General features: G+C 39.7%; 7 protein-coding genes, 1 long non-coding RNA gene and 1 pseudogene across 18 annotated transcripts; 4 read left to right on the top strand and 5 right to left on the bottom strand.

Annotated features, from left to right (window-relative positions):
- LOC120731870 overlaps nt 1-1,428 on the bottom strand; it is a 10,271-nt pseudogene extending 8,843 nt beyond the window's left edge.
- Nucleotides 1,429-5,529: 4,101 nt separating this feature from the next.
- Nucleotides 5,530-8,749, bottom strand: LOC120731960. Of its 3 annotated transcripts, none has more exons than XR_005695453.1 (4): nt 8,474-8,749; nt 7,942-8,005; nt 5,818-6,665; nt 5,530-5,726 (listed from the first exon to the last, which is right to left on the bottom strand). It is a non-coding gene; the product is annotated as an uncharacterized LOC120731960 (long non-coding RNA). The 3 variants fall into 3 exon arrangements; XR_005695454.1 differs by lacking the exon at nt 8,474-8,749 and having other exon boundaries at nt 5,818-6,494; nt 6,564-6,665; nt 7,942-8,371; XR_005695452.1 differs by lacking the exon at nt 8,474-8,749 and having other exon boundaries at nt 7,942-8,371.
- Nucleotides 8,750-21,707: 12,958 nt separating this feature from the next.
- LOC120731864 (zinc finger protein 182-like) lies at nt 21,708-24,397 on the bottom strand. Of its 2 annotated transcripts, none has more exons than XM_040029192.1 (3): nt 24,025-24,397; nt 23,611-23,946; nt 21,708-23,204 (listed from the first exon to the last, which is right to left on the bottom strand). In XM_040029192.1, the coding sequence occupies exons 1-3, from the start codon at nt 24,206-24,208 to the stop codon at nt 22,369-22,371; spliced, it is 1,356 nt and encodes a 451-aa protein (XP_039885126.1). In that variant the 5' UTR covers nt 24,209-24,397; the 3' UTR covers nt 21,708-22,368. The 2 variants fall into 2 exon arrangements, with proteins under 2 accessions (XP_039885126.1, XP_039885127.1); XM_040029193.1 differs by having other exon boundaries at nt 21,709-23,204; nt 23,611-23,943; nt 24,025-24,396.
- Nucleotides 24,398-24,959: 562 nt separating this feature from the next.
- LOC120731865 (synaptoporin) lies at nt 24,960-47,276 on the bottom strand. Its single transcript, XM_040029194.1, has 6 exons — nt 47,129-47,276; nt 46,949-47,014; nt 27,833-27,957; nt 27,491-27,689; nt 27,086-27,277; nt 24,960-26,824 (listed from the first exon to the last, which is right to left on the bottom strand). Exons 1-6 carry the CDS (start codon nt 47,144-47,146, stop codon nt 26,573-26,575), a joined length of 852 nt encoding a protein of 283 aa, XP_039885128.1. The 5' UTR covers nt 47,147-47,276; the 3' UTR covers nt 24,960-26,572.
- A 10,501-nt stretch (nt 47,277-57,777) lies between these two features.
- zbtb49 (zinc finger and BTB domain containing 49) lies at nt 57,778-63,163 on the bottom strand. Of its 3 annotated transcripts, XM_040029190.1 has the most exons (8): nt 62,988-63,163; nt 62,450-62,650; nt 61,252-62,360; nt 61,104-61,150; nt 60,944-61,035; nt 60,482-60,564; nt 60,150-60,311; nt 57,778-59,012 (listed from the first exon to the last, which is right to left on the bottom strand). In XM_040029190.1, exons 2-8 carry the CDS (start codon nt 62,599-62,601, stop codon nt 58,294-58,296), a joined length of 2,364 nt encoding a protein of 787 aa, XP_039885124.1. In that variant the 5' UTR covers nt 62,602-62,650; nt 62,988-63,163; the 3' UTR covers nt 57,778-58,293. The 3 variants fall into 3 exon arrangements, with proteins under 3 accessions (XP_039885124.1, XP_039885123.1, XP_039885125.1); XM_040029189.1 differs by having other exon boundaries at nt 62,450-63,163; XM_040029191.1 differs by having other exon boundaries at nt 60,944-61,017; nt 62,450-63,162.
- Nucleotides 63,164-71,005: 7,842 nt separating this feature from the next.
- lyar (Ly1 antibody reactive homolog (mouse)) lies at nt 71,006-73,613 on the top strand. Its single transcript, XM_040029186.1, has 8 exons — nt 71,006-71,519; nt 71,607-71,721; nt 71,814-71,921; nt 72,004-72,084; nt 72,274-72,595; nt 72,805-72,867; nt 73,016-73,101; nt 73,349-73,613. The coding sequence occupies exons 1-8, from the start codon at nt 71,398-71,400 to the stop codon at nt 73,484-73,486; spliced, it is 1,035 nt and encodes a 344-aa protein (XP_039885120.1). The 5' UTR covers nt 71,006-71,397; the 3' UTR covers nt 73,487-73,613.
- A 2,631-nt stretch (nt 73,614-76,244) lies between these two features.
- tmem128 (transmembrane protein 128) lies at nt 76,245-90,409 on the top strand. 2 transcript variants are annotated; one of them, XM_040029187.1, is made up of 5 exons: nt 76,248-76,435; nt 77,661-77,793; nt 78,742-78,903; nt 85,119-85,227; nt 89,118-89,421. In XM_040029187.1, the coding sequence occupies exons 1-4, from the start codon at nt 76,336-76,338 to the stop codon at nt 85,216-85,218; spliced, it is 495 nt and encodes a 164-aa protein (XP_039885121.1). In that variant the 5' UTR covers nt 76,248-76,335; the 3' UTR covers nt 85,219-85,227; nt 89,118-89,421. The 2 variants fall into 2 exon arrangements, with proteins under 2 accessions (XP_039885122.1, XP_039885121.1); XM_040029188.1 differs by lacking the exons at nt 85,119-85,227; nt 89,118-89,421 and adding an exon at nt 89,966-90,409 and having other exon boundaries at nt 76,245-76,435.
- Nucleotides 90,410-112,437: 22,028 nt separating this feature from the next.
- otop1 (otopetrin 1) lies at nt 112,438-124,367 on the top strand. Of its 5 annotated transcripts, none has more exons than XM_040029185.1 (7): nt 112,438-113,213; nt 113,650-114,051; nt 114,654-114,790; nt 115,149-115,207; nt 115,420-115,550; nt 120,226-121,133; nt 121,808-124,367. In XM_040029185.1, exons 2-7 carry the CDS (start codon nt 113,667-113,669, stop codon nt 121,976-121,978), a joined length of 1,791 nt encoding a protein of 596 aa, XP_039885119.1. In that variant the 5' UTR covers nt 112,438-113,213; nt 113,650-113,666; the 3' UTR covers nt 121,979-124,367. The 5 variants fall into 5 exon arrangements, with proteins under 5 accessions (XP_039885119.1, XP_039885116.1, XP_039885118.1 ...); XM_040029182.1 differs by having other exon boundaries at nt 112,442-113,213; nt 113,408-114,051; XM_040029184.1 differs by having other exon boundaries at nt 112,442-113,213; nt 113,355-114,051.
- Nucleotides 124,368-124,578: 211 nt separating this feature from the next.
- On the top strand, nt 124,579-129,133 carry drd5a (dopamine receptor D5a). The gene has a single exon (XM_040029180.1). The coding sequence runs from the start codon at nt 125,040-125,042 to the stop codon at nt 126,420-126,422; it is 1,383 nt and encodes a 460-aa protein (XP_039885114.1). The 5' UTR covers nt 124,579-125,039; the 3' UTR covers nt 126,423-129,133.
- The last annotated feature ends 15,046 nt before the right edge of the window (nt 129,134-144,179 follow it).

Genomic DNA, 144,179 nt, shown 5'->3' with positions numbered 1-144,179 from the left:
TATTAGATTCTTGATGAATGTGTGTTGTTGTTATTCAGCCTGGTTCAATGTGCCCCTTTTTAACTTTGAGCGCCCGCCCCTTTAAACCTCTCTGCACGGCCCTGACATTTAGCCTCCCGTGATTTTGGTGATACAAATATGTAAAAGGTTGTTTTTTTTCTAGTTGGAGTCTAATGCTCTGATAGACGGTTTGATTTGTACAAGATCAGGGGAGAATCCATCTTGCCGAAATGCTTTCAGCCAGAGTGATTTGGACTAATCAGCTTCCTGTGAGCATTCTGTTTTCCAGCCATGCTTCACCCTTTAAAATAAACCGTTTTTAACAACAGAGGGGAGGTCATGGACAGAAGGGAGGAGCTGCTTTAACAGCAAGCAGCTCCTAACCTAACCAGGTAGTTTAGATTCCTAAAACTAAAATCATAAATGTAACTGAAAAGAAAGCTTAAAGTTTCTGGCAGAAAACTCCTAGGCTAAACCTTTTCCATTAGTCTGAAGCAGAGGAGTTTCTCTACCAAAGGTGAAACTGAGCAAGGTTAGCTTGAAACAGAGCTGCACTTTGTTCAGCATTAACGAGTTTGCAGGTTCAGACTAGTTTTTTCTGTGCTCTCCATTTCCTTCCCTCCTTTGACTTGTTTGAAACTTCAATTTATAAGAAATAGGCCCCAAACCCAGACCAACCTCCTTCCTCTACAACTCATACACACACACGCACACACACATATGTTTTCATATCTTAGTAATGATGGTTTATTTGATCCAATTGATATTTGTTCTTATGGATCACCAGCAACACTTCAGCTGAAAATCTGTCACATTTGTAATTTTAGTTTAAATGTACCATTATGTACATTAAAAAAATTCAAAATAACAAAACAAAGTCATGAAATTGTCAACTCAAAGTTCAAACCCTGTTCTAGTTATTTTAATTAAATAAAGTAAAATAGCGTGTCATTAAATTAATCAAGTCATTAAATATAGATTTTAAGGAACAGGCTAGTTGCCAAAGAATGTGTTTTGCTGCCTGATACATGCCCTGCAGCACCCCCACCTCTCTGCCAGTCTTGATACAGTTCCGTTATATGCTTCACTTTGACACTTCTAATGTACGGAAAGTTTCTGAGCTCACCGCTGCCTCTCGGCAGTGCCACCCCGGACAGCGCCTCCAACACAGAGCTCTTCCCCGAGCTTTGGTCTCCAATCACGGCGATAGCAGGCAGCGCCAGGTCCTTCTCTACACCGAGAGAGCGGAGAGAGTCAATGAGGTCGATGAGGGGACGGATCTTCTCATCATACTGCTGGTTCAGAGTACTCATGCTGGTCTCAGCTTGTCTTACGACAAAAATAAAAATTAAAAATGGACAAAGTGATAACATGCTTCGTGAAAAGCAGACCGTGGGTTCGAAGAGAAAGAAAAAGTGATGTGTTTTGTTTCACTTTCTGTACCCCGTGGTGTCTGTTTCATTCAAAAATACAGGAAGCAGCAACAGATGGCATGTCCCTTATTAAGCTGTCACACTTCTTCCTTTAATTCCAGGACTTTCACAAAGTACATTAACCGTTCAGAAACGACAGCCATTTTCATGCACTGTCCCCCAATTTCAGAGGCTCAAAAGTACCTTTGACACCCTGATATGACTTTAAATGAAATCATTGTGTTTAAAACTTTGATGAAAATCTTTGGCAGTCAGTGACTGACTGAAGTCTAAATGCTCTGCTGGACTTTTTGGCTTGTGTGTGTGTGTGTGTGTCTGCCTTCAGTTTTGTTTTTAGTAACTGAAGAGCGAGCTCTGTTGGCCTCAGATCATGTGATTGGTTTGAACATTTAAGAATATCCCATTTCTTTGCCTTGGGATATTTTGGGTTGTTTCTGCAGTACACTTTGGGTCCTTATGTAGTAACACTGTTTAAATGCTTTCCAATCAACCAACATCAGCCAAATCTCTGAGTTTGAGCAGAGATTACAGTACTCGCTGCACATTTCTGAATTCATCCCGCTGCTCCTATCAGCAGTCACATCATGTGAGGGGAACCAGTGCCCTGATTCCACTGCAGGCAGTATGGTATAACATTGCTTCCATCATGTTTGACAGATAATGTGGAATATGCTTTAGATTATGAGCTGTTTGTATCCTTCTCCATACTTGAAATTTGCACTGTCCACTTTCTGCTGTGGCACAACAAATTTCCCACGTGTGGGACTAGTAAAGGTTAATCTAATCTTAAGCGTTAGCAGTTCGTCTTGTAATCGAAAGGTTGCCGGTTCGAACCCCGGCTCCGACAGTCTCGGTCGTTGTGTCCTTGAGCAAGACACCGGTTGCATACTGGTGGTGGTCAGAGGACCCGGCATCACCAGCGTGTGAATGTGTGTTAATGGGTGGATGACTGAATGTAGTGTAAAGCGCTTTGGGGTCTATAGTATGGAGGACCATAAGAGCCACGCGCATCGAAATAAAGAATTCTGTGCTTAAATAATGAATTGTAGAATAAATTCTGCATTTGTAAATTCATTTTTGAATTCCAATTTAATAAACTGCATTTCAAAAACCTTTTTCCCATTTGCACTTTTATATGTACTAAACGCTGGCTACGTAAACGCTGGCCCTCCTCTCAGAGCCTACGCTCTATCTGCTATTCCCGAACAGAGATACGCAAGTTTCTCCGTGACCGCAGCTGCCAGTCAAAGCTGCTACGATGACGTTTCACCCCAATTTAACATCACTGCGAAATAAGAGCTGCTTCATCCAAAGTCGGATTGTCTCCCAACAAGACCAAGTTTCCTCCAGAAAGTTTCCCAATTATCTATAAAGCCCACATCGTTTCTTGGACACCAGTCACACAGCCAGCAATTTAAGGAGAACATGCTTAGCCGCATGACACTCCTGGTCTGATTGGAGAGGGGACTACAGAGTCTGACATTGTTTTGGCAAAGTTACACACTGATTCAATATTGATTTTAGTGACATCTGATTGATGTAACCGGGTGTCATTATTGCTGATGTGAATTATACTTTTACTGAATTCAGGTTTACCCTCAGCCAGCATGTTCTATTTCCCTCAGTGTTGCCTGCTCTGGCCCCTGGAAGACAATTGACTATGGTTGCTGCTGTCTTCATGTGTCTCAGAACAGAATCAGCAATTACCAGAGTTTGATCCCTGGCGGGTGTGTCGCCGAGTGGAGGAAACAGTTAGACACATGAACACGGTGGTGGTGTACCAGGGCTTCTGTTTAAGACTATGCTCCCTCCTCACCGTCTCCCAGCCATCATGTTTTCCCGTCTGCTGAGGATAACCTGCTGGGAGACAGTTAGCAGGGCCTACGCCACCTTCCGCTGCTCCGGCTACAGGGGCCTGACCAGCTACGGGGTTTTCAAGGGTGGGATTTCAAGTGTCCAATTCAGCAATCCAGGCCTCCAGAGCTGCATAAAGGCTACATTTATTACAAGTATCATTACTGCTCATTTAAAAAAACAGAAAGCATAATGCCTTCTCCAGAGTCAGAGCAGTCTTCCACAATAATTGGGTTTGATATATCAGGTTAAAGAAAGACTGCTGAGGAGCAAGCATGGCTTGGGCCCATCTCAGAGCTCACCTTTGCAGCAGAATAACCATGAAAGAAATTTTACACAGTCTAAGGAATAAATTCTCCTTTGTTGATTAAACACTAGGAAACACTGTGAGGAAACCTAAGTTCTTTTCACTGGTAAAAACTTCAGGCGTAGGATAGGGCCTCTCCAGAGGTACAACCTCCCTGAGCTGTGCTGCTGACCATGCCCATTGTTTTATGACCACAGTATACTCATCTTATAACAGATGTCAATCCAGCAGATTATCTTTGGCATGTGGTGGATCAGTAGATTTGCAACATGGATGCACAGCCGACAAATCTGAAGCAACTGTGTGATGCTATCATGTCAATATGGAACTAAATCTGTGAGGAATGTTTCCAGGTCTTTGTTGAATCTGCGCCACAAATAATTAAGGCAGTTCTGAAGGTGAAAGAAGGTGCAAAACAGTACTGGCAAGGTGTAACTAATGAAGTGGCCAGTGACTGTATTTAGTGTCTAGATGTTTTTTCAGTATTTTATTCACTTAATAGCAGGACCCTCTCTGCTGCAGTGATGCTGCAGACAAACACAAACATCATAATCAGATATTTAAGAAGAGCCTCTTGAAGATGAAGGTCTGTGCCTCTTGACCTAAACACATAATCCAGTTAAATCTAATTTATGTTCATCAATGTCCCTCACACTGTAACTTGAAGTAATAAATTGGTTACTGATTAATTACAGAAGTATATTTGTGAGCTTAAAGATGTAAGCCTTGGACCATCGAGATGAAATGTGGTTGGGAAGCATTAATAAAACTTCATCAGTAGCTCGAGCAAGACCTCAAAACCTTCGCTCACCACGGGTGGTTAGCAGACTGTGGTTGTACCATGCAGCCTAACAACGTGCAGTAAATTGCAGGTTAAAGCAGTCTGCTTACACGTTGTTAGACGAGGGAAGGGAACTAATGTGTCTGTCACATTACCCTTTTGTCCCATTACATCCTGGGACTCGATTAAATTGCTGCTCACTTTCTACAGTACTTAAAACTGATCAGTAGGACCTGAAACTGCAAACATTCAGGCCAAGTAAGAATCAGCGGGTGAACGTATTAATCTTCTAAAAGTTTTTGACCAGGAGGTTAAACTCATACAAATTAGCTTCACCCAGGCTCATGAAAACATTTTCCTGCTTACAGATAGCAGATCATTTGTGTCAGTAAGGTTTATATTTGAGCTTCTTGTTCACACAGAACAATTTTTCTTCATTTTCTAACGATTACCAAAGTCTGTGAATCCCAAAATTGTTCAGTTGTTCTTTTTGCTCCCCCTGAGGTCCCTTTCACCATGTGACAAAAACAACACCCCACTGTACACACTCGGGCCACCAGCAGCTTTCTAAATCCTCAATAAAAAGCTGACAGGTTGCAATGATGTTCCAAATAACTTATTAAGAAAACAACTAAAGAGACAGAAACTATTATGAAAACTGGTTTATTTTATATCTCCTAGTTTGAAATGAAACAATAAAAACATGTATAAAACATCACAAACTGTAATATTATACAAATGCTTACGTCCTGTCCTGCTGATGCAATGGAGACATCTTCCAGTGACAGTCTTCATCCGTGTGTGTGTGTGAGGAGGCTCCTAAACCCACCGATACAGAAGTGCATGTTCACAACTCCCTCTGTGCAGGCGGGGTCAGGACCCTCCTCACCCTGGGTGAAGAGGGGTGGTGCTGTGGCCAGTCAGGTATGAAGTGCTGAGAGTGGATCTTTGGTCCTCTGTGCAGCTCTGTTCACTCTCAGCTGCCCTGCAAAGCAATAACACAAGAAAGACGTAATTTTAACACAAAACAGCATTTCCAATGTTGGCAGCTGCAGCATGTTGTTAAAATGTTATTTTAAACTCAACATATACACATAAACTATAAATAAACTTAGACCTACAGTACTGTAGGACGATGATTTATACCAGCTTTTGGAAGGATTTAGTCTTCAAGACAGTTTGTAGCCAATGTGAGGTGATAACTTATATAGCTGGAACACAGCACCACTCTCCAGTTTGTAATTTGGTCATCCATCCTTCTCATCGGGTTGGGGTAAGGCTGTCTTCTGGGTAGAGCATCTCTCTGTGTTAGCGCCGTCTGGAATGCTGGGAGAGGACAAGTGTAAAGCACCTGAAGACAAAAAGACAAAGACAAAAGGATGAATTCACAGATCACTGATTTGTTCAATTTACTTTTCTTCTGTTATGTGTTTTTACCTTACCTCTGATCCCTGAGCCACAGGCTATACCTTATGTAAAAACAAGAGACTACAGTCAGTTCACGACATCATTTTTAAACCTTTTCTACTTATTTGTGTTGACATTAAGTACAGACTTACCTTTGTCCTGCATGGTGAGCTAGCGCTTGAGAAAAAATATGTAAGTCATTTAAACAGTTACCTGTGATATTAACAAAAATAGAAGTAACAACACCTAAAACACTACCTTACAGTCACACAGGCAATGTCACATATTAAGAAAAAAACAATACATTTCACATGTGTTAGTTAATATTCTTTAAAAGTCAGATATTCTTAGTTAGCTGTGTTACAAACATCACAAGACACAAAGGCTTAACTTAAACATTACAAAGTTATTTAAAAAGTAAAGGATATTTACAAGAAGTTGTCCTCAAAGCAAGAAAGTGTCTTATAAACACTGCAAGACGCAAAGGCCAACTTAAACGTTTAAAGTTTAAAAACAAGTTCTAACATTACCTAGTCAGAGTCACTGTCATCAAGTGAAAGGTTAAAAGGCCTTTCCCAGAAGCGTCTGACACCAAAAGAACCTGATGATGTAGAAGGGCCACAGAACGTGCCATCACTTACCTTGCACCTCTTTGCACTTACCTCTTCAGTGCAGATGTCTTCTCTGCTTCTCTTTGCTGAGGAGGTGAGAACTGAGGTTGAAGGAGAAGCTTCGTGAGAAGAGGGGGAGGATGAGAGAAGGATATACTCACCATACTCACCTTTACTGACACGCTGGGTATCAGTGTCCTGTTCTTCATCAGAAGAGATGGTGCTCGGGAGACTGTCATCCAGAATCCTGATGACTTCAGGAAGGCCTTCTTCTGCGGGACGTTCAACCACGTAGTCAAGACGACATGTGAGGAAACAAGTTTAAAATAACATTAGGAATGTAATAAACACCAAGTGCTAAAGGAACAGAGCTACATCTGTTAGTTTCAGCAGATGATGAGAGAAAAGCATTTTAGGCTACATTTATGTCAGACTGAATGACACAAGTTTGACTTTATTTGACCTTGAAGGAGAGGTCAGATGTAATGTGATATTTTAAATCTTTACACAGTACTTTTATATATTGACCACAGACTTCACACTTTTAAGAATCATAGCTTCTAAATTATAAAGATTTTTGTTCATTTTTGACCAATCACAAAGTTAACCTTGAGGTGGATGTAAGCTAAATTTACATAACCCCGCTCTACACCCCTACAAAGTTTGATCAGGATTAATTCATTTTCTTTTCAGCTATGATGTTTACAAAAAAATAACAGTCATGCAAAAGTTACCAAAAACATAACCTTCTTGGCAGAAGTAAAAATTGCAAACACACAAAGCTGTGCAGGTATGTCTGAAAACCATGGTCAAGCAAAAAACAAACAAACAAACAAATAAAAAGTCTTAACTCAAAATCTGCATTATTAGGAATGTGCACAAGGACTGTATCTGCCATAAGGACAGATACATGAAATCTTTTTTACCACATGCTATCCCTGTGTAATGCAATATATCTGTCAGCTATATAATAAGATATATTATAAAGTATTACCATAACATAAGGTATGTCTTAATACCATTATTACTACTATACTATGATTACTGTTTTCATATTCTTTTTTATATTCTTTTATTTTTATTCTTTTTTATCATCATATTTTGTAGCAGGGAAAAAGTTATAGTTTATTTCAATAAAGCCTTTGATCCGGAGAAGAACAGGATGTTAGGAGAAGACCGGGATCTGGTGTGTTTACACCTGTGTGTTCTGACGTTATGACATCCTGAAGATGCTGTTACCACAGAGACTGATTTTGGGGCATTTTACAAATTTTAGACCATTAAGATATTTTTATCTATTTCATTAAAAAAGTGTCAAATTTGAAGCCTTCAAATCAAAGTAACACCTTTTTTTCAAATTCATACACCAGTCGTTAATAATTTCTACACCTCTCCCAGAAAATTTAAAGCAGACAAACAATTTATGGGGAAAAATATTGGAATACACATATTTTGATAACATTAAAGCGTGATATTCACACTGGAACTTATTAAATTATTACAGCCATTTAGTGACACTTGAAATAAGTGGAGAAATGTTAAAAGTACCTACAGCGAAGTCCAGGGGACTGTCGAGGAGTTGGGGTCCACGACGAGCCATCTTCAGGCTTTGCTGTTGAGATGGAAAAACAAGTACAAACGATCCAAAGATGAAGTACTTGTTGTTGCTTTTAAGTAATATCCGCTTTCTGAAAAATATTTTCCAAAACTTAACTTTCCACAGGCTGAGGTTGAAGCAAGTCAAAACAAGTCCAATAGCAAGTGTAAAGGGAGGAATGGAACATTGTGCAGCATTTATATACCCTCTGCAGGCCATGGTTCATATAAATGGAGCTCACCGCAATGTAATTTACACTTAATTCATGATCATTTATACTTACTGCCTTTGTCAGCCTTTATGTAACATGTATACTAACCACATAGGTATAGGTATACCAGGAAATAAACACAGACATTAGAAAGCAGCAAATCACTCAAGCAAACATCTGGTGACTAACATTAGCATATAGCTCATGCTAATATTACGTCTTCACATTTTTCTTTTCAAAGCTAATAATAACTTAGCGTTCTCGCTACTCACCATGCTTTTAAACAGTTATATGTTAGCAATGACAACATTTAACAAATGTTTTTAAAATGCTAGCCATGCTAATTAGCCTTAGCAATTGCTTGAGGTCTTGTTTCCAGCTCTAGTGGTCATTAGTGAGCCAGCCTTTGGCACGAAAATCAATCTTGTAAAGCTCACTGACAAAAAGCCTTAGAACCTAGAAACTATGATACTTACAACTGTGCTATGTTTGTGTCATAACATATAGCAAGACCCCATAACGATAACTGACCTTTGACCTCTTCTCAAGATGAATCTCAAGGTTAAAGAGATAATGCTATATAGAGCTATTTTAACACTATATTTTTTTTACTGCCATTGTTTGACAACATATAAGCATAAAGGAAATGGGGATTCTAAATATCAGGTTATTAAGACTTTATTATAAACTTTACAGTAACAGGTTAGAACTGTTAAGCAAGGATTAGTTTTGGAAAAATCACATTTGTGATCAAAATGTTCTACTTCATATTTATTACTAAATAATTCAATAAATTATACACAAGTACTGAATACTCACAAAAAAATAGTAATTATACTGAAAATTATGTCAAGTATTAAAATGGTTTTCAACTGAGCATATAAACCATTGACTGTAGAAAAGATCTTTTTGACACACGCACCGGAGCGTCAGCTTCAAGCGGACCATCACTACCTCTCACATCTAAAGTGTGCTGTGCGGAGTGGTGTGTGGCGAGCCTGTCCACTGATAAAACACCGTTGTTTCCATTCAGGAAATAAAGTGGCAACGATCGATAAGAGAATCCTTGTCTTCTTAAAAACACAACACAACGCAGAGTTGAGGAGTCTGTTTGGGCCGAACTGTTGCAGCGCGACGAAGCAGAAACCGGTTACACTGCACCATACCACATTTGTCATATAAAGTTCCATTTTTTACAGTACATTGTTGAAATTATAAACTATATATATATTCTAGTTATCCACTTGCCAGTAATTTTTGAGTAAATGGATGTCAGTGATAAATCAGTGGTGATTCACCTGCAAATGTTTTTAACAAACTTTGTTTTTTGTAGAATTCATCAGCACCTGTGGAGAAATGTATTTGAATATCTTCTGGTTCCACTTTATCTTACCAGAAAGCTGAGGATGGCTAATTCCTGACAAGGTCACACACCTCAGTGCTTATCATTGGTGTTACATCCTCCGTGCAGCAATTCCAGAGAAAACTAGAGAGCAACGGCTACTCATTAAGACCAGCCAGAAATCTGTCGCTTTCTGGCAGCTGTGGAAACTTCCAATAAGAAAGTTTGCATTCTTAGAACAATGCTGGGTCATGTGTGATGTGTCATCATATGAGGATATTACATTTTGACTTAATTTTTCTCAATTAAGTGTTTTGATCGTTGATCCAGTATGGCAGCTTTGTGTTGTGCTGCAAGTTAAAACTCATTGTCCTCAAGAGCACAGCATTTAATAGCTCTCCCTAAAAAAGTCGATTGACTGGACACAATGATTTCCAGTGGGAGATATATTCATCACTCATCCGTGACACTGGAGAAGTCACCTGGATGAGTGATAAAATAATTTTCCATGGAAAATCCAGAGGAACTAAACTTTGTTGTTGTTTCTCTGGGCTCAATTTCAGCCTCAGGAGCATCTCTTAGAAGAAAACCGTTTTGCAAATAATAAGATAGAAAGATTGTTGAACCAGGTGGTATTCTCTGGAGTTTAAGACCAAACTTAAACAGTGAATTGCCATTAGACTGGAATTCATAAGATGAATAGAAATGCTGCTGAAGCTAAATGATTCATTCATGTGTGTGTGTGTGTGTATATATATATATATATATATATATATATGTATATATATATATATATATATGATTTTTTTTCTCTCCAATTCACCAGGTCTGTAAAGTTCAGTATGACTGTGGTACATGATACAAAAGAATAAATACAGAAGAATAAAAACTTTATGTGAATAACTTTACTCTTCTTAAATATAACTCAGAAAACAAGTAAAAGTACAAATGTGTACAAATTAAGAGACTTCCTCAGTAAGTTTACACTCTTTTGGAGTGAGTTTAATTGTGTGTTAAAGGAGAAAGAGATTAGGAGATTAAGTAGAGGATGAGGTCGTCTGTCCTGCATGAAGTCCAGGTGCTGGTTTTCCAGTGTGTGCGTCTGATTAGAGCAGGGCGATATGACCAAAAATATTTATCACGATATACATTTGAAAATTTGCGATAACGATATAACTGACGATATAATTGACACTAGACAAAATACTTTACAACTCCACAACTTTATTAGTGCAAAAAACCCCATCAATGTATTTTCACTTAAACAAGCAGCTGTTTTTTATGTGCATTAAAGTTATATAAAAATTTAACAGTGCAAATGCAAATTCCTTGCTGACAGTTTAACCAAAAGGCATTTCCAGTGGAAATTGGCCGACATATCCTCAGCATAACCATGTATAATATCCACAAAACTTAAAAAGAGGTTATACACACACAATACGGTAATATTGTGTTGAAGCACAGTACGTATCACTCCGCGAGGCTCCTGCCTACGATAGCCGTAATGCTCCGACAATCCATCAAGCGGTGCGGCTTCGTAGCTTAGCAAAGTTGTACTAAAACATTCGACAGATTTTCGAGCGCCGTGTACATAAAATCGTTTCGAGGTCAGTAAACACAACCAGAATTCATACATAAGGCACACGGGATTACAAGGGGCACTGTCGATTTTCAGAAAAATCAAATGATTGATTTTAAGTGTGCCGTATTTTCCAAACAACACGGTAATAACGACGGCCCGCTAGCATGCTCTACCAAAAATAGTGCTTTGTTTGTGTATCTGACGGACGAAAGCTAAACCAGTGCCACACCACTGAAGTTGCAGCATTTTTACAAACCAATTCTGGTTTATCCATTTCATTTAACGATCCACTTTCGCTCTTCTCATTCTGCTTTTTCTGCCATGTGCGTATGCAAACATAGGCACTGCCCATGCGCGTTTTACCATATTCTATCGCGGTATTTCATTTTCCTATCGTTGCCCAAAATTACACCGGTATTATCGTGAACGGTATGATATAGCCCAGCCCTACGTCTGATGGCCCAAAGCTGCCTCAGAGCTGTAACACCATCAACGGCTGCAGTATGGAACAGATGTGGGTGTGTCCTCATCTCCCAGAGGAGTCCAAATCGTCATCAAACAGCCCTACAGACACAAAAACGTGAAAATATAAACAACCAGACTATCAGCAGAGATTTAACTACTTTAAGACCTCTCATTTCTCATGATGCATATTGTATTTAGGGGTGGGCGATATAAACGATATACGATAGAAACTATATAAATTTGGCCAACGATAAAGATTTTGACTAGGGGTGGGTTTTTATAATTGATTTATTGATTAAAATCGATTCTGGCTTGGATAACGTAAAATCGATTCATTAAAATCCTGAATCAATTTTTTAATATAAATTTATTTTGCCCGAAATGCCAGAATCTCAGGTTAAACCTCACAAAATTTCAACAACCACCAAACAGCTAAGACAGTAAATGAGAGCAGGAACACGGATTCTGCACAAAGACTTAAACACACAGCGCGACCCGCGGATCAGAATCAGTGAGATGTCACCTTTCTCACCCGACGGCACGGACACGGTCGGGGCTGAAAGCCGACAGCTCGCTGATTCTGATCTGTCGGCGGGTCCGCGCTTTGTGTTCACGCCCTTTATGCGCTGATTCTAAAGCTGTTAGTTTGATGTCTCTCCAAACAATATTGACCGAACCAGCAGCAAAAGAAGATCCAAACTACGCTTCACATAAACATCGTCATGTATTCACTCTTACTTTCACTGTTTTGCTTCGACCACGATGCACAGCTCTCTCTCTCTCTCTCTGTACTTCAAGAACAGTTTCCCGTCTAAAAATCTGTTTTCTGCATTATTCGCTTGCTTGTTACGCACAAGTCTACCGTTATTTACAGCGCTGTCGGCCGCTGTTTTTTCCTCCTTTTCCTTACTTCCGAAAAGAAAACCTAATTTCTGCTGTTCAATACTAAACAAATTGAAACTTTTTAAAATTATGCAAAATGCAAAACGCTTAGCCGTGTAACTTCAGAGGTAATGTTCATGTGTTGATTAATGGTTTTCTTTCATTTTTGATGTACTGCAGAATATTTTTATAAAATCCAGGCCAGGAAAAATCACCTTCATGTTTTTCTGTGTTTTATCTTCAGCTACTTTGACACAAAGGCCTCTGCTGTGATGCTCACACCTTTGATAAAGTCTTGCGTGTGTCAGCTTCATTTTTATAGATACAAAAATATGTAAATGTACTGATCTGAATTATAATATTTCTGACTGTCAAAATTTCCCAGATTCAAATCGAATCGAATTAAATCGAATCGTGGATCGAATCGATTCAGGACCTTGTGAATCGGAATTGAATCGATTCTAGAAATCAGTGACGATACCCAGCCCTAATTTTGACTATACCGCTCTATCATGATAGCGCATGTTGATGATGTCATCAAGCTGCGCCTGTTTTGGTCGAAAGCATCGCAGCGGGTACAACCATTATCATCTGCAAATTATGCCGGGATGACAGTCGTAGCAAAGAGATGAAGCACTTTTGAAATATGGGGAAAGCCAAAAACTGCGCTTCCTCCACTTCCGTAACATCCATCCATCCATCTTCATCCGCTTTATCCGAGGCCGGGTCGCGGGGGGCAGCAGCTTAAGCAAAGAGGCCCAGACCTCCCTCTCCCCAGCCACCTCCTCCAGCTTATCCGGGGGAACACCAAGGCGTTCCCAGGCCAGCCGAGAGATATAATCTCTCCAGCGTGTCCTGGGTCTGCCCCGGGGCCTCCTCCCGGTGGGACATGCCTGGAACACCTCAACCAGGAGGCGCCCAGGGGGCATCCTGGTCAGATGCCCGAACCACCTCAGCTGGCTCCTTTCGATGTGGAGCAGCAGCGGCTCTACTCTGAGCCCCTCCCGGATGGCCGAACTTCTCACCCTATCTCTAAGGGAGAGGCCAGCCACCCTTCGGAGGAAGCTCATTTCTGCCGCTTGTATCCGCGATCTCGTTCTTTCGGTCACTACCCACAGTTCGTGGCCATAGGTGAGGGTAGGGACGTAGATCGACCGGTAAATTGAGAGCTTCGCTTTTACACTCAGCTCCCTCTTCACCACGACGGACCGGTGCAGCGTCTGCATTACTGCAGCTGCAGCCCCAATCCGTCTGTCGATCTCCGGCTCCCTTCTCCCATCACTCATGAACAAGACCCCGAGATACTTGAACTCCTCCACTTAGGGCAGGAACTCATCCCCGACCCGGAGTGGGCACTCCACCCTTTTCTGGCTGAGAACCATGGCCTCAGATTTGGAGGTGCTGATCCTCATTCCCGCTGCTTCACACTCGGCTGCGAACCGTTCCAGTGTGAGCTGGAGGCCCTCACCCGATGAAGCCAACAGAACCACATCATCCGCAAAAATCAGAGATGAGATTCTGAGGCCACCAAGCCGAAAGCCCTCCGCCACTTGGCTGCGCCTAGAAATCCTGTCCATAAAAATTATGAACAGAACCGGAGACAAAGGGCAGCCCTGGCGGAGCCCATCACCCACCGGGAACGAGTCCGACTTATTGCCGGCAATGCGAACCAAGCTCTTGCAACGGTTGTATAGGGATCGAATGGCCCGTAGCAATGGGCCAGACACCCCATACTCCCGCAACACCTCCCACAGGACACCCCGAGGGACACGGTCGAATGCCTTCTCCAAGTCCACAAAACACATGTAGACTGGTTGGGAAAACTCCCATGCACCCTCAAGTATCCTCGAGAGGATAAAGAGCTGGTCCAGTGTTCCGCGACCAGGACGAAAACCGCATTGTTCCTCCTGTATCCAAGGTTCGACTAGTGGACGAACTCTCCTTTCCAGCACCCTGGCATAGACTTTCCCAGGGAGGCTGAGGAGTGTGATCCCCCTGTAGTTGGAACACACCCTCCGGTCCCCCTTCTTAAAGATGGGGACCACCACCCCGGTCTGCCAGTCCACGGGTACTGACCCTGATCTCCACGCAACATTGCAGAGGCGTGTCAACCAGGACAGCCCTACATCGTCCAGAGCCTTCAGGAACTCGGGGCGGACCTCATCAACACCAGGGGCTCTGCCACCAAGGAGTTGTTTAACTGCCTCAGTGACCTCACCCCCGGAAATTGGCGGGTCATTCCCCTCATCCCCAGACTCTGCTTCCTCCTCGGAAGACGTGTCAGTGGGATTAAGGAGGTCCTCGAAGTATTCCTTCCACCGCCTGACAATTTTCTCAGTCGACGTCAGCAGCGCTCCGCCAGCACTATACACAGTGCAGGTAGAGCACCGCTTTCCCCTCCTGAGACGCCTGACGGTTTGCCAGAATCTCTTCGAGGCAGTCCAAAAGTCTTTTTCCATGGCCTCTCCGAACTCCTCCCACACCCGAGTTTTTGCTTCAGCCACTGCCCGAACCGCATTCCGCTTGGCCTGTCGATACCTGTCGGCTGCATCCGGAGTCCCACAGGCTAACCAAGCCTGATAGGACTCCTTCTTCAGCCTGGTGGCTCCCTTCACCTCTGGTGTCCACCATTTGGTTCGGGGATTACCACCACGGCAGGCACCAACCACCTTGCATCCGCAGCTCAATGCAGCAGCTTCGGCAATGGAGACGCTGAACATGGTCCATTCGAACTCAATGTCCCCAGTCTCCCTCGGAATGCTGTTGAAGCTCTGCCGGAGGTGTGCGTTGAAGATCTCGCGGACTGGGGCCTCTGCTAGACGTTCCCAGCACACCCTCACTACGCGTTTAGGTGCACCAGGTCTGTCCAGCGTCCTCCCCCGCCACCTGATCCAACTCACCACCAGGTGGTGATCAGTTGACAGCTCAGCCCCTCTCTTTACCCGAGTGTCCAGAACATATGGTCGCAGATCTGGTGATACGATTACAAAATCGATCATCAACCTATGGCCTAGAGCGTCCTGGTGCCACGTGCACTTATGGACACTCTTATGTTCGAACAAGGTTTCGTTATTGCCAAACTGTGATTAGCACAGAAGTCCAATAACAAAGCACCGCTCGGGTTCAGATCAGGGAGGCCGTTCCTCCCAATCACGCCCCTCCAGGTCTCACTGTCGTTACCCACGTAGGCATTGAAGTCTCCCAGCAGGACAACAGAGTCTCCAGGTGGAGCACCTTCCAGCACCCCCCCCCAAGGGACTCTAAGAAGGCTGGGTACTCGGCGCATAAGCGCAGATGACAGTCAGGACCCATTCCCCGACCCTAAGGCGCAGGGAACAAACCCTCTCATCCACCGGGAAAAACCCCAACGTACCGGCAGCAAGACTGAGGGGATATTAGAATACCCACCCCAGCCCGCCGCCTCTCCCCAGGGGCAACTCCAGACTGAGACAGAGTCCAGCCCCTCTCCAGGAGACTGGTTCCAGAGCCCAAGCCATGCGTAGAGGTGAGCCCGACTATATCTAGCCGGTACCTCTCAACCTCACGCACTAACTCAGGCTCCTTCCCCACCAGAGAGGTGACATTCCATGTCCCTATTGCCAGTCTTGGCAGCCGGGGGTCAGTCCACCAGGGCCTCCGCTCCTGGCCGCCACCCGGCACACAATGCACCCGGGCCCCATGGAGTAAGCCCTGGCCACCAGACACTCGCCCTTGGGAACCCTCCCTGGGCCTGGCTCCAGGGCGGGGCCCCGGTAACCCTATCCCGGGCAGGGTAAACTGTTCCCTCGATGTTCTTTTCATAAGGGTCTTCTGAATCGCTCTTTGTCTGGTCCCTCACCCAGGACCAATTTGCCATGGGAGACCCTACCAGGGGGCAAAAGCCCCCAGACAACATAGCCCCTGGGATCCCTGGGACACACAAACCCCTCCACCACGATAAGGTAGCGATTCAAGGAGGAGAATCAATGTTACTTCCGTAACATTGATTCATTAATGTTGAATTCTCTCGCAGCTGTTCTATTCCCATGTTGTTGCAGTATATTAATAACTAACCTTGTATTGTGGATGAATAATCTCAGTTGTTCTCCTGACTGAAGTTTGGCCCGTGTATAGCATCCTGCTATGCGATTGCATTTGTCCCTAACCACCAGAATCCCTCACGTTAACTTTTATCGAGTGGAAAAAAAGTTGGCGTTCATCCTCCAGCTTCACTGTGCTAATGTTATGCTAACATAACTGTGTCGCTAGCAATCACGTAGCACAACATTATATACCAGGTAGTCCAACTTCAGTAACCCTGCAAACGCCACTGCTGTTTAGTTTCCTGTCTTCATTTATGTTGGAAGTGACAGCAGAGCCGTAAGTTTTACTTAGTTTCAAAAATCTCTCAGTCATAACATGGTATGTCTTGTTTAGGTGGAAACTAGCGAGCTAACTTCCTGTTAACTTCTAACTCCGTTAAATTTAATAACTTCTGTTTTCATGGATGCATGGATGTTAAACTTAATTGTTACACCTGCTAAAGCAGCAACACTGATGATTTTATTAAAGATTAAAGAATTTAGATCGTTTTTAACTCTCAGTGTTCGTTTGACTTTGGGACCTGAAAGGGATGGAGTTTTGGACCCAGATTACTCCGCGAAGCTTCTCACTACGGCAGCCGTAATGCTCTGACAATCAATCAAAAACATTTTTAGCAGATTTCTGCTCGCCAAAATCAGTTCGAGGTCAGTAAGCACAACCAGAATTCATACATAAGGCACACTCGATTTTTGAGAAAATTAAAGGATTTTAAGTGTGCCTTATAGTGTGGAAACTACGTTATACAGAAAAAAGAATATATCGCGATATATATCGTTACGCACATGCTTCAAATTATATCAAGATATGGATTTTAGGCCATATCGCCCAACCCTAATTGTATTAATAATTAAATTTCATTATCTGTGTCTTTGCCACACAGGTGTAGATACTGTAGGTTCAGTGAATGCTTAAATTGCATTGATTAGAATATACTGGACATTCAAAGCTAAGATTCAGCGCACTGTGTTAGAGGCTGGGATTTGATGAATTCATCATATATACAACCTTTGATCATTGTTTATGTCCAGTTGAGAATGAATCTGTGCACTCAAATATTAAATGAACTGAAATCAGTAGTGTGGTCTCCAGTCTTGATATAAGGAATGAGAGAACTGACAGCTGTTATTTTAATCAGCCTGTCTCAGTTGTTTTAACTCTAAGTACCATAGAGTAATGTGGTAACATCTGGACTGACGAGTTTACTGTCAGCATTTTAATCTCTAGTTTAAAGGCTGTAGGCTGCAGCCATTGCTCTAACACTGTATAAATGTAACCGGGCTGAGTGCTGGTTGTAATAGTCTGAGCTGCTTCCAGCTTTATTTGTGAAGAGCACAGCAATTTACAAAACACGTAGCTAGCTCGTACAGCTGCGACCTTAAAATAACGGGGCTACAAAAGGTGATGCTAGCGTTAGCCATGTTAGCACGTTGCCTTCAACAGGTGGTCAGACTGCGAAAACAGGCACTCAGTCAGAGGTTGGGCTCTCAGTTGCGCTGCAGGGTCCTTTCATTCTTCACATATCCGTGTCGAGCCGAGTGTACATCCTGAGGCTGAACGGCCTTTGTACAAGCACACATGCTTCTTAGCAGGGCGAAGCTATGAGCTAGAAAAATCCAGGCAGACAGCCTGTATCTGTCCAACCAATCAGAGAGCTCCTTACATCCCATGGTGTGGCTAATTTGAATAGCCGCAAGGAAATTGTTAATTGAAAAGGTAATCCAGCAGCTAATCCAGCAGCTAATCCAGCAGCTAATCCTGGAGCGAACAGGAAAGAGAAATGGATTTTGAAATGCAGTTTATTAAAGTGCAAATGGAAAAAGGATTTTGAAATGCAGTTTATTAAAGTGCAAATGGAAAAAGGATTTTGAAATGCAGTTTATTAAATTGGAATTCAAAAATGAATTTACAAATGCAGAATTTATTCTACAATTCATTATTTAAGCACAGAATTCTTTATTTCGATGCATGGCTCTTGTGGTCCTCCATACCTTAAGGATTAAGTACAGCGCTATAAAAATACAGGCAATTTAATCGAATCAGTTATTCCCTTTATTCTGGTACATTTAGGTGTTTTTGGTTAATGTCACATCTGTCTGATTTTATGATGCTATACTGGATAAAAGACGCTGTACAGTTACTTTAATTTGCCCGTTTTATTTGGCTTTCATTTTACTTTACAACGTTTGCTGAGAGAAATTTTCAATAAACGCAGCAGCTTATTTAGTTTAAATACTAACCTTTACAGGTTATTGTAAAATCGTAACCGGTAGCGGTTTTTACACGGTTGCCCAGGGCGGCATCATGGGCATCGCCAAAAAAGGTGCTCATACTTATGCTGCCCCGACATCCTGCCAGCGCAATTTAGGGATGGCAAACCAATAGAAACCAATTGGTTTTCTATCGCCCATTTAGTAAGGGCGCCCTCCGTTTGCGAGGTGTGCCTGCTCAACCTGCTGCTTGCGGCACAGGGAGGAGAGGGTGGGGCGGCGGGGGATTCACTGGCTGGCTGGAGCAGCATCTAATAACCAGCTCGCAAAATAAAACAAAATAAAAACAAAACAACAAACACGAAAACACCAAACATTATGATACAGACTCATAATTTGCACCGATGTTTTTTCGAAATTCTACGCGAAAAGTGAGCGCGAGAGCCCTCGTTGCGACTGCTTGCTGAAGTCAAAGTAAACTTTATTGTCATCTCCGCTACATACAGTCCAGTATATAGAGACACGAGACGACGAGGCTCCAGTTACAGCAGTGCAAGAAAACAAACAATAAATATAAGAAGAGTAAGAAAATAAATATAGACTTTAGGACTCGGGGTAAAGGGATCAATAACAATTTTAAATTTATAATGTACAGTTTGATGATTTAAAGTCTCGCACACAACCTGTCGACAGGGCAGGGGGGCCGGCTGCTGCCAAATAGAGCACATTTCATTCATAACGCTGTAAATCCAAGCCCATTATGTATTCATGATTTGAATCCTGGTTTGTTTGAAATCCCAGAAATAAACCCTAGACAAAGCATATCTGTGAACTAAGGTGTAGGTCTATTAGGTTATCTTGTGGTGATCCTCGGGTTGGGGGATGGGTGTTCATACTGGAGTGCAAAATTAAAACCAATGGAAGATGGACAAGAAAAGTTCAAAGCCATCAGGTGCTCAGTTTAGAAAAAGGAGAAAACAAGAGGAGGAGAAACAAGAAAAAGATACAGGTAAGCGGACGTGTCATTGGATAATGGCAGGTCATCCTGAAACAATCAGAATCAGAATACTGTATTAATCCCTAAGGAAATTATGTGGGTTACAGTTGCTCCAAGACGAAATTGTAAAAATAGTAACAGTAACAGACTAAACTCCAAACAATACATTATGTTACAGATTTTACACATTTAAGAAATAGCACTAATATATACAGATCACTCAGTTATAAATATCAAGGATTAACAGAGGCGATTGTAAATAAATATCAAGAAAATTGACAAGAATATTACAGAGTAGGGTGTAACTATTGCAATGTTTACAGTGCATTAGATGAAGGAGTTGTCCAGGGAGATGGCCACAAGCCACAGATTTCCTGTGTTGTTCAGTGGTGCTTTTTGGTAATCTCAGTCTCTCACTGAACGTGCTCCTGTGGCTAGCCAGTAGGTCATGGAGTGGGTGGGGGGTATTATCCATGATTGTCCTTATCTTGGACAACATCTGCCTCTCAGACACCACCCTAACCACCCTCCAGAGGGAGTGGCACCAAACAGGCTAGGACCGCGAAGTTTGAAATTCGCGTTTGTAAAATAGTTTAAGGTGTGGTCAGAGTCCTCAAAAGTTGCGCATAAATCACTATACACAAGCGTTTGTAACACATGCAGCTAAATTTCACTCTGAACTACAACGGGAAAAGGGCGAAACGTCTTTATCAAAGGCGCAGTTAAATGCTGCGACAATATTTTACAGTACGGCAACTTTATTGTATATATTCATTTTTTATTCGTTTTCTGCATGAAGGTGATATTTTCTTTAAATATTTTTTAAAAAGTGATCGACTAACGCAATTCGTTTTAACGAAAGAAATAATCAGACTTAATTAACGTGATGAGTTTTCGTTACGATTTTCAGTTATTGATACTTCTTGTTTATAAAGTGATGAATTAATGATTAAAAATACAAATATATATATAAAATATTACAACAATACGTTTTTTTAAAAAAAAAACAAAAACGTTTGAATCGAAACTGTGAAACTAAATGAGAAATAATTTTTACGGGAAACTTATTCTGAATAAATAAAGCCGACATGTTTATCACTCCACTTTGCTTGGGTGACACTGGGAGTCAAGGTGATGAGGATGGCGTGTTGAGCGGCAGGTATAAAAGCAGAAGCCAACAATCGAATGTGACTTTCACGTGTGAGCGCTTCCAGGAGCTTTTTCTACAAGTACTTTGAAAACTCTACACCAACGACTTCCAAAGTTCAGCCGCCTCTTAGCCGCCGCATAACATTTCTTGCGCTTCTACACTAGCCTGTACGGCAGCGCCTTTTCTCCTTTACCGATCGCAGACCCGAGCACACTTACACGCGCGCACACATTGCATTGGGACAGCCTTATTGCATCATATTCAAAAATTCATTAAAAATCATACCTAATAGTTGACATCAAACTTTTCAACACATTCCTCCTCTGGGCCACCTACTGTCCCTCTGAGCCAAGTTTCATCTATATCTGCTGTAATATTCCACAAAAAATAAAGGAAAAGTCTGTTCACATTTAACAACTTTCAAGGAGTGTAATAGCGTCTTATTAAAAATATAATAAAAAACATCTGTGATAGTTGACATGAATTTCTCAACAGATTCCTCTTCTTTGACACCTACACAATGCTACACATGCTAAAGTGGCAACCGCTAACAGTACTCAAGCAAATTTAAGTAAATGTAAGTTTTTGGAAAAATGTACTTCCAACAGTACTTTATTGCACCATGTTCATTCACTCATGAGCTGCTGTAATATGAATCAAATGGCTGAATTGCCACCTCAGCATGCAGTCAAGTTCTATACTCTTGCTAATGACCTACTAATTATATTCAGGTGTGTTGCAACAGGCACACATGGTTTCAGAGACTGGAGTTCGAGACCCCTGTTGTCATGTAATGCTTATGTTTTCATTTAAAAAACAGACACAATGAAAATATTAAAAAAAAACGACAATTTATTTACTTTGGAGACACAAAAATTGTCTAGTAGAAAATGTTTGTCAGCTGAATGAATTCATTTTTTTATTGTCTTGCCCTGTACATGCTAGTTTTGTTTTGACAACTACCTATTAAAACTGAGACATTGTGTTCATCTCCTTTAACTCTACAGTTTGCGTTACAGCAGCTTTCTTTATTAAATTTGTCTTCACTAAAGAATTTCTGGTTTGCATTTGCACTGATACTCAGAGACATCTGCTCACACGAGCTCTTTCAGTTTGTGGCGTAAAAGTTGCACATATTACTTATAGAGATTGTTATATGACTCACATCTAATGTTACAATGATAATGATAAGACACAGTTTAATAATATTGTTAGTCTCTAATGAAATGAAGATATATGGTTCTAGGCTCGGCAAGAACCTGGTTTTACACAGAGAAATAACGTGTTGTTAGGAGAGGGATTTGCATTGGTGAAAGTGTTGAAGTCACTGATGATGAGAACTGTGGATTGCAAATGGAATGATTTTACCTTGCATGCTTCCTTGAGTCCTACAGTTGTAACATCAGTTGCAATTAAAATAAAGGGTTTTAGACATGTCACTTCTGTCTCCTGTGAACAGTCACAGTGGGTGAGTGTAATCGGTTCTGTCCTCTTCATGGATCTTCAGATGTGTGTTTAATTGGCTCTTCCTTTGAAAAGTTTTCCCACAAAACAAGCACGAATGAGGCCTCTCCCCTGTGTGCGTCACCCTGTGAGTCTCCATGTCACCTTTACGATTGAAGCGCCTGCCGCACTCTGTGCACTGGTACGGTCGCTCTCCTGTGTGGATTCTCATGTGTAAAGTCAGGGCTCCGCTCTGCCTGAAGTTCACGCCGCATTCCTTACAGCGGTAAGGCTTCTCTCCTGTGTGGATCCTCACGTGATCTTTCAAATGACTCGACTCTTTAAAACGCTTAGCACAAATGGGGCATGTGTGCCTTCTCTCCCTTATGAAATGATTTCCATCTTCTTCCATACTGTCTCCGTCCTTGGAGTTCAACTCAGAGATTTGTCTTTTCTGTTGTCTTGTTCCCGATGGTTTGAGCAGCTTAATCCCCACACCCTCTATGTTTTTAGTATGCTCACTCTGACCAACAAGCTGCTCTGGCTCTACAGAGTGGACAGACTGAGACTCTCCAGACAGTGTACAGCCTTCAACATCTGTCCTGTTTTCTGTAGTAAATGCATTGTTGCTCAGACTGCATTTGGGGCTCAGGGTTAGAGAAGGAGCCTCATTATAATCATCTACTGGCTGATGAGGTAGTGTACAGTCACAGTCCGCCTCTTCCTGAGGTTTAGATGATGTAAACGCCTGCACTTTTATGATCTGAGATGTATGACGGTTGTAGCGGTGCTGATACTGGCTCTGGTCTTGTTGAGTCCCATGATTCTTAGAATAAGTGATCTCCAGTGGATCTAAAAAAATATTATATTATTATTATAAAATATTATATTAAAATATTAATAATAAATTGCCATCATTTTTAATTATTTATATCTAATTAGTACCACAGTTATCAGTATATTTGAACATGAGAGACGGCTGCGTTTGACATTTCCTTTCACCTTTCTGTTTAACATTGAAACACAACATGAATGTAAAGGAAATCTGTCGTTTACTGCAGTGATACACTTGAGATTTGGTCACTCAGACAGGTATTAGCTCATGAATGTAAACAAACCTGCTCATTATGGGAAGCATCTCCAGCTCATGCAATGAAAAACACACTATTTTTCTCATTCCAGCACTCGGACTGATATAAGAACAAAATAACTGATGCCAGCTTTTGCTGGATGTGCTTTTACTCAGTCCTCTCCTCACCTTCTGGGTTAAGTTGTTGAACTTCTGACTCCGCGTTTATTCCGCAGGTAGATGTTAAACACTCATCTCCGTGTGGCTCAGCTTTGATAGCTGCTGCCTGCTCAACAGTTAATACAGTGTATAGGTGCAAGGGTGGATCCTCGTGATCTCCTCTTGTCACAACCTCAGGTGACACTGTGGCATCACTCTGCTGCCTACAGGAGGCTCCTTGCTGAGCATCCCTTTGATCATGCTCCTCTTTAATGTGCAGGATGCTCTGGGGCTTTGGGCTCACATGTGGGGTAGAGCCCTCAGGAGGAGCCTCTTCATCACTGCGGGCACTCAAAAGATGATCTGCTGAATGGTGCGAGAAAAGTCTAGAGGTGAAACAGCTGCAGCCTTTAACATAAAGTAATGAGTATTACATTTACACACCTGATCTGTGTAGCCTGACTTCAGGCCAGGAGAGCAGTGATCGCAGCTGATTTATCTCCTGCTTGGATCGGCTGATCTCTCCCTGGTAGTCTATTAAGGTTTTCTCCACAGCCCCGAAAATCTCCACCGCCGCCGCGGTGAGCCGCTCGGTGATGAGCGCGTTTAGGTGGTGCAGTGTGCCCATGTCTGGTCTGATCCGGTGGAGGTATCACTGATCAGCTCCAGACATTGGCTTCCTCGTCGGTGTCAGCGACAAGCGTTAAGCTGTTGGGATATCTCCCTCTGCTGGTCACACGCGATGTTTTCTGCACCACATGCTCGCAGTGGAAAAGCAAGTCACACCTGACTTGTAGCCATGTTAGCGCAGATAACTGCAAAAGCCCCGTTTTTTTTTTACATGTAATTAAAATTACTTAGTGGGAAGAAAAAGCAAAGTAAAGTGTGTTTTTAGATGACACAGATGACACAGACTATATTAGACACACAAATAAGAAAACAAATACTGCAAATCTTGAATTAGGAGTATAACTTATGAAGAAAAGCAAGAGTTCAAACAAACTACTGTGGTTTTAATTTTCATTTTAATATATTCCTGGTCTTAGTGGAAACTCCTGCATCATTTGGAGGGGAGTGAGTGACCTTTTAGAGAGAGAGACCTTTAAAAATGCACAGGCTTACATTTCAAAATACTGTTGAGACAATTCATTTTATTATTGATGCGCAAATTCCTGAGACATAGACTATGATGTTATAATTCTGTATTCATTTGGATTTTAAGATTTGGACTTTAGGCCACTGAGTGCTACAAAGGAAAACACACTAAATCATGAGGACACATTACTGTTATTACTATTACTGTACATAAAACTATTTAAATACACATTTTTTTAAGTAAACATTATGAAGACACCAAAACATTCAGAAATCAATTTCTAGGAATTTCAGAGTGGTATGATGAAATCCATGTATGTATTTATTGCTCTTTGCTTTATTTTCTATAGTGTAGTTCAGAAAGTGAATAAGGTACGGTAAAAGATGAACTGTTACACTCCAAAACCTACACGCAGAGACACCACATACATTTGTGTCTCAGTTTGCATTTCTTATATCAAACAGAAAGACAGCCGTGTGTCCTTGCTTTGTTCTTGGGAAATCAAGGAAAAGGGTCAGAGGTTACAGATCAAATCAAGATATCAGAACAGATGAAGAAGTCGTTTATGGACAAATTTATACATTTTTATTAGGATGAATTCCTGAATTCCTGACCTGTACACAGTCATCAAGGATGCCAGATTATTATACAGTGCATGGATGTTCAGTCTACTTTATTACACTGATGCAAGCCACATGCTTAGAAGTTCAAAGAACAGGGTTGCACAAGTCTCATTAATGTAAACAAACAGCAACCACGCATTATCCTTTGATTTTGACTTTACCATACATGAGGTCACACCTCTATGGTGCAGAAAGGAACTGTGATTTTTAAAGTAAACTAAAGCTCAGTAGCCGTTATATACAGATGAATCTAATATTCACTAGTCTTCTGTTGTCACTATAGCTTTTTTGCTGGGCTTTATTAGTGTGTGTGGATGCTCTGGTCATGCTTTAGAGAGGTGGAACTTGGATCTGGAATTACTCATCAGTCTGACGATGGCATAGGAAGCAGTCCCAGGCATTTGTAGCAGGAGCAGCCACTTGCAAACAATAAGGGGAGACAAACTCCCTCTTTACAAATAAAATGCCAATGTGATGCTGCCTGTGCAGAAGAAATGAAAATGAAAGGAACAGAAACTACATGCTGCAATGGTTGCATATACAATTTGGTTTTCTTGCACATTCCCTGTATGTTTTGCAGAATGAAGTTATTGCCTTAGTTTTTGAAGACTTTTTGACATCGTCAGTAGCCAGTGTTAGAATGAAGCTGGAATGCGTTTGTGTCACAGACAAATCACTGAATTTATTCTGAATTGATATGTGAATTCCCATTATCAAAATATATTTCTTATTAGATTAAAAATAAATTACACTTGTAGTAATACTTAACTGATGAACGTCTAGTAATCAGTCAGGGTGTAAACTTTCAGAGATAAAATGCATGTCTCCCCCACCCCCCTTTGTTTCACAGAAAGCGTATTAGAACACATAAAACATCATGCACTTGGAAACTTTGGAGTATACAAACACGGAGTACTTTTTCCTTCCACGACAGAATGCAAACCACTTTGGAAAAGACAGCCAATCAAAACATTGTATGTCAATTACTGAGCACAGAGAGAGAGAGAAACTGTTACTAATGTGTTTCAGACTACAAGAAATACAGCATTCAGCAAACAACACCTCTGAAAGAGAAGGAGTAAAAGACTATATCTAATAACTTTACCCAACAACACTTGTATCTACAATGAGTGTACTTGGACACACCGACACTGGTTTTATGACCACCGTTTTGCATTCTGCACAGACAAACTTCACTTCCGTCTTCTTCTATCACGCCTGATTGCCCTGCTTAAAGACGCTGAGGTGCTACTTGCAAAATGAAAAGAGACAATTACATTTGACTGGGGTAGGAAGTGGGCCCTCCCACCTGGCTATACTCAGATGGCTGACCCATATTGCCCTGGGTGTTGTAGCTCCCTGACTGGTCAAAACTTCCCTGGTTGTATGACTGCTGGCTAAATGTGCCGCCCTGCTTCTCAGACGCCCCGGCTGCAAATCTTGAAGCACCCTTGTGCCAGCCGGTCTCCTTGAAGACAAACCAGATGTTTCCAGCCCATAGAACAAAGTTGAGAAACCCAAAAACCTGAAGAGACAGTGAAAGAAACAAATTTACAATAAACATCAAAACATTCAAATAATCTTGGCATAACTGCCCCCACATATTCATTCAGCTTGAACCACAATTTCTGCCTTTTTCACTGGTTACATCTCCCATACACTACCATAACATCAGTCGTTCACACTGTTCAGCTATTTCAGGTTCCACACATCAGTTTAAACATGTTCAGAAAACTGAGCTTTTCTAGTTGATCTTTTCATGCATTTCCACATCTTTTGTACCTACCACTGAGGTGTTGAGTCCAGACCAGCGAGGTCCATGCAAAGATCCACATTTGTTGGTCTGGTCTTTGCAGGCAGAGATGAGGAGCTGCACCTCATCTGGATCGGTGGCCACTTTGACATCGGACAGGGCCTTGGCCCAAGCGGAGGAACTGACCAGCCACAAGAAGGAGAACACTACTGTCACTACAAAGTCCTGGAAGAAACGAGAGCGATCATGTCCATGAGAATTCAGCGCAATAAAACTATAGCATTACTTTAAATGCTTACTTTAAATGAGTGAATAGTTAGTTTGTGAGTCAATGGAAGACGTCAACCTGGAAGAATAGAGGGTCAGACTATGTGCATAACGTACTCTTGATAAACTACCTAATAAGGACTGAGAAAGTGTTTCATCGACTGTACTCACAATGAGTGGTGCTCGGCTGTTTTCGTGGTACTTGTTTAAAAAGAAGATGTAGATAATGGCAGCCGTGAGGGAATAAAGGAAGGCGAAGACTGCAATGGTGACAAAGAACTCAGCAGAGGATGAATAGTCTCCGGTCAGGAAAACACGCTCCCTCCTCATGGCTTCACACATGGGTGCTTCAAAGGACACCTGGTGCAACCTGGTGCACACACGCACGCATGCACGGGTCAAGTACAAAAGCAATGAACAATTAACTTTCACTGTCAGCAGTTCATACATTTCATATAAAGCTCTTAGATCCCAAAATGTCAGCAGGCTGTCAGACACATGAAGGCCAATCACCTGAAAGGATAACCAAAGTCAATGCCAATGCTGAGGTTGCTGCTGGCCTTCTCCATGCAGTCCACGCTAACCTGCAGCTGCCCAGTATAACCGCCACATGTTGCAAATGCGAAGATGGAAAAGAGCTGCAGAAACACAAAGAAAAAAAGCATCACATGCTCATCCAAAAAAGATACTACAAGTAATATAAAGGGGACACTCTGAGAAGAGAACAATCAGTTTTCTTCAAACACATTAACAAAGGCCTCAGTACAGGGTTGGGCAGATGAGCAGGCTCACCCGGGTGAGCTGGAGGAAGTGGCTGAGGAGAGGGAGTTCTGGGCTCCACTTAGGGTGCTGCCACCACGGCCCAACCCCCCAAGCAGTAGAAAATGGATGGACGGTTGGGTAACGTTTACTTTTTCCTTCTCAGCTCGATAACAATCATTTACCAAAAACTTAAAGTTACAGTTTTACATAGAAGAAAGTTCCAATGTGAAGGAGACTCAGTTTGACTCATCTGCTGCATTCCCTCACTCCACACTACTGTTGTTTTTACTTTGCAGGCTATTGTGTGACTCAAGTCCAGCTAAACTTTACACAGGTTAACACTGATTAGCAGTAATTGAAATCATGGCTGGGGAAAAGCCACATTGCAGATTTGTTAGGATTTTATTTTTAATTTGTTTGCCATTTGGGGGCAGCAGAACACCATTTAAGTACCAGAGACTGTATCATCACTTTATGGTCTGCTGTCTGTTTAGACATATTTTATAATCTCACCACCATCTCATAATGCCTGCAGATACCTATCTGGGGAATCAGGGTTAGAAGAAGCATTATCTAAATTGACTTTAATTCCACTGGTCACTGGGGGAAAAAAAACAACAACAAAAACTACATGCATACAAACAAGTGGACAAAGGAAAATCTACTCAAAGAAGGTTTGGGAAGCATTTGAGTATCCTTTATAGTGAAATGCTATTGTGTGTGAAATGTGTCCCTCAAAAACAGAAAAGTAGTTGATCAGTGCAAATGACTTTGTCTTATGGATATGTATATATGAGTCATATATAACATTTTCTTTTGTTCTTCAGGTGTCCTGTCTAGCAAACAGATTAGCAGCATAATTGTGCTGGCAGCCCTTTGATCTTTTAGTGGTAGTGACATAAGACGCAAGAAAAAATCTGTAGTTGGCTGGACACTTGTGTTAACAGCATGACAGGAACAGGTGTTGAATGGCATTAGGCCCTGAGAAACACAAGAAAATTGTGACAGAGTGATACATATATAGTTATACATATATAGTCACAAAACATGCATAGAGAGGAAAAAAAAATCAGACTTATAACAAGTTTTCTCTTTAAATCTAAACTCAGATGTTTCGCTAAACCTAATCTAAACCTAAAGTTATATTTCTGTGCAGAAAAAAGTATTTGTGAGTTATAAGTCATTATAGCGAAAATAAAGTATGTAAGTTTCCTCCACTTTTCTCTAGATGATGGTGGAAAACAATATTCCAAAATGTCGAACTTTTGTACAAGGAAGGGACAATTTCATAAGGAATGGCCCTCTCGAAAGGATACAGAATTAACAAGAAGCAAATGTGGTACTTGAAAAAAAAATTTACTACTAAAATGTTAAACCACAAGTCATACTGATATTTTTAGGAAGCCATAGAACTGGCAAACTCTCGCACTATGTCAGCTGGGACCAGCTCAAGTCCCTTGCTTACAATGAGATCAATAAAAGGCTAAAGAAATGAATAAATGGATGGATAATACTACAGTTTATCATCTTGAATATTTGAGGGGCTAGTCTTTCTTACAAGTTTCTTTCACTAAATACTCCTGAAGAGTTTCAGTCAGGTTTCAGAGCTCATCACAGCACAGGAACAGCTTTAGTGAAGGTTACAAATGATCTTCTTATGGCCTCTGACAGTGGACTCATCTCTGTGCTTGTCCTGCTAGACCTCAGTGCAGCATTCGATACTGTCGACCATAATATCCTATTAGAGCGATTAGAACATGCTGTAGGTATTACAGGTACTGCACTGCAGTGGTTTGTATCATATCTATCTAATAGACTCCAATTTGTTCATATAAATGGAGAGTCCTCTTCATACACTGAGGTTAATTATGGAGTTGCACAGGGTTCAGTGCTAGGACCAATTCTGTTTACATTATACATGCTTCCCTTAGGCAGTATCATCAGAAGACATTGTATACATTTTCACTGCTATGCAGATGACACCCAGCTCTATCTATCTATGAAGCCAGATAACACACACCAATTAGTTAAACTGCAGGAATGTCTTAAAGACATTCTAACTTTCTGCTCCTTAGCTCAGATAAAACTGAGGTTATTGCACTTGGCCCTGAAAATCTTAGAAATATGGTATCTAACCAGATTCTTACTCTGGATGGCATTACCTTGGCCTCCAGTAACGCTGTGAGGAACCTTGGAGTCATTTTTGACCAGGACATGTCCTTCAACGCACATATTAAACAAATATGTAAGACTGCTTTCTTCCATTTGCGCAACATCTCTAAAATTAGAAATATCCCGTCTCAGAGTGACGCTGAAAAACTAGTTCATGCATTTATTACTTCCAGGCTGGACTACTGTAATTCATTATTATCAGGAAGTCCTAAAAACTCCCTGAAAAGCCTTCAGTTAATCCAAAATGCTGCAGCAAGAGTCCTGACAGGGACTAGAAAGAGAGAGCATATTTCTCCTGTATTGGCTTCCCTTCATTGGCTTCCTGTTAAATCCAGAATTGAATTCAAAATCCTGCTCCTCACATACAAGGTCTTAAATAATCAGGCCCCAACTTATCTTAATGACCTTATAGTACCATATAAGGTATCATATCATTAGAGCACTTTGCTCTCGCACTGCAGGCTTACTTGTTGTTCCTAGAGTATTTAAAAGTAGAATTGGAGGGAGAACATTCAGTTTTCAGGCCCCTCTTCTATGTCCGGCGTCTCCTTTCCAGTCACCTTTTTCACTCACTATGTGTTAATAGACCTCTCTGCATTGAATCATACTTGTTATTAATCTCTGTCTGTCTTCCACAGCATGTCCTCTATCCTGTTTTCCTTCTCTCACCCCAACTGGTCGCAGCAGATGGCCCCGCCCCTCCCTGAGCCTGGTTCTGCTGGAGGTTTCTTCCTGTTAAAAGGGAGTTTTTCCTTCCCACTGTCACCAAAGTGCTTGCTCATAGGGGGTCATATGATTGTTGGGTTTTTCTCTTTATGTATTATTGTAGGGTCTACCTTACAATATAAAGCGCCTTGAGGCGACTGTAGTTGTGATTTGGCGCTTTATAAAAAAAATTGAATTGAATTTTATTGTGTCAAATTCCACTTACTATAGTACCTCAGTGGTTCTGCTCTATGTGCCTGGGGCTTTCATGGCTGGGGATTAAAAAAGGTTGCTGACACGACACCGCTTCCATTGTGAATAAGTCCAAATGCATAAAACACACATGAAGTGAAAACAAGCTGCTCATTACAGTCACCAAACATGAACGTGCAGCGAGCACATAATCATAGTCACACACTTCCCCTGCCCTTAACATCTTTCCTCCCCTAGCCCAGTTGTCCATATAAAGCTCCCATAGCCTCAAGAGTTCTCACAACCATAATCACCATAATCAGACCTGACGCCTGGTTAGCATTAGCCTCCCCTCTCCCATATTACAGGCAGCTGGACATGCAGCTTGCCAGCAGCTGTGGAGGTTATGCAGCATCTCTGCTTGTCTGAAAGAATGTCAGCCTCTGGAGGGCACTATCAGATCACTGAGCTGGACTATGCCACACTGAATGGATGCTTTCATGTTCGTGAAGGGAACAGGGGCTAAGCACACATATGTCATCTTGCAAAGAAAATATTTATGGGTCATGCAATGAGAAATCAGTGAGTGCTTCCCATATGAGCCGCTAAAATTCAGCAGATATTTGCAGATGAAACTGTAGACATTAAATGAAGGTGTCAAAATGTTTTAATTGATGTCATTTTTTTAGTATTTCTGAGTCCCCCTAACTTTATAAGTACTAGAAAAGTTGTATGAATTTTATTTTACATTTCATTTACACCCCCACCCTTCATTCACTGCTTCTGCTGTGTTATTGTTCAAATTTATAATGTAGCCATAAGCTTCATTTCTTTCATTTGGTTTGTAGTTTATAAGCAGCTATTTATCATTTTCTACCAGTAGAAACTGAAGTAACAAAACTGAGTAGCACTGAGACCGTTTGATAGGCTGAATTTTTGTGTCATAATGCTTTAAAAAAAACAACAACAAGATTTTTAGTATCATTTTCTTCTTTTTGCATTTTTTCAACATTAATTTTCTGTTTATACACCAGAATGCAGTTACAGGTGGAGTTATATTTACTTATAAGTCATGAATAAACACATTTACTGATCATAAACTGATACAGCGAGACTTGACCTTCTTTTTCTTAAGAAGAACTTTTTTCATAGTCCTTGGAGGAAGTCCTTCCTGTGGTTCTGCACAGCAAAACTGGGGACGGCTACAGTTCCTGGAAACCCGTTTTGGGGTCTATTTCAGCATCTACTTAAGTTTAGGTATTCTTCAACACAAGAACCTTTGAGTGACATAAGTGCACTGTAAGTCATTTAGACACAAGCTTATACTGTTGCGGCATGAGTAATCAAAAGTAAAATGAAATATGGATATGGGGAAGTTAAAGATCACACAGTGTGAGAGAAGAGCTACACCGACAATGCTCCGCTGTCCACACGTGGCACACAGCTAGCGTGATATTGGGTGAATAGCCCTACAAACCACTGATTGCATTGTTGTCTATTTAGCTGTTGTTATATCAAACACTGGGTTACGGTATCATTTTATTATTATATTTTGGTTGTTTGAAAATAAATAGGAATAAGCCCTTTAATGCACGTAGTATAGGAGGGAACTCATTAATGGGCAGTTTCTTACAAAAGGTCCCTAACACGCTCCAGTCCAGAAACATTACAGCTGACAGTGGCAGCAACGTAAGCTAGAACCAGAACCAGTCGTTATGATACCTTTTGATATCATAACTCTGAAATGCAACGGTCACAGTGTTGGTAGCACCGTATGTACTGTAGGGAGTGTATCTTACCAAGGCTGCAGTTCCTCCACAACTGCTGCCAAGTGGTTTGTCATTTCTGGTGTTTTTCTGTTTCTATTGTTATTCACAACCTGTGTTTTATTCTTTATGTATATGTTGTAATTGAGTTCTCGTTAGTTTTATCGTTTGGTACTTGAATTTAATTCTTGTCCCTTTTCCTTCCCATTACTGTTCATAATTCTAAAAAAGTGTTTCCCTCTGTCGAGCTAGTTCTCATTTTTGTAATCAGGTATCTTTAGCGTCTTGTATTTACCTTTACTTCTGCCCCCGGCTGATTGTCCTTATTGTTTACATCTGTGTCTGGTTATGCTCCTGTGTCCAACCCTCTGATGTGTATAAAAGTCTTCTCTTCACTGCAGCCTTTGGTGGATTGTCTGTTTTGTTGTTATCCCTGTGTCGGACATGCTTGTTTAAGGCAAAAGAGTCAAGTGATAGCTGACTTGCAGAAGGCAATATGCAAATTGTGCTTTTCAGAGCAAGCGAGGAAATACAAAAGAGCGGCATCCAGGTCTGTTCAATGACTGACTGAGTTTTCAGTTCAATATCCAAAGTGTTATCCCTGTTATGTTATCCTGAAAAACACATTATCATTTGTTTAAAAAAGCGGCCATTGCCACGGTGGTGTGAATGATATTCCATTTGCAATAGCTAACATTAAATAAACCACTGACTGTAGAAAACTTTCTACTATCATTTATATAAATGTATTGATATAAATGTACACCAACATAATGTATCTAATGTTATACCTTTATACATGTCAACAGACGTTAACATGTTTACGAATAAAAAGTATACTGGATCATCTTTTTCTGATAGCAAATTTGGTGTCGAGAATTCCGTTATTTTAATGGTATTGGTATTTGCTACATTTCTAGTATGCTGACATCCCTGATGAAAACCATCAATAGATTCAATGAAATTGCAGAAAAGTGAAGTTATTCTCCAAGTTTCCCTAGTTGTATAATCTGATCTTTAAGGCTAAGTGGCAACAGTGAGCTCACAGGGGCATAAATGCACAATACTAGATGCTGCTTTGCCAAGCTAATCAGGGTCACAAAGGACCCAGCTTGGTTTGGCAGGTTCAGGTGAACCGAGATTACAGCCAGATGATAAACAGGGGACTCCAATTTCCACTTGCAGCTTCAGGCCTCAGGTGATGGCTGACTGCTGCTTACCTAGCTGTCATGGTGCACAGCTGCAACCTCTCTTGGAAATCCCTCCACTGAAGTGTTTGTCAGTGCATCACTGTCTTTAGCTTTGTTCTGTTCTGAAATTTGCCGGCCTATAAACAAACATGCCCCCCCCCCCCCCAAAAAAAAACCAAACAAACAAACAAACACACGTTTAACTAATGTACATGTGCTGCTTAATCATATGCAGCTCAAAGTGTTGACAGATATTGTACTTGCTGAGTAGCGTATGTGCATTTCTGGGTAAACAAACAGTAGAAAAAACAAGTGACCAGGGGAGAGACAGAGTAAATGCTCCACCGTAATTATCAAAGACAGCCCCAGATAAACATCACTCTCTGCCTGTCTCTCTGCTTGTGTATATACGTACTCCTACAGCTGCCTCCCCTGCTTGTGATTTTCAGCTCGGGTTTAGCCCCTCTCATTTCTGGCTGGGGCCTTTGAACAGGAGAGCGTGGCATTGTGGAAGTAGGGTGGATGCTAAGCCTCGCGCTCCCATGTGTTTATCTGCCTCTCCCAGCTGGGCTCCTCAGGGAACAAGAGATAGAGAGAAGGGGAATGAGAGAGGAGGGGAGAGAGGGAAAGCAAAAAGGGAGAGACGGATACAAAGAGAAGAAGAGAGAAAAGCCAGGGCGCAGGAATGAAACCCGCCTGCAATGCAAACAAAGCCTTTAAACATCTCCGTGTTTGCCGCCATCTCCTCTACCCAAAAAGGTACTGAAAAGCACTAATGTGAATATTTTAATTTGCATTCAAACCAGTGTTAAGACATATTTGCACTTCAAATAAGAATTAAGAAAAAGCAACTGTGATATTATCTACAGTTTTAAACGAGCGGTAGTGGATAAGAGTGCAATGGTTTTGTCTGAGAGTGTAGCTCGAGCAGTGTTGGGGGCTTAAATGGAGATGTGAGCAAGCACTGTGAAGGAGCGTAGGCTGGCTGAGGATTATGAAACTGATACACTGGCTTCAGGCTTGACCACCAGCAATTCGACCCACTGTCCAGTAGACACACTCTCCGTTGTGAAAAACAGGAAAATAACTAGGGAGCAGCAAAAAGATGAACCAAACATGCAACGAAATCAGGGGTGGATAATATTTTAAAGAATGGTATCTGTGGATGCAAATGAAAAAAATGAGGAGAATCACGTGAGAAAATGGAGGAGCTGCTTCAACACAAGGACCTGATAAGAGCGGCAGAGGAAGTGACACTGAGTGGGGGAGGTGAGGATCGGAAAAATGAGCTGAAACATGAGTTCGCTGATGAACTGCACTTGACATTTTCACAAACCTCGGCACAGATGCAACACATACAGTCATACACAATCCACCTGCTCCATTCAAGTCAATAGGAGTCGGTGCAGTGTAAAGTGGCTGCCTCAGGAGGAGGAAAAACGAAATGATGAAATAAAATACAGTGGAGTTTGGGTTCAAAGTCGGGACAGTTTGGTACGTCCTCAGATAGTACAGTAAAAACGTCTTAAGCCACCACTCATTTCTTGAAATTTTGCTTTCAAGCAGCCAGACTTTATTTTTAAAGTAGTCTTGAACAGTAATTCTCTAAGACAGCAGTCCCCAACCTTTATTGCGCCAAGGACCGGTTTATGTCCGACAATATTTTCAGGCCTTTAAGATGTCGCAGATAAATACAACAAAATAAAACCAGTACCAAAAAAAGAAGATTTATTCATAACGGGAAAAGGCCCAGGGAAACTGAGTTAACGATAAAAATGATAAAAACCCTGAAAACCATAAATTTCACACATGAGCCTCAACTCTCGTGGCCCGGTACCAAATGATTTACAGACCAGTGGGTTGGTGGGTTGGGAGGTTGGGGAGCGCTGCTCCTCTAAGATATCATAAGAACTTTCAAAATCTTTCTTTGGGGGCTTTTTCCACTTATTTTTAGTCCAGTGCTGGAAGCCATGTCCTTAAGAAAAAAGAAATAGTCCACCAAAGACCTGACAGAACCTGAAAAATGCATCTGGCCCTCCATTTACAGAAGTAGTCTTAGTTGTAGGGTGGCTGTCGAAAAGAAAAGGAAACGGAATTTTTTTTGGTTCAGATCATTGTAACTATGTGCAGAGAATGCCAGGAGAAAGATACAACAGTGAGTGTCTACAGCCATCTGTGAAACACAGTGGAGGCTGCATTTCAGCCAGTGGTGTTGGAAATCTTATCAAAATTGATGGAATTATGAACACGGAAGTCCAATTTTAATCCAACACGATACACCTTATGGAAAGCATGTGATTTGAAATGAAATGGAACAGTTTCCATCATGGATAAGCGTCCCCAGAGCCCAGACCTCAACATTATTGAAGTGTTAGATCATGTTGACAGAGCACCAAACAAAGGCAGTCAACATCGAAAGAAGAGCTTTGAATGTCCTTCGAGAAGCCTGCAGAACTATCCCTGAAGACTACTTCAAGAAATAAGAAGAAAGTTTGCCTGAGAGATTTCAGGCTGTGAGCAAAGGTGGTCAAACCAAATATCAACTTTCCCACTGCTTAGAACGTTTGCTTATGTACAATTTCTGTGTAGGTCTATTCATATTTCATTAAATTACTACCTATTTCTCATTTTCCTAGAAAAAATGTAAAGAACAATAGGGGTGGCTCAAGATCTTTTTACAGTATTATATTTTATATTTCAATCATAGAAATGTATCTGGGACAAATATAACACTAAATGAAAGTTATACTTCTCACTAATAATATCATTTGCTTATCTTTGAGTCAAACCAAAGTTAGCCTCATCCATGTAAACAAAACAGCATGTGCAAATGAATAGCCATCTTTTGCTTATGTGACAAGTTTCCTTGAAAGTTATTCCCAGTGGCGTTAGCTAGTTCAGCTATCGTTCAGCTAGCTAGTACAAAAGCTAGTTCAGCTAATGTAGCTAATGGTTTTTCCTTTAAATATAGTTGGAAAAATGTACTGGATCAAAGACCATTTGAAGAGATGGCAGCAAAAATGTTTTGGATCTGAGAGCTGAAACACCAATTACATCGTGTAACCTGTTCCAGAATGTCCCAGACAATCAGGAAGTCTCCAAATCTATCCACAGGTCTGACTTTCTCATCTGTTTTCTATTTGCTTGTGTATTTATACAGTATTTCCAGTTATTTAGAACTCCATGTCTGCATGTGCATGGCTCCACATGCGACTCCAAATTAGCATAATCGCTCCATGCGCATGTGTGTCAGAGTGTTTGCCTAGATGGGTCTAGATGTGAGCATGCAATGTGTATGTATGTTAACACAGAGTAAAAATATCTCACTCTCTCCAGTCAGGCAGAAGCATTGGTTAGCATCTACGCACACACCAACACAAACACACATACTTTCACTTGCTCTCAGTACTGCAGCTTGCCAGTGTGCAAACATGAGCAATTTTAAGGCAGCTAGTTAAGTACAAAACAAAATTACAAACATGTAACAAAAATAGAAGCACATTTGAGGAAGCAGACAGACACATATGTGAACTTTTACGCAACACTTGATGATGGCTATCACTCAAAATGACATTCCAGTGCAAAAAGGTAACATAAATCTAATTTTTCTGATTTATTTGTTTTTAATTTGCAACAAAGACTCTCTCTCTCTCTAATAAGACTTTTCGGTTGATGGCACTGATGTGTGACTTGAGCACTATAAATGCTGCAGAGCAAAGCTGAATGTTTTCTATCACATTACATACATACATGCTTTTTTCTACCAACAGAAACACACGTGATTATACTTCATTTATTGTGATTTTCACAACTGCATTACAAAAAAGACCCACCTTCTTCACTTACTAAGGATCAGGTCACACTAAGAAGCAAAGACTGCAAGCCCTCAGTGAATCACTGTCTGATCTTCAATAGCAGCACCACAGAACAAAATCAGTAGCTCATTTAGCAGTGGCCGATCCCCCTCCTGCACAGGGAGTGCTTTGTGCCAACCACAGATCCAACCAGATTCATCTTTCTTTTTATCTCTCTCCTCTCCGGCTCTGTAAGCTTGACTGACCACAAGAAAATTTCAATTTTTTTTTTTTTAACAATGTCTCTTCGTGGTGTTCTTCGTGTCTCTCCATGGCTACTCAGTCAGGTGATCAACTGGAACCTGGTGCCGTATCCTAGGGCGACACTTACTGTCCCTTTGAAGACGGGGTTGCCCAATGAAAATGTATCATAAACCCACAGTTTGATTCTGTCTTCAAATATTATGGTAGCCCTATATGATTAAAATGAGTAGGACCAGGGATTACAACCTTATGAAACTGACTTCTTCAAAGTATCCAATTACACTACAAGGCAGAGATGTTTTCAATGGCCAGACTTCATGGCACAGAGAAAAGCCTGTTGGGGGAAATAAGGGTCAGACCATCAATCAGTGCAAACCTTGTGACCTATTAGGGCAAGAAGAACATATATTTATATGTGTATGTGGGCGTATAAAAATGTAGTTTAATTAATCATGATTTGGATTTGAAGTCATATTGTCCAGCCTTAACACATGTAGTTAGCTCCTAACAACTGTAATGGCAGCTTCTTTGTTAACGTTATTCCCTTCTGAGGGGTTAGGACAACACTATACCGAACAACAAACAGAGTAACATGCAGAGTTAGACCCATATAAGATTTTTTTTAAAGATATTGATGATTGGTGATTTTAAAAAATCCAATATTCTCAGATATCAGGCAGTCATCACTTATAACAGGGTGTTTCTCTTGTCCTTTTGGATTTTCAGTTATCAGTTTTTATAAATGCAAATAATAACATATTGGAAAACAGCTAATATAAGCCTGCTGATAAAATTGGTGAGTCTCTAGAAACGCAAGCTCAATTTCAGCCTAAATTTATGAAACAAACAGCACCTCAGTGCTGTCTAAGTGCCTGTGGCAGTGGTCTTCAGGTCGAACGTGGTCAAAGGATAGATTATGAAGGTGGCCATAAGATTCAGCTGGACATTATAACAACCTACAAATGTAGGTTACAGGTGAAGATCAGTGCTAAAAACAATGGTGGATCAGGTATCAGGAGAACAGAGGAAGAATTAGGCATAGTTCAGTAGTTTATGGTTTGGCATACTGCAGTGTTTAAAAGAACACTGGTACTCTACGTAAAATGTTAATTAAAGCAGTGGCTCGGAAGTCTTAAATTAATATGTCACATTAAAAGTTAGACAACAAATCAAAAACTGTGAAATGTCATACTATCTTTTTTCAATTATATGCTAATTTTGGCTTCTGGCAAAAGCATTAAAAAGACAAGTAATGCTGGAAAAAAAACTTGGTTGTACACAACTACTTTGTTTATTGTCATGAGGTCACTAATTACAAGGGAAGGAAAAACAGAGCATCCCAGAGAGGCTGAAGTTAGTCTTTATAATACAAAGTGGCTTTGTGACATTTGTATTCGTATACATACTGTCTCAGTACCTGTGATCTTACATGCACTGTGTGTGTGTGTGTGTGTGTGTGTGTGTGTGTGTGTGTGTGTGTGTGTGTGTGTAGTCATATTTGAACAGGCATGTCTGGCTACAGGAGACGACAGGTTAACCTTTTCCTGTCTGAGTCACAGATGGCAGACCACCTTCACAGGGTTAAAGAGTACAGCGGTCCAGCTCCGACCTGATGGGTTAGAAAAGGCCACATCACATCTAAAAGCTTCCCAAATCTTACAACCCAATGAGCTTTAATTAAGATCACTTCATAATTACAATGTCTTTCAGATATAATCATACGTTGTACCGTCAAAACAGTTTTTTTTTTCTTATTCTTGTTTTGTTCTATGTGGATGTATCGGCACATGAAATATTCAGGTTAAACCTTTTCCCTATGAAATCTGTTTAATATTGAATTTGACAGAAGATGTTTCAAAACTAAAGATGAGATTTATGGTTTTATTTCCCAAAGTAAAAGCAAAACAACACATTTTCTATAGATACCCTGATGGGGTCCTGCTTTAATCCCCATCACCACTGGGGGCCTGTACATAACTAAATCATGTTCAGTTCTTTCAAATGATCTCTCCTAATTGAAATCAGGTGCTCGGGTATAGCTTCACTGACCAACATAAAAAAAAGAGAAAAAAAACTTTAAAAAAACCCTATTTTTGCATAACTACTTAATGCTAATGGTGCCAATCTTATGTCAACATATCAACACACATAAAAAAAACAACGTAAGTTAAGAAATTTTCACTCATTTCACTTCTCCAGAGAGTACACAGACCCAACAAAATAGCAGTCCAGCTTGTTATCAGTCACTCTCTACTCCAATGAAAATGTCAGGCCCGTCTCACCTTTAAGTCCTCAGGCAAAATCTGGCCTACAAACTTTCACATTTAACCGCACTGTGGCTGTTATGGGCTAATGTTGGTCATCAGCTTATACAATTATCTGTGTGGAACCACTGAGTTTTCCATGCATACATTTCTTACTACTATATTATACATCTTAATCCAAGTGGACACATTTTTTTCTCGTAGCCTTGTGTCCCCTTGTCAAAAGCAACTGAGTTTTTTAGTGCTGAAAAACAGATCTTTGACCTGGCAAATCTCTAGTGATAACTGTCAGCAGCTGTCACAAATCTCACTCCATCTCACATTCATATATTTTCCTTTGAGGTATGTATGTGTGTGTGTGTGTGTGTGTGTGGGGGGGGGGGGGGGGGTGCTTTTACAATGTTACTTTGTGGAGACATACTCTCAAATCCTTACAATGTAAATTATTTGATTGTAATGTGAAAACGTTGAGTCTCCAGGACATTCTTTGAGTTGCTGTAATGCTCTCTGAAATTACAGACACAGTGTGTGAGAGTACTTATGACCCTGCAAAAATGTTTGTCCTAAGGATTGTACAACTTTCTGTCAAGGCCTTCCTTGTGACATATTACTGATGTGACAGGTCAACAAAGAATGAACGATTAGAGAAAAAGAGAGATACTGAAATGTGCGATGCATCTAATTTTGTCCCAACTCTGTTTAGTCACATGCGTTTTACTCATATGGGGATTTGCATTACAACATAAATCCTAGCTAATCTCAAGTGTTCAGTAGGCATCATCTGAAGATGAGAATTCTTACAATGGCCAGCACACTGTATATACATGACAGCTCAGACTCTGGGAACCAATTATATCGCTGGTAAATTTGGCCTGTAAATTAGCAGATTTCCATTTAAAAAGTAATTATACGTAATAACCTCTATTTCCACCTTGCTGGTTTTGGCTTTTCAGCTGCAGTGCTGAAACAAACCAAGCACTGGCATTAACAATTAAACAAACACCAAAACTTGCTTTTGCTTGGTTTTTGGTATTAAATGTTAGTATGAACAATCAAACCCCCAGACTGTGGTATGTTATCCTTTGCTACACTGCACTCAAGTCAGCATTGTCTCTTATAGCCAAATTCAGCTTTTTGACAGTTCAACAATTAAATTTATGTTGGCTGGTTTCAGATAAATATTGTACCGTTTATCTATAATCCATCTGCTGTAGAATACCTCCCTCCTTTAAGTACTACTGCTTTATTTACATGTTGTCATGGTTTCTGTTGTACAGGGTGTGTCCAAACAACACAATTTCATTGCAAAACATGTAACAGATATGCCGTGCCACCATTTCTGCATGTGTGTCTGTTGGGTCTGTGTTTCCACAGGCCTCGCTAGTTTAGAGACTTATTCCTCATGAAGAACGAAACCAAGACAGAACATCTTCAACCGGTCTTTTACTCGCTAACGAGGGAAGCTTTGGTCAGAACCAGGCGGTGGAACATAATGCTCATCACCTGTCTCTAGCCCAAATCCTTCAACGAGCAGCTCTCCTCGCAGCAATTTATTCCCATGACAGTTACAGTCTACACAATACAACAGAACACAAGCACCTCCCACCGTAAAAACCCCCAGTGGTTACAAAAGGCAAGGCACTGTGTGTGTGTGTGTGTGTGTGTGTGTGTGTGTGTGTGTGTGTGTGTGTGTGTGTGTGTGTGTGTGTGTGTGTGTGTGTGTGTGTGTGTTGTGTGTTATGGGGGTGCGTTTGTGTGACCTCCTGCTCAGTACAAGGATCATAAAAGCAGGACGCTTACAACACAAGAAACAGATCTTTCAGATAGAGTGTATCTACAATAAAACCCACGTCAGCCTCCCCCAGCACCAAATTGGCTGGAGAGGTGGTCAGGATCAAAGGAATGGCTTTGATCCTACTGCTTGAACTAAGACTTTACAAATTTAAGAAACACAATGACAACATTCAACAATTTGACTTAACAGTGTCCATTCCACGTTTTAATGAGGCAAAGTGTGAAATGGACATACATGCTGAAGTTGCTTTCCCAGCAGGGGGAGATAATATATTTAACGGTGAGAACTCGGTAGTGAGCAGAAAGGTAAGTAGTATATTCCAGGGTCTGCAAAAATGATTAAGCTGGGTGGCTAAAATTGAGTGAATGAAGTGTTAAATGGACAAAGTGGACCTGTCTATTATACACTTTACTGTGATACTGGGTTGGTCCAAAGGATAAATCAGGGTGGTACTGTTGACCCCCAAAATATGATTGCACTGCCTGGTGATCCCAACACTAATGCTACAGGGCTACAGTGGACCAGGTGGATGCAACGTGTTGTATTTACCCAAACACTTCAGTGAAGTGCAATGTAATGGATATATTTCTGTTACTGCTCTAAACTTCTATATACTTGCTGTAAAAATATGTACTAATTATCACTTGCAGTATGTTTACCTTAAGCAACCTGTTATTTGTCAGTCTTCCTCTATGCTGTATTATTATTATTATTTTACATAAAGATACTCGGAAATATGCAAGTAATTAAATTCATCTCCAGCTCTGACAAAGGAATCAACAGTTTTGACCCAATGTGAGGTATATGTGCCTTAATTATCAGTGGTTATTACTATTAAATTACATAAGTAGGATAATGACTTTTAATTATTTAATTATTTAATTAAGCTTGAAAATCATGCCCACTTTTTTCGAGAATTTTATGTGCTGTATTTTATTTTTTAACAAACACTGATTCCACATGCACTTATTTCTTATTTTTTCTCGTTTCCTTTTTTTTAAGTTCCTCTTTTTGTGTCATCCAGTTTTTTCAGTGTAGGTTTTAGCTTTTACTGTTTTATTTTGAAGGTACTCTGTTGTATACTTTTCACTTCCTCTCTTTGACATCGTGCTTGTTTTGGTCGTGAGAGAAGCTGGAATTCAAAAGCTCAAATTTAGCTGTAAATGAAATTGTCTCGTCAAAAATTGTGTTGTATATTAAAAATGATTTTTTTAAAGAAGAAAATGACCTTATTGTGAATAAAGTACTTGAAAGTGGTGGAGTGTTGAGCCAACTGTAACATAAAAATGAAATCCAAAGCGCCTTGAGGCGACTGTTGTTGTGATTTGGCGCTATATAAATAAAAGTGAATTGAATTGAATTGTTCTCTTCCTGCGCGCGCGCACACACACACACACACACACACACACACACACACACACACACACACACATGTGCACTGACCACTTAAGGCAAACTAAACTGCCTTACTGTAAGGTACTAATGATGGCATCATAGAACAGTGGGTCAGTCAATGTTTTTGGATGAGAGGACAATCCTTCTTAATAAATTAGAATCATGCTGCAGGCTACTCATCAGCATGAGTTTCGTTTTTTCTACAGTAAAGGAAACCAATGAGTTAACAGAATACTGGTAAAACTGCTCTGTGTTCAGTGGCACAACAACCCATCGACGCTTCAGTGCATTGCAAAACGCACATTTACCATTTACATCATGTGCTCAAGCAACTGTACAATTTTGCTCTCTCTTGGCATCCTCTCGTCTCTCCACCAAATGCATACACATAAGCATGAAGACGCACACAGTGAAGAGTTTGGGCACATCTCAAAGGACAGCTTCTGCATGAGTTGGTCCACGGTGGAGAGGAGGGGACCTTACAGCTGTTTGGAGCAGAATATGCCAGCCCCTGACAGTGTGCCAAACGGGCCAAGAGCCTGCATGCACAGACGCACACAGAGCGGTAAAACCATCCTCCGGAATCTCCTGAAGACATGACTGATTATAAATGCTTAATCTTGTGCAGATCCAGCACAGACTAATAATATGATAAACCTACGAGTGTCCTGCAACTAAGGTTAACTTATCCTTTATACAACCCTCTATTTGTCAAAGGTTTATCATTCACTTAGTAAATGTCAATTTCTGCCCAACAGAATGGCTTCAGTGCCTTGGGGTGTGTAAACAAATCAAAGTGACGCACATGTTTCTGCTGGTATCATAAATAGTGTGGGAAGAAATTTAAAAGAAGCTTTTAGATGATGACGCATGATTATCAAACACAGAAAAGTACTGCGGTTGCCAATATTCTTGTGGTTTTGCAGATGCTTCCATGCTTCAACCTGAGGGGAAAAACAGCTCAGCATCCAGGAATTTCATGCATACTGGACAATGCTGCATCTAACGGGGTGCATTATCATATGTGGAAAACCAGAATTTATTTCCCATCTCAGACCTGCACTTAAAGCGAGCCTCAGTGTTACTACGTCCCTAACCTTAGCAAATGCTTTCAGTCACTCAACCCCAAACACACCCACAGTACTGTGGCCATAGTCACTGCCTTTACATGACCTTAACATTGCAGTTGTTGAAAGTAAGACTTTAAGTACTTTGGTTACAGTTGTACACACACACAAAAATCTTGGTTAACTGCTCAAATTCTATGCCTGGTGAGCATTACAGTGATTTGCAAAGACATGGAAATATTGAACAAACACATTAAGGATGTGCATTTGTCTGCGCAAACATATAAATGGCTTCATTTCCACTGCACAGCTGCCTTAGCGGTTGCTGTTACAAATGCCAAGCATGACCAAGTAGTAACACCATAACAACAATGTGCTGGTCTGCTAAAATAATATAGTGTGATATCAGCACACTAAGAGGTTGAAAGGCATCGACAATGCACTATTTATTTATTTCCATGTGATAATACTCATCCCATTGTTTATACCTGTATAATCCAGTGATGCTGAGCAGCATCATGTCTCAGCTGGAAGTCACTTGGTGGGCGACAGTGGGAAACAGTCCCTGCAGGCTTCTCACTTCTTACATCCAACTGGGACCTCGGATAAATCGCTACTAGTTGCATATACTAGTTTACATATTTTGCAAATACATTCACTATTTTCTTTAAAAATATGAGAATAAATACACTTAATTAAACAATACTTATATTTTTTGGTTACCATGATGTGGTGGCTTTTTTTATATTAAGACTTTCTCTGAGTAGTTGGAAAAGGGTGGCAAGATCTTTACACATTTATAAGGACTCCCTGCAGTAGGATGAAAAACTTACTATGGGAATAAGACCTGGTGGTGAACTGTAGGTGCTGCAGAATAAATCAGAATACTCAGGTCATAATTTGAATTGTTTGCATGTTTATGAGCCCACTGGCCAACAGAAACACTGGAAAAACTGCCCTCAAAACAGCTCTCACGTGCTCAGCTAAAGAGAAAGAGAAAAACAAAGGTGCAGGAGAGAAAAGGTCACTTTTATAATGTTGTCATGGGGTGTATGTGTGTGTGTATGTGTGTGAAATGCAAAGATTTATTGTGGCTTGCGTAAGATGGTTAATACATCTAAGCAAACATAACCAGGTAGCCAGTGGATCAATATGTCAGCATGTATGGATGCAACAAAAATGTGTGCAGTCATGCTCACAAAACAACACGTGATTCCTTCCACACACAGACACCCACACACGCAAACAGTTACACAAAGACCCACACAGGGAACTATGACAGTGCGCTATCTTCATCATACAGATGGTGCTTTGGCTCTGGCCCCCAAATATCACAGTTAGGTCACTACAAACAGCCGAAAGGGATGCACTTGAAAACTCACCTCACTGACAGACATCTGTGTTATCTCAGCTTAAGTGTCTCTTGAAAGTGAGTTTACTTTATTTGCATGCAAAAGAAAAACAGCTTGTATTTTATTTTTTTCTAGAGTGAAGACTGCTGCTCGAGGACTCTCTGCACTTTTGATGGCATTTGCAAAATTGAGAAAGACAAGCTTCCGCACGCACATATCCTATCTGAGCAAAAGCTGAATACCCTTATGGCTACAGTAATTTCTCCAAACTCACATCAAAGAAATTCACTTAATCCTTTTTTTCTCCTTTCTTTCTTTGTGGCTCTGGGCTTCACTGCACTGTACAACAAATAAAAGAAGCTACAACCGGCGCCTAGACAGAAAAGGGTAAAGCTTTAATTCAGCCAGAGCTAGGACACCCCATTGGTATTGTGGATTTCTGTTATATCATCTCACTTTGGGTAAAATGGGGCATTTTTTGTTTGTTTGGTTTTTTGCAGGGACTAGCGCAAAATGCACAGGGCTGGCACCAAGTAGGCATAATTGAAAAGATAGTGGTTTCCCCTGGCATGTAGTTCTCACGGAGCTATAAATCCTCACATAAACTTAAGCCTTTTAGTCACAGTGGAAAGCATCATAGCAGAGTAGATTGCGGGTAAGGTGTGGGAGACATGAAAAACAGCAGCATTCACACAGGAACACTTAACAAATGCGGTGAAGTTTAAGTTCCGTCCTACAGATGCAGGAATTTCTTCACAACCAGATGTTTACTGAGTGTAGAAAATGTGGGCTTTAGATAAAGCTCACAAACCCTACATTATGTAACTAATCATGTTTTTTTTTCTAATTGAAATGGCCAAAATGGGGTTAATGTAAGTAGTGCAAAAAAAAAAAAAATGGATCCAACTCACCCATTCCAAAACACGGATAAATCCCAGAGGTAATTTAAGTACTTGAAACGTCCCTGCAGAAACGAGCTGCGCGAAGACAAGGCGGGAGAATAAAAAGATTCCAATTTCCATCATCAATTAAACACACACTGATCAGCTGAGCAGCAGTCAAACACATTCCTGTGGCTTTAATTTACTCACCTGGTTGGCGGTGTCCATTTCAAAATCAGGGTACTTTGGGCTCTTTTTGTTTTTGTTTTTCTACTAGCGTGAGTATATGAGCAACCGAGAACCGAGAACCAGGACCCGATTGATGCGTCTGTGGCGATAACAGTGAGGCGCTCTGAGCTCTGAGCTCTGATTCCGAGTCCGACCGGAAAAAACCGACCCACAGTCGAGGATTTTTCTTTTCCTTTTGCCATGGAGACAAGCAGGGATTGGCCCCCGGAAAGAAGAGCGTTTCCTTTGTTTTTGTCATTGGCTGGAAGTTTATTGATATTTTTGCAAATTCCTCTCGATGTATGAATTTCCATTAATCGCGCATTAATGGGAATAAATTACAGCAAGGGCAGTGAACAAGCTGAAAGACAATTTTTCCTAAATAAATGAGCTAGTAGCAAAAAAAAAAAAAAAGCTCTCTAGGTAAAGTCATTTTAAACTTTTATGGGACAAATCATCCACAGTTCATGAAATTAATTGACTTAAGAATACAGACAAACAACAAAACGCCAAAAAGTGCATTGTTAATGTATGCAGTAGTATTGTCAACTGACAAACCTGACATAATTAAAAGGTACACATTATTATTATTATTATTATTATTATTATTATTATTAGTAGTAGTAGTAGTAGTAGTAGTAATAATAATAATAATAATAATAATAATAATAATGACATAAATAATAATACTAGTAATAATATTAATTTCTACACCAGGTGCCACAGTTCTTAAAGTGATGTGAAGTTTTCAGTTACTCAAGCTACCATGTACCATGAGCATGGTTACCGCGCTGCATTTATAAACTGAAGCCCAGCACAGATACAAATATCTGCTAATTAGTGCTAAGTAACAGACAAAATACCAGCCATGCCTTTGATGAGCTAAACAACACAGCAGCGCATTTTTTTGTGCTGCACTTATTTTCCTGTTACTGCTTTTAAAGACACCAATGGCACAAACATTGTTAAAATGTTCCACTTTACTTAGCTGAAATAGTGGCAGTGAGCAGACAGCAATTGTCCATTGCTCCCTGCGTCAGTAGGGGAGACCGGGGATAGTTGTAACATTTTTGACATTTCTGTCTGTAAATTGGAGCTCTTTTAAGGTAGTGGATTCAAAATGTAATGCAAAGTATTTACAAGTCTCGGCTATTAAATAGTGCAGCTATTTTCTCTGCAGCACAATTACCCATTGTATGGTATGGCCTCAAACACAAAGAGTGAAATGTTACAATTAACCCCATAGTCTGGGTTAGTTGTAACATATCCTGGGGTGAAATGTAACACAATGAAATAAGGGTACTAACAAAACATTAACATGTAATCTTTGTTTATTCAACACATGAATGCACTTACATCCTTTTATGTAGCTGTGTGTGTGAGACAGAATGCAGAAATCTAGCTTTTGAACATATACCAACCCCCCAAAAAAGACAAATTATGGAATTTTCTGCAACTGAATATTTCATTAATTTTGGTTGGTCTTCCTTGAGTTTGGCCTCATTGGCTCAGTGGGCATTATAACCTACAACTCTTGCACCAATTTTGAACATAACAATGAAGCTGAAAAAATGTAGTTGTTCACCAGCATCGCAATTCCATTACTTTTTATCATGGCTTACCTTGGTGTGGTTTGCAAAGTGCTTCAGAAAGATGAGGAAATTTGTTTCTCGCACCCATCCTGATTTATTTCCACTACCAGTCCTTCCTACTGGTCCATCTCTGACACAGTGGTCTGCATAATGTAGGTGTGGGAACACAAACAGTGGAGGAATTGTGTTGCCAATGGCATTAACCGCATATACAAATGTGACCAGTGAACCTCTCTCTGCTGATGTCGTTGACCCAACTTGTTTAATATAAGTTAAAGTAATAGTGTGGTAAGTTGTAACATCTGCATTATTGTTACAACTAACCCAGACTGTTGCTGTTACAACTGACCCAGACTCCTATAGCCATGAAATAGCTAACATTACAGCCAACGGCTAAAACATTAGCACTAAAGACCTACACAGAATATATCCCCATAGACATACAAATAACATAATTTAAGTTTGATGAGTTTAACTGCAAAGCAGATAATGCTATTAGAATTTGAAATAAAGTAGAAAAACTTACTTTTTGGCATACAAATTACTTTTTTTCGTGTTAAATTGTCTGTGTTTGACAAAATGTGCTGATTTTTCACATGTGATAGCAGAACTGAATTGGGCATGCACAGGATGAGTCACATCATTTGAAACTTAGCCCTGATTGGAGAAATTGGAAGTGTTACAACTGACCCACGTTACAGCTATCCCCGGTCTCCCCTACATTTGTCAAGCAAAGCACTCACTCCCCTAACTTTAAGTCTCACCCGCATCACTCTGAAATTAAAAAAAAAAAAAAGTTATACAATGTAGCATTGTTATGAGGGGAAATCCATGGAGACCCGGAGAGCTATTTTTTTTTTTAACTAGACTGTAAACATACTTTTTAATACTTTTTTAATGCCAGCGTCAAGTGGCCAGTAGAGGAACTGCGGTTTTTGGCACTTCTGTATTGGCTTTATTTGTCACACATGGAGGTTGCTGCTTGGCTTTGAAATGCTGGTAGTTAACACCTGGATGTCTTATGCAATAGGCTAATTTTTTTCTAGGTCTAGCTTGATTTTAACTCCATGCCATCCATTTTCTTAAGTGCTGATACAGTTCAGGGTCATTGGGGTACTGGAGTCTGTCCCAGCTGTCTATAGGGGGAGACCAATATTAAAAGTGTGCCGGCACAGTAAAATTTCATGGTCTAACCTTTGAAGAGAAATGAAAAACTATAATGTCCTGAAACAAAACAAAATAAAAGCAAACAAACACAACTGTTTGCAGGTCCACTTGATATCTCCCAGACTTTGGAATAATTGTTCAGAAGCTGTAGTCCCATAAAATAAAGTCACATCACTTATCCACTGGAAACGTGACTCACTGTTTAGAGATTGTGGACATTATGTAATCTGAGATAACCAGGCACAAACCAGGGCATCATTCATGCGAGTTTTCTTTCATACGTGCGCATGCAGGTGACTTTGTGCGATTTCCTTCGGCTATCTGAATGCCATTTTGTTCAACTCCATGAGAAGCTGGAGCAGTTTGTCATTAATGAGTTTGCCACAGCAGAGAGAGGGAAAAGTGAGGGAGAAAGCCAGAGTCCCACTGCAGGCAAGATGATCGAGAGCAAGGGGGACTTCCCTGAGTCTGCTACACTGATGACATTTCCTTTAAAACCAAGTGCAAACTGCTCTGACAGCGTGGCTAATTTTACAACATCTCTTCTATCGTCCCTTCCCCTTTCATTTTCTCCCTCCACTGTCTCTTTCTCCCTCTTCTTCTCTCACCCACATCCACATAGCTAAACACACACTCGCACACACGCACACTCTGCCTCAAGGGTTCTGTCCTTGCGATTGGGGAATCGCTGGATCTGATTGGCTAATATTCTCACCATAAAAAATCAAAAAAATCTGAACAAGAGGAATGAAGTCTCCCATGTGTACTTTATCCTTGTAGTTAAGATCTGTTTGATATAGCAAGCTAATGCTATGGGCTTTCATGAAGGCTTGCTATTTCACTGCAGAGTGTGTGATCACAGAATTATTACTTGGAACCATGGACTCTAGTTAAACAAAGACAGCAAGAGAGTCTCACATCAACAATTTGAGGCAGTTTCGGCAGTGTGATTTAACCCACAATGTACCTAGACTAGCTAACTACACTTTTTTACATAAATTTTTATTTTGCTACCATGTTTCAACAAAGTAACTGATTACATGAGCAGCTAAATAATCTTTATTGTTCTTAATGTTAGTATTTAATGAAATATAATATAACAGATCTGCAGGAAAAAAGGATGCTCTGGTATTTAATCAACTCCTGTCTCCCAAAAATTATGTTCTCATCCAGTTATATTGCTTTCTAAATGTTTTGAGAGAACATATTATCTCTTCTATAAAACACCTTGCAACCAGTAAAGTCCCTAAAATGAGGCAGGCAGGTCAAAGGAGGCAAAATTACCGCAAATCCAGGAGATTACACTGACAAAAAGGGATTGGCCATCTCTTGGATTTATGTAAGCATCTTGCGTGTATTTAACACAAGTGCCTCATGCTTTAAAGTTAAGTGTAACTATATAGTGTAGAAACTACATGATATGCAGAGAGGGTAGATTAAATTGTTCATATCATGTTCGAGTGAAGTAAGTCAATAATATAGCCATGTTAAATCTCGCGACACCGCACGGGATTTCAGTCTTGCGCGCTTTGGATCGTGGTTTGAGGAAGGCATGGAGTTATAAGAGGCAGACAACTACACACACACCACGTGTATGCTATTGCTTTCTATTGTGATTTAATTTGTCTCACACCAAGAATGTCCTGGGTTCAAATCCACAATTTGGCTAGTTTGCACTGGTTTCTCTCTGGGTATTCTGATTTCCTCCCACAGTTAAAAGTCCTGCAGTTGTTAGAGTTAAGTTAGGTTAATTGGTGATTCTAAATTACCCATGAATCTAAGTGCAAGTGGTTGTTTGTCTCTATGTGATAGACTGGTGAGCTGTACAGGGTTTACTCTGCCTCGTAACCTATCACTTCTGGGTTATGCCCCAGCCCCCCTGCAACCCCTATAAAGATAGGAGGATGGTTGTCGTTCAACAGATCCATTCAATTCTCATGTTAACCGGACTATAAACTTTGTTGAACATTATGTAATATAAAGACAACATGTGGTAATTAAGTGACCAAGAAGTACTGGGCTAAAAGTTATTGAATAGTGTTGAAATTAAATGACAAAATTGCGAAGGATTAAAATATTCCAAGAGCTCACCTTACTTCATCTAAACATGTTTCAATATGAAAAAGTTGTGTTGATTTAACTCAGTTGTTTAAGTTTCTGCCAAAGCAAAACAGTTGTGTGCAACCAATGTCCATTATTGAATTAAGTAAATAAAATAAATTTTTTCAGTGTAGGATTCCAGTCTGGTACAACATAGGATAATTTGGAAAGATTTAGGAAAAGACCATGGCTAGGGTTAGGGATGGATATTGATAAGATTTACCAATTCCATTTCCATTATTGATATCACTTATCGAATCGATTATTTATCAAGTCTTTTTTAGATTCTCATCGGCTCTTTGAGATTAACCACTAGTGCTAAGCAGAAATAAAAAAAATTACATTCATGCAAATTAATTGTATGCTTTGGGTCAAATGTTTGTGCTTGTTTGCTGAGGTATTTCTCCTATTTGTTGTGATCAGTGTTTGAGTCATTACTCAAAAAATAGCTGAAACACATTCATAATCATCATTTAACAATATAAATCTGAGAAACTGCCAACACTTTCACCCTGGGTTCTTGACTAGTTTAGCATTAGCATGCTCTCTGTGGATGCTTGCAAAGAACCAAAGTTGTGTTAGCAGCACAATGCGGTTGTCTCTGCCCTGGATGCAGTTTTCCACTTTTTTTTTTTTGCACCTTTTGTGCAGTAAAAATAAATGTCCATATCCATTAGACTGCATTGCTATTTTCCTCCTTGGACATGCGAGCTGAAATCAGCTGATTGTAGAGTGAGTGCAAGAACCGATAAGTAGGATCGATAGGCAGGCAGACTAACAATTCCAAGGAATTGGACTACTGGGAACCAATTCTTTACAAGAACCGGTTCTTGATTCCCACCCCTAGTTAAGGTTGAAACAGACCTTTGTAAAACCATTACATTACGGCCTTCACATACAGAAAAGGAGTGACGCTATAGCAGCAATATCAATAAATATATATTTTAAGTTAGATGTATTTGGAAATTTCACCATCAAATGTATTATGGGATAACATACATGGCTTGTTTGGAACAACTGCCAAGAGAAAGTCTCTTCTCAAACCAACAAACAAAAAAACATGGCAGCACGTCTTGCAAAGTTGCATGTGCACAAACCACAAGACTTTTGAAAGAATGTCATTTGGACAGAAAAGACCAAAGTGGTGATGTTTGACTGCAAAAAGCAGCATATTTAGGGAAACCCAAGCAGTGGTAGAGGGGCAGGGGAGGAGCTACAGGGGGGCATGGGGCAGCAACTGCAATTGCCCCCCAGCTCTTATGCATATGTTAAATACATAAACAGATACAAAAACTTTTTTTGTGGAGGGTTCTCCCTCCACAGAGTTTTTCCTTCCCACTGTTGCCAAGTGCTTGAACATATGGGGGTCGTTGGTTTGTTGTTGTTTTCTCTGTATAGTTGCAGTTACTTTAAAATATTAAGTACCTTAAGGTGTGTGCTGTTGTGATTTGGTGCTATATAAATAGAGTGAATAATGAAACTGTGTAGTACCATGTGACACTGTTGGATTTACTTAATTGGAAGGCCTGGTAAGGACTAGATGATATTTAATTCAGTCCTTATAGTGTATTCTCTTTTTTCACAAAACTGTTTTGCTGTCTTGCTACAGTAATATGAAAGATATTGCCATATTAGGCCACCACTGCTGAGATTAGCTCCGCAAAGCACAAAGACAAACTGTCTAAGGTAAATAAATTCATAAACGGACGCCCCTGAAATTCACCACTAAACAACATATATCTCAAGTATATGTATTTATTGTAAGTGTTTGTGCTCAGCTTATATCTCAAGCTTTCTCACCCTGATTACTATACAGAATCTTCTGGTAAATGTGTTTGGTTGTTTTTTTTTAATGTGAAACAACTTCTCTATTCTCATCAACTGGAGCAGACATTTTGACCTGCCTGGAACGGTTCAGTCTTCTTGAAGCTCTAGTTACTGACAGCACACCCATGTTGAAGAACTGCTGCTGTCTTTAAACATGCAGGGACACAACAACCTACAAATAGACACACAGTACCCGAGGGGATCCCAGATGTAGCCAATCATCTCTCAATTTTCTCACAGCATGTCACTGTAATATTTGGAATAGAGTTACAAATTAGAACTGGTAGCATTAGCGTGGACAACCAGCCACATGGTTGGCTATAAAATCAGCTCTTCATTCCTTCCCATCGTGAGCTTTACTGTATGTGTGCTGAAACAACCTCATTTCATTGCCTGAGGGGGGAAAACAAAGAATAACCTGTCACACACACTGACAGGTGTCTAAACGCATCTTAGGAAACTGGAAGTATATTGTGCAGACCCAGAGAGAAAACACACCTGGGTACAGTAGCTAAAGGCCAGCGTGTGTGTATTTAGTGTGTGTGGGTGTGTGTGCAAGAGAAAGCAGGACATGGAGGAAGATAATGATTGTAGAGAAAGAATTGGGGGTATGACAGCATAAATGTGAAATGGCATATCCACAGTGTGCATTTAACTACAAACCTCCTTGAACAAGTGAGTGTGTTAAAACCACAGACTGCACATTTCTGTACACATTTGATGGTTACAGCACCACTTAACAGGTGACCCTGACAACTTCACATTAATCTGGTAGCACTGTGCGCATCGGTCTGTGCTATGATAACGCCTGTGTAGTTATGTATTGGCCGGATTGCAGTGAAACGGATGGAGCTAAGCAGGTAGCTGCTGTCTGAGGAGAAGAGAAAAGCAGTGAGAAACAGCAGAGAGAAGCAGCAAAGCAACAGTAGGAATAATCACCATTCTTCTCCTCTGCTTAAGCCTCTTTCATATTGTGACACACAGAGGAATTATAGCGCAGAGACTAGGTCAGCCACTTATCCATCTCATCCAACACAGCAACAAGCCGCAGCTCCACAGCAATTACTACTTGGCTGAAACCGCTGCCAGAACACGTTCACATCTCTGGTGCTGATGCAGACATAAGCGCGATAATAAAGCTGTGGTGCACAGCAGGTGAAAACATCCATGACTTTTGAAAGGTAATAGAGGATATTTGTTGATTTTCATCTGAAGAGTATGAAGAGATACATGGGTTGTTGTTTTTTTATCTAAACAAACAAAAATCCAATAAAAATGCTAAAAATTTGGGGATAACAGTCACTACAAATACAGACAAAAAACAGCAAAATAAAGAAAAGAAAAAAACCGAGTTGTTCGCCTGAGGTTAAAGCTGACTGCTCAGTTTCTGCGGTAAAATGTCCCAGTCAGCCAAATTTGGTTGGATTTATATATTTCACACTCACTTGTTAATTAAACCTATCCTCATATGCCTGTGACAACACAAAGCAGTGAAACGTGATTAGATGCTGGAACAAAAGACAGGCTTTGGAAGCGTTTCTGTGTAAAATGGCATTAGGCTGGGTCTCATTTTGCACCAGTTAGATGGCGTACATAATCAGGATTAACTTTAGCACGAGGGGAGAGGGAAGCAGCGACACAGAGTGAGAAATGGGGGTCATGAGCAGAGAGGATTCACCCTCAAAGTCACTCGTTTAGCTGGCAGAGAGTCAAACTGGTGTAGTTATTGCCATATAATGAATATATGAAGCGCAAGGTTTCTATGGGAACGGTGGTTTAGGTGCACATAAGTGTTTCCCTTGTGTAAACATCCAGGCAAAAAGAAACATCCAAAACGTAATCCGTGTTTTATATTTTTGTGCCATTTTTGTTGAATTTTCTGCTGAAGGCAGAGGACACATGAGCGACAATAAATTGCACTTGTGACAGAAAATGTTGGATATGAGCATTATATGAGCTCAGTCATCATCATTGTAAAGATTTTCTGATTGTTTACCGTTCAGCTTATAAACATAAAACATTTCTGTATAAATATAATTTCCATTTCCCCGCTAATAACAACTGGGAGGTTTGGGAGACTTTGATAGACTAGGAAAAAGGGTCAGCCTGCTGTTGCGAAGGACAGACGGGATTTCTTCACGCTCTCACACTTTGGTATCTGCTGTAAAGTGAGAATGCACTCAAGCTGACCAGGGTTTAAATAACTTCTCTGTGTAGTGAAATGTAACCGCTTTCAGCAAAGCAAAGTGAGTTATTTAAAAAACACCACTATCCTAAGCTTAATTATTAATATCACAGCTACATGAGAGATACAAGGATACTGTGAGGTGTTAATTTTTGTGGCATGACACCACACTCAGGGTGTAAGAGGTGCATCACGGTTAAGCACACCTCTCTACCCAGAGTGCCTGCCCCCTTTCCCATCGCAGTTGGAGTAAAGGCAACAAATGAACAACATGATAACAGATTGATCCTATGTGTTGCTAGGCAACCTATCTAGCAGGCATGGAGTAACGGCGGCTGTATACTGTGGCAATGACAGCCAATTATCAGCTGCCTATCTTGTAAAGAAAGCTCAGTGCACTTTTTACCCGACATGCTGCAGTGCGTTTGCACAATGTTTACTGATGCTTGGTGTTCACTGGGTGTGTGGTGAGTGGAAATATCACTTTTTGAATGCCTCGTCTTCAACATTCACCGACAGGATCCATAACACCAAATCAATCCCTTTAAGCATACCCCATACCTCAGTGCGTGAGAGCAGAGTGGGCCGGTGTTCTGGGAATCCATCCTACCTCAAAAAACATCCTACCCAATGTTTTCAACTGCCCCTCCGACAGCCAAACTCATCTGTTCTCTGATTGGATAATTAAATTTGTGATTGACATGACATTGGCCAATCAGATGAAAGGAAGAAAAACGGGGTCAAAATTCGTACTTGTAACTTGAAACTTGAGTGCAGAGTTTCACACGTATATTTTGGCTAAGTCCACACACAAATCTTTTTTACACACACACAAATTACTTTTACACATACAAATCCTGATTTACAAGTACAAAATATTTATGACCACAATTTGAGCCCATAGTTATGGTTATGGTTAGGGGTAGGGTTAGGTTTAGTCACAAGTCACCGTAAAATTATAAAACGGGTAGGACGATTTGTCAGAGTAGGATGGTTTCTCAGAACACCGGTGTTACATATCTTACAGCTCCCTCTGTTGTCCTCTTTAAGCATTGCACCTTGCAACTGCAGGCTTTTGCTGCATAGTAAAGCTGCTGCTGTGGATGAAGCACCTTTATACATTTCTACTTGGGCAGAGCTTAGTTATACACACATTTTACAGTTGACATTATAATCTAAAAAAAATTCTATACACATATATAATGGGTTACTTATAGGGACAGATGACTATGAAACAGACGGATGACCAGGATGACTTTTGTCATTGCCGTTACAAACATTTATCGTTTGAAGTCGAAGCTTGAGCAGCTGAAGTATTATTCTATCACAGTGAGGATCTGCTAATTGGTGTTTAGTTTACATCATAAAGCAAACATTCATGAGTGAATGATAACTGAATTGTGTGTTCCATTGGCACACTGAGTAACCTGATGCTGACAGCACTAGAAATTCAGTTTTCCAGTAATATTAGCACAGCTTAAAATTTGCTTATTCATGTGAATGTATCTTATTTTTCTTAGAATCGTGGGATGGAGGCTATTCCACGTGGTGTTTTTGATAAATTTAATATTTCATTTTATACAAACAAGAAGAAAAAAAAAAGCTTAAAAAAGTTTAGGTGCTTAGCTGACCCTAAACTTTAAATTTAATATATCTTCCCCATATAGCTACTCGCCTGCTACACAGTGAACACTGGAAAAACTAAAATGCTGTGTAAGTTAATGTCTTCCTTTTAAATAAAACTGAGACATTACAATACAGAAAGGGTAGGTCTTTAATTCTTACATAAATATATCACAGAGAGATCTTGCACAAATATTTAATCAGTAACAAGCTCATTTCTTTACATCTTAAAGTGCAGCGCAGTACAAACCAAATGAAAGAATGTAGCTGATGCATGATGCATCCTGGGATGTTTAGATTTGGAACAATAAAGTTTCAAACGATAAATCCCACTGAATCACAGAGCCCTGAAAATACCCGCTGCACTGTGACGTCAGTGCCTTGCAGACCTCAGTTTTGCATGATTTAGAGTTCAGGATAATATCTTATACTGGGTCTTGTAAAGCCCCTCAGCTTATCATTTGTCTCAAGCAAGCTGCTGTTCTAGCTGCTCTCCGGTCTACTCTACTTAGCAGACTAGCGAGAGAGAAGGCCCCGTCCTTTCTGATTTGATGTAACTCATGATCCAGGTGGTGGAAATATGATTCAGTTGAGTAAAAGTCACTTAAGTTCACTGGGTAGCTGATCCGGCAATGCTGTGTGACATGACATGCTTACTGCTCCATGTCGTTATCATTCTGGAGCGTTTTCATTGCTAGGCCCCACAGAGTTACACTAGAGATAAACTGGCCTTCACTGGACCTATAGGGCCTGCTTGTCCCTGTGAGGGAACTGCAGTAATTGTCTGTAGGAGGCAGGTAGGGCCTCCCCGCTGGGCCTCTATCCATTGGCATGTTCCCGTTCTCGACATACGGACCATATGGCGCTTCCTGCAATACGTGGGGTTTGGCCAGCTTCGTACGATCTGTGGCAGATAGGGTTGCAGTTCTTTCCTGGTGGCCGGATGAAAGGAGGTGATGGGGAACCAGGGAGCGCAGCTCTGGAAGCGGGGTAGATCCTGGGCTCAGTTGAATGCTGGGAGGTGAAGTCTCTATATGTGGTGTTGCTTGTGGTGGCGAAGGAGCCGGCGCTGAGGATTTCTCTAACTCTGTGTGGGGCATCATAGCAGAGAAATGCTGCTCACTGGCAGCAGCAGGTTTACTGTGGCTGACAGCTTTGGGTAATGACGTGCCACCATCTGCGCTATGTGTCTGCTCAGAGTTGACAGTGACCTGACTCTCAACTGGAGGCCCCTTGCAGTGCATGTTGCTATGTCTTCTCAACATGGCAGACCGGGTGAAGCTCTTTCCACAGGTATTGCAGATGTAAGGTTTCTCACCAGTGTGTGACCGTATGTGACGCTGTAGGTCTCCTGAGCCAATGAAACACTTCCCTGTATTAAGTCATAAGAAATCTCAAATGAATAACACCGTGTGCACATCATGTTTAAACAATGACAACATGGGGGAAAAAAAATGCTGTCATAGAAAAACAAGCTTTAAGAGCCTTAAAGAATATGCAGGTAAATGCCATTTACGCTTTTGGCTTTCCATTGCATTCCAAGACCAGCTGGACTTGTTAGCTAATGTAATAATATTGCAACAACTTTGGTTGTAGTGTCGATTCCGAGTGTGTCAGTACAAATTGTTGTAAAACGTGGCTCTATAAGACTGAAACAATGTCTGTGAAGGGAACAGAGACAGCTGCTGTTTTGGTGTTGGGTCTACCTTTGTGGCAAAACTGTACATTGTTAATGGTAATTACATCCATCAAGGAACCTATGTTATGTTATGCATTAAAATTATGCTTACTTCCACAAAGGTCTTTAAGGTCAACTGAATGATTTGTTGGTTGAAAATGTATAAAAAGCCTTATAACTAGTTTGGTGGGTATAGTCAGCATATAGATGAACAATAACAGTATTGAAAATATCATATCATAGCTGACCTCTGACCTCTCCTTTAAGGTCAAAAGATTAATCTACGTCAAAGGTCAAAGTGATAATAATAAGGCTATGTAGAGCTACTTAAAACTATGTTTCTTACAGCCATTGTTTGTATTGATGATATTTAGGAAATCATACGGGTAAAGGGGGATTCTAAATATCACATTAAAGTTTGCATCCAAATATGGTGTCAAATTAGACCTCTGATCTCACATTCACATATCACATCTGCATTTCTTTCACGTTGACCCTAAAATGTGTTGATTTAACTGCACTAAAAGTACTTAAAGTGACTTTACAAAGTATTCAAAATACAATACTAGCAGTTGAATATTCTTTTTCTTTTTTGTGCATTTTGGTGTTTTTTGTTTTCAAAATTGGGAACTATTTAACCAACCAGTGTCGAGCTCCACCTAACAGTTTGGCTGCTAGGAAGTTTCTAATCCAGATTTTTTATTATTCCAACCTGAGAATAGATTTGATTTTCCATTACTAAAATACTGCTGAAAGTTATGTTAAATAACTGGGCCTGTTGTAGACTCTTAAAAATATTTTTTTTAAATAGATTGTGACATTATAACTTACCACAGGTGGCGCAGCTATGAGGTTTTTCCCCAGCATGCCGGGCCTTGTGCTTCAGAAGCTTTCTGTGCGTGTTGAAGGACTTTCCACACTGGTCACAGGTGAACGTCTTGTCTGTCGCGTGAGTCCTTTTGTGCTCCTTTAGATTGCTCAAGTTGTTAAATCCTGAACAATAAACAAGGAACAAGAAATGCATTTCTCAATAAAAGCAGTTCAAGCTACTATTAAACATCAGCAGGAGCTCACTTTAGCAACAAGACATTACAAATTCTCAGATTGTTGTATTATCAAATGACTGACTGAGATTATTGCTCGTGCTGAGAGATGCCACAAACCTCGGCCACATATGTCACACAGATGTGGCTTCTCTCCTGTGTGCACCACTTTGTGACGTTGGACATCCCCTGATGCAGTAAAGCTGGAAAACACAGATGAATAATAAAGGACAGTAAAGAAATCATCAGTTTTGATATCTCTATATCTCTATATGGTAAGTGGAAAATATCATATCATATATTTATTGGATATTATAGTATATTATGTGCTACGCAAGAAAATTCTATTTTCTTTCACTTTGTTAATTACTCACAGCAGTTCCTCAGTGTGTTATTATGCAACTACAATTATTTATGTGTGAAGTTGAACAAGTGATAGAATAATATTAACAAGCCTGGGAAAACTTTGGAAGCACTTTTTGTCTTAGTAAAGGCAAACTCAGTTAAACCAAGAAAATGCTTAAAGTAGAGACAGGGAGATGGCAAAAGAAGACAAATGAAAATCAATCCAATTCACTTTACCTTTTCCCGCACAGCTCACAGATGTATGGTTTTTCCCCAGAATGACGCCGCAAATGTGTCTGTAAATTTCCAGCCTGTAAGACAGAATCCGTCTGACATCTGAGTTTAATATGAACATCTAAGAATAACTATTAAATTAGAAGAGCACAAAAGAAAATACCTGTGAGAAGTTTCTTCCGCAAACGTTGCACTGAAAGGGCTTCTCGCCTATAACAGAACAGATCAGTTTATGCCTAAGAACATTATAATTCATTCCTATAATTCAACCTTAAATGTGTGATTCTAGAGCTGTTAAAATCAGGAAATACCGGTATGCGAGCGCTTGTGCAGCTCCAGGTTGCTCGGGTGTTTGAAGATCTTCCCACACACCTCACAGCAGTACTGCTTGTGTCCCGATTGCTGAGCTGGCTCCGGCACAGGCTTTAGATTTTGCTCCTCTTCATTCACAGGTGGAGGACTGGGAAGCTGTGCATCTGCAGCTGTGTCTGCAACCTCATCTCTGGCTGCAGTGCTATCTTCTACAGGAGCTTCTGGTGCTTGAACCTGGACCACTGTCTCTCCTTGAAGGCTCTCCTTTGAACAGCTAAGGACAGGTTCAATAACTGATTCAGTGCACATCTCCTCCAAAGCCTTCTGAGACCGAAGATAGTTATATTTCTTCAGGTAGACGGCCTTCTTTGGGCGCATTGGCTTGTTCATTGAGGAGTCTGGGTTAGGAGTGTTTAGATTATCTGAGGGTGTGAGAGAAGAGTCAGGGTTCCTGTCCACACTCACTGATATGGAAGACTGATTAGGCTGAACTGTGTTTCCTGAGTTCACAGGGGTGCTGTTGCCTGCCTGGTTTATCGCAAGTTGACACTGCTGCTCTTCCACTACTGAAGGGCCCTGGCTTGAATTTGCACTATTGCTCTGTATTGCACTTTGTTTAAAGTACTGCTTACTGTAGAAGTTGCGGAGCTTGTACCCATGAACTAGCTGCTTTTCTACTGGTGCCTGAGAGCTGCTACCCATTTCACAGTGTGAGCTGCTGTTAGGCACAGAAATTGGCATCCTTCTGGTGTGGTCCATGTCACTGCTGAAGCCAGGCCTCTGGGATTCAGAGGGACAGGGCAGGTCAACATCGTTAGGAAGATTGCTTCCAAGCAGGCAGTCATGCTCTGAACCCAACATGCCTGAGAGCGAAAACGAAGGCATTTCCACTGGTGGAGGACAGGGCTTGAGGAAAGCATTGCACATGCTCTGCACATTCGGAACCTGCAAACACTGTGCGATATCTAGGAGTGCTTGCACATTATCTTGGTTAATATCAAGATGGGAGGTATACATGTAGTCCAATATCTGGCCAATGCCACTGACATCCTGGATAACTAGGTTGAACACGTCATTCTTCTGACTGGGGGAATTTTGGAACAAGGACCTGAAAAGATCAGAGTAATACTTAATGCATCTGGAAACCTTGAAGCAACTCGGTATGATTAACGTTTATTACAAACGAGATAATGGCACCTGAAATAGGAGCTGAAGGCGGCCAGGACGTTTTTGTGGGCTTTGAAGCAAACACCTTTGACCACCAGCATGCAGTCACAGAGCAGACCCTGAATCCTCTGCTCCTGAAGCTGCTGGAGGAGGTAGGAGCTGTGGCTGGACAAACTGTCCATGGTTACTCAGCGGCTCCACCACTCACTCAAGTCTTCATCAAAAAGCGAGCTAAGGTGACACAAGTTTAAAAACAACAACAACGAGTGATTAACCAGAGATGTCATTTCTCCTGCCAGCGAACCAGGAAGCGCTAAGAGCAGTTTCGAACATATGGGATTCAACAGCCGCGCAGAATCCAGTGTCTCTGCAGCAAGACCACCCATGCAAAAATTGGACACAAACTGCTAAGCTTAGCTACAAAGCTACGCTAGCCACCCATGTTATTAAGCGGCGTAAATCGATTGAGCACAAAATCCCGAATGCATTACATTTGTAACCGAGAACTGCTCCTCGGTACTGTGACTTATATATTATCTTAGCCCATAAAGAGGGGGGTCAAACTTACATTAAAGGATTCCAACTTTTATTTGGATGATAGGTCACTTTTCGACAGGCATGATAATACGTCACTTCCTGGTGTAGCTTGCATTTTGAGTTGCTAAACGCTAATAAATACCGTTAACCATTATACAGATATACCGTGTTAAATAATGGAACGGGTAAAGTCACTGTAAGGAGAGGACATGCTAAAAGTAACCACGTGGTTCATACTTATAAAAAAAAAAGGTTACATGAGGCTCGTTTCCAGCCTGCTCGGAACTTTTCTTTGGTTGCATTTGCACAGGGAAGACTAATAATGTAGCGACCAAACGGTCCGGTGTTTTTTTTATTTTTATTTTATTTTATTAGCAAAATCAACATACAAACAAAATGCTCCATATATTATACATTCAGAAAATACAATTTTCAACCTTTGTAAGAAGAAAAAGAAGACATAAAGACGGGGTCATAAAAGTTAACAGAATATTAACTCACTAAATCAAAATCTTCCAAAAAGGAAACAAAAAATGCAGCCTTTTTCTTTTTAACGAAAGTCAAAGATTTAAACAACAGGTTCAGGTCGTTTTTCCAGTGAAGTAAGGTTGGTTTGGTCTTAAAAATGACATTTATGTATATATTGCTTACACAAGATTAATAGAACATTAACACCATAATTGACTTTCTTTTCCTTCAGAAACATTCCAAACAATATCATATTTAAGGTAAATGGGGTAATTTGAATCCCACTCTATTGAAGCCAGGCATGAATCAGGCAAAATCCAACCAAAAGATTTGTATAAAATTGAAAAAAAAACAAACCCAAAAACAAATAGATGGTCCTTTTAGTCAGGGTAAATTAATTCACCTGCACGTAAAGATTTGTTAAGATCAAAAGACAAGGCGGAGCCTATATTCTCATATAGGCAAGGCAAAACGCCTTTGGGATAGCATATATGGCTATGAACAGAAGTTAAAAAAACCTTTATCTTTAACAAAGCGACTCTAAATTCTCAACACAGAAATGCAAATTCAAACATAATGGAAGATTACACAGCCACGAGTAATCCGAAAAATGCCACAGCAAACACTGTGAGGCAAGTCCTTGAACAGTACAAAAAAAACATTACAAAAGAACAGTGGGAGAAATTTCAGGCAGGTCACCCAGATCGCACCACTATAGAGTCTATATGCAACATGTTGGACCTGTGTTCGGATTTGGCAGGTGTAGCACTGAGGCCTGCCCAGGAAAGAAGCCCCCAAAAATCAGTGGCCTTCCCTGCTAAAACTTGCAGCTGCAAGGAACAAATGCCCCAAAAATACAAGGCCATTAGGAAATTGTCCTGCTTTAACAACTGGAGCCTGATTTCCATACGAAAACACCAAAAAACAAAAATAGGCAAAAAACAAAACCAAAAAGAGGAGGGGGAGCAATTTCAGGCAGATTGCTCAGACAGCGACTCCCTCCCTGCTAAAACTTGTTGCTGCAAGGAAAAAAAATGCTCCAAAAATATAAGGTCATTAAGAAATTGTCTTGCCTTAACAATTGGAGCCTGATTTCCATAGAAATCCACCAAGAAACCAAAAAAGACAATAACACAGCCTTGAGTAATCCAGACAGTATCAGCAGTGATGACACAGCAACCTTTACAGAAATCACAGCAGAAAACATGAAATATGGGGGATCGATCATTGTGAATAAAGAAATGGTTAATCAATTTAATATCGATCAACTAGAATCGCATCAACAGAAAGAAAAATACAGATTTTTGGTGGAAACCTGTGTGGAAGAACTTGTTATGTGGGTTGTAAAAGAATCAGGCCAGGTCATCAGTCAGGACAAGGGCGTAGATTTGGTTTTGGCATTGGTGGGGACTGAACCCTGCCCTGTTTCTTTTTTTTTTTTCCTTTTTGTCTTTGCTTCTTGGTAAAAACAAAAAGGAGAAATATACTTGCGTACATATTCTATTCTTTTAAACCATTTAAAATTACAATTCATAGTTTTATATGTGAATTATATAATGTTAAATTACTATTAAACAAATGACTGACTAAGTATTTTAGGCTTTAGTTTACTTCAGCCATATTCCATATAAATCAGGTATCATACAAAAATAAAAATAGCTTCAAATACAGTCATGACAATAAAAGAATATGACTTCAAGGACTTAACAACATTAGTTCAGTTATAGTACACCGACATCTGTTATACTTTAGCACTAAGGGAACACTGAATGACCTGGTGGTTTTTGTCCATAAAACTACTCATCTAAGATTACCACAAAGTAAAAGATCTCTCAGCAAAATTATGCAACATTTTAGACACTATTGCCCCGATCAAATCAGTGAGCTGGGATTTTTTATTCTAAACATGAACTACTGTTACAGCAACAGACATGGACTACTGGTGCCCCACACAACAACTTAATGTCCAGTCTTTGAAGGAGCCAAACACATGCCTGCTCCTCTCGTTAACTGAGATAAACTGCTGGCATATTGGTTTTACATCTATACTGTCCAGTCTCTCCTGGTGGACCTTAGCCATCTTTTTAGTCTTCTGGTGCGCGTACTTCAAGCGTGCAGAGCCTGAATTGGGACACAGCCTTATAGTGTGGGGTTGCCTTTGCTGGTTGTCGGTCTGTCTCCATTAGTTGGCGTTCTCTGCATCTCCCTGCTTCTCATCCCATGTTTCTCCCTGCATGTTATCATTTCAGGTTTGTCTATTAATTGCCCCAGGGTGAGATCCAAAACCTGCAGGACACTGGCACTCGAGGCCTGGAGTTGCCTACCCCTGCTTTAGGGGAAAGAGGAAGTGAGACATACTTTCTTCTTATCGCCTTAACCTCCATGGTCTCAAATTCTTTGAGAATATAATTTCTTTTAACCGAATTAGAACAAATTTCATTTATCAAAACATTCCTAATCACCTTGTTTGTAAACCTGCTGTCACCAAATTCAACTCAGTCCAGTAAAAATTTTAGAGTGCACAATATCTTCTTTGATCATTGATCTCATAGGGGCTGGGATGGCTTTTATTAGTGATTTATATCTCTTAGCAGTGCATCTTACATCAAACTTCTCACAGAACGTCTCGTGTTTTAATAAGACCCCATTCTCAACCATAAAATGAGCTACAGTCCAAATCCCTTTGGAGCTCCATTCATCCATGTACACAGATTTCCTACACAGACAGACCTGTTGTTCCATATAGGGGTATTGTGAGGAGTAAAGTTATGTTTATATATGAATTTCCAATAAAGAAGGACCTGCTGAAGGAAAGCTGAGAGTTTAACAGGTAACGAACTGCAAACAAAGTCATAACGTAACAAAAAGTCTGTTCCACCCAATGAAAGATCTTAACCATTTCAATTTTAGTACACCATTCATAACATCAAAGTCAATGGCATTAGCCCCACCCTCTTCATAGTTTTTAATCACATCATTTTTCTTTATATAATGACATTTGTTCCTCCATATGAACCTAAAATTAAGATTTATAGATTTAATTCGTTTTGGAGATGGGGACAGAGAAAAGGCTGGATAGATTAGGCTGGGTAGACTGTCCATTTTGGTTAGCAGAATCCTCCCAAACAAAGTTATGTCCCTCTGCAACCACCTGTTTAAAATTGACTTACATTTTTCTATATTGGTACAGATATTCTTATTTTCTGTTAATAGCGTATCCTTGGAAATTACAATGCTCAGATACTTCACCTCTTTTTTGATCTGTATATTACTTGTTGACTGCAGGGGACACTCATGCAGAGCCAGTATCTCACATTTATAAATATTCAGCTGTAGGCCAGAAGCTTTGGAGAAGCTGTAAGGCTAAAGGAATCTAGTCCTCATTTTTTAAAAACAGGGTGGTATCATCTGCCAGCTGACTGATTATTATCTGTTCACCCATCACAGTTAACCCGTCAATGTGACTGTTTTAATCAGAATAGACAACAGTTCAGCAACCATGATGAACAGAAGTGATTCCTCTAATGACCTCAAACATTGAACACGTACCATGTTCTAGCAAAACAGAGTTGTTGTTGTCATTATATAACATCTATATAACATTCATAAATTCCTCTCCAAAACCAAAAGACTGCTTTTTTAATATGAACGTATGTTCAACTGAGTCAAATGCTTTATAAAAATCCAAGAACAGGATATATCCCCTCTCTTGGATTTTTTTCACTTTACTCAAGGAGGTCCAAAACCAGGCTAATATTGTTATGAATTAGTCTTCCTTTCAAAAGACCTAATTGTGTTTCACTGATAATGTTTGAGATGCCTTTCTTTAGCCTCTCAGATACAGCTCCAGACAAGATCTTATAGTCAGTGTTTAGTAAGGTGATGGGTCTTAAATTGTCTAAAATTCTTTTGTCCTTACCTGATTTAGGGACCAGGGTAATCAACCCTTGTTTCATGCTTGGCATCAGTTCTTTCTTCTCTATATATTCTTTTAATGCATCAAATAATAAGGTTCTTAGGTCCTTCCAGAAGAATTGATAAAAATTGGCAGTGAGTCCATCTGTCCCTGGGGACTTTTTTAAATGCTATTTTCCTGACCACTAAATCCAGTTCCTCAATTTTAAGCTCTGAATCACACAGATCTTTAAAAGGTTTGTCAATACATGGGATAAGCTTATGAATTTTATTAAAGAAACTATCGGCATCAGCTGCTGAATATTCTGAGGAGTACAGCTCGGAATAGAAAGTGAAGACTTCCCTTTCAATCCCTCTGAAATCTTAACATTCAGTCCAATTTATCAACAAGCTTGTGATTAAATTTCTCTGCTGTCTACATTTTTCCAGCTTACTAAAATATGATGAGTTTTTTTTCACCTGCCTCAATCCATTTGGCTCTCGATCTTATAATGGCACCCTGGGCTTTCTCAAGGTAAAGATCACCTGATTTAGTTTGTAACTCCATCAATTTATTTTTCTCTCTTATGTTTAGTTTTTCTTTACTACAGCACTGAGTTATTTCATGAAGTAAATTACTTTCATATTCTCATTTTTCTCTGTTCAACCATTTCTTTCAGTGGTTCACTGATGAACCTTTAAAGGTGCCCCAAAGAACCATCAAGAAATGGTTCTTTGGGGCACCTTTAAAGGTTTTTCAAAGAACCTTTTTTTAAAACGGTTCTTTTAAAAACATTTTAAGGAACCGTTTTTGAGTAATTCTTTAATGAACCATTTTAAATCTTTCAAAATAAAATGTATGATAAATTAAATTTGAGTAGGGTAAAATAAATATGAGCACATAGACATATATTAATGGTTTATTGCCATTTCATAGTATACCAAAAAAGGCATTTTAAACCTCAGCACAACATCACTACTAATACATGTCACATATTAGTCATTTAAACAGTAATAATTAAATATATGTTTACTAGACTACAAATAAATACATATAAAAACTATACTAAGATAACACAACAATTAATACATGTAATTTTTAATTAATAAAACATCAGACAGTGATAAAAACACTTTAGAAATAGCAATAGCTTCATAACAGACCAATAAATCAACACATTTTCATCAGCAGATGTTTGCATGTTCAGTAAAAATATTTCAACAACAAGTTTTTGATTAAAATTATCAATGAACTTCAGCCTCACCTTATGTAAGGTAAGTTTCATGTTGGACTCATGGTCCTTTGTTAGTCCAGTTTAGGATATCTCTGACGTATGTATCATATCAAACATATGTCATATCAAAACAACCCCACACCTGCAGTTGTTTCAGTTTTTCACAGGTGTTTCCTGTCAGCTGGTCAACCTCACTCAGGTGGTCATGCATATCAGCCAACCAAAGGACAAGCTCCTCTCTTTGTGCTTCAAATCCCTCCCACTTTGAGACAAGGAGCTGAGAGAGAGAGAGAAAAGAGTCAATTAAAAGAAGAGAGAAAAGTGAAACACTCCTCAGAAGGTCTGACTCACATACCTGCAGTCGACCTGTGATGAACTCCAGTTTGGCGTTCACATCATCCCAGCAGCGGCTGCACTCCCTCGACAATGCCAGCAGCCGAGCCTGCAGGGTGCCCTGGAAGAGCCAGGGTAATGTTCGACTCCTCCTGGTCAGGCTCTCCAGCTGGATGAGCCAAGGTCTCGCCTCCCGCCGCAGCCTCTGAACACACAAACAAAAATTCCATCTGAAGCAGGAGGAACAGATTTTTTTTGCTGTTCTTTTCTAAATCCAGGCTTGATCACGTGGAGGTATTTGGAAAACTTTTTTGGCCAGCAGATGACTGTTGTCTTGCAGAAATAAGAACTGCAACCCAAATCAAATGTATGCGATACACAATCAATTCACAAGAACACATTATAAAAGAAAGTCCCGTTGTTGCCTGATTTTAACTGAATTCTTCATCAAAAGAGGGTGACAGAATTAAAACAAGTGTTTGCAGCAAATGTGAGCACAAAGCCTCACTTTGTACAAGCCTGCTATTAAAGTTATTAAAGACGACTTTCCTGTTTTCCAGGCACAACTTGGACCTGCTGTACGAATCTCATGGATACACACTAAATGAAACAATAGTGTGCACGACTCCAGATTCTGATCCCTCGTTCTCTCCTGGACTGAGACAGCTCTGAATAGCTGGAGTTTAATCTGGTGACAGCAGGTTTGTAAATAAGGTAATCAGGAATATTTTGATAAATGAAAATTGTCCTAATCCAGTTAAAAGAAATTATATTCTTATAGAATTTGAGACCATGGAAGCTAAAGTAAAAGAGGTTAACTTTAAAATCATAAATGAGATTTACCCAACCCAATGAATTTTTAAGACGGAAATTTAACTTAGATGTGTGTACATTTTGTGGAAATGACACTGAAAGTCTGGATCACTTGTTTTTCTACTGTGAATCAGGTTACTGCTTCTGAAATGACATGTGGAGCTGGCTACAGTCCAGGGGAATTCAGTTACCCCATTTGACGGTGACCGTAATAAAATTTGAAATGCTTGCTGAGAATGCAGATTTTGACTTGATGATTAGAACGGTTTTGTTACTGGGAATTTTTTTTATTCACAAATGCAGATACTTTAAAGCTAAACCATGTATAAACGGATGGCTGAGTGACATTAAACTTTGGGCTAAGTCGCTGAAACTTGTGAATAACAAGTAAGCCTGTAAAATTGTTGTATTATTTAAAAAGTTTAATGTATGTTAGAAGGATACCTCCCTATTTAATGATCATGATTGCCCCTTTTTTATTCATATTATTTGTGCCTTTGGTTTCAAATCCTACAATGACAGTTTTAAAAAAAAAAAAAATAAATAAAAATTTCCTTTTATCTTCATTGTTTTCTCTTATCTCGTTGTACCGCTCAACCGAGGATATTTGGATGTTTGAATTAACGATGGTGCCTCACATGTTATATTGCTGTTTATAAATAAAGTTCATTTAAAAAAAAAAAAAAAAGGCAGCTCTGCCTCTTTTCCGACTGCCCGGGACATTTAAACAATGGATACCTCCGTATATAAACAAATTCTTGCTTTTCTCCCTTTCTTGAATAACAGCGCGGTAAAATAAGAAGAATGGCGCCTAATTAATTACAGACTTAATAATACAGATTTAATAATATGTCACGTGAAGATTAATCAGACAGATTAACTGTTTACTGACAATTGACAGTGATGGCGGACATCATCATCACTATTCCAATCAATCCTCTCCACACAGACAATCATAAACACACTCGACTACCACTAAATCAAATTTAACCCATACACAAACACGATTTGTAATGACGCTGGTTCAGTTTACAATAGTGCTCATTCGCTCGGTCAGCAAGTGGCGGTATCCTCGTACACTGGGGAGTAAACTGCCATTAAACGAAACAGGAGAAGAAGAGAACATCTGCACATGCGCGGTACGGATCGGGGAGTCCTGATCCGTAACTATCTTTTTTTTTTAGTTTTTGTCTACATTATATCGAAATGTTTCGTCACTGAAAACATTTTAAAAGATACTTATTATTGTTAACATCTTAACAGATATTCAGTAGCTATCGTAAAATGCTTCGAGCGGAAGTAGTAGCCTTTCGCACATGCGTGGTACCGGTCAGGTTTCCGGTACGGGTAGTGGTACCCTAATGTGTGTTTGGAAAAGTTTGGAACATAACGAATCCGCTGAACGTTTGCGCTCAAATACGATTTTGAGGCAACTGATTTAATCCGTCGGCTCACACCGTTTTGACCTCCACTTTTCCCAGGAGAAGGTTTGATTTTGTAGTGTTTTACAGTTTTAGGGGACCCGGGTCTGCCGCCGTTCTTTGGCTAACGTTAGCTCGTATCAGCGCTGTCACATGCGTTCAGCTTTCGCATGAGAGTTTAACCGACTCCGGTTTATAGGTCGGTGCCGCAGAGTGTAGGTTGGTTCAGTTTTGACCGTTATCGCTGCACTCTAGCCAAACAGGAGAGTCTTTGAATATGGTATTTTTCACCTGCAACGCTTGTGGGGAGTCCCTGAAAAAAGCTCAGGTTGATAAACATGTAAATATCTGCCGGGGCTGCCAGGTCCTGTCCTGCATCGACTGTGGAAAAGACTTCTGGTAATTAATGACTGTTTACTGCTAGCCCAGGCTAACAGGCGCTAGATCAGCCTCGGTGCTAACGATTTGTGTGTGTTTGTCTACTAGGGGCGATGACTACAAAACCCACATTAAATGCATCAGTGAAGATCAGAAGTATGGAGGCAAAGGCTACGAGGCGAAAACAAACAAAGGAGATGTGAAACAGCAGCAGTGGATCCAGGTAAGATTCAGGGAAGAAAAAGAAAAACTCTGCAAAGCTTTTGGATCACTTAGGAAAGCCAACTGTTCTACCTTTATGTCCTTTTACTGAAGAAAGTCCACGAAGCCATGAACAAACCTGGAGTCAGTGCAAAGCTAAGAGATGTCCTCCAGCAAGTCAGTACTTACGATAACGTACCGAGAAAGAAGGCCAAGTTTCAGGTTAGTATTACTTAAAACTGTACAAAGTAATCCGTTTTCACGTTAATGTTGATTCACTGTCACATTTTTCTTTTCCCATCAGAACTGGATGAAAAATAGTCTGAAAATACCAAACCCCAGTCTGCAGGAGGAAGTGTGGAATATACTTGCTGCAGCTGATAACGTAAGTTAGGCTTGTTAGTTCTCATGTTTTTAGTTTCTTCTGTGAATGTGTGCTTATTAAATTTGAATGTTACCAGGAAATGAGTGGAAGCAAACTGCTCCTTTTAACATCAAGTATGCCATAAAAATAAAGAGTCTAGCATGTTTACAATAGTTGTAGTGATTGTCTTTAACTGCCACTGTCTGACAGGCTTCAGAGCCCCCACAGCCAGCTCAGCAGACAGAGGCTGAAGTCAAAGTACACACTAATGGAAAAGAAGAGCCGAATGGCCACCCAAGTGATGAGGGAGAGAAGAAGAAAAAACTGAACAAACGGGAACGCAAAGAGGCCCGACAGCAGAAGAATGGGAAAGCTACAAAAGGTGCTGAAAATACAGTCGCACAAGAGCTGGAGAAAGAAATGGTGGGCAAAAAGAAAAAGGACAGAAAGAGAAAACAGCTCTCTGAAGAACCCAGTGATGATGATAACAGCTATGGCACTGAAAATGAGACATCAAGCAAGAAAACAAAGGGTGAGTCAAGATTTCTGAAGTGCTAGACATCATCTGTTACTGTCATGGTTAAACTGAGTTTAGGTATTCTCTAACACTCAAGCATAGATTGGGGATGTTTACATCGGCGGCTTTGTGAAGTCTGGTCAGATTTATGTTTCTTTTCTTTTTTTTTAAGTGTGTGTGTATTTCAACATTTATTAGATAACTCTGTTATCATCCTTTTCCAGTTGATGAAGAAACGGAGGATGCTGATGATCAAGAGGAGACTGAGGATCGAGCTGCTACTAAAGGTACGGTGGAGCTAGCAATGACTAAGATTGCTCTCCTTTATTAAATGATTAGTCAGTAGAGGTCAGTGTTGCCTCTTTTGTTCAGAGTGAGAAAGTGACCCTTGGTGATTAGTGTCTGTACTGAAAGCTGATTTCTGTTTCTCATCAGGTAAATTTAACTGGAAGGGGAACATCAAGGCAGTACTGAGAGAGTCACCTGACCAGGAAATGTCAGTGAAAAAACTCAGAAAGAAGGTGAGCCATGAAGTGTTTTCATTGCTATATGAAATGAGGATGTAGTTGTTTATGGTAAATGGCCTGTATTTGTATAGCGCTTTACTAGTCCCTCAGGACCCCAAAGCGCTTTACACATTCAGTCATCCACCCATTCACACACACACACACACACACACACACATTATTTGTATATCAAACTCTTAAAGTTTCAAAGATCTATAATCTTTTATTAACACTAAAGTAAAAGCTTGCTCATGTTTTTCAGATTTTGGCTGCCTACTATTCCTACACTGGTGATAGGAATTTTAAGAAGGAGGAAGAAGTGCTAGCACTTTTCAACAACAAGATCAACAAAAATCCAAAGCTTAGAGTTTTGAAAGATAGAGTTAGACTTGTAAAGTAGACTCCTTCATCTTCTCCTTTTGACATATTGTATAGATTTTTTTTTTAATTTCAAAGCCATCATTGTCTTATTGTTGTCTTTTAATACAGTTGACATGATGTTGAAGATAAAATGTTTTTACCACCGATTTAAGTGTCTGGTTCCTGTTTGACTTAAAAACTTTAGTACTGTTTAATGTATGACAATTGTGATAGATGGCTGCTCTGTTACGCATTCCAAGCTCGCGGTAAGGCTGGGAAATGGCACCTTATCTGTGGGATTGGATGTTCGAGTGGGGGAAGGGTAACGGGAGAGGTGCACCTGAGGTGAATTAGACTCTCACACGGGACGAAGTTAATGCACATTCCTCGGCACCCCGAACGGGGCTCACTTGGCCAGGGATACAGAAGCCCCATAGAGGCAAGACGCTTGGTGTCAGCCTCAGGTGAAGTTTTAATGCTGTCTGATTTTGCACGACTAGAATGAGCAGTCTCTTTACCCTGTACGCACACGCAGACACACAGACGCACACACAAACAGGAGGAAATCTGCCCAGCTTTATGAAGCTCAGCTAATCCCAGCAGGTTTAACACTGATGCTCATTCATCACACTGCTTACCTTGTAATTGTATATTACATACTTTGGGCTTTAGTCAAGCTGTAACTGAAGTTTGGTAGTATTAAAATGATGTTTTCTAGTCTACCTGGGCTCAGCTGAACTTAATTCTGTTGATTTAATCCAGACCCCCCAGAATGCTGAAACTACATCTTCACTGCAAAACAAATGCATTCATTCAAGACTTAATCTGCTGTATATGATTAATAACATGCCGTTGGTATCAAAGTGAAATTATGAAACGTACAGCTCTGTGTAAAATGTTGTTATTTATATTTTACTTACAAAGAGCCAGACTTCCTCAAAAAAACAAAAAAATTTTAAGTGGTCTTGAGCAATAGTTCTTACAGTCTTAGTTTTTCTTTGGACATTCACTGCATTTCACTTATTTTCAGTCTAGTCTGTATAGCTCTCCATTTTCTTACACTGATCTATGAATTATTCAAGCGTAGAAAAGCTACCTAACTCAAGGAATTTCCAGATGTTGTGCCTGCACAGGCAGCTTAAAAAACAACCGATTTTTATATTGTGTCTTTGGGAACTTTGTAATCAGCAGGCTGACCAGAAAAACCCAATATAATCCATTCCTGGTTATGTGATCTACAAAATGCAGAAAATAACAAGGTTTCAAAGACAAAATAACATTTTTGCATGAATAAAGTGTTTGCCATAAAGAAAAGTTGGCATAGATTGCCATGGTGTGAGATGTAGCTGAAGGATTTTAATATACTGGAATAGAAAAGAAAATGGCATCTGTTGCAGATGTGAAAGCCACCCTTAAGAATGAGAAAAAAACCAGCAAAGACTTGACACAGGAGCGAAAAGATGCATCTGGCCTTGTAGTTTTTGTTGAAGCCTCATCACAAATGGTCACTAAACGGCTCTGTCATGATTTGGGGCTCCATTTCAGCCAGCCTTGTTTGGAGATCGTTTAAAATTATTGGATTTAAGAGCATAGAATAGTACCATCAGATTTTGATCCACCAGGCAGTACAATTTGGAAAGTATCTGATTAGAAAAGGTTTAATTTTGCAGCATGAAAATGATCCTAGACACACTGCCAATGCAGTAAAAGCAGACTGGGAAAGAAAAAAAACAAAAACCAGTGAAACACTATCAGTCATGGATTGGCCTCTTCAGATAGATTGGGTGGCTCAAGAGTTTTGCACAGAACTAAGTTGTTTGTTTTTTTTTAACTTATTTATTTTTGGTTCATAAAATTGTGATATAAGTGTCACATCCATACGAAGTTCAGCACTGTTACACAGTTTTATTTCAGTGAGGTATTTTAATATATTTTAATAAGAGGAGTCATTTCATTTTCCCTAAAGATGACGAAATGCAGGAGTTGTGCAGTTATGTGATTTAAATAATTAGAATTTTAGCAACATGTCAGTCCAATCGTCATATATTACAAAAATAATAAAAACATTCCAACAAAAAGCTGGACTCTGGGATTTATAGCTGCTAAACTGGGTGATAGACAAACCATTAAGTATAAAAAAAAATCTGTCTCAAGTCTCAACAGAAAAAACTTAGGGCTCAGAATTACAAGCAACAATAAGAGAAGTGTCAGATTGCTGCCAGAGCTATGTAAATGTATACATTCACATTCAAGATTAGGCTTGGAGTAAAGCCAGCGACTATGTATTCTGCAAATGTTATGAGGGTTGGCATCAGAAGTATCCCATCAGACCACCCTCCCCTTAATCCTCAGTTACACTAGACGTGCATTTCTTTCCAGACCAGTGGTCCAGTTTGGTTGTTGCTCTACCTTTCCAGCTGCTCCTTAATAAAAGACGGGCACAAAATGTTTTTTATAGATATTCTTTTTAAAACGACAGAAAATTTCTGAACGGCCCATTCCTCTTTGCCAAATTCTATTTTTATACGTGTAAAGATATAAGAAAAAACAGTCGTATCTGTCACTTGAGTTAAAAGATTGAAGAGACTGAGAATATGATTAAGCATTCTATCTTAGGAAGATCCAATTTAATATATACCTGACGTTAACCTTTCTGAAAGTATTCTACGTTTTTACGTTTTACTTCAGCTATTTTATAATCGCTTTAAAGTCAAATGATTAAACATTTAGTTATTCTTATCATTTTATTATAGAATGGGTTTTAAAACTACAACCGTCTCGTTCGAGTGCGTCATAAAAAAGCGACTCACTGTGTCACAGGAAGTGCCTTCTGATACCCAGCTAGCTAACATTTAATGTTCATGTTAAGTTAATGGTAGCGTCAGTAAAATGCTGAACGACAGTGAACTTGCAAACTTACGGAATCGATTTAGAAGAGATGCAGAATTGCTTATGCGACCAGCAGATTCGGGTACCGAAGATGAAAAGAGTAAGGTTTAGAAAATGTATGCTGGCTAACGTTATTAGCCAGTTTGAACTAATATTTCTTCTTCGTCTTCTTCTTCTGAACGAACCATTTACGCTGGAAGGCACCGTTACTGTTATCCACAGAGTTAACCCCGGTCTGTGACTTTAAAGGTGTCAAACTGTCACTTGAGTACAAATGGTGGTTGTCTGCCACAGGTACAGCTGCTGACCCGAGCAGAGGTTGATAGAAAAGTAACCTTTCTTTCTTTTCTTTTTTTTTTTGGTCTTTCTTTAAACCATTTAACGTTTTTCTTTCTTTTCATTACTTCGTCCCGGTATTAAGCTACAGGTAATTAAACGCAAACTCCCTCAGCTGTAACACAACGGCTGGTCATTGTGACTGCAGCCTTTTTATTGTAATGGTGTCTTGTAGGCAGCTTGTACAACCGACACTTGTCCAACTCTGAGGCCTTAGCTGGCAGAAATCCACCAATTCTTGATTGTTTTGACTGTGAGACTGTGAAGAAACTCTGTGTCAGCTCAGCAACATAATACAGGGGACACTCTACTCCTACACAGTTATCAATTCAAGGGTCGTGCCTTTGCCAGTGTAAACTGTAAGATAACCGAGATTGAGATTTCTTATGAATGGCTTTGTATATATGACACCCATACCTGCTTATCATCACTGGGTCTCTATGGCAAGATAATGCCAATGTTACATGAAGGATGAACCATTAGGCTTAACTTTGATTAAGATGTACAGCAGCTACTTAGGGCGTCAAGTTCATAGTGAACTCTTTGTATAGTGGAGTAGCACGCTAAGCCACTTCAGCAGCCAACAACAATCTCTGATACGTTTAATCAACCATTAAATTATAGAGATTAATAGCCCTCTGAGAGGGAAGATTGTCTGAAGGAAACCTATCAGTTTTGCCTCAGAAGCTGCTTAAACGTTAAAGGCTGGAATTTGTACAACAGAGATTTGTCGTATGCCTTCTGATGAGACAAATCTTAGATTTGATTTATGTCATCTGGTGCTATAACTTCAGTTTTCTTTGAGTAATGCAGGGTGTTAATATAATAACTTTACTTGGCATCTAATTTATAGTAAAACATCGTAACAGTCTGTTCTTCTGAGGTGTCCTGTAATAAAGTATGCCCTTAAAAAGGGCTTGAGTTAATGCAAATAATTTTTGTGCTTTTGTGTTTGTTTGTTTTTTTTTGTTTGTTTTTTTATCTTTCAGGTCAAGAGGAAAAAGAGGTCAAACCACTCCCTCGCATCAATAAACACTCTGTTTTCTGGATTGTGGCTTCGGTAGTTGTGACATACTACGTGGACTTCCTCCGACACATCATGGAAAATGATGATATAAAAAGGTGAATGTGCTTTGTTGCTCACTCATTCCGCGTTATACTATTATTAAAATTTCTCAGATAATCACAGTAAACATTGTTCTTTTAAAGTGTTTGCTGTAGTTCTTTCTGAATATCATCAACATCAGTATATTTCATTGCATTTTGTGGAAAATGCATAATTTGTGATGATACTCAACATGAGTTCTATTAGCTAAGCAGGTTACTGTCCGCTTACTTGTTGCATTTTGCCTGGACTATAGAACAGTACTGCTGTTTGGTTCACTAGCTGGTGCATGTGCACACAGACATTAGCTTGTATATTTTCTGCTGTTAATGTCTTTACTGTAGCTTATCTCATATAGAGTGACTGTTCTCTACTCTGCACTCTAATGATGCAGTGATAAGGAGATGCAGATAGACACAACAATACCCTTGTATAAAAAGAGTCTTTCTTTTCTGGGGTGCACCAATTCCACCAAATGCCATACTCAGATACTTTTGTAACTTAATCATAGCTAGATGCTGATAACTGCAATAACAGAAAACTTCCCACAATAAGAAGTGACGGATTATCTTCTTAAAGGCGTCACCTCCTCTGTGCACATTGTTTTTTAATATATTTCACATAATTTTTGTCAAATCGGTATTTCAGTTTAAAAAATTTTTTATATTACTTGCATAATTGTAGTGTTGGTGTTATAAAGGAATACCTTTTTTTAACATTACATTTTCTTTCTTTCTTTCTTTTTTAACTGTGTCACCAAGCACTACTTTGTTGTTATGAAAGGTGCTTGAAAATCAAAACCCAAGAGGTGTTTTTTTTGTTTTTGTTTTTTTTTTTCTTCTCTTTCAATGACATTGTGATTATATGATACTCGTGCGAATGTTTTCATGATGCAGCATGTTCTCTGTTTGAATAGACTAGCTTTAGGTGTTGACACTGATCCTCATTTTAACCTGTTTTGCCAGTTGGTGGTTCAGCGTTGGTCTGTTACTCCTGGGGATCTGCTTGTCTCTGGCCACATTTTGCATTGTGTACTTGGAGTGGTACAAAGGCATCCAGCACTATGACCAAGAGTACCCTGCCATTCCTCCAATCACCACTGCAGCATTTATCGCTGCATCATGCAGGTAAAACGGGACATATCCTGCGTAATTACAAGTTAACTCCAAAGCATTGTTTTCACACAAAAAATGCAGCCATAGGTTTATATGCCAACAACATGTATAGCAAAGGCTATAGTACTTTTCTTCTTTAAATGTTTTTGCATAAACAATTTTATATTCTTTTGGGTATATAGTAAGAGATAATGGTAGGCAACTGACTGTCCAGTAAGATTTAAATGTTACTGTGGCATGTACTGTAATCAAAGTGGATCTTAATCTGTAGGGAACGAAAGCTGCTAAAGCTAGCCTCTGTTGACTCAAACTGATCTAAAAGTATGTGTGTAATGTTATGAACAGTAAAAAGTGCCTAGCATTTCAGCACAATTTAAAATATGTAATAATTGACTTGTTTAATGGCAGCCATTTTGATAGCAGGTTAAAAACAAATATTGGTATTTAATCAAGGCTATTTGTGAAAGTGGAATGGAGCAGGTTTAGACATTTTCTTGCAGGTGTTTGTGTGTATACTACTGTGCAAAAAAGATGTTGAACCAACCCTCATTTCTTTATAATTTTCTAGGGAAATTGAAAGTAGGGGCAGCAAATTATTTTCTTTATATATTGTCTTGCATATTTGCAATATGCAATGCAGTATATAAGGCAAAAATAGAGTTTGTATAGTTCTCAAAAGCTTGAAAATCTATATCGTGTGTATATATGGTAATATCAATATGGTATAATGAATTTGTATAACCATTTTTATTTTTTAACACTGTCTGAACTCCATTAGGCAAATCTTCTTACCATTTATTTAAGTAGTCTTCAGGAATAGTTCTCCAGGCTTCTTGAAGGACATTTAAAGCTCTTCTTTGGATGTTGGCTGACTTTTGTTCCATTCTCTGGCAAAATGATCCCACACTGCTTCAATAATGTTGAGATCTGGGCACTGGGGAGGCCAATCTATGACTGACAGTTGGGCTGTGCGATATGATGAATTATATTAGAGGATGATATCGAAACGCTTATTGTTTCATATTTATACTCTATCACAAAACACAGTATTAACTGAAATACTCTTTCATTGGCACCACACAAGAACCAGCCAAAAAAAATTTAGGAGCTCGTTATATGATTTTGTGCACTGGTCAAAACATTCGATTCCAGGTACATAACTCCCAGCCGAAAACACTTCACCACGAGTCGATTTGCCTGTTTTATATTACGAGTGTTGGGTAAGTATTGTAGGAAATCAGCAACGTAGCATACTACGCTGGAACAACAGATATGTGGGTGAGCCGAACAACACATCCTTGTAAGAGTTTAATGGTGCACTGCATCCGAAACCGAACACTCTGCAGTCAGTGTCTGCAGAGTGTCAGTTTCTTGACAACCATACAGGGACAGTAATGATAGCTGGAGGGCTCAGGGAAGCGCTTTCATGAGTGCAACGGGTCATCTAGTTTGTGTCAATACGCCATGTGGTTAACGCCATGTGAGGGTCATATTTGTTTCACTTTTGATTTAATTTAAATGTAACAAGAAATATTACTTCTGTTTATATAATCAACACATATAATCACAAAATCTACAGAAAATGTACTATATTGTGATATGTGTCATTATCGGGATAACAGATGGGTTATATCAGGAGATTTTTGGTCATATCGCACAACACTAACTGATAATGTTGCACTTTTGGTTTCTCTATCCAGTTAAGTTTTTACTTCATTGGCAGTGTGTTTGGGATCATTGTTATGCTGAAAAATAAAGCTGTCAGTCATCTTTCAGTTCATATTGCATGGTGGATCAAAATCTGCCAGTGTTTTTCTGCATTCATAATTCCATCATTTTCGACACAATTCCCAGCACCATTGGCTGAAATGTAGCCTCAAACTATGCCAGAGCCTCACAGAGTTTTACAAATGGCTGTAGGTACTAATTTTTGTACCTCTTCTGACCATGAAAGTGATGATTTGAACAAAAAATTTGAAATTTGGATTAATTGTTCCATAAGACCTCTAATTTGGGATAAATCAGCTTATTTTTCTTGCTTGAGAATGCCTTCCTGACAGCTAGGGCCAGTGAAGGAAGTAGAAATAAATTATGTGTTTTTTGTGACAGGCTGGTTTTGCTTTGTTTTTTTTCTTTTTCTTTAAGTTGTCTGTTATGTGTAGACACAACACTGGGTCATCCCTTGATTTGGGTGCTTTTTTTATGCTTCAATGATTCATAGGTCAGTGTTAAGTAGACAAGAAACAACAAAAAAAAAATCCTTTGAAAATGGACAGGTACAAGGACTGGACTAATAGTTGAGTGAAAAAGCAGCTAATGTCCAAAGAAAAGCTTTGAAAGGCCTTCAGAGAACCTGGAGAACTATTGCTCAAGAGCCCCAAAAAGTTGATTCATCCAAGTGACTTCTTTAGTCTCAGCTGACTGCAGGTTTCCCCATCCTTTTAAACAGTACATTTGCACAATAACTGAAACTAGCACCACTGACGAACAATGGGCGTGAGGTCACTTTCTTGATCATTAATATCCAAATTTTCATCACCACTAATCAACAACCACTGATCAAAGCCCATTGATCAGTGGTTGCTTTGAGTATCATTCACAGAGAGTTGGGAAACGGCTGCAGTCACAGCATTGTAAGATGGTGAAAGATGCATCCATAGTCCACCTCCTCAATTAAGAGATGGTCTTTCCCTTTTCAAGTAAATGGTCTCCTTGACTCCCTGCTCAAACCAGCGCTCCTCCCTGTCGAGGATCATTGAAAGAGTGGCCACTGGCCTGTAGGTGTGAGTAGACTCCTGGCCTGACGAGTTAGCTTTTCTGTGTTGTGCCATCCGCTTAGCCAGAGGTTGTTTGGTTTTCCCAATGTATAAATCATGGCTATCCTCCTGGCACTTAACAGCGTACACTATACTGCTCTGTGTCGGGACATCTGATCCTTTGGGTGGACCAATTTTTGACGCAGCGTGTTTCTGGTGTTAGGAGAAAATGCGTCTCAGCTGTTCTGATATTCCTGACACATAAGGGATCACTACGGGGTTTTGCTGAGGAAGCTCTTGTTCTTCTTCTCTCCTGGATCGCCTGGAGCTTCCTTTAGGTGTCTTCCCAGCTTTGATAAATGTCCAGGGCCTTCTCGATATGTTCTTCAGTTTCCCTGGCCGCTGTATCTGTGGGGATGGTGTTCCCACTGTTTTATAGCATCCTGATGACACCCAGTTTATGCTCCAGTGGATGATGAGAGTCAAACCTTAAATACTCATCCGTATGCGTTGGTTTACGGTACACATCAACAAATGTCCACCTTTACGAATGTAAATCTTCAAGTCTAAGAAGCCTAGCCTGTCATTTTTCAAATTCTCCCTGGTGAACTTGATGTGTATGGAACGCCAGGACTGACATAATGAATTAATTAAATACACCATTAAATAATTAATTAAATGTGGCAATAATTAATTGAAATTGGAAATATAATTTTTTTTTTTTTTTTTTTTTTGTGTCCTGTTTGGATCTTTAGCCATCAGAATTGTTGTCTTAAGGCCAAGAAAGATGCCAAGCGGATTTATTTTACCAAGTGGATCATCATGGCCTTGCCATATTGGTCCATTTGATTGACCTTTTATTATAATTATGAATTTATTTTATTTTCAGTTGCTACAAACGGGACAGACATGACTGGGGGATAGGACAGGGAGAAAGAATGGAAATATATAATTAAATAAATGTTTAACGCTGCCACTACAGCTTCTCTAACATTTTCTTGGTTGCCGTGCAAAGTAAGTCAAGACAGGTCGATCCTAGATAATCGATTGCTTGTGTGGACTTGGGGCAGCCAGGTATCCCAGAATGCATTTCAAATCACAGGCAGCAATGGTGGTGGTGTAAAGTTTTAAAATACCCCATTTTTTTGTCACCAACTACACTTTTAACAGTGTTTTAGCCGCGAATGGCCTAATCTTTACATGTCTGGTCAGGTTGTCAACATAGAACATGTTTTCAGAGATGTCACTAGCTCTGCTAACGGTCAGCTGACAGAGTGCACCGAGCTCACAGCCCCGGTGTTCCATCGTAACTGTATTTTGTTTGTTTGTTTGTTTTTTTTAACATTAACCGGTTTGTTTACATATTCCACTCTCCGTGTTCCACATGTTGCATCCGCAGATTCTCATTTTCACCGAACGATCGTCTCTTTCCGCCTGGTCTTGTGTCTCTGTGCTTCTGTAACATAAAGAACGAGCTGACATTTTTCTCACGACACCAGCGATCAGTTCAACAGACCCTCAGTTTACCTGCATGCATCCCCCTCCTCACCTGTCAGCTGTTTAACACCTGCTGCTAATTCAAGAAACACGCCCACATTACCTGGTGATAGTCACAGTTTAGCTGGGCAGTCGTTGTTCGATATAACGCAATGTTGGCGCATTTTTCTGCAAAAGATAAGTAAATACAGTTTTTTTTCCAGAGCGCAGAGCTGCTGGAGCTTTTTCCCTACAGAGCACTTTATAGGCGAACCCACTTGATCAGCGGCTGATGTCCAATCACCGGCACACAGCTTTGAAACCTCACCTGAGTTTTAGCTCTCAGTGGTTAAACACTGGATTTATATAGCTTTAATGTACATAAAAACAGCTGCTTGTTTAAGTGACAATACATGAATGTTTGGTTTTTTGTTTTTTGGCACTAGTAAAGTCAGTTATATCATTATCGCAAATTTTCAAATATATATCGTGATAAATATTTTTGGCCACATCGCCCTGCTCTAGCTGGTCGGTGCTGAGATTGGTTCTGTTGCTGAGGTTGGGGTCATCTTGTAATCACTTACAAACTACCTCCACTGCTTCAGTGACTGGGATGCAAGTGAAGAGAGATGTAACATCGTACGAGACCATGGTTTCATCTGCCTACATAATGACATCTCTCAACAAAATCCAAGGTGTTCTTGATGTGGTGTTTAGAGGTGCCTACTAACGGGTTGAGGATCGAATCCAGAACCGAGATGTTATAGGTGACTAAGTTGATCATAAAGACAATTGGTCTTAAAGGTACACCCTGTTTATGTATCTTTAGCAAACCACATGGACTTGGTGTAGCTTCCCCTGGGTATATCCTGTGGTATGAGGTCTGGTCAATGGCATTGTCTTGTTCTACTTCAGACACCATCTTCCTGTAACCACATCCTGGGTCTCGTTTCAGGGGCTCATAAGTATTTTTGTCACTGTGGCAAAATGTTCTCATGATAGTCTTTCTGGCTTAGCAAAACTGTGCACCTACCTTTGTCTGCCGGAAGAATGATATTGTTTTCATCATTACTAAGGGATGTGAGTGCTTCGCTCTCCTCCATGCTCCTCAATGCTTTGCATTGTTTAGACAGGCTGAAACCTTTGTCCGCAGTTGCTCTGCTTCCACATCTTCAATGTTGTTGTTTCAAATTGCTGTTTCTGTGGCTGTGATCGGTTCCACTAGCCATATTTGTGTCGGTATCACAGCAAAGCTCTACCCTTTCGCAAGGATGTTTTTCTCTGCTTGGGTGAGTTGTCTGTCAGACAGATTTTTCACCCACTTGTCCAGTTGTATTTTCACTCATTATGCAAATGTACCGTTTAAAAGGTTGGGGAAAGCTGCAGTCAGCTGAGACTGAAGAAGTCATTTGGATGAGTGACAAATCATTTCTCCCACTGAAAACGCCACATCCAGATGAACAGAATCAACTTTTTGGGATTTCCTTACCTCCATGATTGAGCATGCATAAAGATGTTGCTCTGGAGCATTTTTAAAAGCGTGTTGCTTCCTTAGGAAAAAACAGAAAGAAATGTGATTCAATACTTTGTCACAATGCATACAGCACAGTATTTATTTAATAGTTTTTTGTTTGTTTGTTTGTTTTGTGAGTGCAAAAAAAAAAATTAAAGATCATAATACTTTATTTATCCCATACTTCTTTATTCTCAAAAGATGATGATGATGATGATGATGATGATGATGATGATGATTGTTGTTGTTATTATTATTAAAGACAGATATATTGCATTATAGCAACTGATAGCATGTGGTGTTTAAAACCTAAAATAAAATAAAATGCCTGTATATGATGAAGGGGCAAAGGAGCTGAATCTGATAGAGAAACAGCTCTGTTGCCTGTCCTCTCACATCTTTTTGTAACAGGGAGCATCTGTATTCAACTAATATTTTACAAATGATCAATACTCAAACATTTCTCAATATTTGTCTTGCAGCTTTAACATTGCATTATGGCCAGTGTGGTCCTTCTTCACTCCACTCATCCTCTTCACACAGTTCATGGGTGTGGTCATGTTCATCTCTTTGCTTGGATGAATAGGAAAGGTGGGACAGTGTTCTTAGTTTTTTTGTTTTTGTTTGTTTGTTTGTTTTTTTAAATAACTATACTGTGGAAATTTTAATTTTCACAGAGTGTCTTTTTTATCAATCTGTTGACATTGTATTGTCTTTTGGACACATCTTCAAAGTGGCAAAAAGTTTTAAGCACTAAAGTAAAGAGAGACTGCACTGTCCAGCGCACTCTGTTAATTGAAATTATTGGCAGTAAAGGTTAAATTATCTTAACTATTTTGTTGTTGGATATGTCACCAAAAAATACATCTTTCATTGAAACTTAATGCTTTATATAGCACAGTGTTTTCCAACTACTGTGCTGCGGCACATAGGTGTGCCGTGGAAGATGATCTGATTCCATCTGATTAGTACTCTAAGCCAGCGGTCCCCAACCCCCGTGAGTCGTTTGGTACCGGGCCGTGAGACTTGAGGCTCAGGTGTGAAATGTATGGTTTTCAGGGTTTTTATCGGTTTTCAGCGTTATTTTGTTATCGTTTTTATCGTTAACTCTGTTTTTCTGAGTCTTTTCATGTGTGTTATGAATAAATCTTCTTTTTTTCGGTACCGGTACTAGTTTTATTTTGTTGTATTTATCCGCGACACCTTAAAGGCCGGTCCTTGAAAATATTGTCAGGCATAAACTGGTCCGTGGCGCAAAAAAGGTTGGGGACCGCTGCTCTAAGCAATCAGCGGGCAGAACAATTATATTTTCTTCCACTAGAGGGCAGTACAACTACCTGCTGTAATTAAATGGGTTGCCAACTGCCAGTAAAACAGAAGAAAACCAAGAAGAAATTACATAATAGTCATGCTGTGAGAATAGCAATCGATAAATATCTGAAAAGAAAAGTAGTCGATCTGACCTGGGTCCTGGAGAAAATTCCAACCCAGATGAAGGCCCTAGCATGTGTGATTTTTCTAAAATGAAATATGTGCCGTGGCTCCAAAAGGTTGGGAAACACTGATATAGCAAATAATGGATTTTTATGTAGTGGCTGTCCAAGATGAAATTATGCAAGTTCTAAATGTAGAACCTTCTAGGAAAAAATAAATTACATGTACAGCAGAAATTGTTTCGTAAGTTTCTTGCAAGTAAGTACACTGAGTGTGCAGTGATGGCATAATCACTATTTAAATTCCTTCTGTTTTATCACTTTCTTTCATTTGTTAAGTCTCACTTGGCCTCCGTGTATACACTTACCAGCCCTCTTTTTTTTTAGCTTGAACCATTTTTACCACATGAAAAGCAATAGTGTACTGAATTTCATTCAGACCTGCCACGCTATCCCGCAACCTTTTCAATTCAAAATTTTTCCCATGTTTGATTTACTCTACATACATGCTTTGACACCATTGTCAAGACAAAGCACCATACACTGAGTGATAGGTTTTTTTTGTTTTTTTTTAATAGAACTGCTCTCAATGCGTCCAATATCATTTTTGCTTTTTTGTGGTTACAGTCTTTCTTTTCACTTGTCTGAGGAATCTTTGAGTCTTGAAATGCATTACATAAAATGGCAGCATTAACTAAGTCCCAAAACAAGCTAGAGGTACATGAAATGTCTAGCAGGTAAGGAGCCTGAGCTAGTGAGTGAAGTTGATCCATAGTTTGATGGGACTGGAGTAACTTTGATGCATATTTTGGGCATAGCAACCAGTTTAATGTGGATGGGATGGAATAGACTGGATATTTTATTATTATTTTGACTGGTAAAACACAAGGGAGCAAGGTTTTGGAGGTAATTAAATTTAATATTTGGTGGCAGGGCTCTTGAGGTGGATACGATTTACCCTAAATGTCTGTAAGTTATGTAGCTGTCTTGGATGATGCATGCTAATGCCACATAGAATTTGTGGATTGTGGCTATGACGCAACTGGGAGGAGAATTGGCACCTCAAGTTCTGATTCTTAGCCACAAGCAGGTTGCGTGCCTGCTCTAGCTTTGGAACGAGTTGCTGCTCCAAATAGAGATGTTCAAGTATCTCAGGGTCTTGTACATGAGTGAAGATGGAGTGGAGTGGGAAACTGGCAGATGGATCAGTATCATCAGTTTATCAGTTGATCTCCATTCCTGTCCTCAGCTGAGATCACAAGTCCTGGGTTGTAAACCAAAGAATGATTATGTGAAAAAATGTCAGAAATGAGCTCTTTCCTAAAGATGTGTGAACTGCCGGCATTATAATCAATCAATTGTTACTTATTTTTCTTATTTTTGAAATAGTCAAGTTGTCATTTTTTTCTCCTTTCCTTTAATGAACTTGGAAATTAGTTGATATAAACTCATTTTATACTCAAACAGATGTTCGGCTTAATTTAGTTGATTAGACCTCTACTAGGTTTTACTTGAATGACATCTTTCTGTGGCGTATAGGACAGCGTAATAGTTGAAACCCACAAAATAAAATCTCCTCCCATGTTCTTGGCATGATAAATTAAATGTCAGGTACTTTTTTTCCCTGTAGCTTAAAGAAAACAAAAGCATGATTGCATGATTGAAAGCATCATTGTCCCCTTGCTGACCCTGTACATGTACAGAAGCATTGTTGTTGAACCAGTTGTCTCTTAAGCTTATTCTTTTTGTTTGTAATGGACATATTTGAGAGCAGCTGTTTTGATATGAGCAGGGTGAACACAGGTGTTACTAATGACATGAATTAAGCTTGCGTGCCTACATCCACATGGACACTTTTTCCCCAAGTACATTTTGAACTATATCTCAGTGAAACCCCCCCCAACTAAAAAAATAAAATAAAAATAAATCACTCCCTTTTTAAAAAAAAACAAAAAAACAAACAAATTCCAGCCTTTATTTGTATGTAAATACACAAAGCTGTTTCAGTACACACGCCTTCATCAGAGAATAAAAGTCCATGAACACAGAATAGTTTCTAGTGGTATGCCCCCAGTAGGGCGGTCCAGATATGGTGTTACACCAGTCGCAAGCTACCACCTTATGGTGAATGGAATATTCCACCAGTGAATGTTGTTGTTGTTGTTGTTGTTTTCTTTTTCTTAAACCTATTGTTCAGTGGGAATGGTACACTTTGGTGATAAACTTTTCATATCTTTTTAAATAACCTCAATTACAATATAAACTGTCTTTGGAGTATAGCCAGGTGAGAATATATTTATTGGGCTGCAAAATCATTAAAGATCACAAAGTGACATACATGTGTTACCAATAGAGAGTTCTAGTACATGCCAACAGCTTTCATCTGAAGTGGCTTACAAAAATTTTCCCTTTTGGTAAATTTCAATGAGTCAGAAGACGCTGACCAGTAAAGGGGATTTGAAATGAAATCTGAGGAAATGGTGTCACATTTTCAGGAACACTGATATAAAAACACTACCCTGCAGAAATCGTAAACTATAGCCTTGGACAGGTGAATGTTACTACACAGTAATGCTCGGAAACCAACAGAAGATAATTACTATTTGTGTCTACATGTATTACAGAGGTGTGTGTGTGTGGGGGGGAACCCCAAATAATTTGTAGGAATTAGAGTATTATTGAGAGTGAGTGATGATCTAATGAGTCAAATCTTCCCTGAACCACCCTTAGTTTCAGAAGATCTTAGATTCTGTGTCACAATCTGGTAGGTGAAAGAGATCCAAAAAGAGAGTTTTTCAGAGAGTCTGTTTTCATGGATTCAAAAGACAAAAATGCATAGAAAAAGCCTCTCTTACCAAAATACCTGTGTAGATGTAGCCTAAAACAAGGTGAACAAGTTTGGATATTTGCTTTTTTTTTTTTTCCCCACTTGTCATATGTTCTCAGATTCTTTCTCATCATGTTAAATATTGTATTTCTGTATGCAACTAATTTTTTTTTTTTTTTAAATATTCACTATTCAAACATTTCTCTATACTTGTCTTGCAGCTTTACCATTGAGTTATGGCCAGTGTGGTCCTCCTTTACTCCACTCATTTGATTCACACAGTTCATCGGTGTAATTATATTCATCTCACAATCTTTGTGTTGCTGTTTTTTGTTTTGTTTTGGGTTTTTTTTTTTTTTGACTGCTATAAAGATTTTAATTTTCATTGTCTTTTATCAAACAACTGAGATTGTATTGTTTCTGTTTTAAAGATACTAAAGGTAGTACTAAAGGTACTAAAACAAAAAAAAGCTGCACAGTGCATTATGTATAGTAAAATGATTGTAAATAAAGATTAAAACCATTCAACTGTCTTGTTTGTTGTCCAGCCTAATCAACTCCAATTCACTACAGTGTTGAGTTTTGTTTGTGGGTTGTTGTTTTGTTTTTGTTTTTTGTTTTTTTTTTAAGAATTTCTTTATTTACCTTCTGACGTTTTTCTTTGGAGACTTGCTAGGTTTTCATTTAAATTAGTCCAGTCCTTGTGCCTAACAGTTTTTAGGGAAGTTTTATTGTTTTTTTTGGTTCATTAAGCTACTTTGCACTGACCGGTGAGTCATTCGACTATTAAAAAAAAAAAAAAAAAAAAAGCATCTAACTCAAGGGAGTCTTGTGTCTAGTGACGCTGGCCGTCTTGCTATAGAAAAATGTAACAAATTATATATCTATGCGCTTTGTTGCCAGCAGCCTGGCACAATATGGAAGTAATTAAATCCAATTTCTTTTGTTAAATCTATGAAAGATGTCAAAAATAACAGCTTGACAGGCATGAAATAGTGTTTTTGCACGTGAGATATTTCTAGAGATATTGGCTGAAGTCTGTGTGCAATGTGTCCTTAAAAATTTTCAGAAGCTGGGGAAGAGGAGGACAAGACAAATCATCTCATGCGCCACAATGCTGACATGATGTTAGCTGAGCAAAATGACATTAAATTGGCTCCACTGTAGGCTCCACCTACTTAGCTTGACAAAGTTGTATTTTATTTTTCACATTCCGCTACTGATTAGTTACCAAAAAGTTGCAAATGCTTTCCTACTGCTTGAGGGTGTTGCACACTCACAACCACTTCTTATTGCAAGACAATTGTACAGGTCACTTGACAGGAGGCAACCTTTTACTGTCTGACATGGATTGACTGAAATGACTCTGATTGTTCAAGGTTTGCATATAATTGCTGTCTAGTTTATAAATGCAGATTGAATCAGACAGCAACAGATAACAACATGTTGTCAATCTTTGCCATTGAATACAACTCCAGGGGACTCGGCTCACTGCCAAATGGTTGTATTCTGGTTATATTCCTATGGAACAGGAAGTTGCAAACTTAAAGTGTAATAAACCTAGCACAAAAGGTAAGGACAGGTGTGTTTGGTCTATTCTTTGGTTTAACAATGCTTCTTGGCAATAAATCTTATACTACTGGAAAGCCTGTTTATTTCCCTTGTAAGGAAATTGTATTTATGGGTTGAGCAGCAGAGTTGAGTATGTGTTATGCCCATGAAAAACTTGCCATTTCTTCTCTTATTCTGCTATTGACTCGTTTGTCAACACCTGGAGTCGGCACCTGTCAAGAAGAGGCTTTGAAGTGGGCGCCCAAAGAAGACGACACCACAATCGTTTCCTCACTCAGCCTTCCAAATGCTACTGAAATTTTGTTAAATGAATAAATTGTTTAATTGCCAGTATGTCTTGTTTCTTCAGACTTCGATCATCCATTTCAATAAACAACACCTAACAGGAGTCAATAGCAGAGCAAGCTGTTTGGCAGGGAAGATTTGGCAAGTTTTCAATGGATCCTTCCACATACTGAATGCTGCTGCTCAAACCACAAATGCATTTTCGGTAGAAATGTGGCACCATTTAAGGGAAAACAAACAGGCCTTCCAAAAATATGAGATTCAGTGGCAAGAAGCATTTTTACAACAAAGGCACAAACCAGCGTGGACATGCCAGCAACAGCTATACTGATTGGGCATAGCATTATGACCACCTGCCTAATATTGTGTTGGCCTGCCTTTTACTGCCAAAGAGCCTTGACCTGCTGGGACATGTGCTCCAATACACCCCTGAAGATGTGCTATGGTATCTGATACCAAGATGTCAGATGGATTGGAATTTTTTCTCCACTATATCCCACACATGCTCAATTGGACTGAGTTGTCAAAGTCAGCGTTGCGCTCCTCCAAACATTTCTGAACCATTTTTGCTTTATGGCAGAGTACATTGTCTTTAGCCACAGCTATCGGGGAATAGTGTTTCCATGAAAGGGTGTTCAACAGTTCTTAGATAGATGGTGCATGTCAAAGTAACATCCCGATGGATGGCTAACCCCTAACCCCATGCTTCCAAACTCAACACTGCTCAAACCATGACGCTTCTGCTACACTACATCTTGGTCCCAGGTATTCCCCAGATAAGCAACACACACACACACACACACGGCCATCCATACGATTTAAAAGACAACATGATTCATCAGACCAGGCCACCACCTTCCACTTCTCCATGGTTCAGTTCTGATGCTCACGTGCCATTGTTTGCCTTTTCGGCAGTGGACAAGGGTCAACAATGGGCACTCGACTGGACTGTGGCTATGCAGCCCCATACACAACAAAGTGTGTATTTGACAAATTGCTATCAGAACCAGCATTAACTACTTCTGGCAATTTGAGCAATAGTAGCTCTTCTGTTGGATCAGAAAACAGAGGCCAGCCTTTGATCTGTACACACATCAGTGACTCTTGGCTGTCCATTACCCTGTCTCTGGTTCACTGCTGTACAATTTGACCCTTGTCAAACTAGGTCAAATCCTTATCCTTGCCCATTTTTCCTGCTTCAAACACATAAACTTTGAGGACAAAATGTCCACTTAGTCCCTAATATAGTCCAACCACTAATATGGACACGATGTAGAAATAATCAGTGTTCACCTGCCAGTGGTCATAATCTTATGCCTGGTTGGTGTATGTGATTTTCTATAATTTATCACGGTTAATTGCTGCCAACTTGACTCCGTTCAGTCACAGATTGATATAAATGGCCTGTATTTGTATAACGCTTTACTTAGTCCCTAAGGACCCCAAAGCGCTTTACACATTCAGTCATCCACCCATTCACACACACATTCACACACTGGTGAAGGCAAGCTACATTGTAGCCACAGCTGTCCTGGGGCGCACTGACAGAGGTGAGGCTGCTGGAAATTGGCGCCACCAGGCCCTCTGACCACCACCAGTAGGCAACGGGGGAAGTGTCTTGCCCAAGGACACAACGACCGAGACTGTCGGAGCCGGGGCTCAAACCGGCAACTTTCCGATTACAAGACGAACTGCCAACTCTTGAGCCACGATCGCCCCATATAGACTAATAGTACCCTGACTCTGTCATATGACAGCATTTATGGTAAGTTTGAATGATATTGTTGATATGTCTGACAATCAAATTTTTTAGCAAAAACAGCTAAAGTTATATAACTTTCTTTTTTTGGAAATGGATAATGGCAAAGTTTAACTTTGAGGATGTAATGTGCAGTTGAAAAAAGGTGATAAATTGGAATTTATATTACTCAGCATCTTGAAATCCGAGCTGCTCGACGAAGCCTGACGCCCACTTTCAGCTAATTTAGAAATTGCATCTTATACACGTTTGTCACAGAGATGAGAGGGGCATTTTTAGCTGGGTTAAACTGCTCGTTCCTTGTGATATTCCACATTAGCACTTTGTTGTTCACTGTCTGTATCTCGACTCTTATGCTTTGATTTTTGACTTTCCTTTTTTCATTTACCAATTTCAAATCCTGCATACTGAACACAGGCAGCTTTTGTTCAGATTTCAGATATATAATCCAAATTCATTCTTTCTTAAGCTGAAGGCAAACCTTTGACATGACATAGTAATAATTAAGGAGCTGAGCCATTACTTTTAAATAAATGTATAAAATTTATTAAAGCTTCATCAGAATTCTGAACCTTAGTAACAAATCATTTCACCAAAATGATGAACTGTATACACAATAAACCAACATGGCCCTTGTGTCACAAGATGTTAAAATGATAACTAAACAGATATCAATGCATCTAAGCAAAACTGTACTGAAAGCATAAATTATGACGAATGACTGGCAAGAAATCTTTGGTAACATCTGCAATGCAAAAAAAAAAAGAAAAAGCTGACAGTAGCTGACACGCACGAGACACCTTGTTATGCAAATACAGTTTCAGTCAGTGAAAACATCTCAAGCCATCATACAATGCAAATAATCCCTTTTACTGACAGGTCATTTGTTTTTGCAGTTGTGCGCTAAAAAAAATGACATTTTCAGAATAGGAGTCACACTAGTGCTTGTTAAACAGTCAGAAGGGTTTGAGTAAATTCTTCCTTGTGATAACCAGTTTATGAAATACTATTTCGTGTATTTTTTCTTTAAAATACAACAATCAGGTCTGACAGTGTGAGTACAAGAAAATAATTATTAGAATACAATGTGTTAAATTTGCTTAGATGAGAGGGTCCAGCAGTAGATCAGAGGAATAGGGAAGGATTTGTCTGTGTGTTTCAGTTGGTTTAGCTATAGGCCTGAGAGTGTGTGTAATTGTTTAGAGAGAAAGGAATTTATGGACACTGGGGGGTTTGCCTGTCATAAAAGGAGACAGGAAGCTACAGTTGGGGCTTGCTGATGCTGATGCTTGTACCTTTAATAAAAGTTCATAATTGCCATAACTTGGAAGTAGGTTTGCAGGAGACTCTCCACCTTATCTGTAAATGTAAGACAACAAGAGGCCACTGGCAGGTGGATGCAGAGTGGGGGTCCCAGTGTTTGTAATATGCTAACTGTGTTTTGCATGTTGTCTAAAGGAATTTGGTGTAGGCTGGGTGAGGAGATTACTGTTGTGACCGGCAGGAAGCCACAGATACACACACACAGTGCTTTAACTGTTATTCACCCACACCTACATGCACACTCACTCACGTGCACTCACATAGACACATGGGTATGCGCACACACAGGCACTCACATGCTCGTGCATACACACACAGACACAGAGTTTGCAGCACACCATGGGGGTTTTATGATGGGGTCGCTTCTATAAAGCTGACTGTAACAAACAAAGGAGTGGAAGATCTGCAGAGAGACACCGGCCTTGCACATCTCCCCTTCTAGAAGATGCATGCTTAACTGAAGATGAATAAAGGTTTTGTGAAATGACTACTGAGTCCTGTGCTGTCTCTGGATGCCTCGAGGAATAAAAAAAGAACCGGGTGAAACTGGTTTCGTAACAGTTTTGGTGCCGAAAACCCGGGATTTGCTCGAGGCCCAGAGAGGATGAATTGGCAGAGCTGAGATCGTGAAACAAGGCAAACAGAGAGCTAGCTCACATGATTAAAAGGTAAGCACGACCTGTTTATTTTCGAAGCGTGCATATTGAATAAAGCCTAAATTATCTGTTCGCTAAGTTGAGCGTATCCCAGTGTAAATTCACTCAGTAGGTAAAAGAAGCGGTGTTTGATCTATCTTAGTTATTAGTTAATAGAAGCGGTGTTTCATCCGCAGCCGTGTGTGATCCGTCTTAGTTTTTAGGAAAAAGTGGCGTTGCTGTGATCCGCCCCCGTGCGTTAAAGCAGGAGACGTGTGTTACTATTTAGTTAGAAAGCGGGGTTTAAGGCCTCGTCACCGGCTGAGGGCCGTGTGTGTTCCGGGCTTGACAGCCCCACTCCCTCTCGGACGCGAGGGTGAGACCTCTCTCACCCTCGCTAGGCAGCGCCTGTATCACCTACGACAACTGAGGAAGTTCAGGGTCTCTCCAAAGATCCTCAGGATTTTCTATACAGGCGCTGTGGAGAGCATCCTCACACAGAACATGACATCGTGGTTTGGGAACAGCTGTGTGAAGGACCAAAAAGCTCTCCAGAGAGTGATCCGTACAGCAGAATGCTGCTGCAGGATTGCTCTCCCCCCGCTTCAGGACACCTACACCAGGAGATGCCGGACTAGAGCAGCGCAGATACTGAAGGACCCGTCCCATCCTGGCAACAAACTGTTCCAACTTCTGCAATCTGGTAGAAGGTTCCGCATCATCCGGGCAAGGACAGAGAGACTCAAGAGGAGCTTCTATCCCCAAGTCATCCGGGCCCTAAACACACACACCCGCCCTCTCACATCATCTATAATTGACTGAGACAGGACTCTTCCAGACACTAAACCAAGGAACAATGTACATTTCAAATTCCTTTAATTTTAAATATGTTTATATTGTCTATCCTGTAAAATAGTCAGATGTCTATTCATATTAATGTACAGAATTCACCTGCTTGCTGCTACTACTGCACATTCACCCAATGTATATACTTATATATATATATATATATATATATATATATATATATATATATAAATATAAATAAATGTTCTTCCTCTACCCCCCCCCCCCCAATTTTTGCACATGTCGAGGAGCGTGTCAGGCTACATTTCACTGTGTGTTATACTTGTATAACTATGCATGTGACAAATAAAGAACCTTGAACCTTGACCTGTGGGACAGGAGGTCCAGGGTGGTAACCTGGGGATTCGGAACTCCTAAATAACTAACTCGGGCTAGAAGTCCCTGTCACAGTCTAAAGTCTGCATAAAAGCAGGATCGGTTGCTTTCGCCGGTTAGATTCCGAGCTGAGTTGAACCAGTGCCTGATGCAGAAAGAGGACTGTGTAGTGTGTGTGAAAGCGCCGTTAGAGTCTGTGTCTCATCCGAAGTACGGGAGTCAATTAAAGTAACAAAAAAGAATATGTGTCTAAAAGTGTCTGTTTGTGGTGTGTAGAAATTGCGGCAGGAGGCCATGTCACAAAATGTTGCAAACTGTGAAGTCAATTGAGGGGTTTAATTTGGTTTTATTTTGGGGGAAGAGAGAAACCACGGTATCGAGTCCGTGGCGCAGTTTGAATAATTTGTGAGGCAAACGTGGTGCGATCTGAAGATCGTGAGCCTAATTGTCCTAGTTTGGTTGAGGTGTAAAAGAGCGGACGGCACCCGCTCTGTGTGCTGATCAGGGCGTTGTCCTGAATCACAGCAAGAGGAAGTGTCTCGCAGAAAGTTGTGAATGGAACTGCGAGAAGCCTGAGGTGTGTGAGAGCCAGCCTCGAGGGGCGGGTTCACAGGTGGAACCAATGAGGAGTAAGATGTGTGTGTGTATGAGAGAGAAATAAAGGTGGGGGCGAGTGACCAGGCTGCGTGTGTGTGTGTGAATTCCTTGATGACAAAAAAGGGAGACAAAGTTGATTTTCTGTGAAATAATAATAGTCAAGAATCAAAGTGATCAAATAGGAGAAAATGAACTAAAATAAATAAAGAAAACTAAACAGTGGATTAGTGTTAAGGTAATGATAAATAAATTGATAAAATTAACAGTGACATTTAAAGGTGATCAAGTACTTAAGGATGAATCATCATCATCATCATCATTTATTTATATAGCACTTTAAAAACACACCTGGTAGACCAAAGTGCTGTACAATACTAATATGAATGGAGAATTTGATTGTGGACTGGATGAGAGCTGTTGGGGAGAAAGGAAAATGAGGTTGGAGGAGTGAGTTAACAGGTTGATGTGTGGGTGTAAAACAATGGATTAAAAAAAAAGAAAGAAAAATAATGAAAAGAAAGAAAATAAAAAGTGTGGAAGTGTGAGTGAGAAATTGTCTCCAACTGGGGGAAGCAGTGATACTACAGGTCACCTTCTTCCCCTGCTGCTGGACACAAAACAAAACATGATTTGGAGTGTTGTGGATGAAAATAATAACAACATCAAGAAGATTTTTTGTGTTTGCGGTTAAGAACAAATAAAATTTTCATTTTTGGGGGTTTAAAGTCAGGAGAGTTTAAAACAAAATAAGCGGAGATGTGTTGTTTTAGGAGTGATGAAAAAATATGCAGTCACAGTGAATAGTGAAAGACTCTCAGTCTGTCGATTACAGGTGGGGAATGGACCTGGATCAAATTTCCATGGGCAGCAGTCAGAAGAAAATTATAGGTTAAGATCATTAGAAACACCCAGTCTGAATTTTGGCTGAATTGTTTTGCAGCTTCCCTTCCTAATCCTGAAAAAGCAAGCTCCAAGGAAGATAACCTCTCCTTGAAGACAAGTAGTGCAGTTCCAGAAGCACGAGCATGAACATCAACAGTGGACAGCAGTCCAAGAGACAATACCATAGTCCTGAGCAGAGAGGTCCAGCAGCACTATGAGCAAACGGCATTAGAAAGAGAAGAACCACCATCTTGATTGGATGAATGGAGATGTGTTTCCAGCAAGCTGCAACTTCACTGTGTGTGAAGGACTTTTGAGAAGATTGTTGGACTTTGACATTTGCCATGTTTGGAGCAAGATGGCAATGAAAGAGACAGTGGGAGAAAAGAAGAACTGTCATTGGACTGCAAAGTGGGAGAGGAGAACGGAGAGAAAGGAGCAGGTGAGGACACAGAGGAATGCAGCTGTTTTAGTGTGGGGAATCAAATTGGGTTAAGGAATCCGGGGAGACAAGCGACTGCCTTGAAGTGGAGAATTGACAGTGTCCAGACCACCACAAAAGGGGGAGGAAGACAAACACTGAGGTATGCAAGTGTACTGCCTGAGAAAATGGAAAGACAACACCACACATGCACATTATATGCACTACAGATAGCACAAAATCATACATAGAGTGGCACACATCAAAAGAGGGTATTTGTAGAAGGGGTTAACAACAAGCAGCGTGGTTGCCTATGGTAACCTGCAAGCATTTGGGGTTTAGCTATGCCTGACTAAGACAGAGATTTTCATTTAGAGGTTTCTGAAACAAAAATTTGGAGTGAACGGAGTTTTGTTTCAGAAAAAAGGGGGAAGGTAAATAAAAGGATACACAGAAATATAAAATGTATTAACTCTACTAACACACACACACACACACACACACACACACACACACACGTAATGAAGCTCATTAGGAACAAACGCAATTTTAAGAAGGCAATACGGTTACCATCATCTGGTCTGGTTCATTGAGTGGGTTGAGAAGTGATACATAGACGACTGAATTAGTATTATTTTGGGGAACATGATTGAATGATAGCAGGGGCGAACAGAATCCTGCAGCGAGGGTTTAAATGAGACTAGCTGATTTTTAGTTTTTTGTTTTGTTTATGATGTATGGGGAAGGTTTTACCATGGCACACACCTGGGGACAAAGGAAGAAACTGATCATTTCAAAGAATATTGCGTTTGTGTGAAGTGTGTGGGTTGGTTGGTGAAAGTTTTGGGGATTTAATTGGCTGAGACATTTTTCTTTTTTTCACCAATTTTTAGATTGGGTGTGTTTTCACCTATTACAGGAAGAATATTCTGGGACAAGTCCTAAGACCGGGCTTCTGTATTTTTATTTTTCATATTTGATTTGTTATTTTTATTTATTTATTAATTTTTTTGGTTTTTGAACAGTGCACTGGGAGTTTTTTTTGGGAATTTCTTTTCTTTAAGCAGATCTGCATAATGGGAATTAAAAGCGCTATACGATATGTACCGGGAAAGCCGTTGCAAGTGAGTTTCTCCAAAATTACAATGGGCTCGGGAGAAAGCCACTTATTTGGGACATTGAGAGTCCCTGTCCAAAAGGATTCAGCGAGGTAATCCAGTCTAAATTCTTCTTTTTCTTTTTGAAATGACGTCATGTTGCTGAGGGTGGAAACGAAATGTGACGATAGGTTCCACTATCAGCAAAGAATGACTGAATGAATGACTGAATAATGAGTGAAAATAAAAATGGGGAACTGACTGGACTGGTAAAAGTTGACAAAAGCTGACAAGACTTGACTGACTTGACCACTAAATGAGTGAAGTGACATTGCTTAAGGAAAGTCACTGATTATAATGTGGAATAAATTGGGATGATTCATTATTTAGTGCAAATTATGGCAATAATTGTAGTTTAATGATTTGAGAAAACCTGCACATGATACTTGTCTCTGTGATGCTGAGTACTTTATTACTCTTATGAGCTACAGCTGGCTGCAAATGTGAAGTTTGATTTAACTTACAGATTTGTCTTCTAGGGTACAGGCTCCAGGTGGAGCTGGGAGTTACTATTTTCTTTTTATATGCTTCCTTTAGCTGGTATCATTCAATCTTTTAGCAACCTGTCTTATCATTTTTATGCTGATGACATTCAGCTCCATATGTCCTTTAAGCCTCATCAGCTGGATAGGCTGTCCACCCTAGTCCAGTGCTTAACCCAGGTTTCTGATTGGCTTTCAAGCAACTACCTTGTTCTAAATACTAACAAGACCGAGACCATCATAGCTCCTCCTGAGCTACATTCTAAAATCAGTCAGGTTCTTGCCTCTTTCTGTCCATCTGTCAAGTCAAATATTCGAAATCTTGGAGTAATATTTGACTCTTCTCTGGGCCTCAACTCTCATGTAAAATCTTTGTCTCGTTCCTGTTTCTATCATTTAAGAAACATATCTAAACTGCGACATATGGTTTCCTCAGCTGAACTGGAAAAACTCATTCATGCATTTGTGTCATCACGCTTAGATTACTGTAATTTCCTGTTTACTAGCTTGGATAAATCATCTCTCTCTCTCGCCTCCAGACAATACAAAACGCAGCAGCCAGATTACTAACTCACTCTACCAAGCGTGTTCACATCACTCCCATCTTATATTCTTTACATTGGCTCCCAATAGAGTTTAGAATTCGCTTTAAAATTCTTGTTTTAACATACAGAGCACTAAATGGCCAGGCTCCAGATTACTTATCCAAGCTTCTTTTAAAATACACTGCTGCTCGTCATCTCCGCTCACAGACTCAGAGTCTCTTAGTTGTTCCTCGTACACGACTGAAGACAAAAGGGGACAGAGCCTTTCAGTCTGTTGCACCAAGGCTGTGGAACAGTTTACCACTACAATTACGTTTGCTTGACTCTGTGGATTCTTTTAAAAAACAGTTAAAAACTCTTCTGTTCAAACAAGCCTTTTGTTGATCTACATATTTTATATTTTTTTACATTATTTACATTTGATCTTTTACATTGTATATAATGTCTATTGATTTTATTGTTTATTTTAATATTTCTGTACAGCGCTTTGTGATTGCCTGTCTGTGATAAGCGCTTAATAAATAAAGTTTACTTACTTACTACTTACTTGAACAAGCTTAACATTTAACCACTGGCTAATGTTTTTGTATGAAATGGTTATAGGCTGGGAGTAGAGTTGCTCCAAGGGTGAAGCCCTGGTAATTTTTTGAGAGAATGTGCAACTTTTTCGTTCATCTCTAATTGTGTGGAGTTGACGCATGGCGAGGTCCATGTGCCAAAAGAGGGTTTTCTGGGGATTTTTATTTTTCAGTTACAGGTGGAGCGATGGAGTTATGGTTCTGTAAGCAGTACAGATACCAGGAGCATGCGGTGCCAGAGGCGAATTGGGTCTGTCGGAAAGGGCTCAAGAAGAAGAGGTCTGGCCCAAGCTGGACCAGATAATTCAAAGAGGTGGAGAGGATCTCGCACCAAGTCGAGCTGAAAGGAAAGGCGAGACCTGGCAACACGGGAGCCAGTGTGCGAAAAAGGGGAACTCGGTTGAGACCCCCTACATGGATCCCAGCCCAGGGACAGAATAAATCCCTGATCCATGCAACGAACTGAAGGGTAGTCCACCCCGGCAGTTGAAGAAAGAAGAGGAGCAGAGAATCACCCAACTCGGAAGATAGAAGGATCGACATTACAGTGGGGCAAAAAAGTATTTAGTCAGCCACCGATTGTGCAAGTTCCCCCACTTAAAATGATGACAGACGTCAGTAATTTGCACCAGAGGTACACTTCAACTGTGAGAGACAGAATGCGAAAAAAAAAAAAAAATCCATGAATCCACATGGTAGGATTTGTAAAGAATTTATTCGTAAATCAGGGTGGAAAATAAGTATTTGGTCAATAACAAAAATACAACTCAATACTTTGTAACATAACCTTTGTTGGCAATAACAGAGGTCAAACGTTTACTATAGGTCTTTACCAGGTTTGCACACACAGTAGCTGGTATTTTGGCCCATTCCTCCATGCAGATCTTCTCGAGAGCAGTGATGTTTTGGGGCTGTCGCCGAGCAACACGGACTTCACTCCCGCCACAGATTTTCTATGGGGTTGAGGTCTGGAGACTGGCTAGGCCACTCCAGGACTTTCAAATGCTTCTTACGGAGCCACTCCTTTGTTGCCCGGGCGGTGTGTTTTGGATCATTGTCATGTTGGAAGACCCAGCCTCGTTTCATCTTCAAAGTTCTCACTGATGGAAGGAGGTTTTGGCTCAAAATCTCACGATACATGGCCCCATTCATTCTGTCCTTAACACGGATCAGTCGTCCTGTCCCCTTGGCAGAAAAACAGCCCCATAGCATGATGTTTCCACCCCCATGCTTCACAGTAGGTATGGTGTTCTTGGGATGCAACTCAGTATTCTTCTTCCTCCAAACACGACGAGTTGAGTTTATACCAAAAAGTTCTACTTTGGTTTCATCTGACCACATGACATTCTCCCAATCCTCTGCTGTATCATCCATGTGCTCTCTGGCAAACTTCAGACGAGCCTGGACATGCACTGGCTTCAGCAGCGGAACACGTCTGGCACTGCGGGATTTGATTCCCTGCCGTTGTAGTGTGTTACTGATGGTGACCTTTGTTACTTTGGTCCCAGCTCTCTGCAGGTCATTCACCAGGTCCCCCCGTGTGGTTCTGGGATCTTTGCTCACCGTTCTCATGATCATTTTGACCCCACGGGATGAGATCTTGCGTGGAGCCCCAGATCGAGGGAGATTATCAGTGGTCTTGTATGTCTTCCATTTTCTGATGATTGCTCCCACAGTTGATTTTTTCACATCAAGCTGCTTGCCTATTGTAGATTCACTCTTCCCAGTCTGGTGCAGGTCTACAATACTTTTCCTGGTGTCCTTCGAAAGCTCTTTGGTCTTGGCCATGGCGGAGTTTGGAGTCTGACTGTTTGAGGCTGTGGACAGGTGTCTTTTATACAGATGATGAGTTCAAACAGGTGCCATTCATACAGGTAACGAGTGGGGGACAGAAAAGCTTCTTACAGAAGACGTTACAGGTCTGTGAGAGCCAGAGATTTTCCTTGTTTGAGGTGACCAAATACTTATTTTCCACCCTGATTTACGAATAAATTCTTTACAAATCCTACCATGTGGATTCATGGTTTTTTTTTTTCCACATTCTGTCTCTCACAGTTGAAGTGTACCTCTGGTGCAAATTACTGACCTCTGTCATCATTTTAAGTGGGGGAACTTGCACAATCGGTGGCTGACTAAATACTTTTTTGCCCCACTGTAATTCATTGCAGCGACTCTAACATCACAGGTCACGGTGGAGCAAACCAAACACAGACGCCATGATGCTACGTTTGGGAAATGGGGAGAGCTTGTATGAACACATTTTAGTAACAGATTTAGAGTATTGTTGATCTGCCATGGGGCAGATCAAAAGAGGGATTTGTGAGTACAAGAAAATAATTATTAGAATACAATGTGTTAAATTTGCTTAGATGAGAGGGTCCAGCAGTAGATCAGAGGAATAGGGAAGGATTTGTCTGTGTGTTTCAGTTGGTTTAGCTATAGGCCTGAGAGTGTGTGTAATTGTTTAGAGAGAAAGGAATTTATGGACACTGGGGGGTTTGCCTGTCATAAAAGGAGACAGGAAGCTACAGTTGGGGCTTGCTGATGCTGATGCTTGTACCTTTAATAAAAGTTCATAATTGCCATAACTTGGAAGTAGGTTTGCAGGAGACTCTCCACCTTATCTGTAAATGTAAGACAACAAGAGGCCACTGGCGGGTGGATGCAGAGTGGGGGTCTCAGTGTTTGTAATATGCTAACTGTGTTTTGCATGTTGTCTAAAGGAATTTGGTGTAGACTGGGTGAGGAGATTACTGTTGTGACCGGCAGGAAGTCACAGATACAGAGACACACACACAGTGCTTTAACTGTTACGCACCCACACCTACATGCACACTCACTCACGTGCACTTACATAGACACATGGGTATGCGCACACACAGGCACTCACATGCTCGTGCATACACACACAGACACAGAGTTTGCAGCACACCAAGGGGGTTTTATGATGGGGTCGCTTCTATAAAGCTGACTGTAACAAACAAAGGAGTGGAAGATCTGCAGAGAGACACCGGCCTTGCACATCTCCCCTTCTAGAAGATGCATGCTTAACTGAAGATGAATAAAGGTTTTGTGAAATGACTACTGAGTCCTGTGCTGTCTCTGGATGCCTCGAGGAATAAAAAAAGAACTGGGTGAAACTGGTTTCGTAACAACAGTGACATTTGAAAAGTTCAATATATGTCCTTGATTTCTGCAGATTAGGGTTCTCTTCCCAATTGATCTCTTTTCACCTGAACCCCTTGTAGTGTCTCTAACCTCATTCATTTGTCTGAAGAAGTGCAGCCTGGTCGAGTTGTGAGTGATCTCTGCTTCAGTTGTCAGTACTTTCATGGAGTCCTTAGCCTGATCCGAACCCCTCTCCCACCCTACTTTTGGGAAAGCAGATCATTGTTCCATACTCTTCTCTGCATACAGAGACTTAAATGAGAAAAACAGGTTTCCAGCAACATTTACAAATGGGACAGTGGAGCTGAGCGGGTCTTGCAGGACTGCTTTAAGACAACTGATTGTTTGAGGACACAGGAGATGGAAAAATCAATTAATCTACAGACACTGTCATTAGTTATATAAGGAAGTGCATTGGCAAAACTGTTACTAAAACCAGTGTCTGCACATGCGCAAACCAGAAAACATGGAGAAAAAATTTGCTTTGCGTGCCTAGCTCAAGACATGGACCTGTGCCTTTAACTTTGGGAACTTGGATGCTTACAAAGCAGCCAAACCCCCCCCCCCAAAAAAACCTCCGGAAGTCCATCATAAAGACCAAGAGAGACTACTAGGACAAAGTGGAGTTGACTATAAAATCATAATCAGTGTTCAACCCACCATGTTGCTCCCAGATGAGCTTAACAGCTTCCACATTCATTCTGCCCCAGCCAACAAAGAACAGCCATTTAGTGGGCAGTGGGGCTGATGTGAGAGTCCTTCATAAAGGTCAACTCAAACAAAGCTCTGGGACCAGACAGCATTCCAAGTCATGTTCTCAGAGCAAGTTCTTACCAGCTGGCAGAGGTGTTCACCAACATTTTCAGCCTCTCTCTGAAGTGGTCTATGGTTCCCACATCTTTCAGTGTGCCCACCATTATTCCCCTCTCCAGGAATGATGAAACCAGTGAACATCATGAAGTGCTGGTGAAAAGACACACCTGTTCCTCCCTCCCTAATGCATTGGACCCTCTTTAATTTCCCTACAAAAGGAACAGTGCCATGGATGATGTCATCACCTTGGCAACACATACTGCCCTAACCCATCTGGAGGAAGTGAACACATATGAGAATGCTCTTTTCTGATTACAGCTCAACATTCAGCACCATCGTCCCTTTGAAACATGTGTCCAAACTCACTGACCTTGTGTTTGGGATGTCCACCAGAATTTTCAACTTCTTCACAACTCCTAGTGAGAGTTCCTCCTCTCTTATAACACAGGAACACCACAAGCCTGCGTGTTTATTCCCCACTTGCATTCTTTGTTCACTCATGACTGTGTTGCTTAGCACAGCTCCAACATTATCATTAAGTTTGCAGGTGATATGACCATCATGGGGCTTATCACAGACAATGAGACGGCCTACAGAGAGAAAGGCACTAAATATCTGGTGTCAGGACAACCTCTCTCTCAACATCAGCAAAACAAAGGAAATGATAGTGGACTATAGAAATCAACACAGAAAAGAACACTAGCCTATCCACAACAGTGGTGTTAAGGTTGAAAGTGTCAGCAGTTTCATGTTCCTTGGTACGAACATTACAGAGGTTCTCTCCTGGATCCTTCACAAAGCCACTGTGGTCAGAAACACTTGTCAGTGCTTATACTTCCTAAAGAGCCTTAGGAAGTTTGACAGGAATTCTAGCATCTCCTCTAACTTCTATAGGATCACAATCGAGAACCTGATGTAGGAGTTGCTCTGCCAACAACTGGAGATCATTACAGAGAGTGGAAGAGGTGGCAGAAAACACCAGTGGCGAGAGCCTTACTGCCATTAAGGCAGAGGCACCCACCCACTCACACACATGTGAAAAACCCATCATTTAGGTATTGGAGAATATCAGCACACCTGATTAACTGAGATGTGTACATCCCAGGTCCCTGTCCTGTAGGTCTAAATAGGCTGTAGAGTCCTGGCCTCATGAGGTAGCTCTTCTATGTTGTGCCAGTGATTCTTTGGTTTCCCTGATGTATAATTCTTAGAGCTTTTTTATGTACCATTTGACAAATGCCCAGCTGATATTTATTTAGTGCCTCTTTGATGTGATGTTATTCTGCATCCCTGGCCCTTACAATGCTGTGATTGCAGCTATTCCTCAGCTCTCTGAATGGTACTTGTGGCCATTGATCAATGGCCATGACAAACTGCATAGTAATGATCATGAACCTGAACTCACAGCCCATTGTCAGTCACCGGTGCCAGTTTTGGCTGTTATGCAACTGTACCTTTTTATAAGGTTGGGGAAACTGTGGAAACCTGCAGTCAGCTGATACCAAAGAAGTCACTTGGATGACTGATGAAACATTTATCCCATTGAAAATGCTACATCCAGATAAACAGATTCAGGTTTCTTGGATTTAATTACCTAGATTACTGAGCAATAAGACATAGTAAATGCTTCCACATTAAACGTTTAAGGAACAATACTTGCCAAAGTTTAGATGTACCAGAAGGCATGACCAGATTTAACAAGTACTCTATCTTAAAGCCAAGCTAAGTAAATTTTCTACTATTTGTAAAATAGTATATACATACATAAATCAGAAAATTGCAGTTTTTCAGAATTTGCCTGGTCCTTGAGCTCTTCTCTGGAGTCTCAAATGGCACTTTTCCATTAGCACCTACCAGTAGCGGTTTTTGATACAGGCAACACGGGCGGTTGCCCGGGGCGGCATCGTGGTGGGGGGCGGCATCACGGGCATCGGCAAAAAAAAAAAACCACAAAAAAAAAAAAATGCTCGTACTCATGCTGCCCTGACATCATGCCAGCGCATTTTGGGAATGGCATAGGCACCGATTGGTTTTCTATCGCCCATTTGAGTAAGGGCGCTCTCCGGTGCGCAGCATCTAATAACCAACTCGCAAAATAAAACAAAATAAAATAAAAACAAAACAACAAACACGAAAGCACCAGACATTATGATACAGACTTATAATTTGCATCGATGTTTTTTCGAAATTCTATACGCGAAAAAGTGAGCGCGAGAGCCCGCGGTGCGCCTGCTCACTGCTGAAGTCAAAGTAAACTTTATTGTCATCTCCGCTACATACAGTCCAGTATTTAGAGAGACGAGACGACGAGGCTCCAGTTACAGCAGTGCAAGTAAACAAACAATAAATATCGGCTCGGTCCATCTCTATTTAGGACTCGGGGTAAAGGATCAATAACAATTGAAAATTTATAATTTACAGTTTGATGATTTAAAGTCTCACACACAACCCATCGAAAGGGGAGGGGGCCGGCTATTTCCAAACAGAGCACATTTCATTCATAATGATGTAAATCCAAGCCCATTATGTATTCATGATTTGAATCCTGGGTTGTGTGAAATCCCAGAAATACATCTTAGACAAAGTGAATCTGTGAACTACGGTGTAGGTCTATTAGGTTATGTTGTGGTGATCCTCAGGTTGGGGGATGGGTGTTCATACTGGAGTGCAAAATTAAAACCAATGGAAGATGGACAAGAAAAGTTCAAGGCCATCAGGTGCTCAGTTTATAAAAATGAGTGAATAAGTGTTCGCCCGGGGCGCCAAGCAGGCTAGGACCGCCGCTGGCACCTACAATCTAAATTTTCAATTAAGTGTTAGTACCTGGGACCCAGGCATCTTTTTAGTACCTACTTGGTTGAATTTCCAAGCAAGCTGAATCAAGCAGAAAATATAATGTCAACAAACGGAATGTCACTGGACGAGTCATGAGCGCCACTTCTTCACAAGAATCAACCCCCCATTTTTGAAACCTGGCAAAGAAGAAACCAACACCATGTCCACTGACAAAGTGTAGACATTTTTGTGTTGATGACAGAATGTGTTCTGTTTGTGTCACATACAAACGACGTCATGAGGCTTTCAAGTTGCTGTGGTGTAAATAGTCCACTCACATTGAAGTGGCACTCAGTTATGGAAATGACAAAACGAGAGAAACCCAGTAGAGTCGAGTCCAGTCGAGTAGAGCTCAGTAGGCACTAGTGGGGGGGGGGGGGGGGGTTAGCAAGGCAGAACAAAGTCGGGGCTGTATCAAGACACGAGGACTAAACCCCAATTCAACCAGACCCAGAACTGATCCAGAATTAAAACAGGACTACAACAGTTCAAAATCAGGACTACTTAGGATTTAACCAAGACAGAACCAGAATCAGAACTAGATGATAGCAGCACTAAAAATCATCATAGACCTGCACTACACTTGTTTTTTTAATTCTACCAAAGTACACTATTTAGATTGAGAAAAGTTTATATAATTGTTTAGCCTTGTTGTGCAAACAAGCCTGCATAACTTAATAAATGTAGAATTTGAAAAATAGCAAACCTAAAAAGAAACACTAGGTACGAGATACATGAGGACCTATGATACGGTGATACTTTTGGTAAACAACCATTTGACTAACATGTGTGTCTCACCTGCTCTTGTTCATCTCTGTTCTGTCCTCATTCTCCATCTCCCTCTCTGCTCCTCTCTCTCCCTCTTTGTGCTGACAATCATCAAATATACAGATATTTATGTACTCTTCAGATCAAAACACAAACACTTTTTTTAATTGTAACATCAAATTAGACTAAATGTTTATTTTTTTAGATTGATAAATATAAAAAACATATTTGTTAACTTTAAGAGTAAAGAGAGAAACTATCTGTATTTCTTAATTGTAAATGGCACCAAATTGTATTCAAAATTGAGCCACACTTATGGAGCTCCACAGTTCTTTTCCTGGTGGTTTGGTTGACATCTCTTGATTTTCCCATTTCAAAGAAACAGGCTCTGTGTTTTGCCTTATATGCATCCACAGGTGTGCCACCAATTTACTCACATGGACTCTACTAACCTATCAGAAGCTTCTTCAGCTCAGAATGGAATCGTCTGGAGTTTCTTATTAATTAACAATAAACTTAGTGTACATGTACTCCTACATTTGATGAAAGTGATAAAAAATAGACAGCTCTCTCTTTATTCTGACATTTAACTAATTCAAAAGATATTTCAATATTTATTTATCCAAAACAAAACAAGTTTACTCTAAATTGATGTTGTACAGTAAAAAAATGTTCTTGTGTTTTCCCTAAAGTGTATGTAAATATCTGGTTTCAACTGTGAATATACTGCTGTGTATTGAAGTTCCTCTTGTTTTGCATAGAAATATACTGAACAACATACAAAGCATAATATATAAAATACTACCAGAGTTTTTTCTTTGAAAGAAGCCCCTTATGTCCATTCTTGTATATCAGTGCATTACTGAAACCGATTTATTTAGCCGTGGAGGGTAACAACTGAAAATATGAAATAAACACACATGTAAGCTAAGACTCTCTAAAGAAACAGCATTGTTGTTGTTCGGCTTTTCATTTCGCCATTTGTTGATTCACTTGAAGAGCAAGTAACGTAATATGGGTCAAGCGATCAGTTTGATATCAATCTTTCGTGATACACCGTCATATTTACATTATTTGTACAGTACAAATGATTTTCTTTGGTACCTGGTCAAACTTCAGTTCTCCTCTGTCTTCCTAGCTCCGTTTCTCCAACAGCGCACTCGTAGGCAGCAGCTGCCCCGCCCCGCTTAGTGCCTGAGCTTGGATCATACCAATATTAGGGGGGATTTACGCACAGTCGTAAAATCCCACAGTGTGCACTATGTGCTTAGAATATTGTCTGTATTTGTTTGCTTTATACAGTTGTCAGCCAGGCATCTAACTATGAAAAAAATTACACTCCAAAAGACTCCGGGCTTCTGAAAAAACAACCCGGGCTACACTTAGCTAATGCTAAAATTAAGACTAGCTGATGAGAGGGAAGGACTGAGAAAAATTAATCAAATATATAACCTACCTCCATGGTGCCACGTCCATATATTTGTCTCAGCAAGTGACTAAAACGTCCTCATGAAATAACATATTAAAAAAATATGACATTTTAAAGTGAATTCACAAAATAGTAAATGCTCCCCTCTAGTTCATATGCTGATAACCAAACTCTTGCAGTCATAGACTTGAGTTCAAACTGCAATGATTGAAAACTCACAATAAGTTATTTGCAATCTTTTACTGAGTTTATTTTATTATAATATAGTATAGGAGCAGGAAGGTTTGTTGCAGTCTAATCACTGAATGGACTCATGAGTTGGCTGAAGTAAGTGTTAGGTGTGTTATAGTGTGCTATAATTTAATGTCGGTAACATTCATAGATGGTGAAAGGTTTGCAGTTGAAGTGTCTTTGGCAACTGCTACTCTAAGGAAATGTGGGATAAGCACTATTATCTTTTCTTTTTCTTTGATAGAATATTTTTTATGCACTCGGGTTTGCAGTAACCTAGTGGATAAAAATCCTGATCTGATTTCTCCTTTCCAGTTTGTTTTGAGGTATATTTAATTGACAAGTAGAGTTTCTGTGATGTATTCGAAATTGAATGACATTAGTTTATTTAATTATATTTGTTTTTAAATTGTTTTGTAAAAAATAAATGTTTTAAAAAAGATATCCATATCTATTTTATTATTTGGATGAACGTGTAAGAAGAATAGAACTAGGACCATCAACTGCAGACAATTCAACAAAACTGTAACAGGGTGAGAAAACTCAATATTTCACTTTTCAGAAAAGTTGGGCCAGTTTGGTGTGAGAGGAGTGAGTAAGTGTCAACCTAACATTCTGTACTGTGTGCATATTGTGTCAGTGTTCTAAGTCAAACCACCTTTTTTATTGTTGTTTTTTTCATTTGTGAAGTTTCGTAAACTATATCTTGTATTCTGTTGTATGTTTGCATGTTGTATATTTGTTTCAGTAAAATATTGCCAGCCTGTTTTCTGTTTAACTAGGAGAATATAAGGCGTGCACACCCTAACCCTTCATTATTTTACAGTGCTAAATCTTAACAAACTAGATACACTCACACAAAAAAACGTGTTCTACACATATTTTTTTGTAAACACATGTAGCAGCAAGCTCACTAAATTCTTTATGTAAAATATTATGGATATTCATATGGTGGCTATATAAGATAAATTGATGTATGTTCCAAATGTAGAATGTTTCAGTAAAAAGTAAAGTAAAAATAAATTTACAGCAGACAATTTCTGGGAAAATTAAACATGCTTTTTTAAGGCTCACTTACACTGACCTATCCATTTTAGCTCAGACCATTTTTACCACATGAAAAGCAATAGTGGGCTGAATTTCATTCAGAACTGCCTAGTTGTCTAACAACCCTTTCAATTTAAAATCCTTGTCCTGTTTGATCTGCTCCACCTCCATGCCCTGAGGCCATCTGTCAATCTCCATTGTCAAGTCCAAGCACCAGACACTGAATGATCTTTTTTTTTTTTTTTTTTTAGAACTGCTTTTAATGTGACTAATATATTTTTGCTTTTTAGTGGTTACAATAATTTTTCCTATTATGTCAAGACTCTTTGAGTCTCTTGAAATACATTCTATAAAATAATGGCATTATCATTGCAGATTATGCAAACATTAAACAAACGTTTCAACTTCTAGCAGTGGAAGTGAATTACATTGATCATACTGTTACAGTGCAACACTCTTTGTTGAAAACGCTGGGTCATGGCATTCATATGGATAGCACTTTGACACATGCCACCCAAACAAACATTTTCTCAGACAAAGCACACCCTCCCATAGTTACATCACACCCATCAGGAGGATAATGGCCCACACCACAAAAAAACTACTCAGGAAACCAAATGCATTGACTTGATCTCCAAGATCCTATTATACCTTTGCAGCATCCCCCGGAACAAGCCCAGGCCAGTGATGCTGTCATCCACAGCCCACAGGACTTAAAGGACCCAGCATCTCCATGCCAGTCACGGCAGCATACATCAGAGGTTCAAGCCATTGTAGCAAAGTTTGGACTGAAACTGAGCTCCTAACTTTAGAGTCTAGGACCAACTCGATTAAAAGCTCCCTACATCATAACCCATTTTTCTTTCACCTGGCCTATTATGGCAACCATATGTGAGTTATGTAAATAATAATGCAAGTGGTGAACTGTAGTGCAATAAAATAATTGGCAGTTCATTGTTTTTTGAGTTTTTGAAGCAGTAACTTTAAAATATGAGAAGATGAGAATTTGAAATGGTTAAATCTTGCTAATTTTTTTTAAACAACTGTTATTGTGACTCATTTGTCCAGGGTAACGATTCAAAGCAGGGCTATAGCTATACTGTTGATGGTAAAATTAATATTTTCAGATTATAACGACATTCTTCACTGCAGCAATTAAGGAGTCAAGAGTTTAATCATTTATGCAAGTATACAGGGAAAATACAGTTATGTGTCTAGAGTGATCAGAACGGCCCCTTTTAGTGTCTTCTCTTAAAAAAGGAGACCCCTAAAAGCTGCTGTCAATTCAGTGTAGTGGAGTTAAAAAGAATAATAGTAATCACCATACCAGAATGCAACACAATAATCTCAAATGACGCTTTTAAAAACATTTTAAAGATATTAAAAAGAGGCTTTTACAGTAAATCTTATTGCTATAGAATTTCCCTCAAGCTACTCTGAAATTCAATGGTCTTTGCTTTGTTTTGTGGATCCAGACGAGCAATCAACAAAGGGCTGAAATGAGTATTTCTGAATTCAATCAAAACCTTTAGACCTGCTCAATAGCCAATTAAAGTATCCAGATAAAGAACAGATTTTACTCTCTTTTTTGTCGAGCGTTTTTATCGCTAATCAAGAAATCACTGGTCCACTCAGCAAATGAGATGGACCCTGACGTGATCATCTTTTGAATACTCGTGATGCCATTGTGTCCCGAGTCCTGCGTCAAAGGATAATGGACACCTCAGCTAATCAGAAACACAAGGCTCGAAAGAGGGAGTTTGTCTTCCTCAGTTCACTGATTGCCAGCTTCAGAACAGTTAGGCTATGTGACGCACACCATAGTCAGCTGGTGCGCGCTGCAGTTTCGCAAATAAGACTAAAAGACCTTTCGTGGAAAGGTTGATTCGTTATGTTGCTGGCAGCAACTGGTGAAATGTGAATTTTCAGAAATGCTAGACTTATATCAAAGCAACTATTGGTGAAATTTATCAAAGAGCCTAAATGCACAAATTTATCCAGTTTAATTTAGTTTTGAAAAATATTTTGAAGTCCATGTTTCTTGACTAGAATGAACTCAGGCTCTTAACGAGAGCTGCGAACCCACCGTTCTGTCTGCATAGAAACACCAGCTGTTTATTTTTATTTTTTACATTTTATATATTTATTTAAGAAGAATTTGTTTGTTAAACAATATCGCATCAGATTAATCACCGCGATCGGTGTGAGCAGTTATTCTGTTGCTGGGCTGTTTGCGTGTGTCCACCCGGATGTTATTTAATAGGTTACACGGTCATATCCTTAAGAGATCTTACTGCCCATGGCCTACACGGTCTCCCTGACATCCACTCACAAAAAGCCATTGTATACTTGGCCACTGAAATCTGATTCGTCTTCTTCTTCCTTTTTAAACCGACTTGAAAGCAAATATTTTAACCACATCTCAGTCCCAAGTGGATTTATGTTAGGAGCACTTAGATTAAGTCACTGTCACAACAGGCCACTCTCCTGCAGCCTGTAAAAATCTCAGATTTGAGAAATGTCATGTTCTCTTTCATCTTATCCAGGCGTGTACGCTTAACACCTGATAGCAGACTTGGACGGACTGTTTGGCAGCTGCTCTAAAGAGGTGAGTTTGGGCACAGCTCAGTTGTTTCTGTTATTGTGGCCAAGCCCACGCATAGTTTTTTTTTTATTTCTTTAGGTAGCCTGCTGAATGGTTGGCACAGCAGACTCAGCTATTTTTTTTTTTTTTGTAAACGTATGGTAGTTCCAAGAAGACCGCGTTCTCGGAAAGACTGAAACATAATCTTCACTTTTCAGTGACTCAGCGAGCCTGGTACACGACCAGATATTTGTTTCAGGGCTACAAGATGACAATGGCATCTATCAAGCCCATTCAAACTATGCGTGGCCACTGAGCCGGATCTTGAAGATTGAATGCATGTTTGGCACGGTATCCATCTGAATCCCCACCTAGAGGCAACAGGTTACACGTCTCGCCTCCCTCAAATGCACTTATAGCGCACGGCTTTTGCACGGCTTTGACTTTCCATTTCTCCCAGCACTGCGCCTTTTGCACATGCCTCTCACCATGGTGGAACATAACGGCCTGGATATTATGTGTCCGAACAAGTATAGCAACAGCTCCTCGTCGTCGTCCAGCTCCGAGCAGGACAAGAAGATCTTCAGCAAACTAAAAATCAGTTTGTCCGAAGACTATCCGAAGAAGAACGCGGAGTTCCTGAGCGGGCAATACGGGACCAATCTGCTGCTGATCGGGGCGGCGTTGATGCTTGCCATCGCAAACAAGAACCCCTCCGTTAAAGAAGAGGATCTGCGGTCCTTCACTACCTGCCTCATGATCCTCCAGCTGCTCTGGATGATGTGGTACATCTTGGTACGGGACAGGCAAAAGAGCGCGCCGCCAGAAAAAGATGTACACGCCACCTCAGGCTGGATAAGAGGTGAGTTTGCGAGATTAAACAAGCAAATGCGCACAGTATTTATGCAACTGTTTTTTCCGTTAGTGTGAAAATTAAAGGGATTTATGCGCGTGACCACTATACACAGCAAAATCTCGAGTGTTAAATTAACACTAGAGAGTGTCTATATGGGTCCACACCTCTGAGTGTTAAATACAACACTGTTGAGTGTTAAATTAACACTTTTGACAGTGTTATATGTTTAAAAGTAACCTAGTCAGTTTTGAAGATTAACAAAGACTAACACTGAGCAGTGCTGATTTTCTAACACTGGAATATTTCTAACATTTTGAGTTATTTTCCAGTGTTAGAAAATCAGCACTGCTTAGTGTTAGCCATTGTTAATCTTCAAAACAGACTAGGTTACTTTTAAACATATAACACTGTGAAAAGTGTTAATTTAACACTCAACAGTGTTGTATTTAACACTCAGAGGTGTGGACCCATATAGACACTCTCTAGTGTTAATTTAACACTGGAGATATGTTTGTTTCTTAACTTAAAGAGAACTTGAATGTTAACATATGTGGTCACAAAGACTTTATTTTCTTTGATTATATCGCTCAATAACTTTCTTTTTCTAGGTGGTTTGACCCTTCTTGCACTCCTTTCACTGATTATGGATGCTTTCCGAATTGGGCAATATGTTGGTTTTCAACCTTGTGTGTCGGCGGTGCTCGTGGTATATCCTGTCATCCACGCAACTCACACTATGGCACAGGTATGTGCACAGCCTAGGTTTAATTTTTAAAATGTGACACTCTTTCAGCAGTATCTTTTTTTCCCATATACTATTTCAAGATCTTAGAATAATGTGCTCTTTGTTGTTAAGGCAAGTAGAGAGCGTTGCTGCGACAGTATAATCCGATCATTGTCCATGTCGCTTGAGTGTAACTGCATATATCAGTGGGAATCTTTAAATGCAATGACTTAAGCAAATAAATAGAATTAAGTTTACAATAAGTATGTGCTTAGTATATTATGAAGTGTATTTCTGAAGCTTGATAAAATCACTAAACTGCATTTTGGATATGACTTTGTCAAGCTTTTTTTAAGACTTGTGTTTGGGTTTTATTTAGGTGCATTTTCTCTGGTTTCACATCAAGGATGTCATCAAGAGCTTTGAAACATTTGAGAGGTGTGTGAAATGTGCGATAACCTGGGCCTTTAGTCAATATATCCTTTTTTTCTTTTGTTTGTTTTTGCACCTGCAAATCATAAGAAAATTATGTGTTCATAGTTCTATTTTAATCAATGGCATGAAACAAGCTCAACAACACCGCTAAATCCTGTCACTTATACTTGCTGTTAGGTGATCGGGTGTCTTATTTTCAACTGCTGTCTCCTCAGATTTGGTGTAATCCATGCAGTCTTTACCAACATCCTCCTGTGGTGCAGTGGTGTGATGTCAGAGGCTGAACACTTCCTGAACAACCATAAGAGGAGACTTTCTGCCCTGGGCCTCATAAACCTCACTACAGGTAAGGACCCGGGGGTCGATTGCAGGCTTGTTTTTAGAAGAAAAGTACAATAGTCCGCTTGAGAACTCACTTCAGTGGGTGAAAGAAAAGGGAAAGAGAAGAGGGCTTGGAAGCGCAAGGGAGGTAAGCCTGGCTGCTCAGCGGGTCTTGTTTGTGTCGAATGTCTCTCTATTAGGTTTCAGAAGACACATATTGTTGCCCCCTCCCCAGTCCTTTCCCCACACTTCAGCCACCACCACCTCCTTTGGCAACCCCCCACTTGACCTCAGACGGCTTTGTCCCCAGGCTGCTTAGTCCCAAGGGTACTGCAATTACAGTAACTGATACATCTAAGCTTAGGGTTGAGGGGTTCTGCTACTCCTCTTCATATCCGGCTGACTGTGAGGCTGGCTGCACCCTGACTGTTGTTCACTTTTTAATTAAAGGGTGCATGACCATAGTAGTGGGCTCGGGGGGAAAGGGGGGGGGGGGGGTGATGGGGGCCAGGAGCAGGTGAGTTGGGAGGGGGCTTAAGACCTAGAGGGCAAAAGTGTAACCATAGGAAGTGTACAAGACGTGCATTCAGCTAATGAAGGAAATTTCAAATGAATACAATATGATTAATAAATACTCAAAAGCAGAAACTTGCTTGCTCTCTTTCTCTCGCAAACAAACAATCACACACAAAAACATATTGGCATTTTCATCATTAAATAAATAAAATAAATAAATAAAAATCACTTTTTTAATTTAGTTCAATTTATTTTTTTTGTATAGCTCAGTGTCACAAATACAGGTTTAAAGGGCTTAAAAGGCATAAAACATATTAAGAGATAAGGTATCCCAACAATTAATGCAATAATATATATATTAAGAGGAAGAAATATTTAAATTCCAAATTAAAAGGGGGTGTACCAGTAAGTACAGTGGGTGGTATACTGGTTGAGAGGCTACAAAATTTTAAAAGAAATCTTTTGCTTTGAAATTCATGTAATCTTGTAAAACCGAGCAACAAGATGTCAGAAGTAATCATAAAACAAATGTTGTTGAATAAAGAGAATTACAAGTCTCTACAGAATAATACTTTTATTCTTCTGGGTTTTTTCCTTCCATATCATTATTATCATTATTATTATTATTATTTCCTCAATTTTGGATAAATCAATGGCTACCGCCCAGTAGCACTCACCCCCATCATCACTAAGTGCTTAGAGCAGCTGGTCCTAGCACACTTCAAATCCTGTCTCCCCCCCACCCTGGACCCCCACCAATTCGCATACCGCCAGAACAGGAGCACAGAGGATGCAGTCTCCATTGCACTGCACTCTGTCCTCTCACACCTGGACAACAACAACACATATGCCAGAATGCTGTTTATAGACTTCAGTTCAGCATTCAATACAATCCATCTCCGAGGATCTCACCTGGATGACCAACTGCTCCAAGCTGGTCAAGAAGGCTCACCAGCGCCTCTTCTTCTTGAGGACTCTGAGGAAGAACCACCTGTCCTCAGACATCCTGGTGAACTTCTATCGCTGCACCATCGAGAGCATCCTGACCAACTGTATAACAGTCTGGTACGGGAACTGCTCTGCCTCGGACCGGAAGGCGTTGCAGAGGGTCGTGAAAACTGCCCAGCGCATCGCCGGAGCACCACTTCCTGCCATAAAAGACATCTACAGGAAGCGGTGTCTGAAAAGGGCTGGGAAAAATCATCAAAGACCCCAGTCACCCATCACATGGACTCTTCACCCTCCTGCCCTCTGGGAGGCGCTACAGGAGCCTCCGGACTAAGACCCCCAGGTACCCAAACAGCTTCTTCCCTACAGCTGTCAGACTCCTGAACTCTGCCTCCTGTCATCTGACCCACGTTAAACTCATGGACTGAACATACACACACACACACAATGGACAACTGTACCCTCAAACACACAATAATAACATGGACTGAACCACCACTCACAACCACTAGCACTTTATATAGCCTCTGTAGAAATTATCCACACCCTCACTTATCTTAACTGCACTACTGTATAGCTCTGTGTAAATAATCATTCTGTACATTCGATAATCTTTAATCCTACAACTGTCTACAACTTGCACAGTTCCCATTTCTGTATAGCTGTATATCTCAGATTCTGTAAAGTTATTTATTTCATATTCTGTATAGTTTTTCATATTTATATCCTGTTCTTAGCCTGTACATAGCTTGTACTCACTACAGCCTGAACATACTTATAGTTATAGAATATTCACAACATACTTCATACCGTGTACATTATAACATACCATAATAGACCCATTTCTGTAATATACTCACATATCTATATTATTGCTAATATATATTGTAATATATCTATATCACTAAAGCACTTCTGGATGGATGCAAACTGCATTTCATTGCCCTGTACCTGTGCATGTGCAATGACAATAAAGTTGAACTCTATTCTATTCTATTCTATTCTATTCTAAATGTGAATATGCTACAGCTTCCACAAACCACATGCACTCAAAAGGGGTTTGCAACAAATCAAAAAGTTGGGATGTCCTGTCATAGTACAGTATAACTTAGGGCAGCACAAGGATATCAACACATTCATTAGAGAAGATTAGTAAAAATTCAATAGCTTAAAATTTGTCTCAAAACCCTAAAAAAACAACAACATATTTTTATGGTTAAAAATCGAAAGAGAGGAATAAGCCTAAACAGAGCACTCTGTTATTTCATGTGAGCCTGATTTAAAGTTTTAAAAAGTTGGGACACTGTGTAAAATGTAAATAAAAACAGAATGCAATGATATGCAAATCTTATCAACCCACATTTCATTTAAACTGAGCACAGAAAACAAATCAAATGTTTAAACTGAGACATATCATGTTAATGTAAATATTATCACATTTTGAATTTTTAGGGCAGCTAAATGACTAAAAAAAAGTTAGGACAGAATCTTGTTTACCACTGCGTAGCATCCTCTTCGCTTTTAACAACAGTCCATAAACATCTGGGAACAGAGGAGACAGCTGCTGGAGTTTTGAGAGAGGAATGTTGTTCCATTCTCATCTTATATAGCATTCTAGCTGCCCAAGAGTCCTGAATCATCATCATATTTTTTCATTCATGATGTGGCAAATGCTTTCAACTGGTGAAATTCTCAGCACCCAGATTCTTCTACTGTGCAACCATGCTGCTGTAATAGATCCAGTATGTGGTTTAGCTGTCTTGCTGAAATATGCAAGGCTTTCCCTGAAAAAAGATATTGATTGGATTGGAGCATATGTAGCTCTAAATCCTATATACATCTTTCAGCACTTTACAAATGTGCAAGCTGCCAATTACATTACATCCCCATACTGTCACAGATGAAGGCCTTTTAAACTGAGCGCTGATAACAGGCTGGATTATCTCCCTCTTCTTTAACCTGGAGAAAGCAGCATCCATGTTTTCAAAAAATGCCTCATAAAAAGTATTTCAAATTTCAATTTGACCACACGTTTCCACTTTGCCTAAGTCCATTTTCAAAAGCAATTTGGACAAGAGAAAATCCCATTGTTTCTGGGTTATGTTCACATATGGTCACTTCCTTGTATAATAGAGCTTTAACCTGTATTTGTATATGGTACAGTGAAATTTAATAATACTAAAGGATGTGACCTTTGGAAGCATCCCAAAATCAGACGCATCCAAAATTGAATTCATCCTTGTCTTATGCACATAGAGATTTATCAATATTCTCTGAATCTTTTAATGATATTATGTACTGTAGATAATGAGATATTCAAAATCTTCATTATTATTGTCTGTGAAGGTTCTCAGTCATCCAGGTCATTGTAGTCAAAGGAGCTTGCAAAGAAAAGCGTCTGGACTTCTTTAAGTTGCTTGAAAGTTAAAGAAGCAACTTAAAGAAGTCCAGACGCTTTTCTTTGCAAGCTCCTTTGCCTTCATTATTATTAGGAACATTATTCTAAATTTGTTCCACAATTTCTAGATACAGTTTACAAAAAGAAACTCTGCATCTCTAAGATGTCCTTTTTCTACCCAATCACGTTACTGACCAGTTACCAGTTAACCTAATTAGTTGCAAAATGTTCGTTGAGCTGTCTCTTTTCAGTACTACTTATTTTTCCACACTTTTGTTGCCCCTATTCCAACTATTTTGAGACATGTTGCTGCCATCAAATTCAAAATGAGCAAATATTTTTCTCATGAAATAATAAATGTGTGATAAATATATTATTTTAAATATTTAATTTTAACTCGCACTTTACACAGTATTCCAGCATTTTTTATATTGGGGTTGTACATTGCTATCTGACCTGTACATGCCATGTTTGATGTTGAGTCAGACAATATTAAACCTCAAGATAAACATTCTGTTATGGCATATGTGTGTATACTTGTAGTGAGGAATCTGAATGAATATTGTGTATCTTTATGTTTTTTATGATAATATAATCCATTTTGTTGTTGTTGTCAACCTGTAAAAGATTTACTATTCATTCTATTTTGCATTTAACTTATTTCTAACATTTAGCTTTCAGAACAGTATCATTGCCTAACATGTCTTTCATTTTGTTCTTATCTTAAAAAACAGACAGGCTGTACTAATGTAAGACAGCACTGGCATAGTCAGCTTCTTTTTATTGTTCTATTTCCCTGTAACTCATGTGTTTGCCCACATTTTTAACTGTTTTACAGAGTACTCAGAACCACAATGTAACTGCACCACCAGCACATGCTCCATGTTCGCCACCAGCCTCTACTATCTCTACCCCTTCAATATTGAATACCACATTTTTGTTTCTGTCTTGCTTTTCGTGATGTGGAGAAATATTGGACGCACCATTGACCTCACTTCAAACCATAAAAGGCAGGTTGCCAAAAACCGGGGCTTGATCTTAGGTCCTCTTGTGGGTCTACTTGCCCTGGCCAGCAGTATCGGAATACTGGTGGTCTACGTTACTCATGTAGAGAAGTCAATCCAGATGCGAAGGTCAGCCGTTTCCATGTTCTACATTTATGCCATCGTCATGCTGACGGTCATGTGCTGCGCCGGTGCTTCGGGTCTGCTTATATACCGAGTGAACCACATGCCGCTGGATACCTCCAAGAACCCGTCAAGACAGCTGGACACGGAGGTGCTGTTTGGATCCTCCATTGGCTCCTGGTTCATGTCATGGTGCAGCATAGTGTCTGTGCTAAGCACCGGAAGCAACCCTCCTTACCGCTGGACAAATTTGGTCTACTCTCTGTTTATTGTGTTGGAGAAATACGTCCAGAATCTCTTCATCATAGAGTCTTTGTATCGCCAGCAAGAGGATAGAGAGAGGCAGGACCCAGAGTTACCAGCTGCTCCAGAAGTCTTCTCTGTCACTTCCTCTCTCGCTCCGCCGTACAATGGCATCATCAACCGAACTTTTGAATCTCCAGACAGGAGCTGTGTCTCTACTGAGAGCGAGCAGGAGGAGAGTGAGCAGGTTTATGGATGCCCACGGAAACATTCAGATGTGCCAGCGCCTGTGGGAAACGAAACAGTGGAACGCCCAAATATAAAGAGGCAGATCCTGAAGAATATTGCCGTTTTCCTTATTATGTGTAACATTTCGGTAAGCACTGGTTAACTGGTCTGTGATGATTAGTTTTTTAATAGGTGGAATTGATCGAGCTGATGTAAAATCTACTGACCATTTGAAACTTCATTTGGTTAAGTGTATTTTACCCAACAAAATGCGAAGTTCATTTCTTTTTGCTAGGATAACTCCCAAAAGTCAAGAGTTATTGTTTGTTCATTTTAAGCTTCTGTAATTAATATATTTGTTATTCACTATTGCCATAGTGGTAAACCCAAAGAGGGATTCCATGCCAATCACCCTCATTTTAATATGCTTAAGCCACATTTGTATTGTTTTGGTTTAGTTTCACTACTCTCATCAACAACAGATACAAAACTCTCCATTAAGTGCTATGTGACGTGTAACAATCATTAGCTATAACTGAGATTATAACTAAAGTGAGGACGTTACTAGCTTGTGGTGAAGGTAGTGGAGCACTGAGATATTTTCCTCAGGAGTGATGGTAGCAAAAGTAAAAATGGAGGTAATAGAGACTAATTACAGCATTTTTGGCTAATTGAATTTCAAATATAATAATATAAACAGGCAACTTTAAGCCTTATAAAATGACACTGTTGTGTTTCTACCTTGTTGTTCTGCCCCTAAGTAGCTAAAAGTATATGAATTCAGGTGTATCTAATTAGAGCTCTCTCTTTTTTCCATTTCAGCTGTGGATTCTTTCTGCCTTTGGCTGCAGGCCACAGTATGACAACGGACTGGAAGAGGAGACATACGGCTTCAGCATATGGAGCACAGTTCTCAATTTTGCCATCCCTTTGAACCTTTTCTACCGCATGCATGCAGTTGCCTCCCTCTTCGAGGTGTTCTCCAGAGTCTGACAAAATAGCAGATGAGTGACAATGCCAACATGCACACGAACACTTGTCACCACTGGCTCTCGAGAGTGTGTCACAGCGCAGGTCAACCATTCAGGAGGCAGTCTGGATCACAGTCCAACAGACTTGAAAGTAATCTGTGGAGACAAACGTTGATCCCTCACTGTGGGGATTGCAGAGGAGGACAAACCTATTAGACCTGGTTCCTTAAAGAATTAGCTTGTGTAATGCAAGGGTTGTTAAAGCTAGTGATGAAAAAATATTTGGTTTTATGAATTTAGAAAGGGTTCTTTGTACTTTTTATATTGTAGTAACATTACAGTGGGGTTTCTAACAGGTGGATCATGTACAATATATGCTTTAGCTGACATACACTTTCTATATTATTTCATATTAGTGACTGAAAACATAATTACTATTATAAAATAACACCCTACCAACATGATTACCATATATAAAAAGACTGCAGAGGAACTACATAAACACTCATTATTTTCAATATCCAATAGTACTGTATTTAACAGCTACAAGCTCAGCGGTGTGCCACCTGATCCTTACTTTATCTGCATTTAAAATGTTCATACTTTACATGGATAAGGTTCTCATTTGCTTGCCTAAGTAGTTAGGTTAGTGAACACTTAAGTTGTAAGTGCCAATCTAAGCACAAACAAATTAAATCATCTTTTGAGTTGGATATTAGTTCTCAGATGTAGCACTTAATTCCCTTTCTCAGCCATTTAAGGTTCCTCAGTGTCTTACTGCGTTCTCATTTGCTGCTCTGTTGAACTAATCAAGAAGTTGTGTTAAAAAAAGGCTTCTCTTCTAGACCTTGATAATACTGAACTAATGTGCATTAACACGATTGTTCATAAGGACGGGATTTTTGCAAAACAAACTGTTGCAGTGACAACTGCTGCATGGCACTGCGGACTGATGTTTACATCTGAAGAACCAGAAATGAAAACCATCACACTGATATAAATGACAACACCTGCTTCTCCTCTATTAAAACCACAGATATATAATAGTACTGTACTAGTTTGTATCAGATCACCAAATAATCTTAGACATTCAGCAGGTTCTCAGCCTGGTGCCATATACTGTATGTGCTCTCAATATGTGCCAAGTTGTGCAAAATGTTTTGTTTTGCAGATTTTTCTGCCATCTTAGTAAATACTGTTATACTGACCAAAATCATTTAAAGGGTGCGCTATGATTTTGTGAAATTTCAGTTAAATGGTGCTATTGAGAAATGATGTCTAAAGTTAGTGGTAATTTCATATCTTTTTCCTGTTGAAATAAACAAAAATTATGTCATGTCGTGTTGCTTAACCTGCTACACACTCTGTTCACTCTTCAATAAAAGTCTGGAAGGGTAACAGATGCAGTGTGCCTACGCACCACAGGATGGCGCAACGTATTTATGTCTTTTGTTGAGACTGCTTTGGACTATCCAAATGATACTGCCTGATGGTCTTCATTTAAATGACTGTTTTACGATTTCTTAAAAAATAAGTGATAACGATAGGATAGATTTAGATTTGAAGACATACAAAGTTGCAAAGCATACCAACAGCAACGAAGAACTGCACAATTGTGCTTCTATTTGTGACTTCAAAATAGAAGTCCTATAGTTTGGTGTTAAATTGGAAATAGTAATCCGCAATATACACTTTGCGAAATATCAGTCATCTTTTGCAGCGACCTCCACACCAACCCGTCTATAGATAACTAACGTGTGCTATCTGCGTAAAAAGGAAATGCAGTGTCGGACACAGGTTGTCTCCTGACATGGCATCACGAGCTTATGTTTATGCTACTTCAGAGAATATGGCATCGAGCGTCGGGGTATGATTTTAACGTTGTGTCAGAACGATTTGACAGGCAGGCGGAGGCGTCTAAAAATATCCGTGACGTTTCAAAGCCGGAAACGGCGCGTCTGCTGCACAGGCACACGACGACGCAGAGCAGCTCCCGGCCTAACATGCTCCCTAGTGTGAATGTGACTCACCTGTTCGGACAACTCGGCTAAATGGGTGGGTTATGACCTTCAGTCGCTGCCGTCGGGAGACAAAAGAATACCGAAAAAAGAAAAGATAAAAGAATTCTTCCATAGTTGAAAATTACCTTTTTTTTTTAAATTAATAAGGCAAACGCAATGAAGTAGCCTGTCATATTACCTAAAGATGTGTTAGATGGGTTTTATTATTTTCATTATTCACTGAAAATTTTACATAGATAGATAGATGGGGTTCTCAGCTTTCAGCACCACGGACAGTTCTGCACTGTTAGACTACGAGTGAGGCTCCGTTCTTTCACTGTCACTTCATGGGCGTATGTTGTACTTTTGTGTGTATAATATAGATTGTAAATGCACTCTCTGGACTTTTAATGAAGTTTAATCTTGGACAGAAATGCACAGTGTTGTCTCTCTGAAGTCTGTCGTAATAATAGGGCTCAAATATAAACCAGGCTATAACACTATCCATAACTGGATGAAAACCCGCAGCTGATAGGAAGTTTGTAATTGCTCTCTTTGGAGTACACACACACACACACACACACACACACACACACACACACACACACACACACACACACACACACACACACACACAAGAAAAAAATCCCTGAAAATGCCGAATGCTCTCTACCCAGTCCCGACGCAGTGGACTGCTGTGCGTAACATGCATGTGTTACGCACAGCAGTGTCAGTGTATGCGCACAGCCCTGGCTAAGTTAGTGTGTTGGGACTCCCTCCTTACCCACGCTACGCTCAGGATATATTGTGCAGAAAGCTTCAAAGTGGAAGCCAGGTCAGACGATCCGACCGTAAAGGCTGCAACATGCGCCCGCCACTACGTGCTGCGTTTCAGCCCCTCAGCGCACCTGACACGTCGCCTGGCTCACTTTTGACACGCGCAATTGTCTCGTTCCCTCTGTTTCGCACTCCACATGAGGCTGGCAGCCAGGCTGATCATTGGGGACAAAACGATGGCTGGCCGATAACTGAGCCCGTCCCCGCGCACGGAGCAATGGACTTCAGTTTTACTTGAAGAGGCAAATGGAGAATCCAGCAAAGTATCTCTCGTCAGTGCAGGGTATTGACTCTGCGCGGGCACCCCTCGGAGAGATTATGTGGAACAGTACTGAAACTGAGGCAAAAAGCGACGGGAGAAGGGATATGGTGGCACGCACAGTAACGGGCTGTCTGCTTTCTCTGCTTATCCTATGGACCCTGCTGGGGAACATCTTGGTGTGTTCCGCGGTGCTGCGCTTTCGGCACCTACGGACCAAAGTCACCAACATTTTCATCGTGTCCCTAGCGCTGTCGGATTTATTCGTAGCCGTCCTGGTCATGCCCTGGAAAGCTGTGGCAGAAGTAGCTGGCTATTGGCCGTTTGGCACTTTCTGTAATGTGTGGGTTGCTTTTGATATTATGTGCTCCACCGCCTCCATCCTTAACCTCTGCATTATCAGCGTGGATAGATACTGGGCCATCTCCAGTCCCTTCCGCTACGAGAGGAAAATGACCCAGCGAGTTGCCTTTGTTATGATTAGCATCACTTGGACGTTGTCTGTGCTCATTTCATTCATACCGGTCCAGCTAAACTGGCACAAAGCCAGCGGTGACGACATGGTTGGGGCGCACAACTCTTCCATAAGTAGGCAGGTAGAGGAAAACTGCGACTCCAGTCTGAGCAGAGAGTATGCGATATCCTCCTCCTTGATAAGTTTTTATATCCCAGTGGCAATTATGATTGTAACATATACCAGGATATATCGGATTGCGCAAATACAAATTAGAAGAATAGCCTCTCTGGAGAGAGCGGCAGAACATGCGCAAAGTTGCAGGACCAACAGAATAGAGTGCCAACACCACAACACACTGAAAACGTCGATTAAACGTGAAACCAAAGTGTTCAAAACTCTGTCGGTGATCATGGGTGTCTTTGTGTGTTGCTGGCTACCTTTCTTCGTTTTAAACTGCATGGTCCCGTTCTGCGACAGGCCGGCGGCGGACCGGGATGCGGGTCTTCCGTGCGTAAGCGAGACGACCTTTGACGTCTTCGTGTGGTTCGGCTGGACCAACTCCTCCCTGAATCCCATCATATACGCCTTCAACGCTGAGTTCAGGAAGGCCTTCGCCAGCCTCTTGGGCTGCCGCTATTTCTGCTCCAACACGCCAGTGGAAACTGTTAACATCAGCAACGAGCTGGTGTCGTATAACCAAGATACCCTCATCCACAAAGAAATCGCGAACGCTTATGTGAATATGATCCCCAATGTCGTTGAATGTATCGAGCATGAGGAGACTTTCGACAGGATTTCACAATTTTCTCACAACCACGAAAACGCCACCGACTCGGTTTGTGACCTGGAGGACTGCGAGGCAGACATCAGCCTTGACAGGATGTCACCATTCACACCCAATGGATTACACTGACTCCACACCTTGTCTCTCCCCGTGCGTAACTGGATGTATTGATAATAATTTCATTGTTCACTCAGCTCTTTGCCTCTTCACAGGAGGTTTCTGTGCAGCAGCCCTTGCTTCTGGGTTCAGGGCTGTCTTGGAACCCTCTAACGGACACTTAAGCAGGGGCATGTCTCTGCAGCCACAAGGCCAACCTGACATGAAATGTGATGTTGTCTTGTTGTCTGAAACAAATTTGATGTGTAGGTGTTTATTTAAATGACAAGTGAAGTCTGTGTTCCTTTGTTCAAGGTTCAGTGTTGCTAAAGCTGTTGTTTACTCAGAGGCTTTAATGGCATCATCGTCTAATGTCCATCATGACTGAGGGAAAATGTTTGTAAAAACAAGACTCTTTGCTGCTTAATAACTTCATGTGTATCCAGTGTTCGCCTTTCCACTGAGTATGAAAACTGGGGGAAAGCCTTACAGACAGTGAAACCAAGACAGTCAAATGCAGTTATTTCAGAGCCTTATAGCTTATTCAGATAACAGCTTTGAGACATAAAAGGAATGTGTCCTGTAGAATTCAAGTTACACGATGCCAAAATGCAGTATTAAAGCGTTTTGCCACTGCACCACCCCAGTGACTCTTCCAACATGCCTGGATGATAAAAATCACATAATCTAATGCTATAAATACAAAAAAAGGGGAATCTGTGTGCATTACTACTTTTTGTGATCATTTATTTCTCATTGAGGCCAAAACTACTGTAATGCTTCTGCTTTATGAGCCCAATTCAACTCTGACTGAAATAACTAAAAGGAGAAAGATTGACCAAAGACTTCAAGGAGAGCATTGATAGACACAACAAGGGTGCAGTGTTATGTCAGCTAGAGGAAATGTTACTATAGAAGCCTAAATACATGTGTGGCCATTGGCCCAACACAACTGGATGTCATGCATCACCTCTCCCACATTTCTCTCTTATCTTTGTACTGTACAGATGACCTGATCTGAATGTATACTACTGTCCTTTAAACAGTGAAGTGTGTCATCATTTGTCTAATAAAATGCTGTCATGCATCGGAGTGAGCTGGTATCTTCATGAACCCAATATTCACGTTAACGGGATTTCAGGTGGTTTCTGTGCAGCTTGGAGAATTTTATTTTAAGCATAACAGGAAGTGAGTTCATTCTTATGCACATCCACATCTGACCCGTTCTTTTGACATGTTTCTTCTTTTGGTATTTTGCATTCTTTGAACATCTTAACAGCTGAGATTGACAGGAAGTGTTGGCAGAGAAACAGCTAGTGAGGGGACATGACATGCACCAGAAGTGCACTCAAAATGAAGAACGTTGTGGTTACTTGGTTGCATGGTATACAAGCTGCTGCCCCACCAAGACTTGATTTGACCTGTCTTCCACAGGTTTGGCCAGCTGGTGTATTTTCTATTACACATGAAGAAAGGTTTGAAGTCACAGTTGTGTAGGTAAGGCAATACAAAGAGCAGAACATGGAAGCGAAGCAGCTCGTTTTTGTACTTACAATTTATTTGTCTGGAAAGCAATATTTTTTTATTTAATGTAGAAATCAATCAATGTTTAGACATCGTAAATAACATGATATCTGAAGCAAAAGTTTGAATCGCCAGAAACATCTGTTAGTTTAGCCTTTTTTTTCCAACAAAAGACAAAACCCACTATGTGAAAATCCCTTCATGGTTTGATCCCTGCATTTGGCACAAGTAAACAGAAAATGCTCCTTTTTGCCACAGTTATCTAGACTGATGCACTCCAACTCAATCATTCGTCTAAAATTGACTTCCGGAGTCTGGATACATCAACCTCCGGTTCAATGCTTTACTAGGCTTCAGGATGAGTGACAAGTATTGGCCAAAGGAATATGCGAATAGGGAGGGATTAACAATGCAATGACTGCCAGAGAGTACATAATGCATATCATAGCTGTATAAATCATCAACAAAAGAAAGTCTGTGGCAATAATTTAGATTCCTTCTATATCTGCAATACCACAAGGAAGCTATTTACCGCAACATGTTAATGTACAAAAAAAACACAAGATTATTAATTCCCAAATAACTTCATTTGCATTTTTTGAAAACTTTCTTTTTACATTGTATGAACTCAGGTTTTTAATATTAACCCTATTAACCCTGGCAGCATAAATCATTACCTGATTTATGCTGCCAGTGGTGGAAGAATTATTTAGACAGTGTACTTAAATGGGAACTCTACATTGGTAAGCAGCTTCCTGTAACCCACCTATTAAAAAAAGAACGTTTTTGTCTCTTGGCAGGGAGACGCAAACAGATTCTGCATGACATCTGTGAGTTTTGTTTGAGGTGTCACTTTAAGACACCAAGTTAAAAAAAACAAACAAACAGAAGAACATGCGGGGCTACTCATGTATGCTTGAGGTTATTTGCCATTATTGGCACCAGACATTCAAATTTCTGAGAAAACTGAAGCTGGTAAAATTGTGGGTAATACAAGCAGATTTTGAAAAGGAAGAAAACTGAGTAAAAAAAAAAAAGACTTTCAAGCTGCTTAAAGCACAAGCTTTATAGTCTGAGTCTGGTGACGTTAGAGGAGTCCAAAACTAAATAAGAGAAAACGCTGTAAAAATATGCAAAAGCATTTAACTTGAGTCAGTCATGCCTTCAAAATAATTTAAAAGCTGTAGTTGTATTTTAATTACTTAATCTAAATCAATCCACTGTATCGCGAGTTTATAACAGGCTTCCCATGTAAAATATAAGAAAATAGTGGAATAATGAGTACTATATTTACTTTGCTTGCTTAAATACTATTACTTATTTTGCTATATAATAAATCAAATATTAATTAAACCACTCAAAAATAGATGTTTTGATGTCTAAACAGTCACATTTTATTTCCTCTGCATTTCTTTTTTTTATTTGATAAGTGAATTAACGTTTTCAGTGTAGAATTAACTGCTAACAATTACAATAAAGTAAGACATGATAGCACAAAATGGAAAGATATACACTTTTGTTGGCCACACAGAATATCAAGACATAGCTGAAAATTTATAATTCAACAACACTAAAAAAACAGGAGTTTAAAGCCTCATTGCATGTCTCAAACCTAAAGTTATAACTCAAGTGATGGAGGAAAAAATAATCTACGTCCACACAGATATCCAAATGCGCTCTAAATGACACAGCTGTTCTTCTGCAAAGTATCTCCCTTGACACATTTTTCTTTTCTTTTTTGTTAGAAATTAAGTTATGTTCCCTCATAAGAGAAAATTTCACACAGATGCCAGGGGAATACAATTAAATGACACTGAGAAGAAAGCCTGTTATAACTGGAGCCCTGAGGCTGCGCTTCAATGTTATACTAACCTACCACCTCCTTCCCATTGCTGGTCAGTGTTTCTCTCATTTGGATGAAAGGCGGGTGATGGCAGGAGGGGACTGATAAAACAGGCTGCATCTGACAGAATTGGAAAGTAGGTGATACCTCAGCAAGAACACATCAGACTTTGACTGATGATTTAGCAGTGACTGGTACCATCATATTCAGGGCTTAAGGAGTGATGCACTTTGACCCTTCATTTTTCATTAATTGCATCAGGGGTATAATTAAAGTAGAAGGTTTTGATGTCAGATTTCCTGGGTCATGACATCTACTTGAACTGACACAGGAGTAAAACATATTTAAGGCTTTTTTTAAGCATTCATTCATTAAATGAGTGAAAAACAGGGAAGTAGAAGAATTCCAGGTTACGAGCTGTTTATTCATTCTCTGTGCTGTGCCATTGCAGTGGGGAACAGATTTGAAAGGTGGTTTGACCTCGATATACAGGCATGACAGGAGAGCTGGAGAGGAAGTAGAGGCAGGCTTTAGGGGGGTTACACCATCCGTCAGGACACATTCATCAAAATCACTCTGCACGCACGCACACACGCACACGCAGCCAGCCACATGAAGCACACGCATTCAGAACATTCAAAACCACCGCTACAAGAGATTTGCTCGAATCTGTCTTTTTTACCTTGCTAGAAAGTAGACACTACTTTTTTTTCATTTCACTCCCTCACTGGGTTCTCAGCATGTCTTTTTCCTTATTCTTCAGAAGATTTCAGTCACCTTAGAAAAAGCAGAAGAGGCAGTTGTTTCTTTTCCTTTTTTGAATGGTGTGAGCTGCAAGCAGGGTAAAAGGGCCCTTTAATGACCCTAACTCAAACCTGGCCTGTATTGTGGGATAACCCATCACTACCTACAGATGGCAGTTTCAAAATCACGGACAAGTTCCAAAAAACGTCGAAAATTAAGTATTAAGCTACGCAGCTTTGTTGACTTTTTTTTTTAAACTGAAAGACATGGCTGACTGTGTCACTGCTTCAAACACTGTTTACGTGAAGAAAAAAGTGTTCCCTTTGAAAATATTAAACAGCTACAAGCATGTTTTAGAAGGAAAACATCAGTAAAGAGTGCAACAACAATAAAAATAAATGGCAGAAAATTTGCAGCGGCGGTAAACAGTGTTTATCTAGCAGCTGATGTGAACATCAAACTTCTTCAAAAAAAGATTCAAAAAGAAAATGCATGATGCAATGTTGATGCTTTTTACTGGAATTTCTCCACTGACACTTCAGGGTAGCTGCGCGATCACAGGAACCCACCAAAGGAAATTGGACATGACAAGTGACAGCCAGGAGGTGAGCACAGGTAACATTTGGCAGGAATTAATATCATGATTTTTTATTTTTTTAATTTAAAGAAGAAAGGCTATGCTGTGCAATGCTTGTTTAGGTCTGCTACCATGATAGAAGTCACTGATTGATACCAGTGTGACTCAGTTCTGAGTTAGCCTCGGGGTAGAGTGGGCTTGAAATAAGTTTGACTGTATTTTTCTAGGAGACTATAATTTGCATTCGTCTACCCCAAGAGTGCAGTAGACTGGTTTGATAATATAGATCAGTATAACATTTCTGAGTGAAATCTCACTAATATTAATGTCTCTCCATCTTATTCCTTCACTTTTCGTCCTACACCGACACTGTCATGTTCCACTCAGACAATGACTCTTTCAACTCCACCAAAGTTTTAACAATTGCATGTTTTTTCTTCTTGAGAAAAAAAAAAGACTTAGGCTGTCTTTTGAACTGAAAGAAGAACTAAAGAAGCGCTCTCTTTCAAAATCACCAAAACACTGTTGCATACCTGTATTAGAACAGTTCAACTTTGAAGATCAGACATTCCTCTCTGACACTTTCTTTTAACTGTTGCTGCCATACCATCCTTTTCCTCTCTCTGACGCAGTCTGAGGTTTTGAGTTACTCTGGTGAGCTTGAATGCAGAGACTGACTGGTGTCTATTTCCCCAAAAGGCTCCAGGTCCTGCACAAACTCTCACGTGGGCAGAGCAAAACAGGTGATGTTGAGGCAAGACTCAGTTTGGAGTGTTTGTGGTTTCAGTACAAACAGTTTCTCTCTGAAGGAGAGGGACAGAACAGGAAATAGTCAAAAAATACAAGAACAAGAATGTACACTTTTAAGGGGGAAAAGTAGTTGCCAGTATTTATTTATTTATTAGAATTAGCCAAATGCTATTATTCGAAATATTATTCTGTTATACTGTTGTTGTGATTTGGTGCTATATAAATAAAACTGAATTGATAGGAACACAACAACAACTCAAATAACAACTTGTTACAACAAAAGGTATGCACAAGAGCACATCTGAATGCACAATGCATCAAACCTTAAAGCGGAGACAAACATATATTAACATTTTAACAGTGAGGAAGTCTGATAAATTATTTTTCATAAGGGCCATCTGGATGTGCAACATAGCATCTTACCAACGCACAGACTGGCTGGAGTCGTTTTTTTCATGACAGTAATGCTGTCTGTACCAGACATTTAGTGACTTCTACTGAAGGGATCCTGATCAAGTGCCAGTATAGAGCAAGTTTGAAGCCAGATTGCTCTCATTTGGAAAACAAAACAAAGTTTACAGATGGCTGACATTGTGAGCAGCCAACATTACAATGTACTAAAAAAAGAAAGGGATTCTATATAACTATGAATAAAATATTAATAAATACTGGCCGATCCTCAGAAATGTAGAAAATCATGCTGCTTATAATAATAAAAAAAAACCCCAAAAAAACCAAATTAAAATATCTTTTTATTGTGAGAAAAGATCCCTGTTCTTGCAGCGCTTATAAAAAAACCCCAGAAAACACTGAACTGACAGGGCCTCTTCTTATAATTAAAACAGCTCTATCACAATAAAGAGATAAAAAAAATCCCACTGTTGTAATCATGGCATGGTGAGTCATAATTATGAGACCCTCTTTTGAAAATATTGTGGTAATTTCTGCATATGCAAAAGTTATAATTACATGATTTTTTTTCCATTGATAACTGAGGACGAATTATTGTTTCTTTCCATAATCTTCCTCTGAGAGGTGAAAAATATTCACGCAATCAGTTGCGGAGAAATCAGCTACTGAAAACTGTATTCAGGTTTAAATAGTCGTGTGTCAGTGTAATTTAATCGTTTCATCAAAATGACCACTATGTGAATCACCTGCCAGACTCCATATGGGAATGAAAGCCCTGAGGCAAGTGTTATGTAGTTTTACAAGGAGGATGAAAGCATAAAATGGAAAATGCTGCATGGAGAGCAATGATGCAGTGCTCTTATGTACAAACATCTGAGCTTTAAGTCAATACTTTAAGATCTGGTGGTTATAAATAAATAATGTGTGGATCTTTTGCTCTGTGACTCTTCATCGCCTTGTATTTTGTTATTGTCATCTAGCAGACGTCGTTCAGATAAATCTGCTCTGTGGAAAATTGGAGTTCACGCGACACGGTCAGGTGCACATTTGTAACACTTTGCAATTGAACAGCAAGAGTCCATCTATCAGCTAAGACTGACTGTTAATTATGGACACAAATAATTTCATTTGTTTCAGTTTGAGCTGTCTCCCTCACATCGTGATGTGACTTTTAAATACTTTGCAAGGAGATATTTTAATTGATCTTACAACCCTATATTAAAAGCTTTGAATGTAAATAAAAACGTGCAATGATTTATAAATTGCCAAAACTTTTACACTATAAGCTATTGCACTTGGACTTATTTTAATTTTGTAGATGATCACTTTAATTCATGTTACTAATTAAGTTGCCAATATTGTTTTATGACCTTGTAGATTAAAATATATGAAATGATTTCAGCTACAGCACTTTATTATTTGTTTTATGTACAACATTTTGCTTGTTACGGCTTCTTGTAAAAGGTGTTACTGCTGCTACTGCTTATGTTGGGACTGGTCCGACTGTAGAAGTCGCTGAGTAATATTTAGATATAAGAGAAGAGTGAAAACAGTCAAGTTAACACTTTCCTGTTTTGTTACTATTTAATGCAAAAGATCTACATCTAATAAAAACTCACTACCTATATTGTAGCTGTCTTGTGTGGTTTTTCAGATCTTTTGGGTTTTGTTGAAAGGAAGTTTTTTTGATCTCACTTTTGGTTTTTAGGCCTAATGAAGGTCTCCCTCACTTGCACTTTCTTGGGCCTTGTATTTCAAATTACAGCGAAAAGCTATAAGACACAAATTCAATACTTTATGCTCCATTTGTCATGAAATAACAAGGGAACAAGCCTCACCTGGCCATGAAACTGCCTGTCAGTCAAGTGTCAAATTATTTTGGAGACCTTGAAAATGAGGGACTATGTAAGGAAAAAAGGAAAGAAAGGATGTCTGGAATATATAAACAGTTAATTCATTTTTGGGGGTAAAAACCTCTTGCATAAAGCTGAAAGTCTGCATGTCAATCACATCCTAATTGTTTCTTTTTCAAATCCATCGTGGGACTAAAGGGACAGGGGACTAAACTACAAAGATTGTGTCTTTTGTTGGGTCCAACAAAAACATGGTGTCCACAATAAAACTAAACATGTAAAAAATACACATTATATTATTTGATTATTTATTTTAAATGTATACAATTAGGACAAATAACTAAAATCCAAAAATAGCATGTATATTTTGATCTTATTTAGGAATTTTAGAGATTTAAAAGAAAAATCATTTATGTTTCAGCATAAAATCATCCCTGGAGCTTTTATGATAGCGGCGCGCTTTTGCTTTATTTAAGAAACAGTTATCCCTTTGAAAGTGCAAAAATAAATGTTATTACCCCCACACAAAAAAACACAGACACAGATAAGAAATCAGGAGGGGGACAAAGTCACAGTACTGCAAATAATCGTTTACTTTCATATAAATGTCATCATTTTGCTGTGGACACTGAATTGCAAAAGAGACTGTATGAAAAGTGTCATTCCCTTCCAGTTTTATACATTCAATGTTTAGAAGAGTTTAAAATATTAAATGTGCTATAATTTATGGAGGGAAACAGATATTTCGTGTAAATCTGTAATTTATATAGGTATATCAGAGGACACTCCAACTAAGCTATAAAATGTTTTAATAAGAACAAATAAATGTCTGTGGGGTTTCGAAGATGTCTGAAAATGAAACTTCACTTCTTTGAGGGCAAAACTGTAAAATAGATTTTTCAGCTGTTTACATTCCTGGTAGTTCTGGTGAAGCCATCTCTGGTACAAGATTTTAAAAGAGAGGTATGTGTCAAAGGAATTCCTCTATTGTAAGTTTTTCATGATACAGAAAACATTAAACAAAATTCATTTCTTAACCATGCTCACCAGACACTTTACTAGGTACACGTGGCTAGATTCAGGCTGAACTCCCCTTTGTTTTTAGAACTGCTTTAGTTCTTCATGACATTGATTCAATAAGATGGTAGAAACGTGGATCAGAGACTTTGGTCCATATTGACATGACAGCATGATATACAGCTATATATCCAGCACCTGTCTGGCTATCTGATACCAACAAGCATATCACATTTACCTAGATCACCTTTGTAATTTGAAGACGTCTTGGCCATATCTCCATGGATAAATACAATGGTTTGCTGCCAAACCAATGTATTGGTTAATTAGATATTTCTGTTAACGGGCAAATGAACAGGCATACCTAACAAAGTGGCTGGTGAGTGTATACCCTAAAACACTTTAAAGAAATACAAGACCTTGGATGATGCCCTCATCTTCTCAAGGGAAAGGACTCAGCACTTCCCGTAACACAGGTCATCCCTGCAGGTTAACTGCACACAAAGGTGATGGTGCAATCTCGCAACGAGACAATGACAAATGGGACAGCACTTGGAGACTTAAAGCACTGATTATCATAAAATCTATTATTCCATAGCAGACCTGTATGAGTCATAGTCTCTTTCTGGTCTGATCTCCTCCTGTGATGATGGGCAGAAGCAGAAGAGTGAAACTTTGTTCCAGCTGCTTTAATTGGACCAAACTGAGTTAGGCTCTGCTGAGAGTGCATTTAAGAAATTATCTCTGTGAGCAGTATGACAGTTTCTGGTGTGATTATATGATTTAGTGCAGTTATTTGTCTTTTGGCTCTAACATGTACTCTACTTAACAAAGCTCATTTAGCTTCATTCAGTCATGTTACTCTTAGTTTACTTGTTAATGTACACAGTGCCTTTATAACAGCTGTTATACAATTAATTGTATATTTATCATTACCGGTGTTGCAAACAAATATGCTGTAATTTGCTTGTCCTGAAGTATGAGTCAAACATAAATTCAGACAGGGAATTATTTTTGCTTTCTTTTTCTTTTCATAAATTATGTTAAAAATAACAGCAACAGCAATGTGTGTGTTCATGAATATGGCTACTAAATAAAATTATTAGGTCTTGAAGATTTGTGTCTTAATGAGGTATGTGCATACTGTTATTTGAAGTAACAGTCACTTTTGTTAGAGCTTTATATATATATATAACATATATAAAGCTCATCACATATATGTGTTGGTATTTTTCAAGTAGTAGTTTGTTTCTGGTAAATAATCTCACAGTGTGAACTATAATCCCTTTGATTTGAGCCCCGTAGTCGCAATAACAAATCACACATTTAGAGTAATTAATTGTAGAGGATAGATTAATACCATAAACCCACCTTTTAATTTGACTGTTTTTTTTTTTTTAACTTATCTGTCATTGTCTTTAAATCTGGTTGACAATTTATTTATTTATTTATTTTTAAAGTATAATTTGCAAACAGAAGAATATTCTTCACATTGTTATGGATGGGCATGAGTGAAGACCCCACTTTAAACTGCAAAGGACAAGCTCTCTAAGTGCTCTAAAAAACTGAAACCAACGTGACATTTTAGATGAACAGAGAGATACTTAAGTCTGTTTGTACTCATGAAATCCTCATAATGCTTAACATTATACCCTTGCAGTTAGCTTTTATATAAGCAGTGCGCTAACAGCTAACAGCACAGGTCAACACATACTTATAGCTATAGGCAGCAAGATATGAAGTTTGTCCTCAACTGTGTTGACATTACAACCTGTAATAACAGAGTAATTACATATAATACCATTTGAAACCCTTCTGACAATACCTATAATACACGTGATTTAAAATGACAGATTACTTCCTCTTATGCTCTAAACATCATCTCTTTGCTCCTCTCTACATTACTATGCACTGTACTAGTTCAGATTAGGCAAACATCCACTCACTCCACTACTTTATCTACTTCCTAGCTGTAGGGTTTGCTTTGACAGCTCCATGACAACTTTGACCAAAGTTACATGTAATCCTTGGGGCTCAGGGAGTCCTGTGTGAAAGTGGCTAATCCCACCGGTGCCTCTAATAAGGCAAGCCTCGCCAAAATTATTCAACAATGTCAATATTTTCCTCCCACATCACTTCACTATCCTGCTTATTACTCAGTTAAGCTCCAGCAAAGGGCACCTTTTTGTCTGAGAGGGAATTGACTAAAACTCCAAAAATTAAAAATTCATGAACAATTAACCTGATCCGTGACTGAAGTTTACTTATTCTGATTAAACAGTTGCTGCGGCACATTACGGTGATACTTTCAGAGTCAAAACGTTTTGCATACAATGGTGTAGTGTGGCAATACTGATGGAAAGGTAAGAAAAGTACGGTCAGATATAAATCCAACATGCAATACCAGCTGCAAAGCTGCAACATGCAAAGTGTGCTGAAGGATAAACGTGCTCATGCAAAATACTGACTTTCAAGTTCATTAGAACTATACAAACTTTATAAACTACAGTTTCATATATGTTTGCACATGTTTCAATAAATTTTTCAATTTTCCTTTCAAAGTTTAAAGAAATGAAGGCTCAGAAGCTTTCCACACTACTGTATACAAAATGTAAAGACATGAGTTTAAAATGAAAGCTGGCTCCACTGTCTGGGCCTTTGTTTCAGCAGATTGCAGTGAATAGTCATGCACCTTAGTTTGATTTCAGCAGTTTCCTGCAATATTTCCATCTGCTTGCATATAAAGTTATTTTATTCATGAAGCAAACAATTGTTTTTTTGGATTAATGCTCTCTACAGAAACAGGATACTGTGATTGCCTCTACATGCAAGGAGAGAGAGAGAGAGAGAGCGAGTATGTCAACAACCTTCAATTCAATTCCCATTAGACACTAATTGTTTAGATTAGTGATCTCAGCTTCTTAGTCTGCAGCTTATGCTGACCGAATCCATGCATTTGCAATCTGAAATAGTTTCCTGCTTGTTACTAATTGCTATTCAGTCCCCACAAGACCACAACTCATGACGCCATTGATGCGTCAGGTACGTACTGTACTGTATCCTGTTTCCTCTGGTCCCCACAGTGATCAGGTAATTACTATCAAAATCAGATCCACTGACAAACAACAAAACATTTACTGGTGGAATTACATTGGATTTGGTAATAACTGAATATATCATTAGTCTTGAACAGTGAGGTGAAAATGCAATATTATCCACCAGGCGAACAAACCACCCCGGGTCAAGTAGTTTTATAATGTGAAACGTCATGAAATGCAGAATATAATCATCACACATGAGTCTCGTGTGTTGATCATGCCTGCATGGTAACACAAAAAACCAAAAGTCTTTGTATTTTGTTGAACACACTCAGAACATTTTATAGTTTTGTTTGTTTGTTTTATTTTGTTTTTGTTTTGGTTCACTTGTTTGCTTTTTATGGTGACATCTGTTGATCTTGGAACCACGGCATTCCTATTTTTATATTAGTACAGAATAATAGCATTATTCTACTTACCTCTGAAGAAACATGCATCTAGATGAAGAAAGTAATAAACCACAAGCAATTACATCAACATAATTTTTTACAACACTTCAAAGAGAATGCCAAAGATAGCAGGTAAAAAAATTTCTTTTATACGTAGTGCTGAGTATAAATAATTCAATTGGTTCTGTAGCTAGGGAGCAAATTAAATGTCTGATAAGGAATAATTTCTGGAGAATCCGCTCGCAATCTAAGCAGAGGCCTACTTCTCACACTGTGTCATCATTGAAGTGGCTGGGTGAAGGTGACAGAGAGCAGAGGTGGTGCTGCCTCTCTGAGTGTTGACCTGTGATGACTGAGGAATCGGTGGCAGGTTAGTGGATGCTGGCTCGGGCTTTGATGACCTCTAATATTAAGGAATCAGGTTGCAAGCCTTTTCTGGTAGCACGGTAGCAGATAATTATGCACCCGTGTGTGGGCCTAAAGAAATTAATAAGTAAATAGATAAATAAATAACTTAGCAAAAATGTAAACAACCCAGCCTCACCCTCTACACCCTGCCTCACCCGCCCCACCTTCTTAATGAACAGCTAGCAAAACATTTCCAGTAATTTTGACCTTGTTGGATTATTATGTATTTAATATATTGAGCTGTTTGAATGTATTTAACCTGTTTTCTTCCAGTTTTGACTGCTGTGAAACAATAATTTTTCCAAGTTTTGGGATAAATACATTATATCTGACTTAATTTGATGCACAGTCTTTATATGAGGCAAAATGGGTGCAAACCATAACCTGAAATTTAACACTTGCATATGGGAGTGATGTTGGCATATCTTCCTCTCCAAGCAGGAACAATCTTAAAAGTTCTTTTAGCACTAGATCCATGAATTCATTCTTCATCTATAATGACTTCAAAGGCAGCTGCCTAATATCTACTGTTATGTATCTCTTAGTCATTGATGGATGTGTTATTTTATCCATAACAACCTTAGTTTCGGGGTGGCTGGAGAGAAGAATTATTCTTAATCAACCGAAGAGTGAAAAAAAAAGCAGGAAAATCTACGACCTGACTGCAAGAAGCATTTCATGGTTTCAATAAATAATAAATAAGTTCAGTGCTTCTCATTTCTGACACTATAAAGATCGTATGATCAGCAGTGCAAAACATTTCCTTGACAAATAGAGCTTGATATTACTCCACCATGGTGCAGTTCCCATGGAGCTGTCAAATTATTCTGTGTAAACTACTGCTATACAATAATTAAATAATAAATACAAAAAATACAAAAACTAAATTTCTAGAAAATAGAAACAAAAAAAGAGGATGCTATTAGTCTTTAAAGAACACAACACTCAACTATTTATCAAACTAAACCCAGTCAGGAGCTTAAGTTAATATTTTAATGCACTCGCTATTGAACAAATAAACAAATGGAAATATAATAAATGGAAGAGAGTGCAGGTTTGACATTTATATGGACTTGTGATTTCCAGAGACAGATGTCTCATGACAGCTTGGAACTAGGAGGGAAGTCTTTGTCCCCCACATTTTAAATAAACATTACAAATACGTTTAAATTGCTGTGGTGTTTGTAACACTGTTTTAGAAAGATATAAAAAGAAAGAAATTCATTCCCTTATCACTTTGCTGCAACTCAGTTGCTTAAAGTTTTCAGTCATGGCATTAATACAGAGGATTTACTTCACTAGTTTGATCAAATAGATAATTTGGAGAAATCCTTTTTACTGTGACAGCTGCATGCTTGTTGTACAAGCAGCACACAAAAAGCATTAAATACTGAATGTAACAAGCATGACGTGTTGTGTGGGATCTGGCTGTGGGTGCTATTAATGTTAGCAGTAATAAAGTTAGCAGACATGCCCATTCTTCTTCTTTTCTTTTCTTTTCTTTTCTTTTCTTTTCTTTTCTTTTCTTTTCTTTTCCAAAACTAAACACACTATTTAAGTGGGTATTAAATACATGACAAGGACTCACTTTTTCTTACTACAAACCTGCTGTATATGTAGCTGGAAATGCAAGCTGAAGAATAACTAAAATAGCTGCCTATATGGTGATAATTCATTTGTCCACTGAAAAATAAGGTCTAAATTTAAGGGTCTTTTTGTGTTGCCTTACTCTTTGAGTCCTTAAATGGCCTGTGGCTCAGTAAAGAGGAGTGTGAAACTAGAAACCTCAGCTGTGTAAACCTTTGTAGGGCTAGGAAAGTTAATACACTTTCCTCCCTTTAGGATTTCAAATGCTACGTGGACAAATAATCTAGAAACTGTAACATGGAGTTTCCCATTATTTAGTTTTTCTCAGGAACTAAATACAAACATAAACTGACATTTTATTAGCAAGTCATCCTTATTGTCTTCTTATCAATTGAACCAATTACTTAAACTGGATACATCATCAACCACCAAGTACTGGTGGGATTGAATTACGTAGTGAAACAAAGTACTATTTTCAGTGTAATCCTGGGTTTGTTGCTGAATGACTGCTTCATCTTATGTTTTTTTGTGTACAAGGGCACATTATGTGTTGACACTGATGTCCTAAGTGGGCCCCAGGGAGAGCTTCTGTGTCTTTCTTAAATATACTAGGGCAACATGTAATATGACCATTAATGTGGTTGAACCCATGACTGCTGACCAGAGAACAAAGATCTTCAAGAACTTCATTCAACCAGTCAGCTCAATCAACTAAGAATACAATGCTAAAACTATAATAATAACATATAGAAACCCACTTTTAAAGTTGAGACAGTCTTCTAAATGTAAATAAAAAACAAAATGCAATGATTTTAAAAACGGACTTAATTCCAATAAAGTAAGGAAAACAAATGTTAGAACTAAGAAAATAAGACAAATATTAGCTCATTGTGATTTTAAATGCAGTAACACAACTTTTTTTTTTTTAGGTTATTTTTAACAAAAGGCTGGAATAGTAAGAGGGACAAAAAAAGTGAGTTTCTCAGACATAAAGATGAGCAGAGATTCACCAATCTTTTGCATGCAAAAGATGTATATAAAATGTGAAATAATGTCAGAATAATGTTCTTCAGTTTAAAATTGTGAAGAACATTTCATTATACTAAGACCCTACGACAATACAAAGAAAACTCCCTCAATCAGTCTCCCAGATGGTGACAACGGGAAGGAAAAACTCCCTTTAACAGGATGAAACCAGCAGAACCAGGCTCAGGGAGGGACGGCCATCTGGCATGAACCTGAACCTAGACACACCACAGCTTTATCACAATAGTATAATCAAAAGCAGTGCAAAGAAGTATGGCAACAAAATTTTCTGTATAAAACTGTATAAAATAAGAGAGATAATAGGAAAGAATTGAACGTGTTTTATCCGTGTTTGAGGTATTTGGCGGTTAAACTTTGATGTCCCATCACAGCAGAACAGAGGCCCATCAGTGATAGGGAGCCTAGACAATGGTGGTGTAGATGAAGATGGTGGCTTGAATGGAGACCGAGTGAGGAGGGAGAGGTGGTGATGTGAAGGAGCTCGGTAGCACGAAGATGTCTGCAAGCGAGGATGACAGATACACAGTGAATGCTGATTGGCCTGAAGAAAGCTGGGTGAAAAATAATTGGACTAGATCTGTGATGTCACAATCAGCTTGACAGTGTGAGAAAGTGGAAGTGTGGAAAAGCTTCAATTCTTTGTTATCTTCTCATGAGCTTCATTAGATCATGACTGACTGCTGCCTTAGTCAGCATGACAGGTTCACAGAGGTGGTTAAACAGCGTGTATTTTCTTCTCTGTTAACATTTAGCTGAAGCCAGGAGGCACTTCGTGTTGCTGCAGAGCACATAGAGTGAGAGCTCAGTTGAAAGAGTTAAGTTGCTGCAGGGTGTAAGACATTGTATGTCACATTTTGTGAACAAACATCCACCATATGCAATGACTTCATGGTGTCTCGTGTCTTCGTGCTATGTAGCACTAAACTATTTGGTCAATTGCTTTCATTACAAATGAATGGACAGATAAGATGATAGGGTCAGTCTTCCTATCAGCTTTCTGGCAATAAAAATAATAAATACATTACATGATACAGTAATACTAAATATCTGAAAAATAACTAAAATATAAAAACTAACATATTTGACATATAAATATGTTAAATCTTTAACATTTTTGGTATTAGTATAATTATTTTTAGTATTTATTTTCTTGTGGTCCATTTAATTTATTCAGCTCCAGGCATAGTGGTCACTGATGAACAAAAATATGAAACAGAATTGGCTAATTTCCATCTGATCCCTTGTTAAATGCTTCATTATAAAGTTAAATGTAAGAGTCATGTGTGGCAGGCAGGATTTGGACCCAAATGCATAACAAAAAAAACAGCTTTAATGGGAACAAAATACGGAAAAAAGGCTGGCCAGGAAGAAGAAACAAAAGCAGAAAGACACAGAACGATGAGGGATGAACAGAGTCAAACTGAGGGAATAAATACAAAAAGGCGATGAGAGCAAACAACAGACGTCTGTGAGGACAGATGACAGTGGACAAAATAAAACAGACTGTAACTTAACTCGGGAACAGAAACATGGACTTGACAGAGAACAAAAACAAACTCAGGGACTTAACTATGACTACAAATTACAAAAGGAGACTAAAGCAGGACTGAAAAGAAAATCACAAAAAAGAAACTAAGTGGAAAGATACAAAGGTGAAAATATGAACCACAGGCAAACTAATAAACAACCTGAATATATTTAACCATAACACTTGAATGACCAAAAAGCACAAAACACTGGGCAAAAAACACTCATGACCATGACAGTAAGGTTAAATGCAATTGAAACCTCATAATGTTGTTCTACCTTTTAGCGAATGAGCATATTGTCGTGTAATACTTTGGCATTTCTCCCAGTTTCATAATTATACAGCTCAGGCTCAGGTCATTCACTCACTGGAAGATAAAGACACTTGGTCTAGCATCTTTGTTATGTACGTAAATGTGAGATATTGACAATGTGCAATCAATTAGAATGGAAAAGTATTACTTAAAGCAACCCACTTACTATGCGCCTGAGTGTTGTCCTAAAGAAAAGCTGTGGCTTCAAGGTGATCCTGCTTTTATTGCTTGTGATTTTGTTGACCCAGGAAAAATAAGAAATTCTTGCAGACAGGCTTTACTTCGGATAAATGTTTCTGCTGCTCAGAGCATTTCTTGCTTTTCACGTTATATTTTGGTGTCTGAGTTATCCAGGACTTGGTTTCAAAATTGATCCGCTTGTCTATTCATGCCTTTGTAATTTTCTTGTCATTGTATGACTTGATAATCTTTTCAATCCCTTTTGATTGTTTTGTCTTTGACCTTATGTTTTCAGCTTTTCTTGCTTCTCAGAGCCACTGCCAATACCAAACAATCTGTAAAGCTTCAACAGAGTTTTTGATAATCATTGATTTGATTGATTGATTCTCTTCTGAAACAAAAACACAAGCCTTCAAACAGCGGCCCTAAACCTTTTCAGTGCAACATTCGCACAACAGTCAAGATAGCGATGTCCAGAAACACAACAAATTGAACTGGACTTGTTGGTCAATTGTGTCTGT

The sequence above is a fragment of the Simochromis diagramma genome, unplaced genomic scaffold, assembly GCF_900408965.1.
Source record: "Simochromis diagramma unplaced genomic scaffold, fSimDia1.1 OVJJ01000483.1, whole genome shotgun sequence".
Lineage (NCBI taxonomy): Eukaryota > Metazoa > Chordata > Actinopteri > Cichliformes > Cichlidae > Simochromis > Simochromis diagramma.
Note: the sequence above shows the minus strand (reverse complement) of the source record. Positions and strands in the feature narration are given on the sequence as shown.

Bases quoted from the DNA above. Each gene is read 5' to 3' on its own strand.
- LOC120731864 (XM_040029192.1), bottom strand. From the start codon at position 24,208: ATGGGCACACTGCACCACCTAAACGCGCTCATCACCGAGCGGCTCACC. The intron at 23,947-24,024 runs GTGTGTAAATGT...CGCACCATTCAG, and splicing joins AGTCAGGCTACACAGATCAG to CAGATCATCTTTTGAGTGCC. The intron at 23,205-23,610 runs GTGAGGAGAGGA...ATATTTTTTTAG, and splicing joins TCAACAACTTAACCCAGAAG to ATCCACTGGAGATCACTTAT.
- tmem128 (XM_040029187.1), top strand. From the start codon at position 76,336: ATGCTGAACGACAGTGAACTTGCAAACTTACGGAATCGATTTAGAAGA. The intron at 76,436-77,660 runs GTAAGGTTTAGA...TTTATCTTTCAG, and splicing joins GGGTACCGAAGATGAAAAGA to GTCAAGAGGAAAAAGAGGTC. The intron at 78,904-85,118 runs GTAAAACGGGAC...TTTGTCTTGCAG, and splicing joins TTTATCGCTGCATCATGCAG to CTTTAACATTGCATTATGGC.
- LOC120731865 (XM_040029194.1), bottom strand. The intron at 27,278-27,490 runs GTGAGTACAGTC...CGTTTCTTCCAG, and splicing joins ACAGCCGAGCACCACTCATT to GACTTTGTAGTGACAGTAGT. The intron at 26,825-27,085 runs GTAGGTACAAAA...CTGTCTCTTCAG, and splicing joins CTGGACTCAACACCTCAGTG to GTTTTTGGGTTTCTCAACTT.
- zbtb49 (XM_040029189.1), bottom strand. From the start codon at position 62,601: ATGGACAGTTTGTCCAGCCACAGCTCCTACCTCCTCCAGCAGCTTCAG. The intron at 62,361-62,449 runs GTGCCATTATCT...TGATCTTTTCAG, and splicing joins GCCTTCAGCTCCTATTTCAG to GTCCTTGTTCCAAAATTCCC. The intron at 59,013-60,149 runs GTAAGTTATAAT...GACTTAATACAG, and splicing joins TCATAGCTGCGCCACCTGTG to GGAAGTGTTTCATTGGCTCA.
- drd5a (XM_040029180.1), top strand. From the start codon at position 125,040: ATGGAGAATCCAGCAAAGTATCTCTCGTCAGTGCAGGGTATTGACTCT.
- otop1 (XM_040029185.1), top strand. From the start codon at position 113,667: ATGCCTCTCACCATGGTGGAACATAACGGCCTGGATATTATGTGTCCG. The intron at 114,052-114,653 runs GTGAGTTTGCGA...TTCTTTTTCTAG, and splicing joins CACCTCAGGCTGGATAAGAG to GTGGTTTGACCCTTCTTGCA. The intron at 121,134-121,807 runs GTAAGCACTGGT...TTTCCATTTCAG, and splicing joins TTATTATGTGTAACATTTCG to CTGTGGATTCTTTCTGCCTT.
- lyar (XM_040029186.1), top strand. From the start codon at position 71,398: ATGGTATTTTTCACCTGCAACGCTTGTGGGGAGTCCCTGAAAAAAGCT. The intron at 71,520-71,606 runs GTAATTAATGAC...TTTGTCTACTAG, and splicing joins GACTGTGGAAAAGACTTCTG to GGGCGATGACTACAAAACCC. The intron at 72,596-72,804 runs GTGAGTCAAGAT...ATCCTTTTCCAG, and splicing joins ATCAAGCAAGAAAACAAAGG to TTGATGAAGAAACGGAGGAT.